This window comes from Cyprinodon tularosa, unplaced genomic scaffold (genome assembly GCF_016077235.1).
Source record: "Cyprinodon tularosa strain WSP-4 unplaced genomic scaffold, ASM1607723v1 ctg634, whole genome shotgun sequence".
In the NCBI taxonomy this organism is placed as follows: Eukaryota; Metazoa; Chordata; class Actinopteri; order Cyprinodontiformes; family Cyprinodontidae; genus Cyprinodon; species Cyprinodon tularosa.
In genome coordinates this window covers 855-145,033 of record NW_024039379.1, presented here as the reverse complement: position 1 = coordinate 145,033, position 144,179 = coordinate 855, and the positions used below count along the sequence as shown (strand labels likewise).

At 40.8% G+C, this 144,179-nt stretch overlaps 3 protein-coding genes across 3 annotated transcripts; 2 read left to right on the top strand and 1 right to left on the bottom strand.

Annotated features, from left to right (window-relative positions):
- The first annotated feature begins 3,211 nt into the window (after nt 1-3,211).
- On the top strand, nt 3,212-25,689 carry LOC119798725 (NLR family CARD domain-containing protein 3-like). Its single transcript, XM_038308308.1, has 10 exons — nt 3,212-3,343; nt 5,620-5,742; nt 8,583-8,708; nt 13,379-13,457; nt 13,606-13,831; nt 13,965-15,726; nt 15,917-16,090; nt 17,716-17,889; nt 24,928-24,974; nt 25,099-25,689. Exons 1-10 carry the CDS (start codon nt 3,258-3,260, stop codon nt 25,656-25,658), a joined length of 3,357 nt encoding a protein of 1,118 aa, XP_038164236.1. The 5' UTR covers nt 3,212-3,257; the 3' UTR covers nt 25,659-25,689.
- Nucleotides 25,690-32,874: 7,185 nt separating this feature from the next.
- Nucleotides 32,875-52,302, bottom strand: sult6b1 (sulfotransferase family, cytosolic, 6b, member 1). The gene is made up of 7 exons (XM_038308339.1): nt 51,973-52,302; nt 41,654-41,766; nt 41,340-41,429; nt 40,629-40,752; nt 35,530-35,624; nt 35,286-35,442; nt 32,875-33,313 (listed from the first exon to the last, which is right to left on the bottom strand). Exons 1-7 carry the CDS (start codon nt 52,166-52,168, stop codon nt 33,180-33,182), a joined length of 909 nt encoding a protein of 302 aa, XP_038164267.1. The 5' UTR covers nt 52,169-52,302; the 3' UTR covers nt 32,875-33,179.
- A 9,411-nt stretch (nt 52,303-61,713) lies between these two features.
- LOC119798716 (zinc transporter 6-like) lies at nt 61,714-134,212 on the top strand. Its single transcript, XM_038308288.1, has 10 exons — nt 61,714-61,935; nt 66,550-66,596; nt 67,941-68,027; nt 80,031-80,115; nt 106,252-106,294; nt 106,646-106,711; nt 116,559-116,639; nt 122,661-122,696; nt 127,600-127,694; nt 134,082-134,212. Exons 1-10 carry the CDS (start codon nt 61,752-61,754, stop codon nt 134,132-134,134), a joined length of 777 nt encoding a protein of 258 aa, XP_038164216.1. The 5' UTR covers nt 61,714-61,751; the 3' UTR covers nt 134,135-134,212.
- Nucleotides 134,213-144,179: the final 9,967 nt, after the last annotated feature.

The window sequence follows — 144,179 nt, the reverse complement described above, 5'->3', positions numbered from 1 at the left end:
TCCATGTGGACACCACGCTCCGTCTGAATGCATTTTTACACTACCTCAATACATTTGAGTTACTTCAATAAATAATGAGCTTTAGGTATGTATTTTAACTAATTACATTTAACATTTGGGTCGACCGTGCTTAGCTTAACCAGAAAGTGTTTTTTTTTTGTTCTTCAAACCAGACGACCTATGACGTCCTTCCTCATCCTTACTTTCACTTAAGCGTGGCAAGCCGAAAATATCTGCTGTGGTTCTGTTTGGTCTCGGCGTGTTTCAGATCTTCCTATTTGACCCTTTTGACTGTTTGAAAAAACTGTAAGTTTGCTTTCTTTCTTCTAGAACATTTTCTTAGAGAATTTCCCTGCTGTTTTCTGCTTTTTGATGTTGAACTGTTTAACTTTTAATTTCAGCACAAACTTCCACCTCTCGGCTTTTAGAGTTTCATCTTTAGTATTATAAGATTATTGATGAGATTAGATTATAAATGAAAATCTGTTTTTCTTGGTTTTCTGAACAAGCTGCTTCATGTTTTTATTTCCTGTATTCATACTCTGTTCCCCGTCAATACAGTCAGACCCGTCAGCCTCCTACTGCTTCATGCAAGTCCCTTCAAAATAAAATTACATTATGTGTTTTTCTGCAAAAACTCTACTTTTAAAAATGGATGATGATGAAAATAATTAAAGAACTTCAGGCAGAGCCAGCCAATGGTTATTCTGAATGTAGTAAATCAAACTATACAGGTGCTGGTCATAAAATTAGAATATCATGAAAAAGTAGATTGATTTCAGTAATTCCATTTAAAAAGTGAAACTTGTATATTATATTCATACATTACATACAAACTCATATATTTCAGATGTTTATTTTGTTTAATTTTGATGATTACAAATGACAACAAATGAAAATCTCAAATTCATCATATCAGAAAATTAGAATATTGTGAAAAGGTTCAAAATTGATGGCCCCTGGTGCCACACTCTAATCAGCTAATTAACTCAAACCACCTGCAAAAGCCTTTAAATGGTCTTTCAGTCTAGTTCTATAGGCTACACAATCATGGGGAAGACTGCTGACTTGACAGTTGTCCAAAAGACGACCATCGACACCTTGCACAAGGAGGGCAAGACACAAAAGGTCATCGCTAAAGAGGCTGGCTGTTCACAGAGCTCAGTGTCCAAGCACATTAATAGAGAGGCGAAGGGAAGGAAAAGATGTGGTCGAAAAAAGTGTACAAGCAAGAGAGATAACCGCACCCTGGAGAGGATTGTGAAACAAAACCCATTCAAAAATGTGGGGGAGATTCACAAAGAGTGGACTGCAGCTGGAGTGAGTGCTTCAAGAACCACCACACACAGACGTATGAAAGACATGGGTTTCTGCTGTCGCATTCCTTGTGTCAAGCCACTCTTGAACCACAGACAGCGTCAGAAGCGTCTTGTCTGGGCTAAAGAGAAACAGGACCAAAGTTATGTTCTCTGATGAAAGTAAATTTTGCATTTCCTTTGGAAATCAAGGTCCCAGAGTCTGGAGGAAAAGAAGAGAGGCACTTCATCCACGTTGCTTGAAGTCCAGTGTAAAGTTTCCACAGTCAGTGATGGTTTGGGGTGCCATGTCATCTGCTGGTGTTGGTCCATTGTGTTTTCTGAGGTCCAGGGTCAACGCAGCCACATACCAGGAAGTTTTAGAGCACTTCATGCTTCCTGCAGCTGACCAACTTTTTGGAGATGCAGATTTCATTTTCCAACAGGACTTGGCACCTGCACACAGTGCCAAAGCTACCAGTACCTGGTTGAAGGACCATGGTATCCCTGTTCTTAATTGGCCAGCAAACTCTCCTGACCTTAACCCCATAGAAAATCTATGGGGTATTGTGAAGAAGAAGATGCAATACACCAGACCCAACAATTCAGAAGAGCTAAAAGCCACTATTAGAGCAACCTGGGCTATCATAACACCTGAGCAGTGCCACAGACTGATCGACTCCATGCCACGCCGCATTGCTGCAGTAATACAGGCCAAAGGAGGCCCAACTAAATACTGAGTGCTGTACATGCTCATACTTTTCATGTTCATACTTTTCAGTTGGCCAACATTTCTATAAATCCTTTGTTTTTATTGGTCTTCAGTAATATTCTAATTTTCTGATATGATGAATTTGAGATTTTCATTTGTTGTCATTTGTAATCATCAAAATTAAACAAAATAAACATCTGAAATATATGAGTTTGTATGTAATGTATGAATATAATATACAAGTTTCACTTTTTAAATGGAATTACTGAAATCAATCTACTTTTTCATGATATTCTAATTTTATGACCAGCACCTGTATAAGGATGCATATATTATCCTATGTCACATACATTTATTTTGGTTTTATTTAATGAGCTGGGCTGTCCCTATATGCCCTGCCAACAGATATTGGATACGTGTATCACTCCTATTCACCAGAAGAGAACACGTGAAATAACTATTCTAACTACTGCAATGCTAAAAGAACTATCAACAGGAAGCAGAAAAGCTAATCTTCCGACCAAAAGATGACTCAAATCCAAGACTCCACTAAGTGAAATTAAATCAACAATCCTTTGATACAGACTAGAATCTGCACACTGAGTTGGAGAAACAAAATATCCACAAAACCAGAGGCTGGTCAAAAACAACAAGAGCGGAAATATCTTAGATGAAAGGCAAGGTAGAATAAAAGCTGGATGGCATGATGCAAGTGACAAACTGGCAAACAAAAGCTGCAGAGAGAGAGGTTTAAATACGTAACGCTAATGACAAGAAGACTCAGGTGAGCAGCGTCAGGTAGGCTGATTATAGGGGATTCACAGGAAGTTTCTGACGCAAGAACAGAGATTAGTGAACTAAAATAAAACAAAACTGCTGAGCCAGACAAGAAAACAACAAAAGAGAAAAAAGGACACTAATCAGTAGAGCTGCATGTGACACTGTACCTCCTTCTTCACTGCCAGCACCATTTGGACAACAGTTATCATGGTGACTACTGCCCTTAATGATATCATTTATTCTGAATGAGCTAATGTCAGAGGATGGACATTTTGCTTTACGATCTTTTCTAGTGATCTGACTTCGTTTATCTAACACACAGATAAAGCAAAGAAGAGCCAGTCAGAGATGCTGTTTTTCCTCCACCACTAATGATGTAAATAATGATCCGTGTTAATGAGAATCATTTGTGTATCCTCTGCAGGTAGAGGTAGAAGTGTGTAATCTGATGTAAAGGTGGATTCAGCAGCATGGATCAGCATGAGGACAGAGAGGAGGGAGTCTCTCCTTCTAAACGTATTCTGAGTGGGGAAGACGAGAGCCAGAGCAAAGAGAGGTAAAATTATCTTCTTTAACTGACTGTAGACCTTTTAACAGTGTTTAAACAATCAGAAAAAGAAATGGTTATGAAGCTGGTCCTGTTCATGGTGCTTCATCCAGACTGAGTCAATGTAGCTCTGCTTGGTATCAGTAGATTCTTACAAACTGCAAGTCAGCGTTGCAGGACCAACTGAGTGACACCAGCATGTTGCTTAAAGCTCTGGGTTCTAGCAGGGATCATGTGCAAAAAAAACTCCATTTTACCGTGTATTATTACTCTTCTGCCAAATGACTGAAGGGGACTATAAAGTCAAAAAACAAGGAAAAATGTGGCATTGACACAATTTGACACCAATTCCCTTTTTTGGGGGGATTTACGCATATTCCACATTTAAATGGTCCTTCAGCAGCTTTTAACAAGGTTACGTTCCCCACAAAAAACACAGAACCGATTCACCTACTGTCTATAGAAAATGCAACCACTTAAATAAAATATTTGCATTTATCTGCATTTTGGATGACATTTCTAGGGAGAGGTACACAATATACTTTCAGAATCATTTTCAGGGAATTTAGGCAATCTTTTGTTGATTAGTTTTGCCAAATATTTAAATATGTGGTTAATATGATATCAGAATGACATGTTCTGCCATTATGGTTGTTGTTAAGAGTGCTTCCACTGCAGAAGGACTCAATCCAGTTAGTCACAGTCAGAGAAACAGGACTACACTGAAAAACAAGCTAATCTCCAATATCTAGAAACAAAGGTGTTGATGGCAGCAGCACAACTGATATTTCTCTCCAGGATGTAGTCACAGCCAAACAGGAACAGACCACATCAGAAACAGAATCAAGTGTATTGCCAACGGGGCTACATTGTCTAAAGCAATACGCAGAGAACTAGCAACCCTATCAACAAAATCATCAACCTGTGAAGGCGCATAAACTAAACTTTTGCCCTCTGCAGCACTGCTCAGTGACACAGAGGAGAAAGAAAGTGAAAAAGATTCTTATTTGATAATGATCTGCTAAAGTGAAACCTTCTTTTGGGGAGGAGAACTCTGTTAAAGTAATCCTGAAGGTTATTAGAAAGTGGTCAGAGAGGACAGGGTTGTGAGGAAATACTGTTATTTCTACACATTCTATGCCGTATGTCAAGATCCAAAGTATGAAGATGAGAATGTGTGGGACTATTCACATTTTGAAAAATCCAAGCATATTTAAGACAGCATTAAAGGGTGCTTTTAAGCTAACAGCTTTAATGTCATCATGGATGTTAAAATTCCCCACTATGATGACATTTTGCAATTTAGGTGACGGAAACTAAAAGTTAAATGTTCAAAAGTGTTGTAATTATCAACTGCCTTTGGAGTAATCAGTAAGTCAGTCTGAAAGATTGCTGCTATTCCTCCTCCTCGCCCAGAATTTCTGGGTATGTGAAAATTTTAATAAGTAGAAGGAGTTGCCTCATTTATGCTCACATAGTCCTCTTGCTGCAGCCAGGTTTCTGTAAGGCAACATACAGTAAATCAGTGTGATTATCACAAATTAAGCCATTAACTGACTTTTTGAGGAAAGAAATCTTAAATTAAATAAACCACATTTAATCGTTGTAACTTTTTTCCCAAATTGGAGTTATTTTTATTAGATTATCATGATTTACTCCTTTGGGATTCTTTTCTAATTTATTTGATTTTGGTTGTGGGAAAGACACTGTCAGGATGTATGTTAAACTCCGTCACTAATGGCTCATTTTTTTCAACTGTCGGCTGACTGGAAAGGGGGTGTGAGAGAGGGGGAGAGACATGCGGGAAAGGACCACAGGCCGGATTCGAACCCAGGTCGCCCGTATGGAGGACTAGGGCCTCTGATGAAATCAAGTGAAGCACCAAAGTAATAGAATGAAAATGTCGTGATAATTATTTGGATGGCAAAAAGTCATTAAAGAATATTTTTTTAAGTAGAACCACTATTGCAAATGTCATAATTTCTTACAAATCATAATTTTTGAGGTGGGCCTAAAAAAAAAAAAAAAAAAACTTAAAAGTTTCTTTCATTCAAACTGTGTTTCATACATTTCTTACTTCCCCAAACAGATTATCAGCACAGTTAACACTAGAACTCCAGAGGCAGTGATTTTCTGATTTTGAAGTCGACATGTTAGCCAGGAATGCTAAGCTAAAGTACTTTGTTTTTTATCAGTAAAAAAGCTGTTTCAATGAAAGATATGTCTATGACTTTATGGAGAGAGGACTATAAAGAGTATTTTAATGGTACTTTTCTTTCCACCAGGATCCACGAGAAAAAGAAACATAAACATCTTCCAGAACCAGGATCCAGCCTTGTGTCATTTAAGAGCAACATGTCAAAGGATAAAGAAATATGTTTTCAGTCTGAATCTGCATCCCAAGAAAGGTGAGCTGTAGCTAACTACTGTAACAATGGAAACTGAGTTATTCTAACATTTTTAACATTAACTAAGCTTTTTCTCATATTTCTATGTCAAGAAGTAAGTGTTTGTAGTTCCCCACAACTGCAGCAGTAAAAATTTTTATTTGATTTTGCTGGATTCGCTCTGAATGCTGTTACATCTTTTTTAACAGCTCTGATTTTTCCCCCTAATAATTTAACGCGTGTTTATTTAGAAGACACTCGAGGAGCTTGCTTTTCTGACTTTTGTCCTGTCTCTATCTCTTTCTCTCTCCCCATAGTCATCTCCATTTCTTTTTCCATGTCCATTGTAAACAATTTTACTCCCTAAATTATTTTAAGTAAAGTTTCATATTAGTTGTGTTCTTTTAAAGTAGACTATTGACAGTGAAAGTCAGGGTGATGCATTGTTCTTTGATGAAATCCCATTGCGGTGGTTTGCAGGTGGGGAGAGGGGTTGAATTACTTACAAGATGTCCTGCTGCAGCAATAGTCTTTGTTATATCAGGTAGATCTAACCCAGCCTTTTGTTAACTATAGTGTGTGCTCTACTAAGATCATAAAATTAGGTATAAGAGACCAGCTTTGCATGCCGCATGTCAGAGATGGGGACTCGAGTTTGTGACTCGTACTCGAGTCGCACTTAAGTCGCATATTTAATGACTTCAGACTCGACTTAGACTTGAATTTAAAGGACTTCAGACTCGACTGAGACTCGTGATTTCCGACTTGTGAACAATATTTTATTCCAGTGTAAAAACACTTATTCAAGTGTTTTTTGTTTTACTAACTTGACTGATCGCCGCTCGCCTTAACCGCACACAGAAGAGGTAAAAAAAAACAAAAAAAACTTAAAGACCCAAACCGTGAAGCACTCAAGTTCAAGTGTTTTATTTATACAAAAAGCCACAGCAAAAGTGGCATAATAAAACAGTCCTTTTCTTCTCCTGATAAAACCTAAAATTCAAAAGTTTTCCTTAAAAATCACAGGCTGGAAGTTGGGCTCCGCTTGTTCTGCTGCTTCTGGTGCGAGTGATCAGCCTGGAGCACCCACTGGCTGATCCACAGACTCTGCGGTGCCCCGGCACTGTTCCACTCCCTGGCGTGCCAAACCCCTTACCAGACCGATCCAGCTAAAAAGAGAAGCAAGGAGAACGCCAGCATCCACACGCATAAACCCCGTCGGAAGATATATGCCTGTCACCTGCAGATTCCGTTCTCCTTCTCCTTTCCTTCAGACTCCTTTTATGTCGGCTTTAATCAGCCCTTGCTCACACCTGAGCGCAGCATTACGCAGCGCAATTAATGCACTCCGCCTCCTCAGACAACTACTTCAGTCCAGTGCGCATGGATTGTCACAAGGGAAAAACAAACCAAAACAACCCAACATGCAGGAAAAATTCAAAAGTCTAAAATAAAGGAAAACAATCATATAAAAAAGAAACATCAAAACATGCAAAGTTCAAGAAGAAAATACAAAGAAAAACAAATCATATCTTCCTCTCCAAAATGCAAAGCATAAAACTAACACTTAAATGAAAGAAAACCATAAACCATATTTTTCCCTGCGCAACACACTGACGTCACTGACGCAACAGTACGTGGACGGCAGGATTTTGATTGTTTTTTTTTCCAGTCCTCATTTTGAATAAAAGAGCAGACATTTACTGCTAAAACTAGAAAAAGTTGTAACCACAAATGTCAGGGAAATACTGTAAGAAAATGCAAAATTTATCTGGAAAAAAAATTTGCGTGTGCTTTTTTTAATTGTATTTTTCATTTAGCAGTTCAAGATAATGATAATTCCATAGATATAATAGCGACCTTTAAGCTATACCGTCTCAGTGACGGAGATGAAAACACAAGAAGAAACAAGCAAGCAGGAAAATTATTGCACTTTTTTAAATGAATCAAGTGATTAGAATTTTTTGTGCGATTAATTATTGCGACAGGCCTTCTCAAGACTTGAGACTTGACTTGGACTTGAGCTCTCAAGACTTGAGACTTGACTTGGACTTGAGCTCTCAAGACTTGAGACTTGACTTGGACTTGCAAAAAATGACTTGTGAACATGTCTGCCGCATGTACATCGCCATGTAGGTGCATGCACACCTGCCAAGGGGGGTGGGGAGATGAGGCAACCTTCGAGTTGTGAGTCAACTCAGGCTGATTTAGTCAATTAGTTAAATTTTGGTGAATGCCCAATTTCATACAATCTCATTTTGGGAAAATTAATTCTGTGGAAAATGTTAAATTGAATTAGCATATTTTCGAGAGAAATAGGAACCGTTTCGGATCGTTCTAAAATGCTTTGCCTATCCGTTGGTCCAGAATCAGGTCGCAATGGTAGCAGCCTTAGCAGGGAGGCTTAGTTCCTTCCCTTCTGGGGAATCCTAAGGTCTTCCCAGACCACCTGGGAAACATGTCCCTCTAGTGTGTCCTGGGTCACCTCTGGGATGTGCATTAAATCCTCACCAGGGAGTCGTAGTATGGTTCATAAAAATTCGCGCTATGATATTTTATTATTTGCTTATTTATTTATTTTTATTAGTAATAATGGTTGGGGGAATATAAAATGTGTTTTCTATCTTAATATGGACATACAAAATGTCAATTTTCTATCTCCATGCTAAGCCAAACTGGAAAGCAAATGTTGGACCAGCCAGTCAAATCTCATACCCTATGTGGAGAGATCAACATGTTAGTCAGCAATGTAAAGTACTTTGGTTTTTAGCGGTAAATAAGCAGTTTCATTGAATGATGTTTCAATGAATTTATGGAGAGAGGACTATAAAGTGTTTCAATGGAAGTTTTCTTTCCACCAGGATCCACGAGAAAAAGAAACATAAACATCTTCCAGAACCAGGATCCAGCCTTGTGTCATTTAAGAGCAACACGTCAAAGGATAAAAAAATAGATTTTCAAACTTCTGAATCTCCATCCAGAGAAAGGTGAGCTGTAACTAACTACTGTAACAAATGTTTTTAATCCAACATATTTTTAACGTGAATTAAGCTTTTTCCCATATTTCTATGCCAAGAAGTAAGTGTTTGGAGTTCCCAACAACTACATAAGTGAAAGTCTAGATGTGAAAAAATAGAGAGCTGGGAATGGTATTCCGAGATTTCAGAGCCTTAATCTGAGCATTCAAAACATTTTATAATATATCAGAAAAGTTTTATGGTATTTTTACTAATGATTCACTGTAAGTCATCCAGGACTTACAGTGAATCACCAGGAGTCTTTCAGCTCAGCTGCTCAGGTCTGATTGTATGAGTGGTGTCAACAAACCAGAGTTTAGGTCTGGTTCTAGGCTACCGGGTTCTTACAGGATTCACAGGGCCCAACACAGTCTGAAAAGTGGTGTAAAACCATGAGCTAAGCAGGACGAACCAAAAATTGTCTCAGTTTGGATGACTAAAAGCAGGACATTGAGTGGCAGCAGAGGTTTGAATGTGCAACAGTTGCACGTGAAACAGACTCTGTACATATAAGCCACCATCACGGACCTCTCAGGTCGAAACAGTACGATCACAGGAGAAAACAGAACTGGGACGTAATAGTGGCCAAAGTTCGCTCTATGTTGGACCTCAGTGTGTCAACTCTTTGTTAAACCCACATTTTATAGTATTTACTATCATGACTCATGATGTAATGTTCATCATCATGAAAACATTTCTAAATCCAGTCTAATTTGTATGGTCAGGTTCCGTTTCCATGATGGGTACTTGGCTGGCAGAGATGGGAAGTAATGAAGTACAAATATTTCGTTACTGTACCCAAGTAGACTTTTCTGATATTTTTACTTTACTTTACTACTTATTTTTATGGCGACTTTTTACTTCTACTCCTTACATTTTTACACAAATATCTGTACTTTCTACTCCTTACATTTTTACACAAATATCTGTACTTTCTACTCCTTACATTTTAAAAAATTGTCTTGTTACTTTAGTTTTGAATAATTTCAATGGAGTTACCGTTATTATTTTTCACGTCATCAATACCAAATTCAATCTAATTGGATGGGAATCTACGTTGCATTTGACGCACCACTACAAGATGAATCGACAGATTCGGCGGTATTCATTGGCGGCAAATCATTGCAGCTTGGTGGCGGTGGCGTTAGCATAGTAGCATGGACGACGAGATGATTGAAAATGAACACAACGGAGATCTAGTCCTATTGACAGACATCCATTTAAAATGTAGGCAACGGCATGAAAAAAGTGGTTTCTACTTTTACTTTTATACTTTAAGTAAATTTACAAGCCTGTACTTTGTTACTTTTACTTGAGTAAAGAAGTTTAATCAGTACTTCCACTTTTACCAGAGTATTTTTTAACACAAGTATCTGTACTTTTACTCAAGTACGGAAAGTGAGTACTTTTGCCATCTCTGTTGGCTGGTTCTTGGCAGGTCATTTGCTGGTAACTGACAGGTCAGTTGGGGGTCATTTTAATCCCCCATGATGAAGTTGTCAGGGAGGTGTCAAGTAACAAAGTACAAATACTTTATTACATTACTAACTAGAAATTTCAGCTATCTACATTTTACTGGAGTAATTATTTCAGACAACTTTTTACTTCTACTCCTTACATTTTAAAAATAGACTTGCTAGTTTTGTTTCATTTAAGCTCATTTTCATTCTGGCCTGTTGGTATTTAAACAAATAAAACCCATCAAAATACCTTGTTTCCTCCACATAATTATTTTTTGTTGTTGTTGGACTTGATGCTGCCCCAACTTGTTGTTCACCACATACAAGAATAGAATATCAAGATGCTGCAAAGTTAAATTTGACACTGTTACCATTTATTTATAAAACTAAGAAAATGAATTATAAGGAAGTTGTTAGGTTTGTTGAAAGGTTCCCTGATGCAGAGATGATTCTTGCAGATTTAATTGTTAAGAGAAGCATAAATCCAGAAACAACAAACAGGAAACAAAAAAACAAACAAGAAATGCCTGGAAGAAACACTCACAATGAAGAACAGCATAGGAGTGTATGGGAGACCCAACAAACAATTTGCTAATCAGCTGATGGGGAGCAGGTGTGGATAGAACTAACTAGAAGGGAGCTAGCGGAAAGGAGACTGGCACAAGGGAGCAACAGAGAGTTCAATCTGAAAACTCACATGAAGAGAAAAGACAACTAGGAAAAATGTATTGATACAATTACTTTGTCTTTGGGGCTCAGACCTCGGCAGGAAACATAGTGCTTCATTTTGATAGATATGCATGAACAGGAGTAAAGAACAGGGCTGTTCCCCCCCAGGCCTGAAACTGGTGGTGGAGTGGAGATAGATGGAGTTGGTCAGTCTGTAGACTGCTGGTTGGAGAGACGGTCTGCTGAGCTTTATGGGTAGATCCAGTGGACTGCGTGAGCTGATACTAGAGCTTCACTCAGGGACCTGGAAGATGGAATTCCAGTTTGGATAACACAGGTTGAGAGAACCTGTCCATGATGAGCAAGCATGAAGCGACAGTGGAGAGGGAAAAACCCCCCATTGGGAAGAAACCTCTGGCAGAACCAGGCTCAACATGGCGGACTTCTTCTAGCAGCCAATAGCAGAGGGGTGTATTGAAGCCCAGCTATTCCAGTTTTCCTATCAGAAGCTGTGGGATGATGGTGTTGAAAGCTGAACTGAAGTCCAGGAACAGCATCCATACCTGGGTGTTCACATTCTCCAGGTGTGCTAGGCTCAGGTGAAGTGCAGAGGAGATGGTGTCCTCAGTGGAGCGGTTTTGTAGGTAGGCGAACTGGAACGGGTTGAATGATGGGGGGAGACTGGAGACCATATGTTCTTTAACAAGCCTCTGGAAACACCTCATCATTATAGGAGTCAGGGCTATAGGCTGGTAGTCATTGAGTGAGGTGACCTGAGGCTTCTTTGGGACCGGAATGTTGGTGACAGACTTAAAGCATGCTGGCACTATACTGGTCCAGCAAGGTGTTTAAAATATCTGTGAGGACACCAGCCAGCTGACCTGGACACTTCTTGAACACCCGCCCAGGTATGTTAATCGGGGGCCTGGAGCTCCCCCTTTGGTTGCCGGGCATTTGGAGTGCTGGTCTTCCTCTCCTTGCCACTCATTGTTGCTGTTCATTTTGGGGCCATTTTATTCTTTACTTAGCAGGTTGGGGTTGCCGGGAGGCAACAGAGTTGACCACTGTGTGGTTGAAAGGCAAAGCCGTTGCCAAGAGATCTCCAGTTCTGTGGGGTGCCTCCTGACTGGGGTTCTCCTGCATCTGACATGGTATTGCCTCCCTGCGCTGCAACAAAATTGCCTCCTCTCCACACTTGGTCTTGGCTTGATGGATCTTGAGCCCTCTGGTGTTCTTGCATATCCTGCCACATTGGCATCGCACTTCTGGTGCCATCCCTGTCAGTGTGGTGTGGGTGCGCCTTCTCATTAACCGTGTGTCAGTCCTGGTCTGTACCGATGTTTCCGTCCTTGCGAGTCTCTCATCCTCACCCCCTCTCGGGAGACTATGGGGGTCTTGCTCATTGTGGTCATTCGTAGCTTGATTTGGTGCCCTCTTGCGAGTGCTGTACATAAGATTGCTAGCCTCATGCACCCATGCCAGGCTTTCCTGGAGCTCAGCTGTCTCTCCAGCATCACTGATCTTCCTCAGTTGCCATCCGGCCTTTCCTTGACGTCACTGGCTGCCCAGAATTTACTTATTAAATACATCACGTGATGCTATACATACAGCCACTTCCTTATGTGACTGTGGGTGGCTTTTGGCCTGGAGCTGGTGTCATCAGACTTAAAAAGGCCACCAGCTGTAATGATCAGAACAGATGGACCCAGAATTCAAACCACACAACCAGTGTGAAAGCATAACAGAGTTTATTGAAACAAAACTGCTGCAGGTAGTGTCAGCCACTAGGGCAGGAATCTGTGGAGACGGAGACTGAAAATTAATGACCAGGTTAGGTTTACGATGTGCATAAATCACAAACAAAATGTCACTAACCTTCTCTTAGCTCTCAGTCTGGGAAGAACCACAAGGTTAGGTCCGAGCCAGTTAACAGTAGAGCGGATGTTGCTGTCACTGGTCAAGAGGTCCCAGAGAATAACTCCAGCTGAGTTACGATGATTCATGGTCAGGCAGAGAGTGAGAACCATGATGACAGGAGGAACAGAAGGACAAAACAGAAGCCGAAGTTGGCAGGGTCATAGCCAATGAAGCAGCACAGGGAAATTCAAGACGAGGTCCGGAAACAGTTCCAGGTTAGGCAACAGGCAAAAAGACAAACTGAGATCATGACATCAGAACATGATGCAGGCTGCAAACCTGTCATTTACTATTGAATGAAGAAACAGCGACGTTGTTGTGTTGAAAAATAATAAAACGTTTTCACATTGGGAATATTTTTTCAGACATTTTTTTTCTTCTCTACGTGCTTCATACATTTGAGAGTGGAAAATGTAAGATATTTATATCAATATTTCTTAGACTAAATCCTGCTGATTTTCACTTCGACCAGCAGGATCAGTAAACCTTGAGCACAACAAGCAGTAAACTAATTTAGATATAAATTTATGGAATTTTTTTGTCTGTGTGTGCACTGCGAAAAGGTGACCTTATTTTTACCCGGTTCCTCTACAGAATGGACCAGCAGAGCTCAGAGTTTACCAGCGGTGTGTCTGACCAGCAGCATCAAACTCACCTGGACTCAGTATTCATGGTCTGTAAATCCACCACAACTTTTACTTTGGTTCTGTTTACAGTAATCTTCGTCCTGCACTTTATGGAACATTGGACAGTCAGTCTTTCCAACATGGCTCAATGATTTTAGTCTGTGTATTTTACACTTTCTCAATGTCCTGTTCCAGCTGCTGGAGGATTTAATTTGCACTTTTGTAAAGAATGAGCTGAAGAAGATCCAGAAGATTCTTTGTACAGATCAGCAAGAAACCGCAAAGAGTCAAAGAGATAATGAGGACTTGAAGGGCATGAATGGCGAGCAAAATAGAAGCAGCAGAGAGGCACTGATGAAGATCACAGTGAACTTCCTGAGGATGATGAAGCAGGAGGAGCTGGCTGAGCATCTGCAGAGCAGTAAGAGGGTCTCAGTAGAGATTTAACCTGATGGATAAAATACATTTCCTAAAGTCTGAAGATATGGAAACATATTATTGCAAAATATTAAGATTGCTTCATTTTCTTCCTGTTATTTGGCATTTTCTTTTAGAATTCTTCTGTCAAGAAGAACTTAAATCTGTTCTGAAGCAGAAGTTTCAGTCTGTGTTTGAGGGAATCGCTAAAGCAGGAAGTCCAACCCCTCTGAACCAGATCTACACAGAGCTCTACATCACAGAGGGAGGAACTGGAGAGGTCAATGATGAACATGAGGTCAGACAGATTGAAGCAGCATCCAGGAAACCAAACAGACCAGAAACAATAATCAGACCAGAAGATATATTTAAAGTCCCACCTAGAAGAGATCAACCAATCAGAGCAGTGATGACACAGGGAGTGGCTGGCATTGGGAAAACAGTCTTAACCCAGAAGTTCACTCTGGACTGGGCTGAAGGCAAAGCCCACCAGAACATCCAGTTCATATTTCCATTCACCTTCAGAGAGCTGAATGTGCTGAAAGAGAAAAAGTTCAGTTTAGTGGAACTTGTTCATCACTTCTTCACTGAAACCAAAGGAATCAGCAGCTTTGAAGACTTCCAGGTTCTGATCATCTTGGATGGTCTGGATGAGAGTCGACTTCCTCTGGACTTCACCAACAAGGAGATCCTGACTGATGTTACAGAGTCCACCTCAGTGGATGTTCTGCTGATAAACCTCATCAGGGGGAAACTGCTTCCCTCTGCTCTCCTCTGGATAACCACACGACCTGCAGCAGCCAATCAGATCCCTCCTCAGTGTGTTGGCATGGTGACAGAGATCAGAGGGTTCAATGACCCACAGAAGGAGGAGTACTTCAGGAAGAGATTCACAGATAAGAAGCAAGCCAGTAAGATCATCTCCCACATGAAGAAATCTCCAAGTCTCCACATCATGTGTCACATCCCAGTGTTCTGCTGGATCACTGCTACGGTTCTGGAGGATGTGTTGAAGACCAGAGAGGGAGGAGAGCTGCCCAGCACCCTGACTGAGATGTACATCCACTTCCTGGTGGTTCAGACCAAAGTGAAGAAGATCAAGTATGATGGAGGAGCTGAAACAGATCAACACTGGAGTCCAGAGAGCAGGAAGATGATTGAGTCTCTGGGAAAACTGGCTTTTGATCAGTTAAAGAAAGGAAAGCTGGTCTTCTATGAATCAGACCTGACAGAGTGTGGCATCGATATCACAGCAGCCTCAGTTTACTCAGGAGTGTTCACACAGATCTTTAGAGAGGAGAGAGGGCTGTACCAGGAGAAGGTGTTCTGCTTCGTCCATCTGAGTGTTCAGGAGTTTCTGGCTGCTCTTCATGTTCATCTGACCTTCATCAACTCTGGGATCAACCTGATGGAAGAAACACAAACATCTACGAATGAACCAAAGTCTCTCCATCAGACAGCTGTAGACCAGGCCTTACAGAGTCCAAATGGACACCTGGACTTGTTCCTCCGCTTCCTCCTGGGACTTTCACTGCAGACCAATCAGAGTCTCCTAAAAGGTCTGCTGACACAGACAGGAAGTAGCTCCCAGACCAACCAGGAAACAGTTCAGTACATCAAGAAGAAGATCAGTGAGAATGTTTCTGCAGAGAAAAGCATCAATCTGTTCCACTGTCTGAATGAACTGAAGGATCGTTCTCTGGTCCAGGAGATCCAACGGTCTCTGGGGTCAGGAAGTCTCTCCACACATCAACTGTCTCCTGCTCATTGGTCAGCTCTGATTTTCATCTTAGTGTCATCAGGAGAAGATCTGGATGTGTTCGACCTGAAGAAGTACTCTGCTTCAGAGGAGGTTCTCCTGAGGCTGCTGCCAGTGGTTAAAGCCTCCAACAAAGCTCTGTAAGGACACTGATTGTTACTGCATTTATTGTTGCTAACGATGGGGTAAATATGGATTCATGTTGATTCAGTTCATTCATGTAGATGTGCAAAATAAGGCAAATCCATCAATCTCTCTATGGGAATATTAGAGACTGGAATGAATTTTGATCAATCGTTTATTAACATATTTTTCTCCATATCTCCCCAGATTGAGTGGTTGTAACCTCTCAGAGGAAAGCTGTGCAGCTCTTTCCTCGGTTCTCAGCTCCCAGTCCTCCAGTCTCAGAGAACTGGACCTGAGTAACAACAACCTGCAGGATTCAGGAGCGAAGCTTCTCTCCGCTGGCCTGAGGAGTCCAAACTGCAAACTAGAAACTCTCAGGTAAATATTCTCCATCCTGCTGAAACCAGAAGTCAGTGATTGGCTGATATTCAATATAATGCAATTGATTCAATAATGGATTCGTTAACCTTACTTGTCTGACCATTATTTTCTTTGAATTCAAACCACAGCTTTATTCTTTGTCTCAGCTTCTTTTCTTGACTCTATCACAGAGGTTAAAATTATAGGAAATCTCAAAGCGTGCCCCTTCGGTAGACACTTTGATAGTCAGTGAAAGTTAAGCTTTACTACCAATTTTCTTCAATTACAAATTTGCACAAAGCTATGTTAATATTCAGCCAATTTCTAACATGCTAAATTTTTGCAAATGCAGTATTGCCATGAAATTAGAAATCCTCCTCATGAAACCAAATATTCCATGTTATCATCCTTCAACTACATCTGGTCTTTTTGTTTTTACAAGGCAGTTAGGTCCAGTTGCAGATCCCAAGAATTATATAATGCGAAGAAAGTGTTTTTATTGCATTCTTGCAAAATATAAGAATTTCTTCGAACTGGCTCCTCGAACACCCGCCAGGTATGTTATTGGGGCCTGGTACCTTCCTAGGGTTCACTCTCCTTAGAGTCTTCCACATGTAAGTGGCTCCTCCCCCTGATGGGGAACAGCTTTCACTGTTGGAGTGCTGTTTAGTGCCTATAACCTTCCAAAGAATTAGTTTAGTTCATTTAGGAAGTCAGCTTTTGCTGCATCTACTAGGGGGGAGGGTGTGTTTTCGTCTTTGATCGCCCGTATGCCTTGCCACATCCTCCTGGTGTTGCTGGCCTCGTGGAAGAGATCCTGGAAGGCTAAGTTCAGTGCTCTTGGCGATTTTTGAACCTCCTCAGTTATTCAGGGTGGTATGTTGGCCCAGGTAATGTTGTTCTTTGTTCTGCTGACGTCCTCAATGCATTTGTTGATGCAGGCTGACACAGTAATGACATATTCATCAATATTCATATTGCTGATGAAGGTTCTCAATCATCCAGGTCATAGTCATTCCGTAAAAGTTCAGAAAATATCCACTGGACTTGGTTTCCAAGATTTGAAGACGTTTCTCCACCTCTCCAGGAAGATTTCTCAATTCAAATGTCTGGATCCGCAGTGAGTTTAAGTCTTATATGGACAAGGCCTTGTATTGCTTGGAAACATGCAATTGGTAACCGATGAATGGGTCGTTTGGGACCTACCCGCTCCAGCCGATGAACATTACCTCCTTAACGACGACCCTTAACAATCATACACAGGTTTCAGGTATTACAGGAGACAATCCCCCCTTAATGGCAATCCCCCCCTTTAACGACCGACCCCTAGAATCATAGGCAGGCAGGCAGGCAGGCAGGCAGGCAGGCAGGCAGGCAGGCAGGCAGGCAGGCAGGCCTTACCAATAAGAGAAAACAGCAAGAATGAATGATATACTTAAGGAATGATATACTGGAGAACAGTAACTCAGAAAATAAGCCATGAAGATTCTGATATAGTTTGGAGAAGATCTTATTAAACTATATAAGCATTTGGAGCCTTAATGCATTTGCTGCTAAGATCCACAATTTCAAGTTAAAGTGAGAAAATGCAAAAATAAAAATATAGAGAACGAACATGTTTGTGTTAAACTGTGTGTCTACAGGTTGTCAGGCTGTCTGATCTCAGAGGAAGGTTGTGCTTCTCTGGCCTCAGCTCTGAGATCCAACCCCTCCCATCTGAAAGAGTTGGACCTGAGCTACAATCATCCAGGAGAGTCAGGAGTGAAGCTGCTGTCGGCTGGACTGAAGGATCCAGGGTGGGGTCTGGACGATCTCAGGTATGGAGGAACCTGTAGAGACGGTCTGATTGGGAAGGATGGGTCAGAACGGTCTCATTTTTTGACATTGTTGGTCTGACAGAAAACAGAACTTAAAATCTGCATTTCAAAATTAGAAATAAGTTAAACATAGCCCCTTATTTTTTCTTAAGGTGGAACTTTCAGAAAAGCTCCAGGTAATCCAGTTATGAATAGGAAGCACTGCGATGAGCACTTGGTCTAACATAATCATTTAAATGTTTTCCTTCTATACTTTGAGGTTATTTGAGGCCATCCAGGCTTGCTAAAAGTGAATTTAAAGTGTACTTTAAATGAAAAGCTTGAAAACATGTCCAAATCCTAATAATAATATTGTCTATATTTAAAGGGCTACAACTTTACAAATTTTATTATTTTTTTAGGATTTCTAATTGGAAATAAAGCTTTAAATCTGTCCTACATTGTGAAATAAAAGATAAATCAATGTTAGTAATTTTTAAACCAGGTTGCGCACTGCATGCCGTGTTGTAGTCAAGACCACCTTACTTGAGACCAAATCAAAATCAAGACCAGGGTGTAGTTATAAAGTTGGTTGGTGTGTTTTTCTTTTTTCTTTTATTCTTTCTTGTTTTTTGCAGGTGTGGAAAGTATTCTAGTATTTACTCTGTCTTCTTTGTCTTTATTCTCCTTTATTCTCTCTCTTTCTCTCTTCCTCCAGTTTTTTTTCCTCTCTCCCCTTTTTGTCTCTTTTACTTTTATATTTTCAATAGGTACTTCTAAAATAGTTTAATACACATTATTTATATCAACAGCTCTGATCGGCCATCTGTGAAGCCAAATGACATTAATTATTAGTGCTCTACTGGTATAAAAGAGACATGAAAAAAAGAGCTAGATCATCAAAGCAAATAAAAAAACAAATCAGTGTCAGGGCTCGATGTTAACCATCGCCCGATCTCCCGGGGCAAGTAGTTTTTATTGTCGGGAGAGTACAAATTTCATTGCATTTGCCCGCCAGGCAGGTGCAATGATCGCAAAAAAAAATTATTTATTACTCAAAATTACTTTAAAATCACCGACATTCGCTGAAAACGACCCAGAAGCGTTGCCGGCGCCATTTTTGTTGTTTTGTACACATTGTCGCGTGATTTGTAAAAAGCTGCGTGATTTTCCGCCAGATTGCGTGATTTTTGTCCACCTAGCGGTAATTTTGATGTAGTTACCAAAACAACTAACTGCTGCATTTATTTTGTCAGGGAAAACTAATCCTGAGTCAGTTAAAGTCAGGGAATTCTGAAATGATGTCAGACTGTGGAAACCCTGAATAAAATAACTATGTATAATGATTCTCTAGAAAAATCACATTATATTAATAGTATTATCTTCTATAAACATACCGTGACTCTAAAATAAGAGTTATTCATTTGTGACATTGACTTCTGTCTTGTGATTTATCTTAAGTTTTTTAGATTTTTAACATTACAATTTATATTTTTCCAAGCACACAACAGTTTAAAGCAAAGTTTAGTTTGAAAAGAATGAGCAGGAAGGATTGAAAAGCATGTTAACACGGTAATGTAGGCTGGAGTTCATTATCTGACGTATGCAGATACACACCAGGAACCTGGAAACTTAAAAAATACTGAATTACAAAAAAACATTTAAAAAACAAACATGTTTCATTGATATATATACAGAAATTGTCATGATTTTATCTAAAGCTCGGACCCACATGCAGTGAAGCCAAACAGAGAGACACAGAGTAAACGTTTGAACGGGTTTTATTGAAAGGTATTCAAGCCGGAAAACTGAAAGACGAGGGGAAGACAGACTGTTAGATTCAGGCTCAGTGGGAATTGGAGTTGTTAATCTTGAAGGAGAGGATTTGTTGCCACTCATGTTTCCAGAGAAGAAGAGACACGTAGACTCCAGTCTGTGTGTTGGTCTTCCAGAGAATGTTTGATTCGGTGGAGGGCGGAACAGGGTTTACCCAGAACTCGGACAGAGTGGAATGATGCAGCCGCTGGTTGCAACTCAGTTTTCCTGTGGTACTTGAACGGGTCGTGGTGAAGATGACTTCCTTACTCAGAGAGTGATCTCAGCATGCTCAAAGGTGGCTGGATCCAAACCTCCTGTTTGGAATCCGTCGCTGAGCTTAAGACTCAGTTATCCCACTTGGGAGAAGGCGGTCCGAAAAGGTCCAGTTTGCAGGAAGGCTTCCCCAAACTGGCAAACACTCTGGCGTCGAAGTAGTGGCAACCAGCAGCTTAAGAGCAGTCTGGTGATGAGGCAACAGCTTGCAGGTGTGTGAGGAGGCGAACCGGAGCCAGGCGCCTCCTGGTGGTGGAAGGGAGAAACACAAAAGACAAGACAAACAGACGAACACAAAAACTGGGATCCTGACAAAAATGAATATTAGGAACTATATTCATCAAACATTATACTGGGCAAGTAAAAATAGTTTCTGGGCAAATGAAATGTGAAAGTCACTTGCCCTTTGGGCAAGTGGTAAAAATCCTTAACGTCAACCCCTGAGTATAAAGTATATCAATTCAATTCAATTCAGTTTATTTATATAGCGCCAAATTCACAACACACGTCATCTCAAGGCACTTTCCAGTTCAACCAGATCATCCAGTCAGATTGATTCAAAGTTTTCTATCTAAGGAAAACCAGCTGATTGCATCGACTCATTGACTCTTCAGCAATCCCTCGCACTAAGCATGCTTGTAGCGACAGTGGAGAGGAAAAACTCCCTTTGAACAGGAAGAAACCTCCAGCAGAACCAGGCTCAGTGTGAGCGGCCATCTGCTGAGGCCCACTGGGGTTCAAGGAGACAGAAGCAGACATATATATAAATAAAGAGTGAACAATTAATATTGTGGAGGTTTAAAACTATTAGCTTCTGCTAAAAAGAAATACTTTTAGTCCTTTTATTTTTTTTTTTTTTATTTATCCTTTATTTAACCAGGTAATACCCATTGAGATTAAAAATCTCTTTTGCAAGGGAGACCTGGCCAAGATAGGCATCAAAATTACATCACATCATTACATATGTATAAAAGACAAACACATAAAAGCCAAATATGCACTTACAATAAAATTTCAATTAAAACATTGACATGTGAGGGAGTCTAACTCAAAACATCTAATTCTCAACTTAAAAGTATTCAAAGGAACCAATTTACTAAGTTTCATGTTATTTTGCAGCAAATTCCATGTAAAGGGAGCAGAGTAAGCAAAGGCCTTTTTACCCAGCTCAGTACTGACACGTGGGACAGAAAACAAGACAACAGCCTGAGAACGGAGAGAGTAATGACCAGTACTTTTTTTCATAAGAAGTGAACATAAATAAGATGGAAGCGCACCAAGAATAGCCTTATATATAAATATATACCAATGACAAAGCCTCCGTGTAGCCAAGGCAGACCACCCTACACGAGAATACAGCTCACAGTGATGGGTGCGAGCTTTACAATTAGTAATAAATCTCAATGATGCGTGATAGGCTGCGTCTATCATCTGCAGGCATTGAGCAGATGAATGCATATATAATATATCACCATAGTCCAGCACAGTTAAAAAAGTGGATGCCACCAACCGTTTTTTTACATTAAAAGAAAAGCACAGCTTATTTCGAAAGTAAAAACCCAATTTTAGTCTCAACTTTCTCACTAGACAGTGAACATGAGGCTTAAATGATAGGTTGTCATCAATGACAATACCAAGATACTTATAAGTTGAAACTATCTGTATTTCACGACCATCAAGAGTAACCACTGAAGGAACATTCAGTGACCTGTTCCGAAGGTCTGTGAAAAGCATACATTTAGTTTTTTCTGCATTGAGCACAAGTTTCAACTGTAGCAAAGTATTTTGGACCACATTAAAAGCATTCTGTAAGTGTGCAATGGCTTGTTTAAGAGAAGGTGCACAGCAGTAAATAACTGTATCATCTGCATAAAAATGAAAATTTGCATCAGACACATGCCGATTAAGATCATTTATATAAATAGTAAATAAAAGAGGGCCTAATACAGAGCCTTGTGGAACCCCTTTAAAGATTGGTAAAATACCAGATTGAACACCATCATGCTTAATGCACTGAGTTCTGTCACTAAGATAGTTTGAAAACCAAGAGACAGTTTTCTTTGAAAACCCTGATTTAAGAAGCCTAATCTTTAGAACATCATGATCAACCGTGTCAAACGCTTTTGACAAATCAATAAAAAGTGATGCACAGTGCTGCTTCTTGTCACGAGCAACAGAGATATCATTTATCACCTTCATTGCAGCTGTGATGGTACTATGTTTTTTTCTAAAACCTGACTGAACTGGGGATAAAATGTCCTGGGCGTGCAAGAAGTCTTTCATCTGATCACTCACCAGGGATTCAAGCATTTTGGCCAAAACAGACAAATTAGAAATTGGTCTATAATTATTTAAATTTGACGGGTCACCCCCTTTCAGTAATGGACAAACAAATGCAGATTTCCAGATTTTAGGAATAGTGTTGCTCTTTAAAGTAAGGTTAAAAAGGTACGTTAGAGGCTGTGCTACACAATCAGCAGCTATTTTTAAGAAATAGGGTTCTATAAGATCAGGTCCTGGGGGTTTTTCAGGAACCAGTCCTTTTAGGGCTTTTTGAACGTCAGCCACTGAAAATGGAACGAGATTAAAAACACCCGTAGTGACTGGCACATCTCCACAGGGTGTCACAGCATAAGGACAAACAGTGTCAAACAAAGAACCTGACTGAATAAAATGCTCATTAAAATGATTCAGTATCTCTAGCTTGTCATAAACTACTAGAGACTCTTTCATAATAGAAGAAGGAACATTGATACTATCTTTGTTAGAAGAAAGTAATTTTATAGCCTTCCAGAATTTTCTGGGGTCATTTAAGTTATTAGTAGTGACTGACAGATAAAAATCAGATTTTGCTTTCTTAATAGAAGAAGAACATTTGTTTCTTAGCCGTCTAAAAGCAAGCCAATCAGACGAAGAGCCCGTTTTTCTTGCTTTGGCCCAAGCTAAATTGCGGTCATGAAGAATATCTCCAAGCTCAGAGGAAAACCAGGGATTATCCCGCCCCTTAACTCTAAATCTCTTTAGTGGGGCGTGTTTATTTATTACTTGCAGAAAACTATCCCGGAAAAAGATCCAGGCTGACTCCACATCGGGAATCAGCTCCATTCTACTCCAATCACAATTAAACAAATCATGGCAAAAGCCCTGTTCATTAAAATTTTTAAGATTTCTCTTACATATTACACGAGGTTTACCTTTAGGCAACTTAGTATTCCTTACAGCAGTGATAACGCAGTGGTCACTTAGGTCATTGCAAAAAACACCAACAGCAGAAAATTTGTGCGGGACATTAGTCAAAATTAAATCAATTAATGTGGATTTCTCATGGCACTTAAGATTTAAACGAGTGGGAGAGTTGATTAATTGTGTAAAATTGACAGAATCACAAAATGACTTAAATTCATCTGAGCAAGGTTTTAGCCAGTCCCAGTTTAGGTCACCTGCTAAAATAATTTCAGAGTAGTCCAATCTGGATAAGAGTTGAATAAGTGTCTGCAATGCAGTACTGAGGGCAGAAGGAGGCCTATAACACCCGACAACAGTAACATAAAGGCCCTTGGCCAACTCCACCCTCACTGCCAAAAATTCCAGCTGCTTACCAACTGATTCTGAATGGACTAACTTCATATTAAATTTAGATTTAGCATAAATAGCAACCCCACCACCCTTCCTTAATCTGTCAGTACGAAACACATTATAACCATTTAATCCGATGTCCGAATCAGTAATTGATTTTGTCAGCCAGGTTTCAGACAGCACAACAATATCTGCATCTGTTAAATTCACCCAAATTCTAAGCAGATCCATTTTGGGTAACAAACTGCGAACATTTAGGTGAATTACACTCAAACCAGACATGGATTTCACATCAGATGGCAATGAAATACACTGCAACTCAGGACCTGGATTTGGCTGAACGTTGCCAGACAAAAGCAGCAATAAGAATATTAACCATCTCTGTTTACCATCAGTATACAACAGATCTGTAGAGTTTTTAAAATGAAAGTCCCAGAAATGTCTGTCATCAAATGCAAAATAGTCATTTAAAATCAAGAGATTTTGAAGCTGATGAATATCTCTGGGTAGAAACCAGGCTAAATTTAAGTCCTTTGCCAACTCTTTCGGCATTTGAGGGGAATGCACAAAGGCTGAACAGTTGAATCCATAGGCTACATCCAAAGAGCCATAAATGTTGTAAGATGTACTCACCGAGTGTAAATCACTTGATCTTAGATTTTGCACAAACAATGAGCAAAGCAACATTAAAAGAAAAGCCATGTTAGCAGAGGATGTTTGCAAAACCCGAATGAGCTGACAGGGCCTCAGGATTTAGTCCTTTTTAAATAGTCTAAATTGTCTGTGGCTGTCTGAGATGGTCAGGGGGGCATTTCAAGTCGGAGGAATGACCAGGAGAAGGCAACAGTCAGTGTGAACGCCCTGCACCAAAACACATTCATAATGATGAGGGATTACAAAGGATTCGAGCTTTTCAGGGGCCTTTCTTTTTATTTGACAGGCCTGGTGTATAATTCTGTTTCATCAGAGCTAGCAGGAATTAAATTGTAATATTGGACGCTTATAATGATGTTGAGCTTTAATCGGGGTTGTATATAAAAGAAATTGGATGTCTTGTAAGGCTGGTTTCAGCTTTCTTCCAAAATGAGCGTATGCCTTTGTCAGATATGATATGAGGGAATTAATAAGTTTATGCAAAGTTGTTTTTCAAAGATAACCTTTGGCTGAAAAGTGTGTGGAAGTTTCAGGCCCCATTGTGTGGCTGTGCAGATTGATAAATGAGACTCCTTGTGTCTCTCAACTCTTCCTCCCTTCTTTAGATTTTTAAAGTAGATGTGTCTGAATGTTGGACTTTTCCTTTCTCAGTGTCAGACAATATTTGTCTGCGACACGTGTAATGTCATTACTTGCATGCCTACAGAGACTGACGGTCTGACCTCCTCCTCCTTTCAGGGTGGAGCCTGCTGGAGTCCAATGGTTGACACCAGGTTTGAGGAAGTGTAAGTATTTTATAGCTCCTTTTAAAGCATCTTTTATATTTTCTCATCAGTTACTAAAAAATCAGCATCAAAGTATCAATAAATGACCAATAACTGCAGCTGGATTGTTTATTCACTTCATCAGATTCCTGTCAACTTATCATCGACGCAAACACAGTGAGCAGAAAACTCAAAGTGTCCAACGGCAACAGGAAGGTGACATTGTTGGAGGAGGCTCAGCCATATCCTGACCATGAAGACAGGTTTGATGTTCCTCAGCTGCTGTGTTCATCTGAACTGACTGGCCGCTGTTACTGGGAGGTAGATTGGCAGAAAACGGTTTATGTATCAGTGAGTTATAAGAGAATCAGAAGGAAAGGAGAAGAAAATGAAGTCTGTTGGTTTGGATGGAATGATCAGTCCTGGAGGCTGAGCTGCTCTGATCTTGGTTACTATATTTGGCACAATAACAAACCAATATTCATCACCTCCTCCACCTCCTCCTCCTCCTCGTCCTCCTCCCCCTCTGTCTCTAACAGAGTAGCAGTTTATGTGGACTGTCCTGCTGGCATTCTGTCCTTCTACAGAGTCTCTTCTGACTCTCTGATCCACCTCCACACCTTCAACACCACATTCACCGAACCTCTGTATCCTGGGTTTGGCTTCTGGCGGTCAAATCCAGGTTCCTCTTTGTTTTTTTGTTGAGTTTAATCTAAATTGCCTCATTCTGTTAGAGAAATGCTGTCACTATTAACCAGATAAATTAGTCTGTGCATGTCTGCCAGTTTTCTCAGAAACATGTTTTTAGATTGATTAATTGTTGCTTTTCTATTTGTTTCCAGTCAAAGCAGCAAACTGAATGTCAGTATTTTTTCTTTCTCTGTTCTCAATCTGCTCTACGTATAATTCTACTCATTCTTCGGAGCATTTAAGATTCACACACAACATATCAGTGATGCAGGCTCGGACTGGTAATCTGTGATAGTGGGCATTTGCCCGGTGGGACAGTCCTAATTTCAGCCCTCCTTAAATCATGCCGACCCCAACACTCTCTGGCCGAAGCTCCTACCTGTGACAGTAAATAACTCAAGCAGCTCAAGCAGTAATCCAATGTTAAAGGAATAGTACACCCAAAACATGATTAGCCTTCATTTTCTACTCACCCCCATGCTGAACAACACTCTGGAGTACTTTTCTGATATCTCAAATGCATCTGGAGATCTGGGAGGCTTCTTGCTGTCTGCTGACATTCAAATAATGGAGGTCTATGGCGCCAGAGGCAGAAAGGTCCATAAAAGTCCACAAAAAACGTGTCAATATTCCTCCATACTGCTCGTCCAATGTATTCCAAGTGTCCTGAGTGGGTAGCGTCCAGAATTTACTCGAAACGAAGTCATTTAGAATGTTTTTAGAGCATAAACAGTAGTGTATAGGATTTCCTGAAAGCGCGTTCACGACGCTACGGAAGCCGGCAGACCAAGCCAGATGAAAGTGGGCATTCAGCGTCTGCTCTGCCAATAATGCAAGCGTAGAAGAAGAAATGTGCTGTTTACCTGTGCAAAGAAAGAAACAACGAAAGAAAAATGTCTGAGGACTTCAGTGTTGAGGAAGAGCATGAGTTCTTTGCCGAGCTGAATGCGCACTTTCATCTGGGTTGGTCTGCCGCGGTTTCCGTAGACTCGTGAACGCGCTTTCAGGAAATCCTATACACTACTGTTTATGCTCTAAAAACATTCTAAATGACTTCGTTTCGAGTAAATTCTGGACGCTACCCACTCAGGACACTTGGAATACATTGGACGAGCAGTATGGAGGAATATTGACACGTTTTTTGTGGACTTTTATGGACCTTTCTGCCTCGGGCGCCATAGACCTCCATTATTTGAATGTCAGCAGACAGCAAGAAGCCTCCCAGATCTCCAGATGCATTTGAGATATCAAAAAAGTACTCCAGAGTGTTGTTCAGCATGGGGGTGAGTAGAAAATGAAGGCTAATCATGTTTTGGGTGTACTATTCCTTTAACTACCTAAATGATGCATGCAGTATATAAAGCCCTTCCTTGTCATGCTCATCATTGTGAAGGTTGGCATATGGTGTCTATTGGGTTCAAAAATGTAGGTTCGTAAAAGAAGAAGTAAAATACACAGTAAGGGATTTTCATACAGCTTCTGCAGAAGGAGAGACAGTTGAACCCCAGACTCAAACACACCGTCTCCCACCGGACCTCCTCTGCAGAGCGTTTTATTAACAGAACATGACGCATGGTTACAAACAGAGTATTGTTCTGACAGGACAGTGGATCAGGTCATAAGACAGGACGCTCCACGACTGAATCACAAGGCAGGGTGGTCTCCTGACTGGACCATGAGACGGAGTAAAGCATCTCATTTCTACAATGTTTCATATCAACACACATTCATTTTATAATCATCATTGAATAAACCTAACAGTGTCATTTTCTATTTCTTCAAACTTTAAAATCCTTTACCACAAACTAAATTATAATACAAATAAAATTCTTCTTTAAACCGAACTATGATGTTCCTCTTATATCTTTGCAAAAATATGATGCATGATGGGGTTTTTATCTGTTTACATTATTCCATTTCATTGCCCACATGCCACCTAGACTGGCAGTGAATGCTGACACACCGCTGAGCTTTCATGGATTCATTCAGTCTATAAATGGGCCGGTGTAGATGAAAAAATGTGAGGGCCGAAAATCGTTCCCAGTCCGAGCCTGTGGTGAGGATCCATGTGATGAAGTCAACACAAGGCAGGGTGTGTGTGTTCCTCCATGTGGAAGTCTCAGGGGATTGTTTCCAGCACCAAGAAAGATGACTTTGGACTCTTTGCAACCAATCATCATGTTATTTTATGTCTCCTTCTGTATAAACCGTTTATAAACTGAATGATTGATGTTCTTTGTCGGTGATACCCTGTGATCCTTGCTGTGTTTGCAGTGAGAGGACTAAGAAAAACATATTGTACAAAAAAGTTGTGTGCTCTTCTTTTATTTTTTCATCCAGACTGATCTTCTACCAGGCGCATAAGTCTATTTATTATTTTTAGCAAATATTTCACACGAGAATATAAACTATAGAGGTGAGGAAGAGATTTATGATTGTTATGAACCTTAATGCTCCATGAAGGGACAGGTGCATTAATATAAGACAACAGAAATGTCATGATGGGATAAAGATGTCTAACCCATATGCAGAAACACACGGAGGTATGGAGAAAGTTCAGAAGGTTTATTGAAATTAGTGTAAATAAAATGTGAACAGGTACTGGGGGGTCAGACTGGTCACGGCTGGATCTTGGGGGAAAACCTGTGAGTCCAGAGGCTTAACGGCAGGCAGTGGGCTGAGGACTGAGGGCTAGGCTGAGACGGAGACTTAGTGCAGGCAGGCAGGTTTCAGGCTGAGAGAAAGGATTCGGATCTGCAGGGGGGAAGGGAACCTTGTAAGTCCAGAGGCTAGTCGGCAGGCAGAGGGCTGAGGCTGAGACTGAGACTGAGGGCTGGCAGGCAGATTCCAAGTTGAGGTCTCTCTCTTCAGTGTTACAGGTTTCCAGGCAAGTCAGGTTCTGAGAGACAGGGAGAAAAACCGGGTCAGACAGGTTCACAAGAAAAATACAGAGATATGATCAGGCAGGTTGGCTCAGGTCTAGCTGTACCATTACTGGCTAACACTCTGGTGCCGGAGTATCAGTCTCCTCCTCCTTAAATAGGAGTCCTCTTGATGAGCAGATGGAAGACAGGTGTTGCAGGTCAGCACAAGCCCTCAGGAAGGGATCCTCGGCGCCCTCTGGTGGGCAAGCCTCCAGATCCCAACAAGAAAAGTAATCTAACAGAGGCTGGAAGGCCATTTATAAAAGATATTTCCCTAAAAGCAAGTTTTATTTCTAAAGAAAGGTTTTATCTTTCGTTTCCTTTTATTTCTTCAGTTTTAATAGTAAATTGGCTGTGCTATCTGTTCGTCAATGAGCTGTTGTTCTTTTGGTAGCAGATAAATGGTTTCGAATAGCTTAATTTTTTTTTCTTCAAATCCCGAGTAACAGAAGAGACATGTTTGACTGTATCAATTAAAATAGTCCTTGGAAAATCTTCTAAAAGATGCTGATTTCCTGTATGAAAGTGGAAACTGTTGTAATATTTGTGTACGGTAAACTAGATCACTGAATAAACTCTACTGTGAGTTGAGTGACTTGTTTATGCTGCTTTTCTGAACATTTGCAAACATTTTACTAATGATTTGCAATGTAACAGTTTGAATAACTATCAGTCTTTTTACCAGCTGTATAACATTGAGTTTTATTTTCCCATCCCCATCATTTTTTGGGTACAGGCCGAACTAAAGATAGTTTTACACATTATGTACAAGCTAAGCTACAGGAAAATGACAAAGGTAGCTTAACGACATCAAAAATTTCATGACAAAGTTATCTAGTGATCAAAGAAACTGTTACAGACGGATGAGATTAATTCAAGTGTTTATCAAACTCTTCTTATTCAACACGACTAATCCAGCTTTGCTATTCAGGAATGAATTGAACATTTAATTCTAAGATCTTGGATTAAATTGCATCTTTTAGCCACAACAACATCAACATGTCTCAGACTAATACAGCAACTATCAATGAGTCAGTCAAATAAGTGTAAATTAGCCTTTAGTTTTAATTAAATCTTTGATCTACCTCAGGGCTTTTTGTTTTAATTTATTTAAAGTAGCTAAAGTGATCTGTATATTCTTGGATTATGCAGTATTGCTATGAAGCTGTCTGTTTAGTAGAATAAATATTAGCCTCATTATGTACCATACCATACCATACCATACCAACTTTATTTATGAAGCACTTTATACACCGAACAGGACCAAAGTGCTGTACACAATCATAAAATACAATAAAATTATAAAATAGAGAAAAAACAAGTGTAAAATACATATTAGTATACAAAAAGAATAAAACAAAGTAAAACCTCTCAAATTGTGCCAAAAGCCAAGGAAAAAGATGAGTCGTAAGAAGGGCCTTAAAAACAGCAAATGTACTACTACCATCTTCATAAATATTAATTATCTAATTAAATTGAGCATTTAAAAATCCCTGCACAGACTAATGCTGTCCTTCTAACTTTCCCAGCATGCATTCCTTTAATACACACATGCATTTAGAAGACAAGCTTGTCTATCTTTGTAGGGCATTTCCAGTGTCCCTCATTCATTTCTAACCCATGAATATAGCTGAGTTTTTATGAGAAGCTTTGCTGATTGAGTTAATTTCCGCAAATACCTGAATGTAGCTGCATTTGTGTCCCTAAATTTGTTTTGGATGTGGAGAAGGGACCATGACTATAGGTATGCAACGTTAAAAGGCTGGTATACTCCTGCTATGTGTGCATTGGGAGAGGAGGATGACAGATGTGTTAAAGATCTAGAAATATGTGGGAAAATCTAGTTTGAAACTTCTGTGCATGCTACCCACTACTTGGCCACAAAAGTAGCTTCACAACCGAAAAGATGTTTAAGGTAGTAAACCAGCTGCAGTGGCGCCACCAGGGGGTGGCCAGGACGTTGCAAAAAAGCCAGTAACACAAACCTTTACCCCATTAGCCACCCCACTTCCCAGTGTAAATTGTAGGAGCATCAGTTGAGCATTTCATCCATTATGCACAGCCAGCGAAATAACAGAATGAGAGGCAGATCTTTTAGTTCTCAGGCTCCTCTCCTGTGGAACCAACTACCAGTTTTAGTCCGTGAGGCAGACACCCTGTCTACTTTTAAGGCTAGGCTTAAAACTTTCCTTTTAGATAAAGCTTCTAGTTAGAGTGGCTCAGGTTATCCTGATCTATCTCTATAGTTCTGCTGCTATAGGCTTAGACTGCTGGAGGACATAGGGACCCCTTTTTCATCATTCTGCTTCATTCTATCTCTATTCTCCCACTCTGCAGAATCTGTTAGTTCAATCTCTAACGTTCTGCTCTCTCTGCTTTTTCTCATAGTAGCTTCATCTGGTCTGTTCCTGTTTGGCTGTGACTCCATCCTGGAGAGAAATATCAGCTGTGCTGCTGCCATCAACACCTTTGTTTCTAGATGTTGGAGCTTGGCCTGTTTTCCAGTGTAGTCCTGTTTCTCTGACTGTGACTAACTGGATGTGCTCTCTTCATCCTCTGACATGGGAGCTGGCTCGGAGCTCGTCTGCCTGGCTGTGTGTTTCCTGGACGGGGCCGCCTGTGGAGCTGGTTGACAGTTGCCTTTTGTATCTATGCTTCTTTTTCTATGTCTGCTTCTGTCTCCTTGAACCCCAGTGGGCCTCAGCAGATGGCCGCTCACACTGAGCCTGGTTCTGCTGGAGGTTTCTTCCTGTTCAAAGGGAGTTTTTCCTCTCCACTGTCGCTACAAGCATGCTTAGTGTGAGGGATTGCTGAAGAGTCAATGAGTCGATGCAATCAGCTGGTTTTCCTTAGATAGAAAACTTTGAATCAATCTGACTGGATGATCTGGTTGAACTGGAAAGTGACCTGAGATGACATGATGTGAATTGGAGCTATAGAAATACACTGAATTGATTTGAAATTGAATAACATAAAAAAATCACACAATAAACCAGGTCAGAGGACTTGATGAAAGTGCTTTATACCACATTCAGTCATTCACCCATTCACACTGATGGTGGCAAACTACATTGTAGCCACAGCTGACCTGGGGCTCACTGACAGAAGCAAACCTGTTGTAGACAGGTGGCACCAGTCCCTCTGACCACCATCAGTAGACAATGTGGGAGAAGTGTCTTGCCCAAGGACACAACGACACTGGGAGTTGAACCAACAACCCTTCATCTAAAACCGTTAGACATGTACAAGTGTGATGGATGATGGATGGATGGATGGATGGATGGATGGATGGATGGATGGATGGATGATGGATGGATGGATGGATGGATGGATGATGGATGGATGGATGGATGGATGATGGATTGATGGATGATGTATGGATGATGGATGGATGATGTATGGATGGATGGATGGATGGATGGATGGATGGATGGATGATGGATGGATGGATGGATGATGGATGGATGATGGATGGATGGATGATGGATGGATGGATGGATGGATGATGGATGGATGGATGATGTATGGATGATGGATGGATGATGTATGGATGGATGGATGGATGGATGGATGGATGATGGATGATGGATGGATGGATGGATGGATGGATGGATGGATGATGGATGGATGATGGATGGATGGATGATGGATGGATGGATGGATGGATGGATGGATGATGGATGGATGATGTATGGATGATGGATGGATGATGTATGGATGGATGGATGGATGGATGGATGATGGATGATGGATGGATGGATGGATGGATGGATGGATGATGGATGGATGGATGGATGATGTATGGATGATGGATGGATGATGTATGGATGGATGGATGGATGGATGGATGGATGGATGGATGATGGATGATGGATGGATGGATGGATGGATGATGGATGATGGATGGATGGATGGATGGATGATGGATGATGGATGGATGGATGGATGGATGGATGGATGATGGATGGATGGATGGATGATGTATGGATGATGGATGGATGATGTATGGATGGATGGATGGATGGATGGATGGATGGATGGATGATGGATGATGGATGGATGGATGGATGGATGGATGATGGATGGATGGATGGATGGATGGATGGATGGATGATGGATTGATGGATGATGGATGGATGATGGATGGATGATGTATGGATGGATGGATGGATGGATGGATGGATGGATGGATGGATGATGGATGGATGGATGGATGGATGGATGATGGATGGATGGATGGATGGATGGATGGACGGAGGTTCCAACGTTGTGAAACAAGCATTTCTTTAACTTCACTGCTGCTCTGATCATTGTTTTATCATTAAAGTTTATTTCTTTCAGTCTGTAAAGCTTAATCAGTGACATCAGACATTTCTTAATGAAGTGATTATTGAAAAGTTCACAATAATTTTTTATCACCATCATTTTCTCTTATTTTCCAGTTAGATTTTCTCTGCACTCCTCTCCTATAAAAGTGTTAAGTCTCTCAGGTCCTGCTGACATTAGAGCAGATCTAAAGTTCAGACTAAAGGTAGTTGTGTAATCATGCCCTCCTAAATCCCTGCATCTTTTCTTCTTCTCCTCTTCCCTCTAGTTGTTCCTCTTCCCTCCTTTATTCCAGCTGACAGTGAAGCTGGTAATCCAGTTTGGCTCCCAGTTTGGTTCCTGCCAGGTGTTTGTTGAACGCTTCATCCATCTCTCTGCTCTGTTCTGGAGTAAAATGGTTCTTCCAGTCTCCAACCTCACCTGTGCAGACGGAAACAAAAGTACAATGTTAAGAACATATATATTTTTCTAATTATATCATATAATCTATAGTTAGGGACGGACATTTAAAAAATATTGATCCATTTATCTTAAAAAGAATGATCTAGAAAATAAATTCAGGTTTAAAAACTCAGATTTTTTGTGGTTCTACCCTTAAATGGTTGAGAAGTTCAGGCAATTAATTAATCTATTTCAAAGATGCATGCAGCTCTTTAGCGCCCTCCTTGTGGCCAGTGTTGTATAGTAACGGTGTAGCGGTGCCAGGCAGGTGGCTGTTGTAAACAAAGCGGCGGGTGTGTCTCTGGCCATGGATCCCAAAGGGGGAAAAAGGAAGATAGCTGATGAGAACAGAGGATTCGTAGATGAATGGAGCGAATCATTTGCTTTCATTACCAATTAGGAACGATTGCCTGCATGTTTGCTTTGGAATGAGAAGTTATCAATTAATAAAAAGTAGTGTTGCACTAATGCCATTCTTTGGCCCCGATGCCGATACCATGTGTTTGAAATTGATGTGTGTGTATATATGAAGAACTGCATTCTACCTGGATGTAAAATAATCGCCATCATGGCTTCATGTCAAGCTGCTGCCTTCCTTTGTGAAGCAGGAAAAAGACTAAAGCAAAGTGAATCCAGTAGAACTTTTTATTGCCTACCTGAAATGGGCGACAATAGTTGAAGAAACTTTTGGCTCTCAAAATGGTATCGGTGCCCTATTTGTTGGTACCTGCTGATACCGATACCACCATTTTAGAGCTGGATCGGGGCCCCGCCCGATACTGGTATCGGTGCAACACTAATAAAAAGTGTTAGGAAAGGCATTTCCAGGGAAGGCATGCTAAAAATTGACTCCGCCAGATGAATTTGCTCCGCATTTCCATCTGGAAACCTTCCGTTGAAGTAATTTTGGGAAGGGGCGAAAATACTGGTTAGCTGATTGGCCTATGTTGGTGATAGACGGGCCAAATAAACCAATCAGATCAACGAAGCATATGACGTACTAACAGAGCGACGACGAAAACACAACCACCAGCCAGGCTACTCTTGCCGAAACCAGTCGGGAGAAGAGCAAAAACATCTTTTCCTCTGAGAAAAGCCTCCAGAGCAGTGTTTTGCTCTTCTTTCAGTGAAGAAATACTCTGTAATTCCGATAAAACTTGCTCGATAGCCACGCTAACGCTAGTTTCATCGGCTGAAGCCGCCATGTTCTTTAGACTGAACTGTGGCGCTTCTCGTTGCGTCACACCTCAACCCGCCTCAAAGCCAACGCTGATTGGACGTTCGTTTGGTGAACGGCTCCAAATTTTCTTTAACGGAGAGTCTCCAGACTGATCTGCGAGTGAAACCTTGAAAGGTCGCGAGATCAGGATAGTCTCACCAGGCTAGCTAAATATGCAGCCGACTACCAAGTTGGCAGTGAGAGAAAAAGTGCGATTGCAGAATGTCTGCTGCTAGTTAAGTTGCAAGCATGAAAAAAGTCCACAGAAGGAACTGGTAGTGCTCTGATGAAGGGAGGGGAACTTTCTTCCATTCCCCCCCCCAAATTCTCAAAACAAAAATAACAATAAAAAAATCTGATTTCTTTAATGTGTTGCTATAGTTTCATCAATGCAACCAAACCTAAAACATTAATATTGTTATGGAATTTAAACTTAAAGCACCAGATATCGTACAGCAGAGTCACATGATGTTACATTTGCTCCAGGATAAACATTTAATCATGAATGCTTATTATATATTGAAGCCCACATAGTCCTTTCTTATAGTGGACTTACAGCCTGTGTTGCGTGGCTCATAGAAGCCTTTCATATTTTGGCGTCTCCAAACCGATTTGTTTTTTGGTCCATTATGACTGTTTGAGCGGTTTGGGTTGCCAACCCCTGGTCTAGAAGAAAATAACTAATTTCTACTCCCAAAACCCAGTTCTTAAAATGATTTGAAGCTTGGACACCTTTCCTGAAGAAGACATTCCCCATGTTTCCGTGGGAGTCGGCTGAACTCTCCTTCATGGCCTTGAAGGTGCTCGCTTCTGCAATCTGCTGCACCTGAGCGTCGGTCAGGCTAAAGCCCAGGAAGCTGGAGATCTGGTGGATGCCTTTGCTGAGATCCTACAAGGCAGAAGACACCATCTATGAGCAGATTTTCATTTAAGTGGATAAATTCAGAGAATCAGTCCAGTAACCAGAGGGGCCGACCTGTTTCAGCTCTTCGTAGGTGACCACCATGATGTTGGGGTCGTCCATCTTCTTGTTCCAGGCTGAGGCGTGATCAAAGTACGATCCCCAGGCAACTACAGGCACAAATATTAATAACAATCCAATGATGTGTGATAGAAGCATCATAAAACACTAAACATACGTATGTTCTCTGATAATCACCTCTGATAGCAGGGCTCGTTCTAAAGGTTGCGGCTGCATTAAAAGCCCAGCAGACCTCTCCATATTTAAACAGCTGATTATGTTTTTAAAGTGAACCAGGACCAATGCCTGCTGGTTACTGACTCTCTTAAGACATAAACACAACAGACCTCATATGTGGAAGTTAGAGCTATAAGAATCAGAAGCTGCAATGTAAATTATTCAGCTTATTAGTGGACATTAAAACATTTAAAATAAACCTGAAAGACCAGTGCGCTCTTTAAAACATCAACAAAGTCAAGGAAGCGCAAGTAGGGAGGGTGATCGTTCCAGAGCGCCACCGCCACCGCCTGTAAGGAGCGATCTCCCCTGGTCCCGTAACGAGTACAAGGGATCATGAGCAGGTTCTGGACCTGTAACGAGCACGAGAGACCATGAATGGGTTCTGGACCTGTAACGAGTACGAGAGACCATGAATGGGTTCTGGACCTGTAACGAGCACGAGAGACCATGAATGGGTTCTGGACCTGTAACGAGTACGAGAGACCATGAATGGGTTCTGGACCTGTAACGAGTACGAGAGACCATGAATGGGTTCTGGACCTGTAACGAGTACGAGAGACCATGAATGGGTTCTGGACCCGTAACGAGTACGAGAGACCATGAATGGGTTCTGGACCCGTAACGAGTACGAGGGACCATGAATGGGTTCTGGACCCGTAACGAGTACGAGGGACCATGAATGGGTTCTGGACCTGTAACGAGTACGAGAGACCATGAATGGGTTCTGGACCTGTAACGAGTACGAGAGACCATGAATGGGTTCTGGACCTGTAACGAGTACGAGAGACCATGAATGGGTTCTGGACCTGTAACGAGTACGAGGGACCATAAATGGGTTCTGGACCCGTAACGAGTACGAGGGACCATGAATGGGTTCTGGACCTGTAACGAGTACAAGAGACCATGAATGGGTTCTGGTACCGTAACGAGTACGAGGGACCATGAATGGGTTCTGGTACCGTAATGAGTACGAGGGACCATGAATGGGTTCTGGACCTGTAACGAGTACGAGGGACCATGAATGGGTTCTGGACCTGTAACGAGTACGAGGGACCATGAATGGGTTCTGGACCTGTAATGAGTACGAGAGACCATGAATGGGTTCTGGACCCGTAACGAGTACGAGGGACCATGAATGGGTTCTGGACCTGTAACGAGTACGAGGGACCATGAATGGGTTCTGGTACCGTAACGAGTACGAGGGACCATGAATGGGTTCTGGACCTGTAACGAGTACGAGGGGACCATGAATGGGTTCTGGACCTGTAATGAGTACGAGAGACCATGAATGGGTTCTGGACCCGTAACGAGTACGAGGGACCATGAATGGGTTCTGGACCTGTAACGAGTACGAGGGACCATGAATGGGTTCTGGACCTGTAACGAGTACGAGAGACCATGAATGGGTTCTGGACCTGTAACGAGTACGAGGGACCATGAATGGGTTCTGGACCTGTAACGAGTACGAGGGACCATGAATGGGTTCTGGACCCGTAACGAGTACGAGGGACCATGAATGGGTTCTGGACCTGTAACGAGTACGAGAGACCATGAATGGGTTCTGGACCTGTAACGAGTACGAGAGACCATGAATGGGTTCTGGACCTGTAACGAGTACGAGAGACCATGAATGGGTTCTGGACCTGTAACGAGTACGAGGGACCATAAATGGGTTCTGGACCCGTAACGAGTACGAGGGACCATGAATGGGTTCTGGACCTGTAACGAGTACGAGAGACCATGAATGGGTTCTGGTACCGTAACGAGTACGAGGGACCATGAATGGGTTCTGGACCTGTAACGAGTACGAGGGACCATGAATGGGTTCTGGACCTGTAACGAGTACGAGAGACCATGAATGGGTTCTGGACCCGTAACGAGTACGAGGGACCATGAATGGGTTCTGGACCTGTAACGAGTACGAGGGACCATGAATGGGTTCTGGTACCGTAACGAGTACGAGGGACCATGAATGGGTTCTGGACCTGTAACGAGTACGAGGGACCATGAATGGGTTCTGGACCTGTAACGAGTACGAGAGACCATGAATGGGTTCTGGACCCGTAACGAGTACGAGGGACCATGAATGGGTTCTGGACCTGTAACGAGTACGAGGGACCATGAATGGGTTCTGGTACCGTAACGAGTATGAGGGACCATGAATGGGTTCTGGACCTGTAACGAGTACGAGGGACCATGAATGGGTTCTGGACCTGTAACGAGTACGAGGGACCATGAATGGGTTCTGGACCTGTAATGAGTACGAGAGACCATGAATGGGTTCTGGACCCGTAACGAGTACGAGGGACCATGAATGGGTTCTGGACCTGTAACGAGTACGAGGGACCATGAATGGGTTCTGGTACCGTAACGAGTACGAGGGACCATGAATGGGTTCTGGACCTGTAACGAGTACGAGGGACCATGAATGGGTTCTGGTACCGTAACGAGTACGAGGGACCATGAATGGGTTCTGGACCTGTAACGAGTACGAGGGACCATGAATGGGTTCTGGTACCGTAACGAGTACGAGGGACCATGAATGGGTTCTGGACCTGTAACGAGTACGAGGGACCATGAATGGGTTCTGGTACCGTAACGAGTACGAGGGACCATGAATGGGTTCATGACCTGTAACGAGTACGAGGGACCATGAATGGGTTCTGGACCTGTAACGAGTACGAGAGACCATGAATGGGAATCGGTGTAATATGAGCCGAGTCAGTACGAGTCAGGAACCTGAACCCACTGAAGACGAGACGACTCCTTTTTGTTTAGTCATAAGAATAGACTTTTATAGAGAATAGACTGTTACGGTTGTCTAAACTAGTGCTATTTTTAAATAAAAGGTACTTGAGTGAAATTAATTAGTTACTACCCACCTCTGCTAGTCATCAGAGTTGGGTAGTCAGCTGTGCTGCTGCCATCAACACCTTTGTTTCTAGATGTTGGAGCTTGGCCTGTTTTCCAGTGTAGTCCTGTTTCTCTGACTGTGACTAACTGGATGTGCTCTCTTCATCCTCTGACATGGGAGCTGGCTCGGAGCTCGTCTGCCTGGCTGTGTGTTTCCTGGACGGGGCCGCCTGTGGAGCTGGTTGCCTTTTGTATCTATGCTTCTTTTTCTATGTCTGCTTCTGTCTCCTTGAACCCCAGTGGGCCTCAGCAGATGGCCGCTCACACTGAGCCTGGTTCTGCTGGAGGTTTCTTCCTGTTCAAAGGGAGTTTTTCCTCTCCACTGTCGCTACAAGCATGCTTAGTGTGAGGGATTGCTGAAGAGTCAATGAGTCGATGCAATCAGCTGGTTTTCCTTAGATAGAAAACTTTGAATCAATCTGACTGGATGATCTGGTGAACTGGAAAGTGACCTGAGATGACATGATGTGAATTGGAGCTATAGAAATAAACTGAATAGAATTGAATTAAACGGGAAGACACAAAGGCGTAGCTAATAATTTCAAGATCATCTCTGGACACAGTTGTTTTAAGTTTAGATATTGTCCTCAGTTGGTAAAAACAGTTCCTTGTCAGCAGTTTGGAGTGGTGCTCTAAGGACAATGCTCTGGCAGAGCTTTCTAAAGCTTGGTTTAGCAGACAAACTCAAGTCGCCCAGATACTGGTGGATACCTGGAATAGCGTCGTCAGGGGCAATCACCAGCAACTCTATTTTACCTGAGTTTAGTTGCAGGGAATTTGCACTGAGCCATTATTTAACATGCACAGGACAATTCAGCAGAGAGCTTAACTTCTAGATCTCTGAGGACTTAAAAAGAGCAGTAAAACTGGATATCATCAGTAAACAGATGATAGGAAACATCATCAAATCTCTGAAGGATTTTTCCTAATGGACAGACATACAGTAAAAACAAAATTGGGCCCAAAACAGCCCTGAGGCTCGACATGCTAACTGATTTCAGCCTGAAGGGCCTTCGTCATGGCGATGGCAAGATGTTTGTCAGGCTGCTCTAATGTTAGCTAAAAAACTAAATGCTTATTAATAGCTCTGCCTAATTCAGCATAGAAACCGTCCCACGCCGTTTATTGCTGTGTTTTTATTTTCTTTAGACGTAGATCTCATTATGTTTGTAATATATGAACATTCTCTATCTGTTCTGGTTCTAGATCTTAAGATCGTAAGATCTTCTATCTTACGTACAGATATATATATAGAAGAGCTATATGTGTATATATTTTATCTCTTTTTATTCTTATTTTTTATCTTTATTATATTGTATAGCTGGATGTGTGTATATATCATGTAAAACTGTAACTAGAGCGTGTAACAAAAGTAATTTCCCTCTGGGATTATTAAAGTATTTCTGATTCTGATTCTGATTCAGATGCTGCACAGACTCGTTAAGTAGAGCTTTGCTTTACAGAATGCACCGTTTTTTTTTATTTATTTATTTGTTTTTTATAACTTTTCATAATCTGTCCCAGTCAAATGTGGGAAATTGTTTTAATATGTGTATAGCACAGAGCCACAAGTGAACAAAATCTGCAAAAAAAAAAAATGTAAAGCGTACAATTTAACTAAATAACATCTGAACCAGTGATGCAGTTATATTTCTAAACCCCTGAAAGATTTTTGCCACAGAAATGACTTTAGGATAAATGTTACAATTATGGCACTACTTGGTTTAATCTAGTTCTTTCATTATTCTTTAACCCCAGATATTACATAAACAGTATACAGTTGCTAATGTTGAACAGCAAACTTGAGTCTTCAGGCTGAATTTTTTAATTTGAACAAATTTCTTCCAGTTTTTCCAGTTGATCCTATAGTTTACATTCAGTGTAAAATGAGGCTTTCAGCAGAGCCATTCTATGTTTTATCTATGGTCCCTAAGATATGGTTAAGTTTTCTTTTCACCCACCGTCTCCTTTCATGAATTTGGAAAAGAAAGAATCCCAGGACGTAGAGGGCAGGACTGGGTTGTTGTTGCAGAAATGGTAGAAGGAGACCAAGGTGTCCTTAGGGTTTCTGAAGACCACCACCGTCTAGGAGAGGAGATCAAATATGATCAGTAAAGCTGTTTTTATGAACCTGACCTGAATTTATGTTGCTTCATTTTAAAATATTTACTATAAATCAAATTGCTGGTGAAGATCCTCAGTCAAACAGGTCATAGTCATTCCAAAAAAAGAAAAAAGAAAAACTTGTTTCCAAGTTTGAAGACATTTCTCTTCCCATCCAGGAAGCTTTGTCGATTCAAAATGAGTTCCACGCACCCCCATTCCAAAGGGGGGGACCCATTCATCCGTTTCTATTTGCATGTTTTCTAAACTAAAACCAGGCTTTGTTGGGCTGTTGGATAAAACCTGGAACTAAACGCTATTTCTGACATTTTGGATTGAAAAATCTTCCTGGATGGAAGAGAAACGTCTTCAGACTTGGAAACAAAGTCCAGAGGATTGATTTTTATTTTTTTTTTGGAATATAAATCAAATGTGTTATCATCTGGTCATGTTTCAGTTAATCAGGTTTATCTGGGTCCTACTTGACTTGTTTAGGTTGCACAAAATGTTTAAATACAGAAGAAAATGCAACAGATTTAAAGGCTTCTTACAGCAGACTGAAAATGTACCTTTGGTTTCTTCTGGATGAAGGACGGGGGCATGTTGTCTGGATGAAGGTGAGTTCCCAGAAACCTTGGAGACGGAGCTTCATTGATGCCCTGAAATCAAAATAGTTAAAAACGCAGCCAGTCTAAACTTAGACAGCAGTCTGGCTTCTTCTGCAGGTAACCATTGGACACAGATATTCCCCACACTGATAAAACACACAATCCACCAGAATTCAAACTTTGCTTTCAGATTACTTAAAGTGTTCATTTCAAAGTAATATTTGACAGTTAACTGCAGGGTTTTAATTAGAAAGCAAAATGCAGGAAGTTAGTACCTTCATGACCTCTGGTCCAAAGAACTCCATTAATGGCGGCATCTTGGATTCATTTTTCATCTGGGTGGCCTCTGCAATGATCTTCTTCATGACGCCAACCATCCAGTTAAAGCCTGAACATCCACAGAATGCAGGAATTAGTCAACTAGCATGTTTAGTGACAGGAACACCCGCAAGTTTTGGGTTTATATGAAGCTAGATTTATGGATATGTGCGTCTATCTGACAGAGCAGTGTTCCCAACTCCTCAGTGCCTATTGGCCGGGCTAGAAGTCGCTAGAAGTCGCTGAATGACCTCATTGCCTAATTTGCATAATCTTTTTATTTTTTACTTTTTATTTTTTCCCCTTGTGGTCCACTAAGGAGCTTAAAAATTAACAATCTAAATGGAACAAAAAAGGCTACAAAGAATTAATGACAATGTGAGCAAATAATGGTTATTATTGTTTTTTTAACTAATAAGATTTCCCTCCACACACAGGCTGTGCTCGCCTGCTCACAGAAACAGTGTGTCATCGTCATGTTGGTCAAGCTTCTCTATGGCAGGTAACTGAGGGAGCTGATTCCAGCGTGATCAACCTGCGCCGTCAATCCCGGCGGATGCACGCCGTTCATTTGCTGTCTGGACGGTAAACATGCTGTGGCTCTGACTGCAGCGTTGAGAAGGACTCCTGTGGAAGCGGGAGAACAGGGTTGGGACGGGGGAGGCGCCCCTCAGCAGCAGTGGCGGTTCTAGACCAAATGTTCCAGGGGGGCAGGGTGGGGTGTTTTCATGGAGGCACCAAAAAGCCTGAAGTAAAAAATAAACCAGGGCAAGGATTCAAATATATCAAGAAAGCTGCATGAAGGGAAATTTCCATTCAATTCGGTTTAACTAAAATTCTAACTTCCAACTGAAAATATTTATATTTTGGCTTAAAAATGTTAATTATCGTTAAAATAAAAATCCCTTAGCATAGCAAAAAAAGCAACTCAAAAAATTGTAGCTATATAAATATCTAAAAGATCAAATAAGCTATTATTTGGAACAATAGTTCAATATACCTTCATCATTTAGGAATTTTACATTTTCTTAACTTGATTTAAGTTAGAATGACAGTTTTCTATAAAATCAGAATTAGAACTCAAGAAAAACTGATAAATTCAGCTGTAAAAAATTATTTTTTTTGTTTAAAAAAAAAACATTTAGCAGATGAAAACTGGAAAAACTATCACCTTATTGTTTTAAAGTAATTAGTAAAACTGAATATTTTAAAGAAAAAAAAAAAAAAGAAATAGATCCAAAGGACCAATCAGGAACCATGTCTGTTCAAGAGCATCATCATTAGAATCTCTTTGAGTATTTTCTTTGGTACAGGGGCCAGGACATGATCTACAGGGGCACTGGCCCCCATTGGCCCCTGTCTAGAACCGCCCCTGCACGGCAGACACCAGAAAAGTCGCTCGATTTGTCGCTAGTCACTTTTTTGAAAAAGAGTCGCTGGAGGGGTCTGAAAAGTCGCTAAATAAAGCGACAAAGTGGCTAAGTTGGCAACACTGTGAATCTTTACTGAGGAGGAGAGACTGACACGGAGCGGATTTTCACTCCTTAAAATCCTGTCCCGTCCCACTCCTGGTGAAATTACTCCCACTCCCATCCCGCTCCCATTCAGAATGACTCCCGCTCCCATTCTGGTTGTCTTCAATAAGATTCCTGCCAATACGTTGAATCTGAATTTCTATGAAGGATCAGTTAAGTTCCTGTTTCTAACTGTTGGTCCCTCCATTGTTGTTTTTGAGCGCGGGAGAAAATCTCAGAGCGGAAGCACTGTTGGTTTTTGGGTCGTGTAGTTTTTTTGACTCGCATTATAGTGTGGGCTTCAAGGAAAAAACTACAAAATAGCGGCACCAGTACTGGATTTTTTTTCTTTGTATTTTATTTTATTTTTTGGCATCGATCCTAGTTTTTTTTAGTTACTATTGGTTTGCTCCCGCTCCCGTCTGCTCCCGCTAATGTTTAATCCTGTACCGTCCCAATCACGTGATCGTTACTGATACTGACTCCCATCCCACGGGAATCCCACAGGATTCCTGAAAAAATGTCAGTCTCTACTGAGGAGTTTATCTGGTTTCATGTCCTGCTGTTAAAGGTATAGTGGGTGGATCATCTCAATCAGTGGTCCTCCTAATGCTCAATCATTCTGGTGATATGTTTACGTAAGGCCGTCCTACATGATCGTCCCGTTAGCCATCTTTTTCAGCGCATTTTCAGGCGTATATCTGTGGTGAGCTACGGTTTCAGACGGTCGTTGAAGCTCACCTTTCTCACCGCGGTTCGTAACAGGAAAAAGTGTCTACGAAGTGTATGAGAAGAATTGAAAGGCCTCAGAAGAGGCAGATTGCTTTCACAGCGGCCCGCTGTCGGCGACTAATAACAAAGACGTCACAGGCGCTGCGTAGCGGAGGCGGAGTTACGTGACCAACGGAGCAAAAAGTAGTGATCATCTGTCTGAACGGTCAGTTAACTGAGTTCACTATAAAGTCCCTGCTCTATATTAGGGGTGTGCAAAATAATCGTCATGATGATGCATCATGATTCTAATTTTCGTGATCTACTGCATCGATTCTTGAGACCAAGTATCGATTATTAATTAAAAAAATAAAAAAATAAAATTGCATGCATGGTTGGCGAACATCAGCCAAAAACGAGTGTAATACAACCTAGTCCAGTAGATGTCGCTGCAAATGTGTTGACGCACGCTTCCTTGTGTAACAAGCATTTCCGGCCGCGGGATACTGTGCCTACCCATTCAAAAACAAAACATGGAGGAGAAAATATTGCAATGCATCGCAATAATTCAAGTATCGTGATGCATCGTGATTCGAATCGAATCGTGACTTCTTTGGCAATACCCACCCCTACTCTATATAGTGATGGAGGGATTTAGGGGTTAGGGTGGACGTTCGGACATAGTAACCTTGCATGAGCTATGCGCGAGGAGAGATGGGCTCGTGCACACTTTCGCACGCATCTAATAGGCATTCCCTCTCGAGAGCGGGTACAGGGTTGTGCATGTGCATTTCTTCTAATTTGAAGAGGGCAGGTCTTTTAAAAAAGTCATGAAAATCCTCCACTATACCTTTAAAGGAAAACGTTCAGGGAAAAAAAAACTGTGTATCAGCTTTTATTCCAGCCTTTGCTGGATATTTTACATCATTTTATATTTTCAGAGATGGAAAAGTTAGTGTGTGGGATAGCCCATTATAATAAAAACATTAGAAATGTGTTTGAGGGCTCAGAGGAACTGGTTTTCACTTAATAAACCGAGATAACAGAAGTAAAGTCTTCGACAGATGAATATCCCTGGTAACAGGCTTCTGTTAAAGCATGTTCTGCAAAACCGGCTCCTGCGCTGCATTCCTGAAAAAGAGCTGATCTCATGTCGGCTTCCTTCATGCTGGCTGTCGTGCAAAAAGGCCTCTAGGAAAGTAAACATCTCACAGAAAATAAAACATGCTACATTCCTTAGCTGCACCCTGCCCACCTCAGGCTCCTCACCATTTTTATCCTGTATATTATGCTTATTGTGCTTTCTAATGATGGAGATTACAGCTGGTGGGCGTACAGTCATTAAAGTCTTTTAATATAATACTTTCATTTATGAGTCGATATATCATATGCCAACATCAAATCCTAGCTTAAAGGAACAATACCAACAATAATCTACTATAGATCATCAAACTGATCCTCCTCATAATTAATGTATGTCATTTCTCTGGCTGTTTATATCGAGATGTTTATTTGGTGGACGGTTTGGTTTCTGTTTATGTTCAGGTGAATTTAGTTCGTTTGGAAATTGGTGTTTGGTTTGGTCGATGTTTACTGTTCTTTTTTTGTGTGTATTTGGTTGATTTATCTATCGTTGTTTGTCAAATTCTCTTAATTAAATTCACATTTATTCATTCATTACAGTCTACATTTTTCTGTATACCTAGAGACATATTAAAAGTTATGGATCTTAATTGCTCCTCAGTAAAAGTTCTATCCATCCATTTTCTGTCACGCTTATCCCAGCTGTGGTGGCGAGGGGTGCTGGTGTCTATCTCTAGCTGTCGTAGAGAGGCGGGGTCCACCCTGGACAGGTCTCCAGTCCATCACAGGGACAAACAACCATTCACACTCACACCTAAGTAGAATTTAGTAAAGCCAATTACCCTAACAGTCATGTTTTTGGGCTGTGAGAGGAAGCCGGAGTACCTGGAGAGAACCCACGCATGCTCAGGGAGAACATGCAAACCCCGGGCCAGGAATCAAACCTAGAACCTTCTTGCTTAAAGGCAGCAGTTCTACCCACTGCCCCACTGAGCAGCCCCTAAGTAAAAGTTAAGAATAATAAAATGATAGATGATAACAATTGTTTATGTATTAGACATAACTAAAAACTCCAGGCTGGCCACTAGTTTAGCTCTATGACACTGAAGCTGAATAGACAATAAAAGTAATTCTGTTCGTTACTTGTCATGGTTTTGGTTCTGTTTAAGTTTTATCCTTTAGTTTTCATTGGTTTTATTTCCATTCTGTGTTATTCTAGTTATTTTTTATTATATTTGAGTTCTTAGGTATTTCTTGTCTGTCCTCTGCTGCCCTCTAGTGTCAGTCTCCTTCTCCTAGCTTCCTTCTAGTCTCCTCTGTTCACAGCTGCTCCCAGTCTGCTGATCAGCCTGGTCTTTGTTTCTGTTTCCCATATATGCACCTCCTGCTCAGCCACTGTTGCCTGTTTGTGGTCATTTCTTTGCCCCCTTGTTGTGAGGATTCCTGGTTCTCAGTTTTTGTGGATTTTGTGGATTTATGTTTTGTGGATTTTTGCTTCTGTTGCCCTTTTTTATTATTAATAAATCTGCAAGTAACCACGTTTAGCTTCAGTCTCTAGATTTTGGGTCCTCTACAAACCTCCACCCTACTTGAGAATTCTTTTCTGCTCTATTCTCATCAGCTTTATTTTTTGTTTTACATGTTCTTCTCAGTATTTATTTTCTGTCTTCTTCCTTCCATCTTTCTGGTTTGACTTTAGATTTGTTTTAGTATCTTCTGTTCACCTCTGGAACTATTTGCTGTATTTAAAAATCTTTATTTTTCACTCCAACTCCCTCAGGCCTACATTCAATCCTCCTCTCTTTGGGACACACAGCATGTTAATCAGAATCTCGCTCTAACTTCCACACTAAAAAAAATCTAGATAAGACATTTTTTCCTAAAATTCATTTGTTCTTGAATTGAGGAGGTAAAAGAGACACTTTGTCAATGGAACAAGACAATTTACATTAAAATAAGAAAACACAAATGCATTGTCTTATTTCAAGTGCATTTTATCTAATCATCCTATTTTAAGAGCATAAATACTCATTCCATTGGCAGATCATCTTATTGACCTACTTAAATTAATTATAAATACACTTAATTTAAGAAATTTGTTCTTATTTCTAGATCGCTTTTCCACTGAACATTTGTTACTTCAGCAATAATGTGAACATTAAAAGTTAACTTCTGTTGATAGTTTTTCTTTTCACATTGAACAAAGGAAACATTGTTATCTAGAGTCAACATGTCAGTTCACCAGAGCAGCTCACTATCAGAGCCTCATTTCTGGCTGCAAACAGTGAACAGATGGGCAAAGAGAGACTAAGATGACGCTTGATTATAAAAATGCACTGCAAAAACCATCTAAAAATGAGAAAAAAATGCCTTAAATTAAGTGTATTTACCATTAATTTGAGTAAGTAAATGGGATAATTTGCCAATGCCTTATGCCTTATCTCAAGTGGAGGACTTCAGGTACCTTGTTCACGAGTGAGGGACGGATGGAGCGTTAGATCGATAGACGGCTCGGTGCGGCGTCTGCAGTGATGCGGTCGCTGTATCGGACTGTCGTGGGAGCTGAATCAGGGGGGCAAAGCTCTCGATTTCCTGATTGATCTACGTCCCCCCCCTGACCTATGGTCATGACATCGGGGTAATGACCGAAGGACAAGATCGCCAATACAAGCGGGTGAAATGAGTTTCCTTCGCAGGGCGGCTGGGCGCACCCTTCCAGATCGGGTGAGGAGCTCAGCTACCCGGGAGGAGCCAGAGTAGAGTCTCTGCTCCTCCACGTCAAAAGGAGCCAGGTGAGGAGGCTCAGGCATCTGTTCCTGATGCCTCCTGGTCGCCTCCATCAGGACGTGTTCCAGACATGTCCCATTGGGAGGAGGCCTGGTGGAAGGACCAGGACACCCTGGGGGGGCTATGTCTCTGAGCTGGTCTGTTGTCGCCTCGGGGATCTTTGCTTAGACCGCTGCCTCTGTGACCCGGCCCCGGATAAAGAGGAAGAGAAGGATAGATGGATGGAAGAAGGACTCCGCCTGATAAGCATCTACACCACATTTCCCTTTTTGTGATGTTTTTATTCGGTTTGGCTCTTTAAGAAGGTGATGGTTCATTTTTTTGAGTTTTCCGGAAAAGTTTTTAGTTTTAATTGATTGTTTCTTTCTTCCATCTCCATTGACCTGATAAGCATTTACATCTGAAGCAGTTTCTTTGAACCATGTGGTATTCTCTGAACTTTAATTAAAAGGGCACTTTTATTCCTCATACAGCAGAAAACTGTTTTCTAGAATAAAACACCAAATTAGGGGAATTTAGGTCTGTGATTATTTTTCAATGACTCGCAGCCTGGAATTGAAACTATTTAATTTTATTCCTCATTGGTGATGACATGTTATAGCGCGACTATCTGAATGTAGAAATATAAATTAAACATTTATTACAGGTAACTTTGGCCTTTGCTTTTCATCTCTGAGATTATTAACTAGCAGTCTTCATGTTTATCAAATTAAAGCCATATAATGAGGGGATTGTTGAAGTTGCAAACATTTGTTTTCTACTTTGTTCATTTACAGGGTGAATAACTTAAGCCAATTTATCTGCATTAAATGCATCTAAATATTCACTGCATGATTCTGCAGGAATGTTTAGCAACTTATTTAATGAGATATTAACCAATGTAAGTATAAATAGATAGTTTATTACTGCAGCTGTCACCACATACAAGGAAGCCATGATGGAGGTTAGATCTCTGCATTTTGGGAGGATTAAGATTTGCTTAATTTTTCTCCTTTTAAAATTCTGACTAGATCACATTAACCCTTTAAAGGACAAGATGGCATTTTGATCGCGTGCATCTCCCTTACAAATGGATTCCCCCCGTCCCTCAGTGAGGTCTAGAAGCACAAGATCTATATCAAGCCATTCAGCAAAGATCCTGCTACATTACTGTACATCTTATTTTAGCACTTAACCAATTAGATTAATGACATATTACCTACTGTAAATTAAGTTGGAAAAAAGTTAACAAGTCAAGAAAAAAGGTAAAAAGCGAATTGAAAAGTTAAGAAGTAAATTTAAAAAGTTAATAAGCCTAGTTAACAAGGCAAGGCAAGGCAAGGCAAGGCAAGGCAAATTTATTTGTATAGCACAATTCAGTACAAAGACAATGCAAAGTGCTTTACATGATTAAAATACAGAAAGATAAAACAGAATCAAATGAATAAAACAAAAAAGAATATTAAAAACAGTTGGGTTAGCATTTGATCAAAAATGTCTCCTTGGGCAGTTGACAATTCCCCAGAACCTTGCCTTTTGTTCTACTACCATAGAACTGCAAAACCTTTCCCATCATCTACAGGTAATTTAACTCTGCCCGATACACACCAATCCTCTGGTGCCGACCTGGATAACTGGGGGGGATCCCACTCTAGATTACCGACGTCTCAGTAAAATTAAATGCCTTTTGGTGGCACCTACAACCTTCCTCTCACCCTTAGAGAGAGCCTCACGTTCCTATGCGAGGTCTTTTGGTTCACAGGTGGAACAAAAAAACCTGAATTGCCTTTCTGCTCCCCAAAAAGGAAAATTATCTTTTATTTTGTATGTATATTCTTTATTATTATACTAATGGTAATGCTTTTGAAATGATTAATTTAAAGAAAACACGTTTTAGTTGAACTGTTTAACTAGAACAGTGGAAGGCAATCCTAAACAAATGTGTTTTTAGTCTTGATTTAAAGGAACTCAGGCTTTCCGCACTTTTACAGTTTTCTGGAAGTTTGTTCCAGATAAGTGGAGCATAGGAACTAAATGCTGCTTCTCCATGTTTAGTTCTGGTTCTAGGTCTGCAGAGCAGGCTGGAGCCAGAAGACCTGATAGGTCTCGAGGGTTGATACACTGATAGCAAGTCTGTTATTTAGGTGCATAAACTAGAAAATGTAAGTGCCATTATCAGGATTAATGGCTCTTAGGCAGGCGTCCCCAAAGGGCCGCTGTCCTGCAGGTTTTAGAGGTTTCTCTGCTTTAGCACAGCTGATTCTGATGATTGCAGTTCAACAAAAGCCTGTTAATCAGCTATCGATGTAAATCAGCTGCTGGAGCAGGAAACCTGTTAAACTTGCAGGACAGCGACCCTCCAGGACTGGCTTTGTGGATGCCTGCTCTAACGTTATTTTGTACCAAACAAAATGTGTTTCTTTCACTCTTAAAGTGTTTTTGATGAATTTCCTATATTTTTCTTAATATATTTGTTTCTTGTTATTACATTTAAATACATTTATGCTCTCAAAATATCCATATTTCTTGAATGTTCCAAAGGTAATAAAGTCTTGTCCTGGATTCCAAAAATACTATTGGTTGGACATTTGGATTTTCAAAGTTTTTCACTGATGGAGGGTTAATTATCACATCACTGAGCCTTCCTTTACATTCCTATACAACAGTTTATCTTTTTATTTAAACGAAGCTTTAAAACTTTTATTCCAATGGTGAACAGAAGCTAAGCTACATGGACGCTATGAGGTTGTAAAACTTTTATCAACTGCTTGAAAGACCTCTGTACATCCATAGCTGATAGTTTGGGAGGAAGTGTCTCCTGGAGGCAGGAGTGGCTTTCCCTCTACAGGCCCAACCTGTTTTACCTCCAGGAGCGACGACCTTCAACAATAGAGGCATTTATGTAAAGTCTGGACAGAGGTTAAGGTGCAGGCAGGTGAAAAAATGGGACTCCACCATTTGTATGCAGTATGTATTAGTTTTCCCTGACAGCGCGCCGGTCTTTAAACCTGAAGTCCAGGTTGATAAATTATCTCTGCACTGGAAAAAAACAAAATCTAGATAAGTAATTTTTTCTTAAAATAAGTGCATTTCTTCTTAAATTGAGGAGATTAAAGAGACATTTTGCCAACGGAACAAGACAATTTAGATTTAAAATAAGAAAACACAATTGCATCTTCTTATTTCAAGTGCATTTCATCTAATTATCTTATTCTAAGGGTAAAAATACTCATTCCATTGGCATATTATCAAATTTACCTATTCAAATCAAGTGTAAATGCACTTAATTTAAGAAATGTTTACTTATTTCTAGATCATTTTTGCAGTGTGCAGGTTTGAAAATCAGTTTAAATCCTGACCTGATTGACTTCCTGTTTTTTTTATGGTAAATATTCTGTTCTGACAGCTGAATTTGTTCATTTTTTATTTTAATTCATTGCAACTTAGACATGGCAGAGGCAACTAGGAAGTGTTGTAGGTTTCCTGCAGGTCAAACCACCCAGAAGACCAACTTTTTATTGTAAGTTTAAATTTGTGCAACATAAAGCAAAACTGTTTCTTTCAATAAAAAACCTACTGAACTTTTTAACCCATCTGATTATTTCCATCTAAAAAGACAAAAATTCTGCTATCGATGAACTTCCATATACGTTTTTTGTTTTCTTTTTTATTTAAATTGAAGTTTTTCTCTCAGCTAAGCAGCAATAAAGCAGTGTATAAACTAGATATCTAGAATTACTAAAATAAAGATGTCAGACAGTTTAACCCTTAATAGTGCAAGTTAGCGTTTTTGATTCCTTGCATCCCCCTTATAAATGGAGTCCCCCCGTCCCTCAGTGAGGTCTAGAAGCACTAGATCTACTGTATATCCAGCCCTTCAGCAATGATCCTGCTGTTTTACTGTACATCTTATTTTAGCATTTGACCAGTTAGATTAATGACATATTACCTACTGTAAATTAAGTTGGAAAAAATTAACAAGTCAAGAAAAAAGGTAAAAAGCTAATTGAAAAGTTAAAAAGTAAAGTTAAAAAGTTAATAAGCCTAGTTAACAATTATATTTAGGTTTATAATTGGCTGAAAATTTGGATTTTGAAAACTTTTCACTGAGTCGCCTATAAAGCTTTAGATGCTTTTCTGCAGCCTGAGGATCCTGATTGTTCAACCTTATGATTTTTTCTGGATATTTTTCTTAAACTCACCACATTTGGGGTAAGCCACCAGCATGATGTCATCCTCCCTGGCTTTAATGTCAACCAGGCACTTTAAATGCTCCTCAGGACACATGAGGATGGGGTACAACACCCCATTGAATCTGTACAGCTTGTCCTCCTCACTCATTGCCTTTGCCTTCTCCATCCTGGCCTGGATCTTGGCAGCGAAGGGGTTATTGTCCATTCTCCTCAAACTGTTAATGCACCGATTAAAACAAAAAATAATCACAGCAGCAGCTGCAAGCTCTAAAAACCAAAGAGTTAGAAAGCAACAGGAAGAGCTGCTGTTTGCTCAGTAATGACTGAGCAGGAAAAGAGGAGGTGGCTCTGGTAGTAAAAAGGAGGAGGAGACTGGAAGCACCTCCTCTCTGCACGCACATGCAGCAAAGCCTGTTGATTCACAGAGGAGGGGTTGGTGGGAGATCCCTGCTGAATGTTTACCCATAAACCATCCTCCCTTTATTGGCCTCAGTCGTTCTGACGGGTCACGGAGCCTTGTCTGTGGAGCTAGGCCGCATAGGGGTCTTGTAGGAATTTCCTGAAGGAAAATTTGTCCTTTCCTGCGGGGTTTTGACCCAAAAGTGATGGGTGAAATTTTTAGGAAAGGTGAAAATGTTTTAAAAAAGGAAAAGGGAAGAAGGGAAAAATGATTTAATTTAACTATAAAAATAAAAAATGTTTTTTTTTTTTAAAATTTTAAAAAAATTAATAACTTTTTGTATAAGATTTTAAATATAAAATTTCCCAATATATATATACAGATATAAATATATATATTAATCCTTTTTAAAATATAATTATAATAATTTTTAAATATTTTAAATATAAATATAATTTAAATATCCCAAATATATATAAACCCCCAATATCCATATTTATCCCATATAAATATTCCCATTTTTAAATATATATAATATATCCATATTATATAATATATACCCCAAATCCATCCATACCCATTTTATATAAAATATTTTAAATAATAATTATATATTATATATAAATTACCATATATATATATATATATATATCCTTATTAAATATTTTTAAATATATATAATTTTTCCCCCCCCAAATCCTTTTAAATATCCATTATATATATATAATATAAATTTAAAAATTATATACCCATATAATAATATATCTTAATATATAATTTTAAATAAAAAATATATATATATATCCTTTATATATAATCCACTCCCAATATATCCTTTTAATTTTTAATTAAAATATAAGCATAAATATATATATATAATCCCAATATAATTTTTAATAATTATCCATAATAAAATACCCATAATTTTAATATATATATATTAATTAAATATATAATATCCATATTCCATTTTTAAAATTTTTAAAATACCCCAAATATTATACCCATATATACCCAATATATATATATAAAAAAATTTCCCATACCATTTTTAAAATCATAATATATATCCCAATTATACTTTAATATATATCCATATAAAATATTAATATAAATTTTTAAAAATTATAATATATATAATATAATATAATAATCCACCCATATATAATATAATATATATATCCATATATAAAATATAAATTTCCAATAAATTATATATAAATCCATATATCCATATTTTAAATATATAATATCCATATCCCCCCTTTTTAAACCCCATTTATAATATATTATATATATAATATAATATCCATATTAAATTTAAATATATAATCCCAAATATATATTATACCCATAATAATATAATAATATTTAAATTTATGTTATTAATATTAATAAATTAATATAAAATATATTAAAATTTCCTATTTCCTCCAATTATCCATATAAAAATATATCACCCATCTTATTTTAACCCATCCTATTCCTTTATTTTATAAAACCATAATATTTTAAAATATAATTATTATATATTTATATTATATATATATATCCCTTTAAATCAATAAAAAATATCCCCCCATAATATATAATTTTTTATTATATATATAAATATATAAATATATATATCATATATATCCATAAATTTATATACCCACCATAATATATATCCCCCCAATACATATTTTATTTATCATATATAATTCACCAATATAATATTAAAAAAACCATATATCCCATATAATTTTTCTATATTTTTAAATAATATAAATATTATCCATCAAATATATATATATTTTAATTCACCCCCAAAATATTTTAAATCAATTAAATATAATAATTTGGGAATATATATATCCATATAATTAAAAGAATTCATTCCATTTTTAATAATATTAAATTTTATTTCCAAATTTCCTATATTTATTTCCAATTTAAATAAACTAATATATTATTTAAACCATATACCCCAATACCCAATTATATTTTTTAAATTTTTATTATATAATCCATTTTATCCATTCCAATATTTTATATTTAAATTTCCATATTTTATATATATACATATATATATATAATATATCATCCATATATTTTTCCCCTAAATATATATAAATTTTAAAATATATATATAATAAAATTTTAAATATACCCTATATCTTTTTTATATCTATTTTTAAATAATACCCAATTAATATTTACCCATAAATAATTTTAAGATATTTTTAACCCATTTTTATATATTTTATTAATAACCCCTCCCTTTTTTAAATTATAATCCTTCCATATCCATCCATCCATACCCATATAAATTTTAAATATCTAATTATAATACCCATATTATATATCCATACCATCATTTCAGATCCAAAATATATATAATTTTCCAATACCCATAATCCCCCCATATATTTTTTAAAATTTTCATATTTTTTTCCATCATATATATATAAAATAAATATATCCCTATAAAAATATCCATTCTATTATCCCTTTAAATATCATATATCCATCATATAAACCCCATATTATATCATCCATCCCATCCATATCCATTAAACCAATATTATATATATATTCATATATAATAATTTTTAAATATTTTTATCCTAAAAATTCCACCACCCCCTTTAAATATTATATACCCAAATCAATTCCACATCCCCCTTTTATAAATTCCTTTTATATATATTTTATCCATATCCCAAATCCATCCCCAAATTTTCATATCAATATCATAATATCAAATTTATATCCCACACCACACCTAAAACCATTATAATATATTTTTCCCATATATTTAAATATAAATCCTTTTATTTTAAACCCCCAATAAATCATCCCCCCAAATATATAATATCCATATATATCATCCATATTAATATACCCATCCATATATATCCCATATCCATATATCATCCATATATATTCATAATTTTCCTCCATACCCATATCCAACCATAATAATATAACCATATATATATATAATACACCAATTCCATAATAAAATATTTTAAATATTTAATATATACATATCATACCCATCCATCTTTAAATCCATTTTTAAATATATTTAATATAACCCAACCCACCATTTTAAATAATTTTTATTAATAATAATCCAATAATCATATCCATTTTAAATTTCCATATATATCCATCCATCATATCCATATAATCCATCCATAATTTCCATATCCCCATAAACCATATATAAATATACCCCAACCTCAACTATATAATATATATCCATTCCTTCCAACATATATATCATCCATAATATATCCATTCATCTATATTTTCCAACCATCCTCATCCATCCATACCCATCCATATCATCCATATTTTCCACCATATCCTTTTAAATATCCATATATAAATATATATATATATATAATATACCCCATATCACATAAATATACCCATATCAATATATTCAATATATTATATATCCAACCATAATACCATATATTAATATATTTTATAATCCATTTAATATATATAATACCATCCATCCATCCCCCATCCAATATATTTCCCCCATAATATATATATATAAAAAAATTTTATAATATTATATTATAATTAATATATCTACCATATATCCATAATATATACCCCAATCCATCCATATACCCATATCATACCCAAATATATAATAACCCCAAATTCCACCACCCCAAAACCCCAAATATTAATATCATCCTCCATATCATAATCAATCCTCACCCCCATTTTACCCTCCATACAACCATCATATCATATACCCTTCCTACCATCCAAAGCATATCCATCCATCAAACCATCCAAAAACCATATACCCATAATATCCACCATTTCCCCAAAAATCCAATAATATTTTTATGAAATATATATAAATATCCCACCTCCCCACCCCTACCCCCTCCCATATAAATTATATCACCTTTTATCCATCCATCCATAATATAAACCCATCATCTCACCCATCATTCACCCCCCCCATATCCCATCCATCCACCAAACCCATCCTTTTCCACCTTCACCCACCCATAAAAATTCATCACCCCTTTCCCATCATCCATCCTCCACCATCCCCCACCCCCAATTTTCCTCAAATCCATCCACCATAACCCCACCACCCCCTCCATCCCACCACATTCCCATCACCATAAATATCATCCATCCCCCACATCTTTTCCAATCATCCATCCTCCACCATCCTCCTCCATCCACCACCACACATCCTCCTCACCACCATTCCACCCACCACCCATCCCCATCTACACCCTTTCCATCCATCCTCCCCCCTCCATATCTTTTCCTTCACCTCCTTTCCCTTTCCCATCCACCCACCCTCCATCCTTCCATCCACCCACCATCCCACATATCCATCATCCATCCATCCACCATCCATCCTTTCCCCACACCCATATCCACCTTTCCATCACCTCCACCATCCACACCATCCATCCATCCCATCCTCCATCCATCCATCCAATCCATCCACCAATCCTCTCCACACCATATCCATCCTCCATCCCCCACCATCTCCCCCATAAATCCATCTATCCTTCACCATATCCATCCTCCTCATCCATCCATTACCCATCCATCCTCCATCCATACCCACCCATCCATCTCCATCCATCTCCACCCATCCCCCCTCCATCTCCATCCACCCATCCACCATCCACCCCCCTTTCCCCACCCATCCATCATCCATCCATCCATCCACATCCAATCCATCCATCCATCCTCTCCATCCATCCCCCACCCATCCTATCCATCCTCCACCCATCCCCCCACCCATCATCATCCATCCATCACCATCCATCCATCCATCCATCACCCCTTCCATATCCATCCTCCACCCCCATCATCCACCCATCCATCCACCACCATCACCCATCCATCCTCCCCCATCCATCTCCATCCACCCATCCCACCCATACATCCCCCACCCCCCACCCACCCATCCTCACCCATCCATCCATCCACCCCCCATATCCATCCATCCATCCATCCACCCCCCATCATCCATCCACCCACCCATCCACCCCCCATTCCACCCATCCATCCATCCCCCATCCATCATCCATCCATCCATCCACCCACCCATCTCCATCCATCCCCCCACCCCCCATCATCCATCCATCCTCCACCCACCACCCATCTCCACCCATCCATCACCCACCCACCCTCCACCCCATCATCCATCCTCATCCTCCACCCATCCATCCACATCCTCCATCATCCATCCATCCATCCCCATCTCCCCCACCCATCCACCACCCATCCACCCACCATCATCCATCCACCACATCCATCATCCACATCTCCACACCATCCCCATCCACACCCACCTCCACCCCCCCTCCATACCCCACCCATCCATCCATCCACCCACCCCTCATCCATCCACCAACCACCCAATCCATCCACCATCCACCCACCCCCCCACATCCATCCATCCTATCCACCCATCATCCACATCCATCCTCCACCATCCACCACCCACCAAAACCCACCCACATCCTCCACCCAACCATCCATCCATCCATCACCATCATCCACCACCACCCTCACCACCAACATCATCCTCCATCCATTCATCCATCCATCCATCCATCCATCATCCTCATCCACCCTCATCCATCCATCCACCACCACCCCAACACCATCCATTTCCACCACCCTCCATCCACCCCTTTCTCCACCCATCCACACCCCAAATCCCAAACCACCACCACCATCACCATCCATCCATCCATCCACCTCATCCATCCATCCATTCTCAATCCTCCATCCACCTCCCACCCATCCCATCCTCCATCCACCCATCCATCCCCCATCCTCCATCCATCCATAAACCATCCCCCTTTTCCCATCCATCCATCATCCATCCACCCCTCCATCATCCATCCTTTCCCCCCTCTCCACCCTTCCACCCTCCATCCATCCTCCATCACCTCCATCATCCATCCATCCATCCATCCATCACCCTCCATCCCCCCATCCACCCATCCATCCATCATCCACCCTCCATCCATCATCCCCCATCCATCTCCACCATCCATCCACCCATCTCCATCCATCATCCATCCACCATCCATCCATCCACCCACCATCCATCCATCATCCATCCATCCATCCATCCATCCATCATCCATCCTTCCATCATCCATCCATCATCCATCCATCCATCCATCCATCCATCCATCCATCCATCATCCATCCATCCATCATCCATCCATCCATCCATCATCCATCATCCATCCATCCATCCATCCATCCATCCATCCATCATCCATCCATCCATCATCCATCCATCCATCCATCATCCATCCATCCATCCATCAATCCATCCATCCATCCATCCATCCATCATCCATCCATCCATCCATCCATCCATCCATCATCCATCCATCCATCCATCCATCATCCATCCATCCATCATCCATCCATCCATCCATCATCCATCCATCCATCCATCCATCCATCCATCCATCCATCCATCCATCCATCCATCCATCCATCCATCCATCCATCATCATTTTTACTGATCTCTCTTTCCTCTCTGCAGCACTCTAGACTAAAACCTCCAACCTTCCATCCCTCTTTTCTTCTCCTATTCTCTCTCCCTTCTCCTTCTCTCCCCTGGCTGAGTGCCTCCTATTGACATACCGTAAATCCTCTAATATTGGCCTGTATTCTATTAGCAGCCGGGTATCTAATAATGGTCTGTCTCACTGTCAGCGGAGGTAAATAATGGCCCGCCTCGTATACAGGCCGGGGCTACAATAAGAACAAACGATGTTCCTGGGCAGTCCTCAACAACTTGTGATAGTAACATACAGGTACCACAGGGGGGCAGTGTTTGCTAAGGAATCCAAGCCATTAGCATAGGAAGTCCCATCCTTAGCGCAGACAGTGCCGCAGACAGGAGGCCGACTTGTTTTTTTTTTACGACCGAAATTGTGAAAAAACAACTCGTGAAGTTTGACCCGCTAGAAGAGTGAGGTGATCGAGAACGCTGGGAGCCTTTTTCCAGCTGGATCCCCGCTCTTTTTGGCCCTCATGTCCCTCGGTTGTCAGACTAAACTCGCCCCCACTTCCTCACCGCCTCAGTCGTATATAGACCCACAGCGTGTAGCGCAGACCACGCTTCAATATTGAGAATAAATCAAAAATGTCTGCATCAAGCTCACTGCGACACACTGCAAATGTGATTACCGGTAGGTCTGGTGGTAACCAGGCAGCGTTAAAATGACAGAATTTCGTTGGCCTTCGTTGTTGCTATAGCCCTCTGTATTTATTTGTCTATCCTCATCCCCCAATACCTCTTCCTACATCTTATTTAATTGATTTTATTTTTCTATTGTATATACTGTGTCTAAACATCCTCTATTTTCTTGTATATGCAATTTTTCCTGCTACTGGAAATACAATTTCCCGAAGGGAGTAATCCCCAGGGATTAATAAAGTCTAAGTCTGTTCTGAATTTCCCTTGAATTAATTCTTTTTTTAAGCTTGTTTTGCAAGTCTGTTTGGCCAATTCTGTCGCTTTTTTTCTTTCGTATTGCTGTTCAGAAGAATTGTAGCTGCTGGAAGATGTCTGAATAATGTTCTGTATACCGTTATGGTAACTGTACTTTTTCAATAAATTAACCTATTTTTTATAGGTTCAAAGAGACACAACATCTGTTTTTTATTCATTCCACTGGTCGTCTGTTTTGATCAAATAGAAATAGAGGCCTGCCTCTAATTCTGGCCTCCTTCCAATAATGGCCTGGACCCAGATGCACCTGAGTGACATAAAGGCCCCGGCCTATATTAAAGGATTTACGGTAATAGAGTTGGTTGCTCAGTGCTGATCAGCTCAGTGGAGCTCAGGGTGGGCCATGACAGACAAATGCACTGCAAAAACGATCTCAAAATGAGTAACAATGTCTTAAATTAAGGGTATTTACCCTTAATTTGAGCCGGTAAATAAGATGAGTTGCCAATAGAATGAGTATTTTTACTCTTAAAATAAGTTATCTAGATATTATGCACTTGAAATAAGAAAATGCAATTGTTTTTTCTTATTTTAAGTGTAAATTGTCTTATTCCTTTGGCAAAGTGTCTCACTTAAATACTTAATTCAAGAAAAAATACACTTATTTCAAGGAGGAAATGACTTATTTAGATTTTATTTTTTGCAGTGTGTAAACAGAACTGCCTTTCTGTCCTTCTCTCTCTGACTGAACGGAGAATTTAGACTCTTGGTCCAAATGTTTCAGCAGCTGCTATCTTTAGGCAGTTTACTGTGAGATGAACAGTTTCTGATGTTTATTCTCACGTCGACATCCAGCAACATGAAGTCATTGCAGAGTTTCTATTTGATGAAAGAGCTGTTAAATCTGTGCTTTGCTAGATACACTTCAGGATAAACAGCTCCCATATATTACACTATGTCCCTCCTTGAAAAGATCTTTAGGAATAATAAATCGCTATTTGCTTCACTCTATATTTAGTGAATTAAAGATTAATGAACATCAAAGCATCTCAACCTGCAGGAAGATCCATAGATCTTCACCAAACTGTTCCTGCCTTCTGGTTTCAGATCCGATCCTTTATTGAGAAGCAACACTTGGTTTGAACCTGGATGCTTCGCTGATGGAACCAAACAGACTCGGCCTTTGCTTCTCCAGGTTCTCCAATCATCTGCATCTCCATCAGAAAAATTACATGTGCAGAAGCAGCAGTCTTCTGCTTTTCATCCTTGGTGTTTCTGCAGAATTTTTCTGCACTCTGCTGCTGATTGGCTAACTCTGCATGATTGACTGCTTCCTCCAGCTTGCAGGGCATTATTTGACAGGATGTCTTTTGGATGGATGTCTCAAAAACTAATCAAGTAGAATCAGTGAATCTTCATGCCTTCCATTAGACGAGGTATTTCAGCAAACCTCTTCTTTCCAGTTTGAATCATTGTGATTTAGATCCATCTCTTCAACAAGTTAATTCTGTTAAAACATATTTAGTTCGTATGTTGGTGAAGATTCTCAGTCATTCGGGTCATAGTCATTCCAAAAATTTTTAAAAAACAATCCACTGGACTTTGTTTCCAAGTTTGAAGACGTTTCCGTTCCATCCAGGAAGCTTTTCAATTCAAAATATTCAAATTATGACTTTTTCCTCATATTAAACTGAAATAATGTTTGAATATCAGTTAACTTTTTTTCCCAGTGGCCCTAATCCTCTAAAGTCAAGAAGTGGAAGGTTTGTTAATAATTAATATAAAGGCATAAAAGAAAGGACCCAGCAGGGGGCAGTGTTGGTCAAACTGTGTTTACTACATTAAAGAAGAAGAAGAAGAAGAAGGAGGAGAAGGAGAAGAAGAAGGAGGAGGAGGCGGAAGTCCAAGATGGCGATGGACGGGATGATGTCCACGTCCCCGGGTCTCTCCTACCAAGCAGCGGGGGATTTCTACCCCAGAAAGTTCGGTCCGAAGCCGGACGTGGTTCCGTCCGGGGTGACGGAGCGGAAAGTGATCCCGCTGGATAAACCGGACATGGTGTCGGTGGACGTCATAAACATCAAAGAGCCGGGTTTGTTATGCTAGCTCTGCTAACAGCTGGTGTTTCCATTCTTAGCTTCAGGGAATCTTGTTTTTAAGGTTCTGTTAATCGGTTCTGTCTTTGTTTATTCTGTTGTTCGCCTGCTGCTGCCTTTAGTTTATCTCTGCTGATCTCTAACTTCTCCAACTCACCGTTTAAATCGCTGTTAATGTGTCGCTTTCTCCCAATCCATGTGGAACAGTTTAACCCAGTTTATACTGAATTGGATCTAATCCAGTCCAGCTTTTAAATTCGGATCCTGATCCAGGTCCTCCTGTCCTCTGAAGCGGTGCAGCCAGTTTCACATCTTTACTGTTCATTCAAGAGGAAACCAGCAGAGAACCGTTTTTTAGTCATGATGGCAAAGCTTTGGGTGACAGTGGAAATAAAAATCCCCAGTTAAACAAGAAGAATCTAGTTTTAGTTTCCATTTGAAGCGGCTGCTAAAGGCCACCAGAGCAGCGGGTCAGGAACTGAAATGACCTCAGGTTATAACGAATAAGACCAAATATGTCAGAGGTAGCAGCCAATCACTGATAGGATAAAAGAAGATGAATTTAGAGGAAAACTTTTTGCTTTTCTGTTATCGAGCTTCCAGGACTTTAGAGATTATTAAAAGGCTGGACATCTCCCCAACCACAGCCTACATGTTGGACCCATCATCTAGCATCTAATGCTGATGATTTTTAATTAGGTTTTTAATTTGAATGTATGATTACTTTATTTCAGTTTAAAAACAAAAAAATGAAATAATATATCTTTTACAAAAGAATCCATCAGACAGCAACAGAAAAAGGCTGAAGCCACAAGGCTTATCTTTCCTATCCTGTACTATCATAAGAATAATTCGCAATAAAAACATTTGTACTAATACATAATTACAAAACACATATTTAACTTTAACTGAAAAATCAAAAATTTCATTGTAACCTTTTATAATATTAATATTTTAAAGTCCTTTTGAAAACTAATATAGAGTAACACATCTTTATTTCATCGTTTAAGACATTCAGTGGTGTCAAAGTTCACACATTTGTTACTTCAGTAGAAGTATAGATATTGCAGTTTAAAAACACTCTGGTAAAAGTTGAAGTATCAACTTTACCTCTTTACTCAAGTAAAAGAGAAAAAGTATTTGCTCCAAAAACTACTTAAAGTATAAAAGTATAAAGTAAACTTAATAAAAACAGCCAGATGCCACTATATGAATTGAAAGCTCAATGTTTCGACTATTTCTATAAATCCTCTGAGATAGGGCCAAGGATGAGGGAGGTCTGGTTGGTCTCCGTCTCCCGATAAGCTCTCGCCTGTGTCCGACCTTTCAGACATTTTAGCATCTTTTTCTGAATCCCACATTGTAGCATGGCATAGACAATTCACGTTAGCAGTTTGAAGAACACCTGCTGGCTTCTGATGATTTCCTTTAGCTAACCAATGAGTGTTTGCGTTCTATGACTCATCCAATCACACTAGTTTTCACTAGATGTGGGCGGGGCCAATGATCTGCATTGGATGGAGCACATGACGGGAAATAAAGATTTAGAAACATTAAACCGAAGAGTAACGAATAAAAATGTAAAGAATAGAAAGCACAGATACTGGTGTGAAAATGTAATGAAGTCAGAAGTAGGAAGAAAAATAAGTAATGGAGTAAAGTATAGATACCTAAAATGTGTACTTAAGTACAGTAATGAAGTATTTGACACATCTGATTACATTCCATAATTTTGCTCCCTAAACTGACACACATTTATTAGTTCTCAGTTGATTAGTTCTGGCTTTGTTAGTTTCAAACATTAGTAACCCCCCTTAAGTTATAACTCCGCTGCCTTAGCTTAAACATTTATTGAATATAAACAGCGACTGCTTATTTGCCGCTTGTAACATCATTTCTAATGTTTTTGAATGTACAGTGTCTGGAAAAATGTTTGTGATCTTATAAACATTTCTGAAATTATACCAATTAGGGCTGCAACTAATGATTACTTCCCAAATCAATTAATTTGTTGATTAATTTTTCCATTAATTGAGTAATATAGGATCGCTCTGTCAGCTAAAAGTATGTTTTACAGTCTCTATGTTCCTGTTAACCATTAATTGATTGCTAAATTAGTTAATTATTTCAATGATTAATTAATCACCATTAATCTGATTGTTTCAGTCCTAATACTGATGTTGCACCTTTGTGAATTGACAGATTATTTGGTGTTGTAGAATGTTAGTAAAGATTTGTTCAAAGGAGAACAATTATCATCAATAATTGACATGAGACTCATTTATTATTATGCAATAGGTGACATAAACTTTAGACAGAAACTCTGTGTTCTTATCAACGTTCCAATATCAGAGATTTTAATATTGTAATATTGGCCTGATAATGGAGTGGGACGTCCTTAAATATCACTGAATGATTAACCTGAGAAAAAGGTTTTTGCTTTTCACCAGATATCCACCTGGCTGGTGAAAGTAAATCACAGCGCGGCTAAAAGTCTCCGCTACGTCTGATGGTCGTTGGTTTCATCTCCACATGGATTTACAGAGCAACTCGCTGTATTTTAATATTTTTTACTGGGGGAAAGCCAAACAAAGCCGTCAGTGTTGGCATCCCAGGGTTCACCAGATTCTCTGAAATTGGAACCAGTATGTAGAACAGCTCGTACTCTAGGAGCTGCGTCTGGTTTAGGACTGAAACTATTCATCTAATTAATCGATTAATGGAATAATCGTCAATTAATTTAGTAATTGATTCATCGTTAAATGGAGTATAGAGACTGTAAAATATGTCTTAAGCTGACAGAGCGACACACTTGGAGCAGGAATTAAACCAAAACTGGAAAAAAAAATGTAAACATTTTGCATTTAATATAAAAAAAAAAACCTTTTCTTCTGTCAATCTGTTTTATCCAGAACTCCTTTAGTAAAATAATCTTCTTTAAGGAACCTTTAGCTATCTGATTATTAGTAGATGCTGCACAGAATCATTAAGTGAGGCTTTGCTTTAAAGCTGCAGCATTTGTTTTTTTATTTATTCCAGAGCTGAAACAATCGGATTAATCGATTATTGAAATAATCATCAACTTAATTAGTCATCGATTAATTGTTAACTTGAGTATACAGACTGTAAAAATTGCCTTTAGCTGAAAGAGTGACCGACTTAGAGAAGGAATTATACCAAAATAATAAAAAAAATGTGTGTATATATATATATATATATATATATATATATATATATATATATATAGAGAGAGAGAGACGTTTTGCATTTAAATGAAACATTTTAATCGTCTGTTAATCTGCTCTATCCAGAACTCCACAGGTAGAAAGGTTTGTTTCACCTGTTTTAATTTTTGTAAAAAGTCTTATCTGATTATTAATCAAAAAGAATAAAAGATTAATCGATTAGCAAAACAATAATAATAATCTGGTTAATGGTGCTTCCTTCATGTGCGGTAGGTCCGCTTATCCATGACCCGGTTTGTGGTCCTGGTGGTTAGAACGACTTACCTGGACCGCAGGATTAAAGTGAAACAGTGTCCTGGAGCTCAGACAGGAACGGCAGGAAATCAGAGCAAGAACCAGAACCAGAAGAGGCGTCCAGCTGTGGCCCCTCTGGAGCTTAGAGCCACAGCGGGAGACCAGCGGAGTCGCTAGGCAGAAATAGAGAGCCGGAGCGGGGATAGAAGGTGGCGGCTGGAAGGTGTCTGTGCTGGAGCAGAGGGAGGACAACGTCCTAATAGGGCTGAATGGGAAAAGCTTTTTAAAAGCCGTCTACAAACATTTTAAGAGCTTTCCCCTTTTTATCATTAGAACTGCAAAAACACTGATATCTAAATAAGTCATTTTTTCCTTAAAATAAGCGAATTCGTTCTGAATCAAGGAGGAAAGTGAGACAGTTAAAGATAGTTAAAGATTATTGCGTTGTCTTATTTCAAGTGCATATTATCTAATAGTAAAAATAATATTTTCTACCTACGCAAAATAAGGGGAAATACACTTAATTTAAGCAATGTTGACTTATTTCTAGGTAATTTTTGCAGTGTGGTGGGATCTCTGTCTACTCAAGGTTAGAATATTGGCATTATTTCTTTCTCCTTTTAGTTCCTGAGAGATTAATAATGGAAGTGAGGAAAACATGAGCTGGATTTCCTATAAACCAGCTCAGGATTCCTCTCATGTTTTCTTTCTAGAAGCTGAGGATTAGCTGTTTATTGTCAGGGTTCAGAGTCACTGTGTTCACAAACATATGAGCTGCCTGGGAGACCCTGCAGCCCAACAGCTGATGATGATGATGGTGATGGTGATGATGAAGATGATGAAGTCTTCGTCAGCCCAGTTTAATGCAGTGGGAGAAATGAATCAGGCTTTAGAGGAGCTGACTCTTCAGCTTAGATTGAAGATGCTTCAGCGAACTTTGAAGGTCATGCTGTGAAGAAAACCATCTGCAGGAAGACGTTTCTCCAGTCGGCTTCTTCCTTTGAATCTGCTTTATGATCTGTAGTAGAAATAAACGAGTTTATTTTCCCTCTGAAACCCAGAGACAGAATTCTTTGCTCATTTCTAGTTCACCGTCCTTCTATTCTGACTGGAGGATATTTGTCTCTGCAGATGTTCCCATGCACAGAAAGAAGCACGAGCAAGACACCTACGTCCTGGTAAGCGTCTCCTCTCTGTCCATTCAACCAATTCTATTCAGTTTATTTCTATAGCTCCAATTCACATCATGTCATCTCAGGTCACTTTCCAGTTCACCAGATCATCCAGTCAGATTGATTCAAAGTTTTCTATCTAAGGAAAACCAGCTGATTGCATCGACTCATTGACTCTTCAGCAATCCCTCACACTAAGCATGCTTGTAGCGACAGTGGAGAGGAAAAACTCCCTTTGAACAAGAAGAAATCTCCAGCAGAACCAGGCTCAGTGTGAGCGGCCATCTGTTGAGGCCCACTGGGGTTCAAGGAGACAGAAGCAGACATAGAAAAAGAAGCATAGATACAAAAAGCAGCTGTAAAAGTCAGCCCCGTCCAGGAAACACACAGCCAGGCAGGCGAGCTCCGAGCCAGCTCCCATGTCAGAGGATGAAGAGAGCACATCCAGTTAGTCACAGTCAGAGAAACAGGTCTACACTGGAAAACAGGCCAAGCTCCAGCATCTAGAAACAAAGGTGTTGATGGCAGCAGCACAGCTGATATTTCTCTCCAGGATGGAGTCACAGCCAAACAGGAACAGACCAGATGAAGCTACTATGAGAAAAAGCAGAGAGAGCAGAACGTTAGAGATTGAACTAACAGATTCTGCAGAGTGGGAGAATAGAGATAGAATGAAGCAGAATGATGAAAAAGGGGTCCCTATGTCCTCCAGCAGTCTAAGCCTATAGCAGCAGAACTATAGAGATAGATCAGGATAACCTGAGTATTTCGGATGAGGCTAAGAAAGGTAGAGCCGCAGTGTGTTCCTGCTGTTAAAGAGGGAAGCTTCTTTTTTTATGAAGAAACATTTCTGGGTTTGGACCTCAGAGTCTTTCCAGTCTTTCTTAACATAGATCCCCCCCTTAACCCACCTTTGACACGTTTTAATGTCTCTTGATTAGACTGTTTGAAAATGATTGGAGCTCATACGTTTGGTGGGAGAACCTTAAACTTTGGTCTTCTGAAGTAAAACCTCATCTGATCTGATAAATTGGAGCTGCGGTGCTAAAATAGACCACATGGTGGCAGCGTTGGCCAATCTTTGCCATTCCCAGTCTGACAAACTGAAACAATCTGGTCTGGACTTCTGGTATTCATGTTGATCCTAATAATACCACCTTAAAAACTATTTGGTCTTCATTTGTCTGACTCATCGACACCAGAACTGACTTCATGGTTCAGCTTTATTCCTGTTTCATGTTTGGATGCAGAAAATTAGATATAATGAGTGGGTTCATGTGGGGAACATGGGATGGTTTCTAGTTTCTTTGCTGATGTTTCTTCCATTAACTCTCCCATTCCTACCGGCAGGGGACCATTCACCCGTTCAGGAAGACGCACCGCTCCGTGTTTGGGAAGCTGCTGCAGGAATTCCGACTGGTCTCCTCAGACAGACGGGTAAGAAACCTTTCTGGTCTTTCTGTTTCCGTCATCGTGGCCTCGTCTCACCTTTCATTCAGGAGAAGGCATCGGGGAATCCTTGCTTTCTAATCCTGTTATGCTGTAAGCCTGTTAGAGGCTGGATCTGAGTCATGAAGTCAACCTGAACACCTCCAGTAATCCCGTTTTCCCAGCTGGTCACCATGTAGTGCTGACAGGAAGGAGGAAGCCCAGAGACGGGCTTTTCCATACTCTAATCCAACTTTTTTGGAAAGCTTGTTTGTGGAAAGTTGCTGCTAAAGCTGAAACCAGTCAGGGTAGCTGGGCTGTTGGAGCGCAGCCTGATTCTGAGCTGGTTTTAGTTCATCCTGAATCAAAGATCAATGGGAAACCAGTGCGGTGCAAATGGAAGCAATCCATCATGGAGGAACGGGGCAGAGCTGAGCGTCATCTGGGCGTCTTTAAGCCTCATGGTTGAGACGTCAGAGAGAAGCTGAAAGTCTGGATAAACTTTTCTCTGAAAGCAGCTTCAGTTAAACGGGTTAAAAAACAAACAACCTTGAATCAGAACCTTCATGGAAGGAAACTGGTGTCCATCTGGAATGATGGAGACCATGAAGACCACAGAGTTCCTGTGGATCCTTAATGGAAAAGTCCAAATAATAATGGATCATTATTTATACCTAAAACTAATGCATTCAAGACTTTAATTGGTATTCAAATATCTTTCATGGGGTCTTAAAATTGTTTCCACCTTATATAAAGGATTTTATTGTTGAATCCAAATCAAACATGAAAATAATTGGTAATAACTTTTTTTTTACATTAACCGAACGGCTTTATTAGTTCCGTCCTGATAGAGTAGAGGTCACGGATTATTGGACCTGCGGCCCCACCTGCTGGCTAATCCGGACTCAACCTGATTTAAATAATTTCTAAATTGTCCGACAGCAGTGTCTAATTTCACTTGCGCCTCTTCTCCTGTTAATACGGTAAAGCCCTGGGGAGCGTCCGGCTCCAGGCTGCACGTGATCCAAATGAGCCAATGAGCTGTCAGTCTGGGTTGCTGCTGCTGCTACTTTTAGAAGAGGAACCAATAAAAACGATAATTGCAGGCGGACATTGATGGGAATGCGCTGCTAACCATTTATCTAAACAACATGGAAACGTTAATAAAATGAAAACTGCCTATCTAGAGTTTTCTACGCAGCTAAAGCCAGAACCAGTGCATGTAGATGAGGCACCATGCGGATCAAGGCAGTGGCGTCTCACATGCAGAGCGTCCAAATCAAGTTACGGAGAAGCATCAGATGTTTCTACGTTCTCTTCATCCCTTGTCTCTTCCAAATCAGCAACACTAACACCAAATCTCCGGATAATGTTTGGCGCTGCGCCTACAATGAGAGAAGAGCTATTATGGACTTTGAGGAGGCAACAAAACAAAGTTCATGCATTCAGTTTAGTATTTGTCTTCCTCTATAGAGAGTTTTAAGATTAGATAAAATAGGATAGCCTTAATTGATCTCACAGCGAGGAAATTCACTTATCAGATTGGCTCAATAGTGAAAAGGAGGAAAAGGTGCATGTGGTATAAACAGTATATACAGTGCGTCCACGTGTATACAATGGAATGAAACAGTTTACTGGGGCAGAAAATGGTGGTTTATGTTAAAATAAACATTTGGGTAAGATCAGGTTTTTATTGTGTTTATTGTGAAGTTGTTCTTTTTTATTTCTATTGGCATTAAAAAGTCTTGAATGTAACTCAAACGCTGAGTCCAGGTTTGATCCTCCAGACTCTTCAGGAGTCGTTTCTTTTTCTTTTTTTTTATTCTTTATTTCGAACATGCAAGAGAAAAACAAAAAAACAATGTTTTAAAACATTGGAGAGAAGAAAAACAAACAAGGTCCCCTTCTTTCCTGAGTCAATATACCTCCATTACATGTGCGAAAATGAGTAGGAAGAAGTAAAACTTATGTACTCCTACCCCTTTAATTCTTGTTTTTCTTTAATTTACATTATTTATAAATATGTTGTTATATATATCCATATAAATACATCCCTACCTACACATATACATACATAAATATGTATACACATATTCCATCATACATTTTTAGAAATTAATAAAACAAAAAACACTAAACTTTCTACAATGCTTCTCTATACCTTTTGAAAATAATTTCTTTGTACATTTCTTTGAAAAGGAATATATTTGGGCATTGCTTTAGGTTCTCATTTAGTTTGTTCCACAATTTAACTCCGCAAATTGATAAACATAATCTTTTTCTAGTTGTTCTACATCTATTAGTCTTCCCCTTCCCCTTAAAGCGTACCCTCCCTCCCTTTCAGAGAACATCTTTTGGATATTTCCAGGCAATAGCCTGTCTTACTTTGAACATGAACACTGCAATTTGGTATTCTATCAAGTCCTGGTATTTTAGCAATTTAGATTTTAGAAATAATGCGTTTGTATGATCCCAAAGTCCGGCATTGTGAATGATTCTTATTGCTCTTTTTTGCATTATAACTAGTGGCTGTAGTGAGTGTTGATCAGTGTTTCTTTCAGCGGTGACGTGTAACGTAACCCAACAGACTGAACGTTTCATTGTGAGGAAAATAACTGGAAGTCAGTGACCATAAACGGATCTCAGACTTTATTTATCTGCGGGTGTTATTGTGCATTAATCCACTTTGATGGCACACCAGTCAGAGTGGATTAGGAGGTCCTCCCTCCTTGGATTGGATTACAGCGTGTCGTACCTGGATCAAAATGAATCGGAGGCTTTTTCTTCATATTTCTAAATCCAGAGAAGGAACCTCACAGGGAGAAGCTTTTGTTTATTCCTGTTGAGCCTGTTGGACCTCATCTAGAGTCCACTGGGATGAATCCTGATTAATATGGTGACTCAACCAACCCGTTTCATCCCAGTATCCCTGATTTGATTTCACCTGTTTGGTGTAAAATCAAGTTTTTAGTAGAAACTCCAATCTAAGTTGTCTCCAAACATCTGGAGCTGTGAGAACGCTGAGCGGCCTCCGAGTTTTAGATACGACCAGAAAAAATAAAGAAAGAAAGAAGCTTCTCAAATGATGACTGTAGTTCCAGAGGGAGAAGCTGTCCTCTCCATCCTGGCCTGCATGAAGCAGTAATTACCTGCTTATTAACTCTGATTAACCTCGTTATCCTCACTCAGACCTGCAGAGCGGAGAAATCCCTGAAACAGAAACTATCTGGCTGCATGAAGTAGGATTTAAGGTCACATCAACTCAGATTTACAGTGAGCAAAATTAACTGGAGGGTCTGAAATTATTATCATAGGTACATATCCACAGTGAGAGACATAATCTAGAAAAAATAATCCAGAAATCACAATGTGAGATTTTTTTAGCTATTTATTTGTATGATTTATCTGTGATTAAGTATTTGAAAACCTGAGAAAATCCATGTTAATATTTGCTACAGTAGCCTTTGTTTGCATTTCCACAGGTCAAATGTTTTCTGTAGATTTTCACCAGGTTTGCACACGCTGCAGGAGGGATTTTGGCCCATTCCTCCTCACAGATGTTCTCTAGAAGAGTCAGGTTTCTGGGCTTCCACTCCCTCCTAAGATTCTCTATTGGGTTTAGGTCTGTAGACTGGCTAGGCCACACCAGAACCTAGATCTGCTTCTTCCAGAGCCGCTCCTTGGTTATCCTGGCTGTGTGCTTCGGCTCATTGTGATGCTGGAAGACCCAGCCTCCACCCGTCTTCAATGCTCTAACTGAGGGACGGAGGTTTTTCCCCAGAATCTACCAACACATGGCGCCGCTCATCCTCTCCTTAATACACTCGCCCTGTCCCATGTGCTGAAAAACACCCCCAAGCATCATGCTGCCACCCCCATGCTTCACAGTAGGGATGCTACTCATCAAACACAGTTAGTGGAATTAGGCCATAAAGTTCTATTTCTGTCTCATCTGATCACATGACTTCCTCCCATGACTCCTCTGGATCCAGATGCTCATTACCTGAAGACGGCCTTGACATGAGCTGCTTTAAGCAGAGGAACCTTCCATGCATGATTTCAAACCATGACGTCATATTGTGTTTACATCAGTAACCATGGAAACGGTGGTCCCAGCTCCTCTCATGTAGTTCTGGGCTGATTTCTCACCTTTCTTAGGATCATTAAGGCCCCACCAGGTGAGATCTTGCATGGAGCTCCAGTCTGAGGGAGATGGACATTCATGTTTAGCTTCTTCCATTTTCTAATGAAGCTCCAACAGTGGAGCTTTTTCCACCAAGCTGATTGTTTATTTCCCCGTGGCCGTTTCCAGCCTGGTGGAGGAGGACAGTTTAGTCTCTGGTGTCTTTGGACAGCTCTTTGGTTCTGGTTGTTAGTAGCTGGATTCTTGCTGATTGTTTGGGGTGAACAGGTGTCTTTATGCAGCTAATGAGTAACAGGTCTTTGACAGTCAGAACTGTAGCTGATAGACAGGTGTTCAAATACTTATTTGCAGCTGGATCAAACAAATGAATAGATAAAAAATACACTTTGATCTCTAGATTTTTTTTTGGACATGCATCTAAGATGGCCATTTCAGACCCTCCATGGTTTCTAAGTGGGAGAACTTGCAAAATAGCAGTTCTTCCAGACTTTGACTAGGCCACTCCATGAGTCTTCATGGTGCTGTTCTTTCAGAGATGGAGTTCAGGTTGTGCTTTGGATCATTGTCCTTCCGCTGAGTCCTGTTGGATGTTTGTTCGACTCCAGGATCTCCTGCTGATCAGCAGAATTGATGACTCCATTTATAATATTAATAATTGAACTTAATTGATCTCACGTTGGAGAAATGAACTCTCTGTAATTAACCCATCTCCTTGGGGAGCAGTGGGCTGCCACTGTGCGGCGCCCGGGGAGCAGGGTGGGGTTAGGGATCTTCCTCAGGAACCTAGAGAGGAGGCTGTGGGGATCAAACCAGGTACTTGCAACCTTCTCAGAGCGCAGGCACTGCTCTAACCACTAGACCAACGCTGCCTTTATTTAGGCTGAGTTTAAAACGGAGCTGAGCAACGAGAGTCTCTGTTATCGCAGCGCTGCTGTAATTATGGCCTGAAGGAATCCTTCTTTAGCGTCGGTCGTATTTATGGCAGGTTCTAAGGCATGCATTCTGGCAGAATTAGAAAATAATACTTAAAACATTAGCATTTAAGATGGAAAACTTTTCTCTCTGAAAATAATCCAGAAGTGGGAAAGTTTGATCTTCACCTGGTTTAGATTCTGTATAAAATCTTCCTTTTGCTGCCTGATTATTGAGCAAACAATAGAAAATAGTGAACAGAATATCACTATTTGTTTCCTGTAATATTGTTTGATCTAAAACTGTCTTTATTTTGTCTGATAAATGTCTTTGGTGTGAAGCATCCAAATCAGCCCTGAGCTGGATTTACATTAAACCGTTGGATGGAGAAAAGCTTCACTTCCAGGTCAGAATAAACTGGTCGGACTGGTTAGAGTCATCCGTTGTTGGTTTAGAGCCCGTTAATGACGCCGCTGATGGAAACCCGGACCGGTTCGAGGCGTCGCCTGGTTACAGGTCGGAAACCTCCTCTGCTCCTCCATGCACGGCGCCGTCAGCAGGTCGTTATGTAAGCTGGTTTATTTCAGGAGGAGAACACAGCCTCCCTGGAGGAGGTTTCCATCGCCGCTCTGAATCACGCCGCCGCTCGTCATTATGACAAACGTTCGCCGCGTCAGGAGGAGCTCTGCTTTTTAAGGACTACCTGGAGTCCGAGCGGCTGCAGGATGTGGGACCTGATTGTCGGGACGGAGGGGGGCAGCAGAGCGCCGGGCTCCGGCGGCGGGGAGGCCCTCCAGGCGGCGCGGATGTGAAAGCGGGCTGATAATGTTTTGGGCCGGCGCTGTCTCTGTGTTTGCACACACACACTGCAGGTCTCCCGCTCCTGTCGCCGGCCACTGCTGTCAGCAGACGCCGCGGCGCTGTCATAACACAGCACACCACAGTAATTGTAGATTTCACAGCAATCGGCTCTCCTCGCCGCCGAATATGAGTCCAACAGGAAGTGACAGGCCAGGACACACACACACACACACACATCCTCTGCCCTTCTTCCATTTCTGACACACCAACACTGGCTCTGCTCAGGGGCAGCTCAGTGTTTTCCTTCATTCTGCTGATTTCCTTCCTCCATCAGACAGACGGACTGAAAATGAAATCACCTTTCATTCTGCAACCAAAGCCTCCTGATCAGATAAATGCAGCCTGGCAGTCGCTGACGGACGGCAGGGTCACCTTCATGCAGCGCTGCACTCAAACCTCAGGAGGGCGATCAGGGCAGACTAAGGTTTACATCCAGACTCCCTCCAGCAGTCGATACTGGTGTCTTTTAACAACGAGCTTCTCCTTTCTCCAACCAAAATACTCTGAACAGCTGAAAAACATCCCACTGACATGATGTCTAGACCTCTGTTTGGAAAGTCACACCACATCCCAGAACCTGGAGGACGTTAGTCTGCAGGCGACCGCTACCTCTCAGAAACATTTCCTGCTTTTTTTACATTTTAAAAAAGAAGTTTTATAAAAAAAACAAAAATAAAAAATGTATAAACTCTGTGACCCAACCAGCTTCTTTTATTTTTTAAAGGAAAAGTCGTTCATATTCAGAATCCAAACTTCTGAAAGTTCTTTAAATCTGAAATGATTCCATCCTGTTCAATAAATGATCAGTGTTTTTAATTCAGAGTAATTTTCATGTGAATGTGCTTTACTGGAGGCATCCATTTTTGTCAAAGAACACTACTGCCACCTACTGGTTAGTGACATTGTCACGGTGCGGTATCGGCTGTTGATCAAGTCCCAGTGCTGTATCTGGTGTTTGTCACAACGCGCTATTATCCAAGTCATCTTGAAAACATTCTTCTTCCAAATGTTGGCTACATATTACGGGTTTTTTCTCTGGCCAGAAGTTCGATGGCAAATCCTCCCTCTTCAAGTTGGCGATCCAACGACCAACCCGTCCGTGGAGGATCAGGAACCAGAAAGGTGGAATAACTCTTTTTTTTCACTTTTACCCGATGTATTCCAGCATCCAGCTGCCATGCACGTGGGCATTGTCAGTTTCACTATAGCTCTGGTGAATTTCAATGGTGAAGTCCTCTGGAAACCTTCAATAATTGTTGTTGATTGCAGATGTGTCTAGTAGTTCCCATTGATTTAGCTTGGAAAGCGGGGAGAATGGCGCTAGGCTTACCGCACCGTGACGTCACTGCTGGAAGATGGCAGGAGGGAGGGGCTACTATATTTGGGCAAAAATGGCCGCTCCCAGACTCAGTGATTACAACAATAATTAATGTTTTTACTTAATTTTTTTACTAATTAACGCTAAATTCATTAAATCACTGCAAACGTATTAGTTTTAGGTATAAATAAAGATCCACTGTGGTACTGCTTTATCTGTGATGATTGACATGGGATGTTGACTCTAGAATACTTTGATAAGTTAAGGGCTTCAAACTGCACTCAGTGACCTAAGAAAACAAAAACAAGATAGAAATGTTATTTAAAAAGAAGGTTGGAAACCAGGATAAAATCAGTGTAAGTAAAAAACAAACAAAAAAAAACGGTGTATAATATGAGCAAAGAAAAGCTAAAACTAGGGGGAAAAAAGGATAAAGTCATAGGGAAAACATATTTAAATTTCCAATCATTCTGGCTTAAACATGTATATAAATGTATATAAATATACTCTTTATTAGATATTGTCCCAAAATTTAGAAAATTTCTATTAAAAAAAAAAAATCCTACCTTAAATCTGTATTTTTCCCGTTATCTTCTGCAGGCCAGTTAGTTCTACGTCAGCCTGAACACCTAAATTCGATTTTATGTATACACATGCATATTTTTATCCTGTGCGGGCAGTGCTTTTATTTTATTTTATTTTATTACTTTTATTTATTTTAGTTATTTTATCTTTTTGTGCAGCACTTTGGAAACCTTGTGTTTATTTAAACCGTGCTATATAAATAAAGTGGATTGGATTGGATTGGATAAATTCGACCAATCGTAGATCAACGGTCATCTGTCAATCAAATGTTTTCGGTCATAGCATCTTGATTCATATGTCGCAGCTAATATACGCAGCGGTTGAAACCAGAATCCTTTCCTTTCCCATTGAGTTGCGTCCCAGTGTTCACGGGGATGGACGTCTGTGTCTTCGGCAGGCGTAGAGCTAACAGAACTGGCAGCGTTGCGAGGCAAGGGCTCAAACATGTACGGCTGGAAGCCTTCTACACCAAACCAAGCTTCTGCCGCCCTGGCGTCCTCTTCCACAACATCTTCGTCCCCGCTTTCCTCCTCTAAATAAAAAATGGATGACGGAGGAGACTCATCCACGACCTCCGACACTAAACTCTCCTCCTCTTGCATGTTTCCGCTGTCCATAGCGTTCCTTGACAGCGTCGTTTCTAAGTCACCAATTTAGTGCTACTTGGTCCCAATGGAATTTCCCATTGGGAACCTGCTAGCACTAAGATGCTAACTGGTTAGCAACATGCTTCCGACAAACCGGCCACAACCAAACTTGCTTGTAAACCTTCCACCATAACAATCCCGCCCTCTTGATAATCGACCAATCACATTCACTTTATTCAATCATCTAAAGTCGGGCACCACTCGGGAGAATTCGGAAATGAAACAGTTGGAACGGCCGCTTCCCTACGGCTTTAAACCTGGGTTTAACCAGAGACTAAGCCATTCTCAAGCACATATCAAGGAGCTCATTTTGTTCCTGGATCCAGATTTATTGTTGATTCTGTTCATGGTGGAGAATCCTGCTTCACAGCAGCAGGTTGAGCCAAACATCCTCTAAATGTGCAGGGTCATCTTTGAGCACGCCATTTCACTTTTCTTTCACCAGTTCACCGCAGTTCTTCCAGCAGTCCACACTTTCTCTGCTCTCTTTTTCTCATGGTCTTCTCCTTCTTTCCCATCGCCCGGCTTGCCACAGGTTTGCCTGCTGTGTCTAAAAGTAGCAGCAGCAGCAACCCAGACTGACAGCTCATTGGCTCATTTGGATCACGCGCAGCCTGGAGCCGGACGCTCCCCAGGGCTTTACCGTATTAACAGGAGAAGAGGAGCAAGTGAAGTTAGACCTCTTTGACCATTTTCCTTCCTGACACGCCTGATTGATAGACTGAACGGGACGCCTCTCCATGTGTTTTACTTTCCTCAGATTTCAGAAGCTCACAGCTGTTCTAAGCTGCAGACTTTATGTTCTGACTGAATAAACGAGTAAAAGCTGCAGATGTGAAGGATGAACGAAGCACCAGAGAGCGTGTTGTTCCCTCCTCTGCTCACTGTGACCTACCCCTGGGCTGCTGCTCCTGCCACCGCCTGATTCAGAGCGCAGCAGACATGTTCAGCCACACGCTCACTTCTCCTTCAGTCAGATTCACCTTAAACCTCTGAATTAGGCTGACCGCCGGGGAGGACACTGCAGGACGAGACCAGACTGTCCAACTGGTCCCAGAGCAGCTGGACGCAGAGACGGCGGCTGCTCAGCTGCTTGAAACTAACTGAAAACATAAAAAACTTTGGATAAATTCAGGTCAATCCCTGGTTTTGGTTTTATGCAGTAAACAGTAAATGATGGAGAGCTGTTGACCGACTCTGTGGTGTGAAATGAAGTGAAGGTTAAGATGTGGAGGCTGGATTATTGGCTTATTCCAGTCTGAGCTGGGATTTCACTGGGATTCTGTCCGTCCAGAAATGATTCAATTCTCCGTTTTCCTTGTTTTAAACTGACTGTTTCTCTGCCTGCTGAAGCTTGCAGCTCAGAGACGCAGTGGAGCCGTTTTTACCAGCTTTTCCCACGTCTGTGACTCTGTTTTCACCAAACATGAAGCCAGTTTCTTTAGTTGCATGGTTTTAGAATTAAAATTGCTGCTTCAGGGATGCTGACTGTTGGGTCCTTGAGTCAGAGCTGCTAGCTTAGGTCTGATCTTCTATTGCTTCGCTTTAGGGCTGCAACTAACTATTATTTGCAAATCCATTAATCTGTCAATTATTCTTTGGATTCATAGATTAATAATCTTACAGCAAAATGTTTCTTAAAGAAGGTTTTTTACTCGAGGACTTCTGGATAGAGCAGATTGACAGATGAAAACATTTTTTATTTTAAATGCAAAATGTTTATATATATTTTTTTCCGATTTTGATATAATTGCTGCTCTAATTGCGTCGCTCTGTCAGCTAACGACATGTTTTAAAAGTCTTCATACTGCAGTTAACACTGGAAAATGATCTGGAAATGAGTAAAAATGTCTTTAATTAAGTGTATTTACCCTTATTTTTAGTAGGTAACTGCGATTTACCAATGGAATGAGTATTTTTACTCTTAAAATAAGATATTTAGATAATATGCACTTGAAATAAGGCAATGCAGTTGTGTTTTCTTATTTCAAATGTAAATTGTCTTGTTCTATTGGCAAAATGTCTCTTTTACCTCCTCAATCCAAAAACAAATGCACTTATTTTAAGAAAAAAATGACTTATCTAGATTTAGATTTTTTCCAGTTAAGGATTAATCTTTTACTAAATTAGTTGACGATTATTTCAATAATCGTTTAACCCGATTAATTGTTTCAGCCCTAATTCACTTCATGTCTAAACTTTTCTATTTCTGCTAATTGAAACAATTTTGGTTTTGGATGAAATCTATTAAACTGTCTTAAAACAACCAGTATGGTAGGAAGTAGCTTTTCTTTTGGATTCTGGTTCTGTTGCAGTTTCAGGGCTGCAGAAACTCCCAAAAAATGTCTTAAATTCCCTGTATTTTTTTTCCCCCTTCAGTGACAACGTTTGTATTTTTCAACAAAAGAACAATTAGAAATCCCACTCACTCATTTTAAGCCTCTTTCCCACTGAAAATACAGTGTTAACGCTGGTTTTTCCAAACATGGGTCGACAATGAGCATTTAGCTCCCTTCCCATTGGCAGTAGAGAACTGCTAAAAGAGAAGACTTTGGCTCCAAGGATTGAATTTGCCAATAAAGTTGGACTCTGCCTGCCTGAATTCACACCTTGGCCAATTCAAACTTCTGTTTACTACAGTCTGTTGATTTCATGTTAATGTGGATTTAAGACATTTCAATTAGAAAAAATTGCAGGAGGGAATATTAAAAAAAAAAGTCTAATCAACCAAAGCTTTGACAACCGCTATGCAGTACCTCTGTGGACCCCCTAGGGGTCACGGACCCCCTGTTGAAGACCTCCGATTTAGAGGATAAGTTAGCGTTTTTGATCCCTTGCATACCTCATAGAAATGGAGTCCCCTCGTCCCTCAGTGAGGTCTAGAATCACAAGATCTATATCCAGCCATTCAGCAAAGATCCTTTTACATCATTGTACGTCTTATTTTGGCAATTTCACCAAATTGCCAAAATAAGTTGGAAAATTAAGTCAAGACAAAAAGGTAAAAATCTAATTGAAAAGTTAAAAAGTTAATAAGCTTATTAAACAATTATATTTAACTTTATTAACTAAAAACATGTGCCACTATCAGCATTAATGTTATGTTGGAACAAAAATGTTTTTTTTTCATGAATTTCTTTTGTTATTTTTCTTAATATATTTGGCAAGTCGGCGTTTCTTGTTGTTACATTGATTTTCATTTTTTCCATTAAAATCTCCATTTTTTTTATTGTTCCAAAGCTAATAAAGTTTTGTCCTGGATTCCAATAAAACTATTGGCTGGAAATGTTGATTTTCAAAGTATTTCACTGATTCGTCTCTAAAGCGTTAAAGCTTTGATCCAAACGTCTCTAACAGAAGGAAGTTTAACATCCTGCACATGTTTTTCTGTTATTTTCATTTTAGATTCTACAGAACATGAACCTTTAATGGTTTTCTGCTGTTTTTTTTTCTCTGTAACGGTAAAGTTCTCTCTAACAGATGCAGACATTTTGCTCCTGATGTTTCACAGCTCTCCTCTTCTGTTTTTTTCCTGTCGTTTCCAGTCGTGGAGGATCCTGCTGTTCGGAGCGCTCAACCTGCTGTGTACCGGCTGTCTGCTGATGTGGTGCAGCTCCACCAACAGCATGGGTGAGCACATCTACAAGCAGCAACAGTCTGACGTACAGGGACTGACAGAGTCCCCGTCTTTGAGACGCTAACTGGTGCAGAAACCTGTCCACACACAGTAAACACAGATTGACAGCCGCACACATCCCTGTCTGTGTGTGCGCGCTGTAAACAGGCGCCCGCTCGGGTCTTTAGGAGCGCCGTTCGCAGCGGCATTCGGACCGATCCGCCTGCTGCTCGGCGGCGACGTGTTTCCGTTGGTTAGCTCGGTCCAGAGATCCTTCGCTGCAGCTCTTTTCACCTTCAGACCAGCCGTCTGTCATATTGACAGACACCAACACCAGCCCGCTGCCTGAAGCCGCATCAGACTCTCATCTTTCAGAGGAAGTCCTCCAGCTGAGGATGTAATGGTTCAGACAGCAAACCAGGACGTTCCTCTCAGCTTCTTTCTAATCTCCCTCAGATGATGGATCAGTCTTTCTCTAAGAGGCAGTAACTTCTGCTGCTTCGATCCAGGATCTCCTGAGCTCAGGTTCGGGTATAAAAGCACACAGACCCGCGTTTCTAGAGCTCCACCTTCTAGCTTCTTCACCACAGCTTTACTTCAGATCCACTGATCTCTATTTATTCCCTGGATCGCTGATTGCCCGCTGGTAGTGAAGCCATCGGCCGCCATGTTGGTACTCCCAAGTTGAACCGGCCGCAGTGTAAACAATCCGTGCGCTACAGCATCAAACAACCACGATGTTGTCTTTTTCACGAGGGAGTTAATATTTTAAAAATAGGTACATTCATCACTTTGACACAGACTGGAAAAAATCAAAAACTAGAGAAGTCATTTTTTTTCTTAAAATAAGCGCATTTGTTATTGGATTGAGGAGGTAAAAGCGACACTTTGCCAATAGAACGAGACAATTTACATTTAAAATAAGAAAACACAATTGCATTACCGTGCAAATTACCGTATCTAACTTTCTGGTTTTAACAGTAAAAATACTCATTCTATTGGCAAATCATCTCATTTATCTACTCAAAATAAGGGTAAATACACTTAATTTAAGAAATTACTACTTATTTCTAGACTGTTTTTTTTCCCAGTAGATTACTTTACTTATAATAAAATAAAAAGGCACGTCACATATGGAGTCTATGAAGTCTATACATCATCTAATATAACATATTATATAAACCCATCACAATAAAATGAATGTATTAATGGAGCAGAATAATATAGATGAGCCCAAAGAGCTAAATCAATGATGTAGATGTAATATACATGAATTTGTTATATTTTAATGGTAATTACATCTTACATTTTATTGAAAGATTTTACATAAAGACTGAATTAAAAATACACACTGAAAAAACAATCTAGAAATGATCAAAAATGTCTTAAATGAAGTTTATTTACCATTAATCCGAGTTGGTGATCTGCCAATGGAATGAGTATTTTTACACTTAGAATAAGATAATTAGATAATATGTAGTGAAATAAGACAATGCAATTGTTCTTTCTTATTTTAAATGTAATTTGTCTCGTTCCTTTGGCAAAATGTCTCACTTACCTCCTCAATTAAAGAAAAGATATACTTATTTAGATTTATTTTTTCATCAATCTAACATTCAATATATTTTAACACATCATGACTTTTTCATATGAGAAATAAACTAAACTTTCCAAAAACGACATCATCATCCACTGAATAAAGATTTACTACATTAACATCTCAGTGAATTACTTTCTATTTTCTAACGTTAGACCCAATGTCAATGTCTAACTCAGTCAATGTCTTCCAGTCAGTCTGAGACTAATGTTAGTCTACAGACTAAACTATAGGATCCATCGGCTGTAGATGGATTTATTGCTTAGTTCATCCACTGACTGGGAAATTACCAGTGGAATGTCTTCCTGTAGACAGAAAACTGCTGGTTTTAGCAGCTAAATGCTGAACAGGGAGGCATTTTACTGCACGTCTCTGTTGGAGTGGGGAGTACCAACATGGCGGACGGTGGCTTCACTTTGTTCGGGCAATCAGGAATCCAGTGAATAGAGCTCAGTGTTCAGATCCATCAGTCTGTATCCCTCTGCGATGAGTTTAGACTCAGATTAAGGCCTAAACTCCCCCTGCCTGGAGGGGGCGCTGTAGCTTTTTCTTCTTCAAGCTTCTAACTTGTCTTCATTAAGCTTTCAGAAGCTCCTGGTTCGTCATGAAACCAGTGTCAGATCCAGATCAGGACATCTTTCAGCTTCGCTGCATCCAAACATGTCCAAGTTTGCTGCTGATCAGTAATTATGGGAAAGTTTCAGCTTTCAGAACGTCTGAAGCTCTGAAATATTCAGGTTTGCCCCTTTCCAATTATTTCCCTGCCTTCTGCATCATGTGAAATAAACTAGATTGGGGTGAAAAACGATTCAGATGTGACAGACCTGTTAGAGGAGCAGCGTTTCCAGGGTCCGTCTGCTTGTTTGTGTGCATCACAGAGTAGTTTAACCGTAAACATGTAGATATCAGCGCCGCCTGTCCCGCCAACACTCAGCCGCGCAGCCAGACGACACCAACCTGAGATCCTCCCAGGGACCCCGTCGCTCAGGAAGGAAGGGACGATGTGAAACCTGACCCGAGCGCGCCGTCTCTGCCTGCAGATGCTGCAGAAAAACACGCAGACAGATGCAGTCGCAGGGGTGGCGTCGGGTGTCGCTCAAGCAGGAAGCGGAGAAAGGAGTGATCGAGCGGTGGAGGAGAAGGCAACACCGCTGTCGATACCGGGTCAGGATGAGACGGCGGCCCGGTACCTCAGGATCCTCCTGTCCCGCCCCCCTGTAAGCTGGACTCAGACGGACAAACCGCTGGATAGGATAACAGATGACAGCTGCCATCTTTTTAGTTTTAAGAATGCTAAGGAAACGGTGCGTTCACTGAAAGCTTGGAAAATCTGAATTTCAAATGTCTGCCATGGAAAATATGGTGACGAAACTAGGGCTGGAATCAGATGAATCGTTATCTGGAGTATAGAGACTGTAAAATATTCTGTACCTGACAGACTGACCCACTCAGAGCAGGAATTATACCAAAATTGATAAACCTTTTTCTTCGTCAATATTTTCTATCCAGAACTCCTCCAGTTGAAAAGTTTTAGTTTCCCATAGGGCTGGGCGATAATTCAATAACGATATATATCGATCGATAGACGTGTGGCGCAATAGAAAAAAAGAGGGTCGATAAAAGTTCGATAAAAAAGAAACGCAGTTTTCCTTCCTTCTCATTGTAGCCTAGCATGTAGGTTTATGCTAGTCACTGCTTCCTCCCAACCAATCACAATCGCGGACCCAGGCACGCCGTCACAAAGCGCCGCCCTCTTAAACCACAACACAGAGCACATGAAGCTGTGCAGCAAGGAGAGGCGGAGGAAATTGTTCCAAAGAAAGGTTTTTGTAATTCGGCAGTCTGGCAGTATTTCGGTCATGGCAAGTCGGACCAAAAACAAACCACAGTCATCTGGAAAATGTGTCGGGAACCAGTGAAAACTCATCTCAGCCACTCACAGCCGCAGGAGTACGAGCTGTGTAGGCCCCGACGCGGCTCTCCTCCGAGGAATCTTCGGGAATTTCGGGAAAATATATATATATATATTTTCAGTTCTGGGCAGTTTCCCACGTAGTTCTAACAATTGAGATAAAAATGCAGAGGGGCCAGAAACTTCAAAGTAATAACTCAGGTTAAAGCAGGAAACGGGGGCGGCGGCGGCGGGGCATTTATTTATTTGTTACGGTATATTTATTTTGGTCACTTTTCTGGTCACTTTAGTTTATTCTTTGTCAGTATTTAATAACATAACTCAGGTCTCTTAAGTTATTTTTCTTTAAAACAATTCTGTTATGGTTAAAAAAGTTGGTTAAATAAAGATTTAATTTGAAGTCTGTGTTTGTTTTTTATTACAATTAAATCATTTAGCAATATTATAAAAAGTCCAGGCAGAGCTGCACATAAAATATGGTTTCAAATCTTTTCAATAATTATCGATATCGATCAATATGCATTTTTTTTTATCGATAAGCTTTTTTTCTATATCGCCCAGCCCTAGTTTCCCCTGGTTTAATTTTGTAAAAGTTCTTCTTCAGGAAACTTTGGTTATCCGATTATTAATCAAAAAAATAATAGACAGATAAATCCATTTGTAAAATAACCGTCAGTTTTTAGTAGTTTAAACAGAAATTCCAAAAACAATCTAGAAATAAGTCAAACATTTAAATTAACTGTATGTAGCCTTAATTTGAGCAGGTAAATTAGATGACTTGCCAATGGAAGTTTTTTTTTTTTTTTACTGATAAAATTATATAATTAGAAAATAAAAGGACTGGACTTTGTTTCACTCAGAATGGGCCAGGGTTCCCGCGGGTCCTTAAAACGCCTTAAAAGGCATTGAATTCTTTAAAATAAAACTAAGGCCTTAATTGGTATTAAAATGTCTTAAATCAGTTTTTCGTAGGTCTCAATTTTTAAAACTCATAAACAGGATCATTTTTATTACGATTTATTTATGTAATCTAAATAAAACATTAAAATTGCAAATTATTTCTTTTTTAAATAAAAAAAATAACGGCTCGCCATCATTGGTTCTGTCCTACGGAGTCCCCTAGGGGACATTGGGAATTTTTTTTTCTCTTGCGTTCCCTCGCAAAACCATACTTCGGTAAAGTTAGAAAGATATTCACAGATTCGGACTCCCGGGATCAAGAACTCTCGTTGTTGAAACACAAATGGCGCCTCTTTCATGTCCTGATAGCACAGACTACATATTACAAGAACCAAAAAGCGTTATTTTCGAGAAAAACGAGCCGTTCTCTGAGCTGGATGTATCACATGGATCTCTATGCACAGGCAGCGGCCAGGCGAGTGGTTAGGAACCGTCTGTAAATGGTAAAACAGCAAATCGTGGCAAATAAAAATCAATAACTCCACTGCCCTAAAGTGCAGAGACTCCAAAATCACCGAACACACCAAGGGGCCATTGGTGTTTGCACTACAACAGCTGGTTTGGAAAAATACACCTTTACTTTTGAATTTGGTCTTAAATTTTTATTTCAAGTGGCATTAAAAAGTCTTAAAAAGTCTTGAATTTAACTTGCCTCATGCTGTAGGAACCCTGAGGGGTCGTTTAGCTTCTTTGTTAGCCTGCAATGCCCCATACCTGTCTATGTCTCTGAAAGGGGGGTCGTTAAAGGGAATAGTTGGCCTGACTGAATAGGTGAGGTCTTCTGTTCTCCTGTAAAGGGATTGAGGCTGCGATGATAGCAGGAAGGGATCGACTCTATCACTGCATTCCATGTTTTTTGAAAGCCGAACTCCACCTCCTCTGTTTAAGGTTGGTTTTTTCTTTTTAGCATAGATTGCTTCCTTCACGCCCCTCTCAAACCACCTGCCTTCTTTGTCCAAAGTGTGCACATTCTGAACACCCTTTCAGAGACATAGACAGGTATGGGGCATTGCAGTCAAACGACCCCCATTCCAAAGGGGGGGACCCGTTCATCCGTTTCTATTTGCATGTTTTCTAAACTAAAACCAGGCTTTGTTGGGCTGCTGGATAAAACCTGGAACTAAACGCTATTTCTGACATTTTGAATTGAAAAAGCTTCCTGGATGGAAGAGAAACGTCTTCAAACTTGGAAACAACCTTTTTCGGAATGACTATGACCTGGATGACTGAGACACTAACAGTATTTAGTGACCAGCATCATCATATGCGTTAAAATGAGGAAATGCTTCCTAAATAAGTCAGTTCTTCCCCCTGAATCATCTCCCAGCGCAGTGAAAAGCACAGCTGGTTGAGTTCAATGAAATGGTTATTTGATGGTTTGGAAATCTTCTCCAGTAATTTGAGCTTCTGTTGTGTTTTCCTCGATGCTCGCAGGTCTGTGGGGACAGTGGGAACGCGCAAATCCAGCGCCTCCAGTGTATTTCCGCCTTTAGTTTAAATGAAGCATGAGTCCGTCCCTACAGAGAGACACACATTTGCTGGCTGTTCTCTCTTTCGCGCTCACACTAACGTCCTCTCTGACCTCCCCTTTGCCAGTGTAATACCATGCTGCAGAAGGACTGCCCTCTGACATGCACAGCGCCCCGTGCACGCTGGCCTGCGTCCCGCTTGCAAACAGACACACTCTTTGGCCTCATTAGCCCATGACTAACGGCTTAACAGACGCTGTGCAAACCGTATAGACTCCATGCATGCTTTACGGGATGGGGGAGCTCGGCTCAGCGGACCAAAGAGCTGTCGGAAGAGATAATCGGAGCGCTGCTTATCTGTACTCTCTGTTCCTGATGTCGTTTCCCTTCTATATACATGACTTTAAAAAAAAAAAAGCCCAGCAGGAACAGATTGGAGTTCCTCGCTCCCTGGCCTTCGGCTCTGTGATAGTGGGTGGAACCGACAGTGTTTACACGTGTTTTCCAAGCAGGATTTGTGAAGCGAAACAGAGATTCACACACCGACGATGTGACATTTCTACACTGAAAGCAGTTGACCTTCACACTTTCTTCTCACAGTTGTGAAACAAACATTGGTTCCAAGTTTAGAGCTGCTCGATGGATGGCTTTGGAGCTCAGGTATCGATCTGATCATCCCAGGCTTTTAGTAATGCTTTTCCTCTAAATCACATCAAAACCACCTGACATGCAGGACTTTGCAGACTGAGGAACAGTTTTGGTTGCTCAGAAATTTCAACCCGAGCTACTGACCTGCAAAAATGTAGGTTTGAGGATCTCCAGCGGTTCCAGTTCGCTCTATAAAAACTTCCAACTGATAACTACGGGCTCGGATATCAGAACCCTGCAGGTTTGGACATCTGGTCCAGAAGCTGAGCAGATCTGGGCTCCTTTGAGGAGCCGTCATCACTTCCCTCAGTCGCAGCAGGAAAAACACAGGAAACTAAACTGGATAAACTCCAAACACTCAGACAGGAATTAGGCTCAGTCAGCACAGATATGAGCCGGACATCAACGTCCATCATGTCAGAACTTCAGCCTGGTTTATGCTCAGAAACCCGGTCGTCTGTGTGTGTGTCGCAGTTAACACAGATATCCCCCCTTCCACAGACAGGAGGCCTCTGATTGGTCAATTCTCCATCCGCTCTACACTATGCATACATACTGTTTGGTTCCTAATGGCAGAAACTAGGGTCGGTTCGGTTCACGGTTTCACGGTCACGGTTTTCGGTTCGGTATATGTTGAGGGGAAAATAGAATGTGATAAATTTAAAAATAAGGAAAAACTTAATGAATAAGGGAAATTGGAAAATGGGAAAATTAAAAATTTTTCAAACAAATGCTAAATGAAAAATAGATAAAAGAAAATATGGTAAATAAAAAAGGGATATATGAGAAATTGATTAATGAAACTGGGAAATAGGAAATCGGGTTAATGGAAAAAGGAAATTGAAAAATGGTTAAATAAAAAAATAGATTAATGAAAAATGGATAAAACAGAAATTGAGAAATAGATAATCTGAAAAATAAATAAATAAAAAAATTGGCTTAATGAAAAAGGGAAATTGAAAAGTGGTTAAATGAAAATTAGATTAATGAAAAATGGGTAAATGGATAGAGGGATAAATGACAAATAGATAAATGAAAAAGAGAAATTGGGAAATTGATAATATGAAAAATAAATAAATTAAAAATTGGTTTAATGAAAAAGCTAAATTATTTATTTAACAAATTTCTTATTTATTTCACTCATTTTCTTAATTTTTTGATTTTTTTTTTACTCATTTTTTATTTATTTCACCCATTTATTTATTTATTTAATTTTGGCTGAAATGGCTCTCCATAATCGGTCGATGGTTAACATCCAGCCCTAAATGTTCTTGTGGTTTTCTGCTCTTTTTGGAGCCGAGCATCAGAAATCTGAGCTCCAGGATAAAGTAATCAGAGGCGTCACGTAACAAAGTACAAATACTTTCTTAATTTCCTTAAGTAGAAATGTTGGCTATCTATACTTTACTTAAGTAATTATCTTTAAGACGTTTTCCTTCTACTTCTTACGTTTCTTTTTGCAATTATCCCTCCTTTCTACTCCTTACTTTTTTAGAAATAGACTTGTTAGTTTTTTTTCATTTAAGCTAATTTTTATTATGGCCGGTTGGTATTTAAAACTTATAAAAAAACATTTTTTCCTGCATTACTTTTACTTTTATACTTTGAGTAGTTTTAAAAATCATACTTTTACACTTTTACTGGAGTAAAAGCGAAAGTTGATTCCTCTTAACTTCTGCAAAAGTGTTTTTAAGCAGTAGGATTTCTACTTGTGTTTGAGTGATAAACGTGAATACTTTTAACACTTATGATAGTAATCACAGGGTGGAGTCCCAGATCATCAGCCCTCCACCACCGTGTTGGGCAGCTGCTTTCTCCAGACATGGAGCTAGTTGGAAACTGAGCTTTTCCAACCACGACATGCAATCTGTGAAGGTTTGCTGAGATGATTTAAATAATTTTAGGCCCCAGAGCAGAACATGAAGGCAGGCTTTCCTCCAGTTTGTAATAATTTTGAACAATTAAAGCCTCTTTTCTGTACCAGCAGAATTCATCGGTTAGCAGCAGGTTCCACTTTAATCTTGTTAAACAGAACCAATGGTGACTTTGCACTACTTCAGGAGCTTAGCTGACCTTTGAACAGGTGCTGCCCATGTGAGTTTCCTAAAGCTCTGCTCCTGTTTATGTCCTGTTATTGTTTAAGCAGACTGTTTCTGGCTCTGTTCCTGAAACATAATCTGAGAGTTTCTGCTTTGTAAATGAAGCGTGAGCCATGTAGAAGTCAATCTGCGCTCCCTCCTATACTACCGCCCCCAGTGACCTCCGGCTGCAAGTCTAATGCCATGATCTGCAGCAACTGACGCACACAAAGCCACATTGTGGCCCCATTAGCTTAAGACTTTAGGCTTAACATGTATAGAAACACACACACACCGTGGTGTGTCATTATACGGGACTTTCCATCGACTTCTGTTCATATTTCTTTATTTCTCTGGCCTAACCCTGACTCCGTCCAGAACCAAAACATTCCTAAACCCAACTTCAACTCACGTCACATCCAAGGTAATTAGATAATATGCACTTGAAATTTAAATGTTCTTATTTTAAATGTAAATTACTTGGTAAATTAACCCCTTCATTCAATTCTATTCAGTTTATTTCTATAGCTCCAATTCACATCATGTCATCTCAGGTCACTTTCCAGTTCACCAGATCATCCAGTCAGATTGATTCAAAGTTTTCTATCTAAGGAAAACCAGCTGATTGCATCGACTCATTGACTCTTCAGCAATCCCTCACACTAAGCATGCTTGTAGCGACAGTGGAGAGGAAAAACTCCCTTTGAACAGGAAGAAACCTCCAGCAGAACCAGGCTCAGTGTGAGCGGCCATCTGCTGAGGCCCACTGGGGTTCAAGGAGACAGAAGCAGACATAGAAAAAGAAGCATAGATGCAAAAGGCAACTGTCAACCAGCTCCTGTTCAGGAAACGCACAGAGAGAGCAGAACGTTAGAGATTGAACTAACAGATTCTGCAGAGTGTGAGAATAGAGATAGAATGAAGCAGAATGATAAAAAGGGGTCCCTATGTCCTCCAGCAGTCTAAGCCTATAGCAGCAGAACTATAGAGATAGCTCAGGATAACCTGAGCCACTCTAACTATAACCAAGCCTTGATGTCGGGTGTCAAGGGACGGCCGTTTGGCGATTGGCAAATAAATTTGAAAATCGTCCAACAGAATGGTGACGTTTGTTACCCTGTCATGGGCCTTTCACCAGAGCTCCGCCGATTGAATCACTGCTGAGTAAACTCTACCAAGACTACTGTGCTGCAGGAGCAGGGAGCCGCCATTTTCCAATGAGTGTAGGAAGCACACACCGGAAGTTGGTCCCAAGGGTAATTTAATGAGGTCATATTAAATCCAATGTTAGGTTAGGATTAGGGTCAGCCCTCTGGGGGGGAGGGGATAAACTCAACAGATTCCATTAGGTTTTGGTATTAGGTTCCCAGACCTTTAGGTTTAGATCTCTTCCATGACTTCCAGAGTGAGCTTTTTGTTTGTGTTTTGTCAGTAAAAATGTAGATGATCAAGTCAATCGTCTCTACGTGCAGCAGTCAGGGGTCATTACTGTAAAAAACAGGACAAATTTACAGCAAATTAAAACTCAACTTAACTTACTTTGAAAGAAAGTAACAAAAAATATCTACAATTTAAGCAAAACTAAGCAACTTCTGGTACGTTTTGTAAAAGATGGCAGAGCCCCACCCCCACAGTAGGACACTTCTCTAAGAAGCTGGGCAGTTGTATAGTTGCAACAAAAAAAAGGAGATGGAAGGTAGAATTTTTTTATTTGGAAGCATACATAGCCTGTTTTACCTAGTCCATTAACCTAAAGCAAAATGCATAGTATGGTTGTTCCATGTCAGGTACGCCGGTCATTAACCATAACCAAGGCCCCTTACAGTGGCTATGACTGCCCCTACACAGTTAGCATGGCTATCACTGCCCCTACATAGTTAGCATGGCTATGACTGCCCCTACACAGTTAGCATGGCTATCACTGCCCCTACATAGTTAGCATGGCTATGACTGCCCCTACACAGTTAGCATGGCTATCACTGCCCCTACATAGTTAGCATGGCTATCACTGCCCCTACACAGTTAGCATGGCTATCACTGCCCCTACAGAGTTAGCATGGCTATTACTGCCCCTACACAGTTAGCATGGCTATCACTGCCCCTACAGAGTTAGCATGGCTATTACTGCCCCTACACAGTTAGCATGGCTATCACTGCCACTACATAGTTAGCATGGCTATCACTGCCCCTACACAGTTAGCATGGCTATCACTGCCACTACATAGTTAGCATGGCTATCACTGCCCCTACAGAGTTAGCATGGCTATCACTGCCCCTACACAGTTAGCATGGCTATCACTGCCCCTACAGAGTTAGCATGGCTATCACTGCTCCTACATAGTTAGCATGGCTATCTCTGCCCCTACACAGTTAGCATGGCTATCACTGCCCCTACAGAGTTAGCATGGCTATCACTGCCCCTACACAGTTAGCATGGCTATCACTGCCCCTACACAGTTAGCATGGCTATCACTGCAACTACAGAGTTAGCATGGCTATCTCTGCCCCTACACAGCATGGCTATCGCTGCCACTACACAGTTAGCATGGCTATCACTGCCACTACAGAGTTAGCATGGCTATCACTGCCCCTACAGAGTTAGCATGGCTATCTCTGCCCCTACACAGCATGGCTATCACTGCCACTACACAGTTAGCATGGCTATCACTGCCCCTACACAGTTAGCATGGCTATCACTGCCACTACACAGTTAGCATGGCTATCACTGCCCCTACATAGTTAGCATGGCTATCACTGCCCCTACACAGTTAGCATGGCTATCACTGCCACTACATAGTTAGCATGGCTATCTCTGCCCCTACAGAGTTAGCATGGCTATCACTGCCCCTACAGAGTTAGCATGGCTATCTCTGCCCCTACAGAGTTAGCATGGCTATCACTGCCCCTACACAGTTAGCATGGCTAGCACTGCCCCTACAGGGTTAGCATGGCTAGCACTGCCCCTACAGGGTTAGCATGGCTATCACTGCCCCTACAGGATTAGCATGGCTATCACTGCCCCTACAGGGTTAGCATGGCTATCACTGCCCCTACAGGGTTAGCATGGCTATCACTGCCCCTACAGGGTTAGCATGGCTATCACTGCCCCTACAGAGTTAGCATGGCTATCACTGCCCCTATCTACCAGTTTGATAATGGAGAAACTACTAGTCAGCTTCATATTTTTTAATATCTAGAAACTACTCTCTTAGAATGTATTTATGTAAGAGCAACTATGCAAATTAACAAAGATCTAGAAAAAGTAGACTGTATTCTATTATTTTCCATGTGAATCCCAGATTGTCCCAGACAATTGAAAAAGCAGGCAGGGAAAGCCGAATAAAGCTTTAGCCTCGCTGCATGCAGTTAGCCTAGCCTTGGAGCTAAACCAGGTCCTGGAAAAGGACAGTAATTGCACATTTCACCCCCCCGCCACTTAACTTAAAACATTTAGATTAAGTGTATGTAGCCTTTTTGAGCAGGTAAATTAGATGATTTGCCAATGGAATGGGTTCTTTGATTTTACTGATAAAACAATTGGATAATTAAAAAAATAAAAGTTAAAAAACAATGCACTGGACTTTTTTTCAAAGTTTGAAGACGTTTCGCTTTGCATCCAGGAAGGTTTTTCCATTAAAAATATCAAAAATATCATTGAGTTTGTGAGTTTTGAAAGAAAAAGCTTCCTGGATAGGAAGCGAAACGTCTTCAAACTTTGAAAGAAAGTCCAGTAGATTGTTTTTTTTTAAACTTTTTTTGGAATGACCTGGATGACTGAGAATCTTCATCATTAGAATTGGATAATATGCACTTTAAATAAGACAATGCAGTTGCTATTATTTTAAATGTAAATTGTCTTTTTTTCCGTTGGCTAAGTGTCCCTCTTGATTCAAGAAACAATGAACTCATTTCAGGAAAAAATGACTTTTTCAGATTTCAACATTTTTGCGGTGAACCCAGGGATGGATATGGCTTCCGCTAAAGCGCTGTGTTTGTGTGTCAGTGGAACCAAAATTCAGCTTCTTTGTTTGGCAGGTGAAACAGCTGATGTCTCCACTTTGTTAAAGGCTGGAAACCCATCCGGTTGTCCGCTGCACAATTTGATCCACTCTGAAGGTTCTGTAGAATCATCAGCAGATTATGTTTCTGCAGCGGTGCAACAACAGTGCTGCCTAACCAGCATTCAGAAACTCACACCGACACATAAGCCGAGGTTTCATGGCTGCCGGTGTAGGTACCAGATTGACTCGGGCTGCCAGATTGACTCGGGGGCCTGCGCCTTTTGATGACGTCACAATACATAATTGTTTTAACGTTTGCACAATTGCGCAAAACATTTTGATTGGTCTGGACAGCTTACTAAAGTAATTATAGCGGGGTGTAGGTTTTATTCGAAAGCGGGATTGCTGTTTGTAAACGGACAATTTTACGAAGACATTCTCCATGGTCCCTGCGCCTCCCGATGACGTGACATTATGGCAATGCCACTCAAACAAACTACATTGAGCCCGCGGTCTGCATTTGTAACGAGAATAAATTCAGGAGAATGAAGCTAAAGGGATACAAAAAATAAACTTGTAATATTACAAAACCAAAAATACTACGAATACAAAGTATATTCAGAGATTAAAGTCCCTCTGATACTGTTTAAGTGACTGAGAAACTGCAGATTTGCCACATTTAAGATGGCGGACGCTCTGACGCATCTCAAAAGGCGCAGGCCCCCGAGTCAATCTGGCAGCCCGAGTCAATCTGGTACCTACACCGGCCTGCAGCCGCTCCTTCCTCGGCTTCAGCGCCGAACTAACTGCTCTTTACGCAAACATTTGCTTTCTTCGGGAAGGTATCAACATCCCGAGGTAGATTTGTTTTATCGCCCATCTTCGGTCTGGTTCTACATCATGTCTCCGTCTCTTTAATATTTGATCCCATCGGCTGCGCGATTCCCTCCGAACGAGCCCCGCGGTTTGAGTGTTTCTCAAAGAAACCAGGTCAAGTGTCTCTTCCACAGACGAATGAACACACCTCCTCCTCATCCTCTCTGCTCTCCTATGATCCCCCCCCTCCTTTTCTTTACATTTCTCCTCCCTGTCCTCTTTCCTCTGAGCGTACCGACCATGGATGATTTCCTATTTGTGACATTTCCTGTAAGAATAAAAAATATAAAACATGTTGCGGCTCCTTGCCGAGGACACAACTGTGAATTTTTTCCAAACATGTTAGTCATGTTTTGCATGGGAGCAATGTTTGTATGCATATCCATTAGTTTGTTTGTTTGTCATGGAGACACGGCTCGGTGCACACGTGTGATCTGTGTGTGTGTTGTCCCCGGGCCCTGAGTGTTCCTGTGTGTCAGAACACAGCTGGTGAAGCTTTCCTTCCCACGGGGCCCTTCGGTACAGCCAACACACACTCGCTCTGGGACCGAGTGTGTGTGCGATCAGCTCCTCCGACTCCCTGAACAGCCACCACATCTGCTTCTCGCGGAGTACCGCTGAAGACGTGCGTGAATGGAGCCCACCTTTAAACAGAGCAATGCTTCTCCAAATAATAATAATTTAACATAACTAAGTAAACATTAAATATTTAAACACAGATTTAATCCCCTTAAAGTTGCAGGGAAATCATATTTAAATTTCCAATCATTCTGGCTTAAACATGTATATAAATGTTCTCTTTATCAGACCGTATTGTTCCAAAATTTAGAAAATTTCTTAAAAAAAAAAAAAAAAAAACTCTTCTGTGTTTATTTCGTTATCTTCTGCAGGCCAGTTAGTTCTACGTCAGCCTGAACACCTAAATTCATCCAATCATATATCAACGCTCATCTGTCAATCAAATGTTTTCGGTCATAGCATCGTGATTCATGTGTCGCAGCTAATATACGCAACGGTTGAAACCAGAATCCTTTCCTTTCCCATTGAGTTGCGTCCCAGTGTTCCCGGGGATGGACGTCTGTGTCTTCAGCAGGCGTAGAGCTAACAGAACTGGCAGCGTTGCGAGGCAAGGGCTCAAACATGTACGGCTGGAAGCCTTTTACACCAAACCAAGCTTCTGCCGCCCTGGCGTCCTCTTCCACAACATCTTCGTCCCCGCTTTCCTCCTCTAAATAAAAAATGGATGACGGAGGAGACTCATCCACGACCTCCGACACTAAACTCTCCTCCTCTTGCATGTTTCCTCTGTCCATAGCGTTCCTTGACAGCGTCGTTTCTAAGTCACCAATTTAGTGCTACTTGGTCCCAATGGACTTTATTCACTCGTATAAAGTCGGGCACCACTCGAGAGAATTCAGAAACGCAACGGTTGGAACGGCGGCTTCCCCACGACTTTAACAAAAAAGATACTCATATTTTAATTTGCATTTTATGTGGATAATTGAAAACAAATTGACTTGGAAAGCAACAAAAATGGCATAAATGTTTTTTTCCCCACACAGATTTTTCTGACTTTTTATTGATCCATTCATCAGTGCTTGCATACAACCTCCTCATTCAGTCATTTCTACTTCTATCCTGCCGGATCCATCAGTCCAACAATAAATTCATGGATTTTCTTCCATCGTCTTCGATCAGATCATTGTTTAGGAGCCAAACATCCAGATTTAGGAAATGTGGGTCCCTAGGCAAAGAAAGGCAGGGGGCCCTCTGAATGGAGAAGGCATAAAACAGCCCCATTCTCCAGATGTAGAAATGTTAATAGAATAGACATCCATTATCTGTTCTAGGTTGTGTCCCTCTCTTCTTGTCCCTTTTCTTCTTGTTTTCCTCTCTATGTTTTGTACTCAGCTGACTTTTCATGCTGTCTCTAAAGGAATGAAAGATTTTTTCCAAGCACTAAGCTCACTTAGCTGATTGCTCCTTCCTGTGTTTCCAAAAAGGCCAAAGTAAATAACCCAGTCCTTCTTTTCACTGTAGACAAGCCATGATCTGCTTATCTGTTCTCCATTTTTCATTTGGATGAAATAATAGCTGCATGAATCATGACAGCAGACAAGATAGAGGAGAGCAGGAGGCGGGGTTACCAATCTACTCGCTCTGGAGAGCAGAGTTCGCTGCTTTTAGATGTTGTCTCCAAAGTCTCCAGTAGCAGAAAAAAGTCTCTAGATTTGGCGCTAGGAGCTTTTTAGAAATCAAAGTGCTAGAGGGGTCTGAAAAGTGGCTAAATATAGCGACTAAAGCGCTAAGTTGGCAACACTGCTCTTTGCATGGTTTGTTTTCAAATGGTTTGCTGCTGTCTGTTTGGACCTTTCTGAACATGTGCAGCAAATGGACTGATCCAATATGGTGGACACTGAAGGGGGGGGCTGAGACACACTTAATATTATCAGCATTTTGATGGCATTTTAGCAAAAAGATTTATATCAAAAACATAATATGCAGAAATAAGGAATACCGTAATTTTCGGACTATAGTCGCACCTGAATATAGGCCGCAGAAGCTAAATTGCATGATTTGTACATATACAAGCCGCACCGGACTGTAAGCTGCAGGTTTTTCTTTATGTTTAATGTCTGTCTAATGTCTCGCACCGCTCGCGGTAGCAGTCTGCTTCCGGAGGACCTCCGCATTCCTGCGCGCGCGGCTGCCGTACTTGTTTGTTGAAGCAAATGTGACGTCATCATGGTGGATGGTAAAATCCATAGATTTAGGTATTACCCTAGTGGCCGTTAGCTGTAAAAGTCCATAGATAAGCCGCAAGGTTGAAAAATGGGGAAAAAGTCGTGGCTTATAGTCCGAAAATTACGGTAGCTGTATTAACCGTACATGGAAACAGAGTTTTATGGGACCCACATGGTTGATCATCTCAACATGAAGATGTAAAACGATCCATCTGATGAAGAAAGATGGTGAATCGGGACTGATGATGTTTGGTTATTTTTCTGCCTGCTTCCCCAACATGATGATGACAGTTAGTTTTGGTTCTCTCCAAAACTAACTCCTACCTGGTTCTAGTAGGAGATGCTGAGGTCTTCTTTCTTTACCTGTTCAAGATAAGGAAATTAGTCGTTTATAACCAGCAAGTAAGGAGCTAATGAAGGGAAACATTCAACCAAGTTCTGAATTATAGAGAAAATGTTGTGACTGGGTTCAGCTGGACTTTGGTTAAACATGAACATCTTTAACAAACCAGGACTCAGGGCTGTAGTTTAATGGATGATGTAACATTGATCTTAACAAGCTGAGGGGGGCTTCAGGTCATGGCCTGGGGGATCTGCAGGCTGGGTGGGTGGTTTAAGATGTCCCCAGCAGTTGCTTCTTTATTCCCACAGCAGATCAGAGTCTCCGTTTCACCACATAAATGGACGCAGTGGCGCTTTGGTCAGGTTTCATATCGACTGAGGATGACATGATGAAGGGGTGTGAGGGCTGTGGTTACAGGGAGGGTTACAGCGTGTTTGTTTAAGCAGACATGTTGTTCATTTTTCAGTCATGTTTGCAGGAGCTGCTGTGATCCATCATGTAGGAACCTGCCTGTCAGCGCCCGTATCTTCTATAGGAACTGGTTCAGGTCCAGTTTCAGGGTTTCTCTCTAAACTACAGCGGTTTGCTTCCCTTCCAGACGTCGCTTCATCTCTGCCTCCTCCTCTTCCTCGTCCTTGGGGATCCTTGTCACCGAAGCAGTTGAGGCGTTCGATAGAAGCTTTTAGTTTACATCTGCACATCACAAGAGCTGACCCGACACCGCGACCCACTCTGTGTGTGTGTCCTGAGGGTCTCAGTTTACGCTTTACCGGAACCCGTGGCATTAAGCCTCTATTTGCTGTGGTTGGCACTTCCACTGCCCGAACCTCTGCCTTTTTATTTCTTCTGATGACCCAGAAGATAAGAAACCATCTGAACCCGTTTTGGTTTGAATATAAAAATAATTAATCATTGCTTTTGTTTGTTTTGGGCCAGTTGGTGAAAATATTGTTATTAGAAAACAAAAAAGTTACATTTAGACCATAATTTGTCACATATCGCCCACTAAGGCATTGAAACCAGCCCATAATGATAATGATGAAGCACATCATGTCGTTAAGAAGAGGCAAAACATTTTAAAATGTACAAAGGAGCTAAAACTGCAACGTAAATAGGAGCTAGGTTATGATACCACAACAGACTGCTCTTTGTAGATGAAATAATGAAATTACAACTTTAATTATTACACCTGCAACCAGGTTTGTAGCTGGGAATATTTCATAGGGCATACACCTTGGAGTAACACAGCCTATGTTGAAATTTAGACTCTGAAACGCTATTTCCTGCATCCTGGTCCTAATTTTTGTCCTGATTAGATAATTTTTAGGTTCAAAATTATGTTTCATAGGTTAATTCAAACAATCAGAAAGTCTGATGCTACGTTCGAACCAATCGCCATCAAAGAAGCTCCTGCTGCTTCATTTTTAACTGACAACTAATACGTTTGAGATGATTGAGTGAATTTAGTGTTAATTGTAAAAAAAAAACAAAACATTTTCATGGCGATCACTGAGCCTGGGAGCGGCCATCTTTGCCCAAATATAGTAACCCCTCCCTCCTGCCATCTTCCAGCAGTGACGTCACGGTGCGGTAAGCCTAGCGCCATTCTCCCCGCTTTCCAAGCTAAATCAATGGGAACTACTAGACACATCTGCAATCAACAACAATTATTGAAGATTTCCAGAGGACTTCACCATTGAAATTCACCAGAGCTATAGTGAAACTGACAATGCCCACGTGCATGGCAGCTGGATGTTGTACGACGGAGTATTAGGGCCAGGCTAGAGATTTTTGAATTTTTTAATTTTGAGAATAAAATAGTAACATTATGAGAATAGTCATGAAATTACAAGAATAAAGTAATAATATTAAGAGAATAAAGCCTTAGTATTAAGAGAATAAAGTCGTAACATTATGGGAATAAAGTCGTAACATTACGAGGATAAAGTCGTAACATTACGAGGATAAATTCGTAACATTACAAGAATAAAGTCGTAACATTACTTGAATAAATTCGTAATATTACGAGAATAAAGTCGTAACATTACGAGAATAAAGTCGTAACATTACGGGAATAAAGTCGTAACATTACGGGAATAAAGTCGTAACATTACGGGAATAAAGTCGTAACATTACGGGAATAAAGTCGTAACATTACGGGAATAAAGTTGTAACATTACGAGAATAAAGTCGTAACATTACGAGAATAAAGTCGTAACATTACGGGAATAAAGTCGTAACATTACGGGAATAAAGTCGTAACATTACGGGAATAAAGTCGTAACATTACGAGAGTAAAGTCGTAACATTACGAGAGTAAAGTCGTAACATTACGAGAGTAAAGTCGTAACATTACGAGAGTAAAGTCGTAACATTACGAGAGTAAAGTCGTAACATTACGAGAGTAAAGTCGTAACATTACGGGAATAAAGTCGTAACATTACGGGAATAAAGTCGTAACATTATGGGAATAGTCTTAATATTAAGAGGATAAAGTCGTAACATTACGAGAATAAAGTCGTAACATTACGAGAATAAAGTCGTAACATTACGGGAATAGTCTTAATATTATGAGGATAAAGTCGTAATATTACGAGAATAAAGTCGTAACATTACGGGAATAAAGTTGTAACATTATCAGAATAAAGTAGTATTTTATGACAACTCTTCCCAGAATCCCTTTCTTCCCTAAAATGAGGAATGTGGAGCATCATGGGAAGTTCTACTTTAGCATCAGTTTGACAAATCAGGAAGTCTTTTCACAGCAGCATCAAACTGGGCAGGATGTCAAAGTGGACTCTGGTTGCTGATTGGTGGAGCTGGTCGGCCGTCATCTGCTGGGTGGAGCTCCAAGCTTTCTCTTTGATGACTTCATTCTCGAAATATTACAATTTTATTCTCGAAATAAAGTAAAAAAAAAAGTTTTGCGTGGCCCTAAGACGCCGTCGTAATGTTAATACCTTTCTGATTCCTGATCCTCCACGGACGGGTTGGTCGTTGGATCGCCAACTTGAAGAGGGAGGATTTTCCATCGAACTTCTGGCCAGAGAAAAAACCCGTAATATGCAGTTCTTTCTGTCAAACTGTCAGACTGTAGTAGCCACGTTAGCTCAGCCATGTCTTTGTCCAAATACGTCGTCTCCTTTTCTTTTTAGGGCTTTCAGCACTAAATTGCCCAAATATCCAAGGCAGCGCGTTTCACTCTAGTGAGCTTCATGTTCCTCTGCTACTGGTTTGGCTTCCAGATAGACGAGTCCCAGTAGCGCCATCCCACTGCGGAGCTGAGTCCCACCTGGTTTTTAGACGTAGAGTGTGAGCAGGTAGATCGCATCAGCGCGGTTTCATCGTACAGTTTGAGCTGCAGCTGCGTGCAACGATTGAAATAATCGTACCGTTTATACCCAGCTTGAGAGAAATGAATCCCCTGAGAATAAAACTAAGCCCATTAACAAGCAGGAATTTAACAGCACCAGCTTCATCAACACTTAAAGAGGTAAATGAGATAGTTCGCCAATGGAGTGAGTATTTTTACTCTTAAAATAAGATAATTAGATAAGATGTATTTGAAATAAGACAATGCAATAGTGTTATCTTATTTTAAGTCTTAATTGTCTTGTTCCATTGGCAAAGTGTCTCTTTTACCACCTCTATCCAAGAACAAATGCACTAATTTCAAGAAAAAATGACTTATCTAGATTTAGATTTTTTTCCAGTGAATGATCAGTTCTTCCTAATTAATAATTAGTATATCTTTATTGATAATGAAACTGATAAACATCCCGTTCTTTACTGATGAATCTGTTACCGTTTTGGTCTTTACTCGTCCCTGGATGTGTTTATGCTGCTCATCTGCAGACAGCATTAAATATTCATCCCCAGCTCCTCCTTCTGTCATTCCATCCTTTTCCTTCGGCTTCCTCCTTTTCTTTATTCAATATTTTTACTCCCACTTTTTACTTAGTTTGTCCTGATGAAGGCAGTAAGTTTGAAAGAGATGTTTAAAATGAGCAGAAGCCTTGGATTGTAGATGATGGAGTGGTTTGACTCAACTTCTGGGCATCGATGGTGTATTTTTCCATTGTTTGGGCTTTTGTTTGGGTGTGTGTTTCTACATGATCCAATATGTGCTCTTCCTGTCTGCAGTTGAGTTTTTTCTGCCCATCTGTTATTTTCAGCCTGTGATGAACGAACGTCTCGCCAGCTGTTTGTTGCTCCGGTGTCACTTCCACTCGTCCTCTGGGTGTCAGTGTTTGTAAGCAGGAGACGTATGAAGAACCCGAGCTGGGTTCGGTGTGTGCGTGTTTGTTTGAGGCGGTATGTAAAACTATCCGAGCAGAGCGAGGGGAAATTTCAACCCGTCCATTGATTCAGCACCGGCCCGTTTCAGGGTCACTGTGATGTCAGCGTTTGTATTATTATTGCTTTTTATTGTCTGCAGCTTTTAATTCAACACAACACAATGACATCAAACCCCATCGATCCCTGCGGAGACATGATCTGCAGCGTATCTAAATAACAGGCGGATGCAGAGAAGCAACAACATGAAGATGTAAAACGATCCATCTGATGAAGAAAGATGGGGAATCAGGACTGATGATGTTTGCTTATTTTTCTGCCTGCTTCCCCAACATGATGATAAAACAATATCACAGCAAGACTCTTATAAGTAAACTTTCCAATATATTAAGTATGTTTGAAATTAAATGCTCAGTCACATAAAAAGTTAATTTTATATTTAGGAGCTAATTCACCTATTTGATTCTGGTGTGTTAAACCAATTTATAACTTGTCGTCTCCTTCAGGCAAGTGACTTTCACATTTCATTTGCCCAGAAACTATTTTTACTTGCCCAGTATAATGTTTGATAAATATAGTTCCTAATATTCATATTTGTATATATATCAATGAAACATTTTTAAATGTTTTTTGTAATTCAGTATTTTTTAAGTTTCCAGGTTCCTGGTGTGTATCTGCATGCGTCAGATAATGAACTCCAGCCTACATTACCGTGTTAACATGCTTTTCAATCCTTCCTGCACATTCTTTTCAAACTAAACTTTGCTTTAAACTGTTGTGTGCTTGGAAAAATATAAATTGTAATGTTAAAAATCTAAAAAAAAACTTGACAGGTTAAAAACTGACACTACTACTACTCACCAATCTAACATGTTTAGCTCTATAACATTTAAATGCACCACTCCAATGTCTAAGAGGAAAAAATTTAATGAACATTTTTTAAAAATGTTTGTTTTCATTTCTTTTTACTGATTGCTGCTAAATTAATTAGGGCTGCCACAACTAATCGATAAAATCGATAAAAATCGACTTTTAAAAGCGTTGGCAACGAATTTCATCATCGATTAGTTGTGTCACGCGATTAATGCGTCATCCGCCGCCGTCGTCATTGCCGTGGGGCGCCTCCCACATCCCAACTCCGCTGAGGGTACTCCGCTCCCGCAGGAGTTTACCCTCAGCGTCCAGACTGCAAATGAAGCTGGCATGCGCCGGGATTGACGCCGCAAATTGATCACAGTAATTAAAACAGCCTGCGCTTTGTAAAGCGAAAAAAAGTCGTAACATGCAACTTTTGTAAAAACAAATGAACATGGCACGGAAGCACCACTGTTATGACGCAGCACCTGAAAAGGAAACACGTTGGAGCCTTCGATGGCAGAGAGCTGATCAGCAGGATGAGCGGCCATGTTTGGTTGGTTTTAAAGTGGGGAAACGTTACGTTAGTTTCTCAGGTAGCTCATCTGATGCTTTCCTTACCGTGTTAGTAGGTTACAGACAGTGATAAGGTTGGCTACTTATTTTACTTTTAATTTCCTTTGAATTAGCTTAAGCAGCGTTTATATTTTCTTTATAAATAAATTAACTTGCAAATTATGAGGGCAAGGCTTTTAAAGTTTAAATCTTCTGGCAAAGATAAAGTAAAGAAGATCCTGCAATTTATGGAAGTAAAGCAGAATAAAATCCAGCAAGATCAGTAATATGTCCATTAATTATCTGCCACATTCCCATGTAAATATCTGTCTTTGGAGGATGTGTTTTTTAGCACCCCTAGTTCTCTCATTTTTATTCCAAATACGATTTATAATTTGAATCACAGGGCTATTTTTATCTCTATGGTTCAGTATTTTCTCAAGTAGCAACTTTAACTGCTATACTTTCCTGTCTTAAAAGGCAGAACTCTTCTAGTCTAAAAAAACTCATTTGTTGAAATGGGGGGGCCTATTGTTTGAACCCCTTAGGGGCTTTAAAAACAAAAATGTCTTTTTTTGCGCTTTATGAAACAAAGTAGCCTATATTTTGTGGATGTACAGCTACATTTCTCATGTAAGTTTGCGTAGTTTTAACACAAACATTTATTTTTCATATTGCACCAGGACAGTTAATGAGCAACCTGTACTTGTGTGCTTGTTTGTTCTGTCTAAAATGGAATAAAAATTTTGGAATAAAGAGGTTAGTATAAAAAATATTTTTATCCGATTCATCGATTTTAAAAATAATCGTTAGTTGCAGCCCTAAAATTAATTCAATGATCTCAAACGTTTTTGTTTTAGGTAGATCGCGATGAAAATATTGTTTTTATTTTTATACGATTAACACTAAATTCATTTAATCACTGCACCCGTATTAGTTTTAGGTATAAATAATGATGAATTGATCGTTCCTTGCTGACCGGACTTTTGCTTTAATGTGGACAAGCATCAGAAATGAAGCAGCAGAAGCTTCTTTGATGGCGTTCGGTTCGAACGTAGCATCAGACTTTCTGATGTTTTTAATTAACCTATGAAACATAATATTGAACCTAAAAATGATCTCATATCTTTATTAGGAACTTTCCACCTCTAGCCAAGCACACACACTTCCCTAACTTCGGACAAAAGTAGGTTTGGAACAAAGACAAAAATTTACATTCCACCTCAAAAAGCAGGAAGTAGAGTTTCAGAGTCTAGTTTTCAACATAGATAGGGTATACACCAATGTGTTTGCCCTGTGAAATATTCCTTTGTAAAAGCCTGGTTGCAGGTGTATAAATCACTATATTAAAGCAAAAATGGCCGCTCCCAGACTCAGTGATCAATACATAATTTTATTTTTATTTTTTACTGATTAATTCTAAAATGATTAAATCGCTGCAAACATATTAGTTTTAGGGATAAATAATGATCCAGACGTTTCCTTTAACCAATCAGGTTGACTGATCTTTGGTTCTTACTCTTCTTTAAAGCATTCATCTGTTGTTTTTATTAGGATCTGCCTCTTCTTCTCTTTCTCCCAGTCTGCTGCTCTTCATCTGTTAACTAGACTCTCACACTCTTTCTCACTCCTTCACTTTTCCTCCGTCAGTTTGTCCGTCCACCTGTCCATCATCCTGTCTGCTGCTTTTTCTCACCTCTGCGCTCTCTCTCTGCACCCGTCTATCTGCCTTGATGTTCCCATCCATCTATCAGGCTGTTGGTGTGCCCCCCCCCCCCCCCCCCCCCCCCCCCATCCCGTCCATCTCTGCGGGTCTTTGCCGTGAGCCTCTCTGTCAGGAGGATTACAGGGCGTCAGGTTGGCCAACATGGACTGTTTTAGTGGGGAAACAAAATGTTCCTCTCAGCACAAAGCCGCTCTAATCCTGCCCCCTCTTCCCCCACGGCACTGATTACAGAAAGCTGGTTGGCACGCATTAAGACGGACAGACAGACAGACACCACCGGAAGACAGATGTTTCTGCAGACAGACAGGGGGAAGGTTGACAGATGGACTGACTGGTTTTCTGTTTTGAAGCCAGGCTGTTCTCACTATTTAATTAGTTAATACACTGATTACTCTTTGGTTTGGGTTGACTAGTTAACTTACTCATCAGGCTGCTCTGTAGTAACCAAATCAGAAAAGTTTCAGAGGCGATTCGGTCCCTGATCCTGAGCTGTAGCCGGTGTGCACAATCCTAGAACCTCACTGTCTGGTTCTAACAAGTCTGGATCTGCAAACCCAGCAAATAAAGTTTAGACCGTGGACTTGAGGAGGAGCCTTCCTCTCTTGCAAGACAATATTCAAAATGTATTTAACACTTTAAAGCCCGATCCAAGAATAAAAGAAAATTACTTTTTTTTTTTTTGTTTGAAGTCCTTATTTGGCCTTTTAACAAAATATGTAAAAAGAAAAAAACAGAAATACATTTTTGGTATTAACCTCTTACACCCTAAGGGGGTATAAATACATTTCTGCCTGACAAAAACACACAAAAGTAAATAACTTATAGCCTCAAAGCTATTAGATTTAAGAAGAAACTTTTGGTACCTCTGTAAAGGTAAGATGTCATAGAATGGTTTTCTGGTGTCAGCACCATTGTAGCTTTGACCCTGCCTGAAATATTAGGGACAAAATACAAAATATTTTGCATTTTTTGCCAAATGTGTTTTTTACATCAATACTGGGGGTTTGGTAAAATTACGAGGTCACGTAGCAGCTGGACCCGCCGGTGGGTCGGTAGGGTTCTAGGGGTTAATAATTTATTACTATGCGATAAGTCAAGATTATTTTTTGTGTAGTCTTCTGCTGGCTGTTATCAGGTATATCTGATTGTGTACAATAGGATTTTGAGCAAAGTTTTTACCATTAAATTATGCAAAAGGTGTCAGACGCAAAACATTTCAGAAACCGTATGTATCAAATACGATACATTTGGCATTATAGGGTTAAGGTTAAGGTCCTCAGACAGAGGACCGAGGCAACCTCAGTACTTACATTTATACCTTACAAAAATCCCAACACACACGTTCCCCCCAGGGGAACCAACCCACCCCCTGCATTAAGAACTTTCTCCCACTTAAACATGTTTTGAGTTCATCAAGGCCGTTCCCTGTTAGGGTAACATATCTTAAACTGGTCAGATGGATCTCCTCTAAACAGCAGTCCTCCCTTCATGCCATGAAGGAGGCTGTGACTCATTCTCATCCCTCATGACCTTTGTTTGGAGGTCTATTTATGTCTAATCTGAACATAATTTTAGTAGATCTACGTCTATTATAAAAAAGAAAAAGTTGATTGGTTAGTTGGTTGGTTTTGAAAACCACATTAAATCTGTGTGACTGAAACGTGTGGAATTAACTTGAAATAAAGCTTTATTTATTTATTTATTTATTTTTTAACAGTCCTGTCTGGCAATAAGAATAATTGTCTTGATGCCAAAAAGAGCTTAACAGATTTTACTTTCACCAGTGGAGCAGTACGGCTATCTCCATAGTGTTCAGCTTGTTTCATGCATATAAATTGCTTTATCATAATTATGCAGGGAGTTTTACAGATTATATGGACACTGGAATGTAAATAGAGCAGAAGAGGAAAAACAAAAGAGAAATAAAGCTTTAAAATGAGCAGACTTTTCCTTTAAAACTGCCTGCACTCATTGCTGCAGGTCGTGTCTCTGAAACCAGCTTCATATTTATGTCCAGAATAAGAACAGTCTGCACGGTGTGGCTCTGGGATTCACCACTGACAGGATTTTTATCTCCTCTGTCGTTGCAGCTTTAACCGCCTACACATATCTCACCATCTTCGACCTGTTCAGGTGAGTTCTTCCTTTCCTTACCCAGATTATTTCAGCGGGGTTTAGTTTGGGTCTGGATCAGCGGTTAGGGATGTATCGACTGCTTGTAACTCTACCTATATGGCTGTTTAAGCCGAAGTGATGATGATTGTTTTCTATGAAATGGTTTGTGGGGTCGTGATAAGTGACCCCTGGCTGACCCCATTGGTTGGTTCTGTGTCTATCTGCCACTCGTCGCTCACTGCCTCTCCTTATTTGCCCCTCTCTCTTCTCTCCCCTTCCAACCGTCCTTCAATCACCCGTTCTCCTCTTTCCCTGCCATCACCCTTCCTCTCCTCTCTCCTTACCTGCTCTTCCTCCTCTCACTTGCAGTTTGATCACCTGTCTCATCAGCTCCTGGGTGACCATGAAGAAGCCCAGTCAGGTCTTCTCCTTTGGGTGAGTGATCTCTTTATCTCCTGCTCTGGTTTCAGTATTCAGGCTGATTATAATCCATATCAGGTTTAAATTCATTTTCTTTATAGTTTATTTCACTAATTGGGAAAAAAATTAGTTTACCGTAAATCCTCTAATATTGGCCTGTATTCTATTAGCAGCCGGGTCTCTAATAATGGCCGGTCTCGCTGTCGGCGGAGGTAAATAATGGCCGGCCTCTAACATAGGCCGGGGCTATAATTAGAACCAACGATGTTCCTGGGCAGTCCTCAACAACTTGTGATAGTAACATACAAGTACCACAGGGGGGCAGTGTTTGCTAACCAATCCAAGCCGTTAGCATAGGAAGTCCCATCGCTAGCGCAGACAGTGCCGCAGACAGGAGGCCGGCTTGTTTTGTTTTTCGATCGAAATTGCGGAAAACAACTCGTGAAGATGGAGCAGCTAGAAGACCGTCATGTCCCTCTGTTGTCGGACGAAACTCGCCTCCACTTCCTCTCCGCCTCGGCCGTATCTAGACCCACAGCGTGTAGCACAGACCACGCTTTAATATTAAGCATAAATAAAAAATGTCTGCATCAAGCTCACTGCGACACACTGCTGCAGGAGTATAACCAGCCACACGATCGTTCTGATCTAAAAAAACAAATGTGATTGAGAACCAGGTAGCGTTAAAATGACAGAATTTCGTTGCTCTGAATTTCCCTTGAAATATACGATACTGGTAGCCTACTTCCACTTAGCCTGCCTCAAATAAAAATTTGCAGTGATGGCAGAACAGTTTCCATTATTTTTTTTTAAAACTTGGTTTCGCAAGTCAGTTTGGCTAAGATTCCGTTCTGTCTTTTTTTTTTTCGCATTGCCTTGCAGAAAAATTGCAGCTGCTGGAAGATGTCTGAATAATTTTCTGTATATCGCTATGGTAACTGTACTTTTTCAGTAAATGAACCTAATATTTTATAGGTTCAAAGAGACACAAAATCTGTTTTTTATTCATTCCACTGGTCGTCTGTTTGGATCAAATAGAAATAGCCTCTAATTCTGGCTTCCTTCCAATAATGGCCTGGACCAAGATGCACCTGAGTGAAATGCAGGCCCCGTCCTATATTAGAGGATTTACGGTAATTCCCTAAAGAACAGCAGAGTTTAAAACAATAAACCCAGTTTTATGATTAGGATTCCACATCAGCACCTAATTTATAAAATCCTGCCTCTTAAACAGTTCTGATGTGATTGAATTTTAGCACCTGATATCGTGTAAACACACACCTGTATGTTGTAGCGGGAAGTAGACGCTTGTTGCTGAGAGGCGACCTCTGACCTCAGGGTTCGGAGGAGCGGTAATGAAGTGGAAATCTGCTTTTCAGCTTCACTGGACTCTAATAAAGCCGGACCGTGTGGGTGTGTTTCCCCAGATTTCCCCCGGCTCCATCTAAGCCCCGGCGGTAATAGAAGCAGTCTTTCCAGGAATTAGCCTGATCCACTTCCACTCAGCTTTTATTGTTACAAGCTTTAGTTTTCTAAACCGACAGATTGGTTTATGGTGAATAAAGAACCGCAGCTAACAGATGGAGTCATGGAGGCACAGATATAGAGGAGAGGAGAAAACCCCCCAAAGTGTTCTGATATTCAGCAGATCTATTAGGTTGGCCGTGAAAATGTCTGTGCAGATAGAAATGATCATTTATCCGCTGAGATTCAAACAGAATCAGTGACCTGTAACACCTGAAAGCAGGTAATGTTTCAGCGTTTAGGTGGGATCTCAGCCGCATGTTAAGTCAGTCCAGATTACTTGGTGCTGATTATCCAAACAGCTGGGGAAGATTTTCAGTCATCCAGGTCATAGTCCTTCCAAAAAAAGAAAATTAAAAACACTCCACTGGACTTTGTTTCCAGTTTGAAGACGTTTCTCTTCCATCCAGGAAGATTTTTCAATTCAAAATATCAGAAATAGTGTTTAGTTCCAGGTTTTATCCAGCAGCCCAACAAAGCCTGGTTTTAGTTTTGAGAAAATGCTAACTGAAACGGATGAACGGGTCTACTCCTCGGGAATGGGAGACGTTTGGAGAGACGTTTATTTTTCATGATACAGAGAGAGCATTTAAAAAATAGGAGTGTGTTTCACCTGTTTGCCTTTGCACAATTCTATATCTTCAAATGTAAATACAGGATAAATCCACATATAACGGGCTTATTTAGTAGGGGTGGAACGGTTCACAAAATCCACGGTTCGGTTCGGTTCGGTTCACGGTTTCGTGGTCACGGTTTTCGGTTCGGTTCGATACATGTTGATTGTTACCCTGAAATCTCATAAAAATTAATGAAATAAATGATAAAATCCAAAAAAATGAATGAATTGTAATTATTTTTAATGATCCGCGGAAACCCTGGATCATTTCCGCATGTTTTGCTGCTTTGAATTTAATCATCTGGCGCATGCTCTCTACCATCTCCAAGGAACTCAGAGCGGAGCGGACGGGAGCCACAGTGGAGGCTGTAGGCTTTGCTTTGAGCAGCCGGTCTGGAGCGCAGCGGAGCGGAGCGCTGACGGAGGGATTTCAGGGTTAGCATGACATGTTGGTCGTGTTGCTGTTAGCATAAACAAAACGTGTTGCACAATGCTTGCACACTGTTGCACTTTTATCCTCAACTTTCTTCCCGCCGTCATCGTAGGTCACTCTAAATGCAAAGTGGTCCCATACAGCAGACCTATAAAGTGCTGCTGGCGCGTCTTCCAGCTCCTGTTCTTTCCCACTCGTCATACCCACACAATTCTCCACAACAACTGATTTTTTTCTGCTACACCCGGCTACGCTGCTTCGCTTCTTCTTCTTCTTGTTTACTACTGGTGGTTGGCTTTGGTCGCAGTACCGCCACCTTCTGCTCTGGAGTGTGAACGCTTCGCCTATGAGAAAAAGGAGCAGCGCATGAACCGAACGCAACACACGCGAACCGAACCGAGACAGTCGAACCGAACAGCTCGGACGGTTTTCATAAACCGTTCCATCCCTGATATTTAGACTATATTTGGATAAGTTGGCACATATTTAGCTTCTGTCTTAGTCGCTGGTAAGTTTAAATGCAAACCTTTTCAAAGTGGAAAAAAAGTCCTAATTCCACATTCATCAGAGCCACTGCTGCTTTAAACATTTATAAATAACATCTAGTGAGTGTAGTGCTTATAAAATTAGTATAAATGTTGCAAGAAATGCTGCTTTTCTCTTTAAACAAAATGCTCCCTGATGCTCATGTAAAGGTAAAATTACATTAATGAAACTTAGGATTTCCACTTTGGTAGGGACACTATTGCTCCTGTCGGCCTACTTTCCAATAACGAGCAGCTAGTGCAGTAAAGTCTTCAATAAAAACTAAAAACCTTGTTTTTTGTTGGGTTTTTTTTTTACTTTTTGGGGATTCTGTTAGAGACCAGAGCTGATCGTCACTCCAGTTATTGTGAGATCCTGTTTGCAGCCCAGAATCTCACCACCACGGTGGAGTGGAGCTGTGTTGTTATCCTGGAAGCTGTGAGTCAGGTGTGACGCTCACCTTATGCCTCGCTGTATGCAGGCCTCTGCAGGCGGGTGAGTGAAGGAGAAGCAGGAGCTCCAGGGATGTTTTTCTCCCTGTGGATGTTTTCCTGGCTGCGTCCCACTGGAAGGAGATCCCGGGGAACCCGCTGGATGATGGCTCAGAACCCCTCAGAGAACATTAGATCACCATGTGTTAAATAAAGCTGCTCTCAGTGTGAGAAGCAGTTTGGACATCAGTATCAGCAGATCTGGGCTCGTCACGGCAGCCGCGCCGTGCTGTGACAGAGCTGTCAAACTGAATATTCACCAGAGGCTCTTAATTTTGTTTTCCCTAAATCATCAACACCAGACAATCTGATGGTGATTAATTAGAGCGGATGAAATGTCTAATCCGCAGCTTTCCTCCTTCCATTTCTCCCAGCCTTCATAGCTGTTCATCTGACTCCTCTCCTGCGAGGCGATGCTGTTATTCAGAAACGTGCCAATACCAGCAGATTGCATGGTGTCCATATGGATTAACCTCAGGCGGAGCAGAGCGTGACCTCTGACCCCCAGCATGCAGCCAATCCCACTAACAATGAAGACTTTGTTGAGTTTTTACTGGAGTCATCTGTGGGTGTCCACGCTGCATTGTGTGCAGACTGACAGAGACAACCTATGAACCTGCAGGATGTCTGCAGGATCATCGGTTGGTCTCCTCAGCATGATCTCCCTCACAGGCTGCACACAAAGCTCCTTTGTCTCTTTGTACAGCGGAGACGTTTTCCTCTCACGGTATGACCGCCATGAATCACAGACTGTCTAATTGGTGCTTTTCTTTCCGCTAGACTTCATTCATGAGCTGCAGCTGAGCAGCGTCGACATCTCGTCTCTTTTCAGGATTTTGTGTTTTATAGATATTTTCCTCCTTGTGAAAACTAAAACATCTGGAATGTTTGGATCTTCATCGGCATCATGAAAGAATTGGAAATGGTCCGAAACATTTCCTGGCGTCTCTAAAATCATTGATGTTTATTATTTATCTCGATGCTGGCAGCCCTTTTGTGTTGCAATGTGGCCATATTGGTCCGAACACGACTTTCAGCCTCATCGTGCGTCCTGCGTCGTGTAGTGTACGGGGGGTAACGAGGTGCAATTAGCCTCTCATGACCACCTACCAATCAGGAATCGTGAGGTCGGGAGAAAATCTAACATGTTTGAAATTCAATTAAAGTCAGTTTATTTCTATAGCGCCAAATAACAACACTTCGTCTCACGCCATAGTTCACCAGAAAGTTTTCTATCTAAGGAAAACCAGCTGATTGCATCGACTCATTGACTCTTCAGCAATCCCTCACACTAAGCATGCTTGTAGCGACAGTGGAGAGGAAAAACTCCCTTTGAACAGGAAGAAACCTCCAGCAGAACCAGGCTCAGTGTGAGCGGCCATCTGCTGAGGCCCACTGGGGTTCAAGGAGACAGAAGCAGACATAGAAAAAGAAGCATAGATACAAAAGGCAACTGTCAACCAGCTCCACAGGCGGCCCCGTCCAGGAAACACACAGCCAGGCAGACGAGCTCCGAGCCAGCTCCCATGTCAGAGGATGAAGAGAGCACATCCAGTTAGTCACAGTCAGAGAAACAGGACCTACACTGGAAAACAGGCCAAGCTCCAACATCTAGAAACAAAGGTGTTGATGGCAGCAGCACAGCTGATATTTCTCTCCAGGATGGAGTCACAGCCAAACAGGAACAGACCAGATGAAGCTACTATGAGAAAAAGCAGAGAGAGCAGAACGTTAGAGATTGAACTAACAGATTCTGCAGAGTGGGAGAATAGAGATAGAATGAAGCAGAATGATGAAAAAGGGGTCCCTATGTCCTCCAGCAGTCTAAGCCTATAGCAGCAGAACTATAGAGATAGCTCACAAAATTCAGTCGGCCGTCGTTAGGTGTTCATGGACAAATCCTGCTGTTGAAGCAGAGCTAGGAGTCGATTTACCTGAAACTAGAGCACTGCACATGTGCGAACAAGGGAGTTCTTCTAGACTGACAAGTCCAATTAGAACCATCTGGCTGCGAAGCAGAGTCCGACAGGGTTTTTTTTAGACTTACAGTGTGAGCGGCTAGATCACACCCAGAAGAAATGGAGGAAAAAACGAAACTTTTTCTTCTTCCGGGTTCTTCCACTTGTCCAGAAGCAGCCTGCAACTCAAACCTGCCCCTCGGCCTCCAGTCCAGCTTTGGAACCAGAGGCGTCCGATGCTTCCAGCGTTATCCTGGTCACTCTAGGAGTCCTGCAGAGTTCCAGGACCTTCCTCCTCAGGAAGGTTTAATGGGGCTCCCATCTCTGCAGGGTTACATACAGTTATATGACAGAACATGATTGGAGCGTCTCTATGAACAGCTACATGCTGAAGGTTCTAAAGCGGAACAGACCTCGGATCAGCCGTGATCCTTTGAGCTATCCGTGACTCGGTGCGGATCAAAATGAGGAAAATAAATTCCTGGGCAGCAGGAGGGCTGCCCTGCAGCTGGATTCTAAAGCTGTTTGTTCTGTTTGTAATATCTGTGACTGTGAAACTGGGCCATGAAGGCATCACTTCACGGTTTCCACTTCCTGCCTGTTATTAAAAGCAGGATCATGACTGGAAGTCCTCCAGAGGAAAAACTGGACGATGAGCCTCCACAGGTCAGAGGTGTGTTGTTTTCTAAATGAGATGAGCGTGCTCCTAGAAACACTCGTATTAAACGGGTTAAGCGTGCAGATTAACCCCAAACGCTCAGCGGCGCTCTCATCAAAACAAACGGCTCATCCAGAACACGGAGCATGTGAAGATCCGCGGAAAATATCCGCTCAGTTTACATCTTTAACGTGTAAAAGTCTGGAACCATGTTTGGCAGCTCTTATTCATTTTAAATAGAAATACATTCGATTTGTTTTGTTAAACAATGATGGCAGATGGTTGTAAGAAGTTATATTCCAACTAAAATCCCTTTATACTGCAGATCAGTTGATGATATTTCTTTCTTTCTTTCACTAAGCTCTGCTGAATGAACCAGGTTTATTTTAAACATATTCCCAGTCAGACATCAAACAGTCTGATCAGCGTTTAATGAGTGTTCCGCTCTGACTGACTGTTTTTGTCCTCCTCGTCTTCCTCCAGCTTCCATCCAGACTGCGCTTCATTTAGCACAAACACAAGGTTCTTAGTTTGGTGCAATCACGCGGGCTATTGGATTACAGTCAGTGTCGAGTTTAACCCCGTTAGCTCAGCTCAGCGCTCGCTAAGCCTCTTACTGTATGAGGAGGTCAAAGGTCGGCAACCGCTGTAACTGAATGTCGGTTTCTTCTGCGGCCGAGTCGGAGGCTGTCTCCAAGGTTTGACGCTGGAGATGTTTCTGAGTCAGAACCGGAGCTCTTCATGGGTTCTGGACGGATCCTGAAATGGATCCAGATCTTTTTTTTCTCCCTGGAGAGAAAACCTCTGGAATGCCGACGGACGAGCAGAGCTTTTTAAACTGCTTATTGTGTCCAATGGTTAAAAGGATGTGTGTCTTTGTGTTCTGCTGGTTTTAAACGGCTGCTGTTATTAAAGTCTCCTTTCATTAGTGTCTTATTAACAGGATTTTGATCCTGCTGTGTTTTTAAACTGCAGAGCTTCAGGCAGAGGGACAATTCATTGTTTACTTCCTGCTGGTCAGGAAGCACCCAGCTAAACAGCTGGAAGTAGATAAGAAAAACAAACCAGGCTGCAGCTCATGTATTTAGTTGTTTCTTAATAATTATTTAGGATTTTTATTAAACGTAAATTTTTCTAGATTAAATACTTAAATTATTTATGCCTTTAATTCATAAAAATAATTTAAATTCTTTATGAACACAGACACTAATGACTTCCTGTTTAATGGCTGATGGTCAGAGCGCGGTGCTCCATGTGGTCTGATCAGCTGATAACCGCAAAGCATTCTGGGTCAGGAAACACTGAGGATCCCTGAGATCAGCTGGGGAAGGTTCTCAGTCATCCAGGTCATAGATATTCCACAAAAGCTAAAAAAAAAAATGAATCCGCTGGACTTTGTTTCCAAGTCTGAAGACGTTTCTCTTCCATCCAGGAAGATTTTTCAATTCAAAATGTCAGAAATAGCGTTTAGTTCCAGGTTTTATCCAGCAGCCCAACAAAGCCTGGTTTTAGTTTAGAAAACATGCAAATGGAAACGGACGAACTTCCTTTGTTGATAATATCAGTGTTTGCTTAAAGTCAAACTGTCTGGATTAAAGTTATTTACCTTATTAGACCTAAATCCTTTAACATCCTCATTTTGGCTTTCTGACTAAAACTGCTCTGTTGTTATGAACAGATCAGACTTCTAACAAGCGACAGTTTTTGAAGAAATATTGAGGTTAAGTTTTTACCAACTAAGAGTTTTTCCCACCTGTAAAGCATCTGGAAATGACTGACTTGAACTATCCTGGGCTACTATTACCTCATTTACTCTACCCTTGAAAAACCGATCCATGCCGAGACCGGTCCGAGCTCGGATCAGTTAACCAGGCCCAGCTCGGTTTGGACGACCGTTTACACATCACGCTATCTCGGTTCCTCCCCTCCTAGTGACAATCTGCGGTATTACTGCCAGCATTGAAGGAGGAAATCAAGCAGTTGGTGGCGGTAATTAGAGATGCACGATATAATCGGCCCCCTATCGGTATCGGCCTTAAAACTGAATATCGGGCATCGGCCACCCCACCGATATTCAACCCGATATTTGATCAGCTTCTGAGTTTCTAAAGTCTAATAAAATAAAATAAAATACTACTACTTCTCCTTCCTCAAAAACTTCTTTTTTACAGACTTAAAAACTTCTAAAGACGAGGGAAAAAATATTGATACATTAAAATATCCCAATTTCTTCATATGCTGATATATTGCCATTTAAAAACACCATATCAATCTCTTTTACTAATGAAATATTGCTATATGTCATCGTTATGCTACGAAATCCCCCGAAAATTCACCAAATGTTGCCATATTTTTATATGTTGATATATTGACGCGGTATCGATCTATTTTACTAACAAAATCTCACAAGAATTTGCAAAATATCACGAGAGTTTGTAACAGAACAATGAAATTTCACCAGATTTTGAAAGTAAAATAGATCCATACCGCGTTTTTAAAAATCTATTTGATATCAGCATATGAAAATATATTTGAGTATATTATTTTTCAAAGTGTCAGAAATGGATAACAAAACTGCTATTTTCAATGACTACTTATTTTTGTCCAGCTTTAACATCGGTATCGATATCGGTTATCGGCTACATGAGTTTTAAAATATCGGCATATCGGATATCGGCCAAAATCCCAATATCGTGTATCCCTAGCGGTAATGCACCAAAAGTTGTTTGCCAACCGCCATAAAACACAAGAAGAAGAAGATGAAGAAGGAGGGAATCAAGCAAATCAAAATGGCGGCGCCCGTCACATTCAGAAAGTTATGCTTGATTATTATTGCTGTACTTCGGTTTTATTATTTAAAATGTTCCCTGGAGAAGATTTCGATTGTTGTTTATAGTTGAAGAAGAAGTCGTTCTTCTTCTTCTGTTTCCGGAAGGGCATTACCGCCATCTACTGGAATGGAGTGTGAATCGCGATGTGCAGCCAGACGGAGATGACGCGTTCTCATGCGCTCTTGTTATCAGAGAACCGAGCCGAGCCCACCTCTGGACCTGGTCTGCAGTTAGCTCGGTCCGGTTGGGTCTAGCTCGGTTCGGTTCAGTTTGCTTTCCATTTACACACCATAAGTTATCTCAGTTACTGAGCTCGGACCGGTCTCGGCACGGTTTTTCAAGGGTAGTGCAAATGGGTTATAAGAAAACAGGTCGTCTGCGTGTGTTGCAGTGAACGCAGATATGCGTTCAGACCACGCTTCAATATTGGACATAAATCAAAAATACCTCCAACAAGTGGGAGAATAACCAACCCTTAAATCGTTCATTACTCTGCCACCTACAGGCTGTGCTGAAAGCTGCAGCTCCTCTTTTGAAGAAGTGTAGAAACTTTACGCTTTGTCTGTTCTGTTCATTAGCTTTGGATCTCATGAAAGATTTAGTTTTATTATTCCAGCTTGATAAAACAGCAAGTTACAGGACTGACCTCAGGTGTTAGAACTGCTGACACCTGGAGCTCCAGATGTGAATCTGTCTCCATCACTGAGGGTCTGGTCCAGATGTTACTTTCCAGCACGTCAGAGGAAACCACTTTTTGATCTTAACCTCTTCCTGATCAGATTTGTAGATTCATGGATATTTTTTTTCTCTCTTTCTTCCTGTTCAGGTTTGAAAGATTGGAGGTTTTGGCCGTTTTTGCCTCTACTGTCCTGGTCCAGCTGGGAGCTCTGTTCATCCTGAAGGAGAGGTAAAGACACACAAAGACACACACCGTACCATCATTAGCTAGTAAACCAGCTCTACTTGATAGGTTCTCCATGTTATCAACATTAGAGGTCGAATATCATTCATTCAAATTCACAAGCTGCGACTGGGTCAGTGAATGTAGCATCGTTTGATACCAGAGCACAGGCTCAACTTCCCAGAAGCTGCCCATGCTGCTTTCAGGTACCGCTGGGACACAAGGCCTTTCTGAGTATCAATGCAGATAGAAAGTCATTTAAAAATGGTTGATTCTGAAATGTTTCATTTCAGAAAATGAAATAGAAATCCTTTATTATCCATTTGTCTGCAGTAAATGGCAGCAAATGGCTTCAGGTCATTTGAAAACTCGAAGCAGTAGCAGCTGGTGGAGTTTTCTCCGGGGGGGGGGGGCATAAATCCAGTATAGACATACCAAAAACCAACCAAACTAAGTTATAGTATACTTATATGAATGCCAACAACAAAAAACATTCTAAAAACACTTTATAAAAACAAAAGATAATTAAATATGCAGGTTTTTCTTTTTGTACGTAAATCTTGCCCTTCTGAGGTTTTGTGAAGGTAAATCTGTGTTTTTTCCAATATTGTGTCACAAACCTAAAAAAAATGTACCAGTTTAATAATGGAGGAGCTATTAGAAAGCTTTATATTTTTTATATATAAAAACTATTTATTTTGTGTTTATCTAAGAGCAGCTATGCAACTTGACAAACATCTATAAAAAGTCGACTATATTCTATTATTTTCCATGTGAATCCCAGATTTTTTTATTCTTCTTTTCCTTTTCTAAAAACTGCTTTAAATGCGTCCTAGCTGTCTTTATCCATGCTGGCTCAGATCCTGACGTTTGTTAGCTGTAGTATCGTGGACCGCCACTAGGAGGCGAGCGTGATGTAAGTCGTCCCGATCGAAAAGTTCTTGCACGACCGGAGAATCGGCCTAGCCTGGTGAGACCATCCTGATCTCGCGAGCTTTCAAGGTTTCACTCGCAGATCAGTCTGGAGACTCTCCGTTAAAGAAAATTTGGAGCCGTTCACCAAACGAACGTCCAATCAGCGTTGGCTTTGAGGCGGGTTGAGGTGTGACGCAACGAGAAGCGCGACAGTTCAGTCTAAAGAACATGGCGGCTTCAGCCGATGAAACTAGCGTTAGCGTGGCTATCGAGCAAGTTTTATCGGAATTACAGAGTATTTCTTCACTGAAAGAAGAGCAAAACACTGCTCTGGAGGCTTTTCTCAGAGGAAAAGATGTTGTTGCTCTTCTCCCGACTGGTTTCAGCAAGAGTAGCCTGGCTTGTAGTTGTGTTTTCGTCGTCGCTCTGTTATTACGTCATATGCTTCGTTGATCTGATTGGTTTATTTGGCCCGTCTATCACCAACATAGGCCAATCAGCTAACCAGTATTTTCGCCCCTTCCCAAAATTACTTCAACGGAAGGTTTCCAGATGGATATGCGGAGCAAATCCATCTGGGGGAGTCAGGTTAGAATTGGCCCAAAAGTGCAGTGAATCTGTTAGGGATGGAACAGTTTCTGAAAACCGTCCGAACCGTTCGGTTCGACTGTCTCGGTTCGGTTCGCGTGTGTTTCGTTCGGTTCATGCGCTGCTCCTTTTTCTCATAGGCGAAGCGTTTCCACTCCAGAGCAGAAGGTGGCGGTACTGCGACCAAAGCCACCCACCAGTAGTAAACAAGAAGAAGAAGAAGCGAAGCAGCGTAGCCGGGTGTAGCAGAAAAAAATCAGTTGTTGTGGAGAATTGTGTGGGTATGGCGAGTGGGAAAGAACAGGAGTTGGAAGACGCGCCAGCAGCACTTTATAGGTCTGCTGTATGGGACCACTTTGCATTTAGAGTGACCTACGATGATGGCGGAAAGAAAGTTGTGGATTAAAGTGCAACAGTGTGCAAGCATTGTGCAACACGTTTTGTTTATGCTAACAGCAACACGACCAACATGTCGGGCTAACAATCAACATATACCGAACCGAAAACCGTGACCACGAAACCGTGAACCGAACCGAATCGTGGATTTTGTGAACCGTTCCACCCCTACAATCTATATTTTCCTTGTTTTATTTCTATGGTTTTCCTTTGAACAGGAAGATTTTAGGAAGGATTTCCTGATCAAACTCGTTCTGCCTCAAAGGTTAAAGGTTCCCATCAGGCTGGACATCCTGTTTCTCTCTCTGTCATGGGGGAGCAGTTCTTTAGCTCCTCCCTTTTATCCATAGAAACGATGCTTTCACTGTTTGGCTCCAGGTGTAAGCGGCTCAGGAAGCTGGTTCACAGCTGGGAGTGTGTTCAGGCTGTGAACTGGTGAACCTGGACGATTGAAGGGATGCCACCGCCTCGCTGTGTCTGTCACTGTGAGACTCTCACACCTCTGCTGGCATCAGGTCTGGGGTTGTCCTGGGGTCACCCCGCTGGAAACCATTTTCCCACAGCTCACCGAGGGATGATCTTCATCTGGCAGCTTTAACCTGCTTCTGGTCCAGCTTTAGATCAGCTGTCACCTACTCTCAGCCTGGCTGAAATTATTCATCCAGTGGTGCTAAAGCAAAGCATTTGTTTTACAGTCTGGACTAATTATTCCTTAAAATAGATCCAGTGTTGAACTGTTATTTAGAGCTTTTCCTGCCAAACTGGTTCCAGTTCTAAACTGGTGCTAATTCTCAGTTCCGCCACGAAAATCCTCCGACTCTAGTTTTAAACGCTCGTTCTGACTTTGTCACTAATTGTGACTGAACCAGGATTAATCACAAGTTCTATCAAGTTTTATTTTGTAGAAAGAATATATTTAAGCTGATCTATTGTTTTTAAATTTGAATTGTTTTTATTACTGGGGTTAATTTTAGAGCCGCTTATTAATTTTTCCTGAAAGGGGCCGCCTGTGGAGCCCATTGACTGATGACTTTTTTTTTTTATCTCTGCTTCAATTCCATTTCAATTCTCTTTATTTCTATAGTGATTCTGAATTTAAATTCTGAACAGAATTGAATTAATTTAGAAGATTAGGAATGCAGGACGGGGTCAGAGGAGATGATCTTTTTGGTTTTTGTTCAAATGTCTGCTGTGAGGACAGGAGGTGGGAAATATTTAAGCTGTAAGATATTTTTGGTCATATTATAATCCTTTTTTCTTTTAGTTTTCTTCCTAGAAATAAGCACCATATTTCACCATGTATCAGAAGTGCGTATATGAAACGCTACCTGTTGCCATCAGCTGCCTTCAGTAAATTTGGTTTTGAAACATTGAAGGCGGCGACACTAACTTCTGTCCAAAAAATATTTATTTTCTCATCAGATATCTTATTTTATCGTTCTATATTTATCATTAAATACAAAGCTGCAGCTAGAACTGATATTTTCAACTAAATATATTAAAAAGTCTTTCTAACTCTGTTCTTAGACTCTCTTCATCTTTACGTATCACCGGATGCTGTTTGGGAAATCTCGTCTAATTTCTGTTTAGCTCTAATTTTACCGCTGATGGTGACTGAACTCAACTTGTTGATGAAAAGAGTTTTAAAAATTAAGCTATTAGAGCAATAATTAGCTGCACCAAATTCTGTTTCCTGTTTGATAAATGTCAATATTTGGTGGTAGGGAATTATATCTGCATGTCTTCCTCCCGGTGTTATGCATGTTCTGATGATCAACATATGTTCAGCATATTCATGAAGGCAAACGTATTAAATGTGGTTAATTGATCAGCTTTGCACATGCTTTTAAGATACCATGTTTTTATACATTCAGATGTTTAGTCAAAAGAGGTCCAAATGCTTTTAGATCATAAAACAAATATTCTCAGACCTAGCTAAGCTAATAGAATGAAACGGGACTTTTCCAACGCTAACTTCTAAAACGACCTTCTTTCATCAATGATCATGAACTGACTTTGATTCAAACATGTTTTTTTAAAGCTTTGTTTTGATTTTAAAGGAAAAGTCCGGTCAGCCAGGAATGATCAATGGATCATTGCGATTTAATGCGTTTAGCGTCAATCAGTAAAGAAAAATAAAAAGAACACATTTTCGTCACGATCACTGAGTCTGGGAGCGGCCATTTTTGCCCAAATATAGTAGCCCCTCCCTCCTGCCATCTTCCAGCAGTGACGTCACGGTGCGGTAAGCCTAGCGCCATTCTCCCCGCTTTCCAAGCTAAATCAATGGGAACTACTAGACACATCTGCAATCAACAACAATTATTGAAGATTTCCAGAGGACTTCACCATTGAAATTCACCAGAGCTATAGTGAAACTGACAATGCCCACGTGCATGGCAGCTGGATGCTGGAATACATCGGGGAAAAGTGAAAAAAAGAGTTATTCCACCTTTCTGATTCCTGATCCTCCACGGACGGGTTGGTCGTTGGATCGCCAACTTGAAGAGGGAGGATTTGCCATCGAACTTCTGGCCAGAGAAAGAAGAATGGTTATGTGCTGAACGGAGGGCTCAGTGCTGCCTTCTAGAGGGCAGATAGAAAGTGATTTAAACAGGTTTGATTCTCAAATGTCTCATTTCAGAGAATAGAATAGAAATCCTTTATTATCCATTTGTCAGTGGCAAATGGAAACAAATGGCTTCAGGTGATTAAAAATCAGTTGTTGTGGAGAATTGTGTGGGTATGGCGAGTGGGAAAGAACAGGAGTTGGAAGACGCGCCAGCAGCACTTTATAGGTCTGCTGTATGGGACCACTTTGCATTTAGAGTGACCTACGATGATGGCGGGAAGAAAGCTGGGGATAAAAGTGCAACAGTGTGCAAGCATTGTGCAACACGTTTTGTTTATGCTAACAGCAACACGACCAACATGTCAGGCTAACAATCAACATATACCGAACCGAAAACCGTGACCACGAAACCGTGAACCGAACCGAATCGTGGATTTTGTGAACCGTTCCACCCCTACAATCTATATTTTCCTTGTTTTATTTCTATGGTTTTCCTTTGAACAGGAAGATTTTAGGAAGGATTTCCAGATGCGGTAAGCAAATGGAAACAAATGGCTTCAGGTGATTAAAAATCTAGCAACACTCGAAGTACTTAGAGGCTACCAAAACTTACCAAAGTGATGAGTTTGTCGAATTGTTCATACGTCAATAAAATCTGAATCAAAAACTAAAATTAAGAATTAGAATAGACTGCATTAAAGGGAAAAAGCACATCACAAAAAACATTGTAAATGTATGTAAGTTTTGTAACAAAATCATCTGATGGTGTTTCAGATGAAGAATACGGAAGAGGATTAGGGCCAGTGGAAAAAAAAGTTAACTGCTTTTTAAATTTTATTTCAGTTTAGAATGGGACTAAAAGTCAGAATTCTGACTTTTTTCCTCAGAATTCTGAGATTCCCATTCCCATGTTAAACTGGAATAAAATTAAAAAATCTGTTAACTTTTTTTTTTCAGTGGCCCTAATCCTCTTCCATAGAAGAACAATCAGCTATTCAACAGAAGAAAAATACACTTTCTTTACAGGAGTCCTCACCTGGAAATCTGAATATTTCATGTTAAATGTGTTTGTTGGTCTGCTGGACAGTTTGGGGAAGAAGAATGTTTTCAAGATGACTTGGATAATAGCGCGTTGTGACAAACACCAGATACAGCACTGGGACTTGATCAACAGCCGATACCGCACCGTGACGTCACTAACCAGTAGGTGGCAGTAGTGTTCTTTGACAAAAATGGATGCCTCCAGTAAAGCACATTCACATGAAAATTACTCTGAATTAAAAACACTGATCATTTATTGAACAGGATGGAATCATTTCACATTTAAAGAACTTTCAGAAGTTTGAATTCTGAATATGAGCCACTTTTCCTTTAATAATCAGCCCTGGAGGCTCCTCAGTTAAAGCAGATCAACCTTTGTTTGGGTGGATGTGTTCACCTCTCCCCTGTGTGTGTGAGTTCGTGCTCCTTGTCTCCTCTGGTCAGTTTCACGTCTCCATCCCAGATCCGATCAGCCGGCTGTTGTCGATTCACCGTGTTTGTTTCTGTGTTGTTAGTGTGGAGCGCTTCGTGGAGCAGCCTGAGGTCCACACGTAAGTATTATCACCGCACACACTCTGATTCCCACATGACCACGGAAAATAAACATGATATCCTCCTGCGTCTGTCTGAGGGAAACAGTCAGTCAGTCAGTCAGTGTGCCAGCTGTTGGGAACAGAACATCTCTAACTGGGTCACTCACAGTAATAACAGAATTAGATTTCCAGAGGCGCAGCGATGGTTAATTTTTATCCTGACATTAGGAATATTCATCCACTCCGAGTTCAGACCTACGGATGGAAAACTGATTCATTCACATCCTGGTTTGATTTACTGGAATCTAAGCTGCTTTGTAGCTTATTAAAGCGTTCAGGTGTTTCCTCCAGTTTAGACGTTTTACAGGCTTATTAAAAACAATCAGAAAAAATGCTAAACTGTAACTAATAAGAGGTTAAAACGTCTTTAAATAAGTATATTTTCCTTTCATTTGAGCTGTAACTAAGCTATATCTCGTGGGATGACTATTTATCATCCCTTTAACAGCACTTTAAACTAAATAATAGGTGTATTTTTTTTAATCCTTTTTTAATTCATTTGCAAATTGTCTTACCTGCTTAAATGAAGGAAAAATGCACTTATTTCAAGAAAAAATTACCAACTTTTATAATTTTTTTGCAGTGCAGGGTTAGTTTCTGATTTTAAATTTTTTAAATTTCCTGGAAAGTTATTTTCAAACGTCTTTCCCTGTCATCCCCTGATCCTTCCTGGAAGCACCATCCGTACCATCAGCTCATTTGTTCAACCAGATATACATCTGAGTTTCCATAAATAATGTCATTATGGTGCTACAAGTAATTATTTCTCTCCTTAACTCACTAAAGAATGCTAATACACATCTTTAAAAAATGTTTTCCAACTTCTCTGAGACAATTTTGATGCCTTTTACGTTTTCTCCATTGCACTGCTTCTCTGACGTCATCATGGGACACGATCAGAGCAGTCCAGAAAAATCTGATTAAACCATGTTTATCTACAGTTTAGTGTTTCTTTCTTTAGATTACGCACTACACTCCTGATCAAAATCTTAAGACCAGTTAAAAAATTGCAAGAATTTGCATTTTGCACTATTGGATCTAAATACGGTTCTAAGTAGAGCTTCAGAATGTTAAAAGACGAAATCAGCGTAAGAGACAAAAACTTTTGAGCGGGGAATTAATTGAAAACTGCATTTACACTCAAACATATTTTTTTTCAGCTGATCAAAAGTTTAAGACCATAGCTAAAAAAAAACTACGGTGGCCCTGAAGTGCAAACTGCAACTACAAATCTAAAAGCGCAACTACATTAAGCAAAACAAAACTACATAAAGCAAAGCGCAACTACTTTGTGGCGTTGAAGAAGACGTGGCCTTTGAAGACGTTTTTGTTTCTGAAGCCCTTCTCTGGCAGATGCTGTCTGATGACCAGTATTGGCCTTAATTTGGGTAGAGGATCGTCCTGTGTCTTGATGGACAGCCAATCGGATCCTGCGGATCAGAGCTGGTGACATTTTTTTGGGTCTACCTCTTGACTTTTTTGTTCCATAACCCTCAGGATCATTTAAAAAATGTAAAATGACTGTCTTACTGCGTCCAACCTCAGCAGCGATCGCAGGTTGTGAGAGGCCTTGCTTATGCAGCTCAACAATCCTGCCACGTTCAAAGTCAGTGAGCTTTTTGGCTTTTGCCATCAGGAGGTCTTGACAGGGTAAAGACTTGACAGAAAATGACATGAAATCCAGATTTTTGCACAGCTTTTGGCTTTTAAAGACTATGGTCTTAAACTTTTGATCAGCTGAAAAAATCATGTTTGAGTGTAAATGCAGTTTTCAGAAAATTCCCCGCTCAAAAGTTCTTGTCTCTTGCACTGATTTTTTCCTTTAACATTGTGAAGCTTTACTTTGAACCTTCTTAAGATCCAATAGTGCAAAATGCAAACACGAAAGGAAAACATTAAACCTAAGAAGACCAAATTTATGTTTAAATCCTAAGCTGAAAAAGTTAGCTCCTGCAAGTAGCGTAGCATCCCATTTCCTGTCCAGATCGGGAACAGACGAATAGTTAGGAAGATTATCAAATGTGTGAGTTTATTACATCTTAATAATATCTACCTGTTGTTTGTCAAAACTGATGTTTTCCATAATACTTAATCTAACTAAAACACTTCCTCTGTCTGGAATATTTTGATAAGCCTGGAGCCATCGATGTCTCCTCATCTGCTAAAATATAAGTATATGGCAGACTGTAGATGTATAAAATGCTTTAACTGTTAATCAGGGCCACTTCCTGAGAAGAGAGGTGAGCAGCTGCCTTCTGTGACTCTCAGCAACTTCTCTGATCTGAGCAAGATTATAATTCCTATCAAATCTGTTTTCAGGTCTCCTGATTATTTAATATATATAAGTTATGAAGTGTTATTTAAAGAGTTTGTCCCCATTGATCTCTTTTCAGGAAAAAGAAAAACAGGATTTTAATGCATTTACTTTCTCAGGAAATACATTATTAACTTTTAACTCATTATAGTTTAGTACACAAAATAAATGAAAATAATTTAGGTCTTTTTTAGAAAGTAAAGTCGAAGGATATCTGGTGGCACAGACGAGCTGATGATACGGATCGTGCTACCTGTCTTTCTTTTTGACCATCAAACTTATAATTGGAGCAGAACCTCCGAATGCCCCGCCTCCTCATTTAGAAGATGTTAACGATTAAACACCTCTGTGGCTCATTGGCTATTATTGCTGTTAATCACTTCCTGTTTCTCCAAAAAAAAAGTAAAGCGAGGCGTAACGGACAGAGGGAGGAACACTGTCCCCAGAACAGCTCCACGCCTCCTGGACCAAACGTCCTGCAGATCAACAGGCCGTTGTTTTGCTAAAACTGAGTGCTTCACAGACACAATGTAGTGAGCATCTTTCATTTCACGGATCTCTGCAGGAGACACAGATTAACCCAAAATTGGAAAAACAAAGACTTTAGAAATAAAACATGTTAGTCAGGCCGGCTACCATTTCTCTGGGAGAAAACGGATTAATGGCAGCTTTGATAGCCTCCAACTCTAAAAAGATTTAGACCTGTTCAAGTGACCAGATTAACTATCTAAACATGATTGGCTTCTAAGGAGAGCAGCAGGTGTCCGATTGGCCGGAGCAGCGGCGCCGCGTTCCCGTACTGATTAATCTGATCCGGAAAGATGCCGCCGCTGGCCGCTGCTTGTTCGGCTCGGTTTTAGTCTCCAAATTGGATCATCGATGGATTTATTTAGTTTTTCTTCTACTTATGAATTGTTGGGGATGTTATCAGCTTATAGGACAGAAATCAATCAGTTTAGGTTTGATTTGGACAGTTTGTGCCTGTTTTTATACCCAGGAGGTTTAGAGTTGGATAGCGCGGTACATTCAGTGGAGTCTGAAGGGATACAAAACATCTCTGATCTTTTAAATCCTTAAACCCTGGTTCTGTCTTTCTGTCGACCAGAGTGGGTTGAGACCAAAGATCTACAGTCTGACTCCGCTAACGGCGAGTAAATTTAAACTTTCAGGAGCCCAGAGGCAGGGGCGGATTTAGGAAATGTGGGGCCCTAGGCAAAGACAGGCAGGGGGCCCTCTGAATGGAGAAGACATAAACAGCCCCATTCTCCAGATGTAGAAATGTTAATAGAATAGACATCCATTATCTGTTCTAGGTTGTGTCCCTCTCTTCTTGTCCCTTTTCTTCTTGTTTTCCTCTCTATGTTTTGTACTCAGCTGACTTTTCATGCTGTCTCTAAAGGAATGAAAGATTTTTTCCAAGCACTAAGCTCACTTAGCTGATTGCTCCTTCCTGTGTTTCCAAAAAGGCGACGGCAAAAGTAAATTTATTTAGCCTTCAGCAGGCCCAGATCCAGTAATAACCTGGAGGTGAGGTTCAGTTAGGGCTGGGGAAAAAAACGATTTTGAATTGATTCTTTTACATTTTTGCAAAATCGATGTCTAGAGAATGAGATCGAGTTATTTTATAGTGACCCGCGTGACGTTCACATTCAAATAAGCAGGAAAGATGCTCTCAAGATGACTTCAAGCCAGACAGCTGCAAATATATCCAATAGTTTGAATGAAGATATTAACAAATGGAGGCTGACCAGCAAACACCCTGTAGTTACAGAAAACGCTGCATATATAGTTTTTACAGTGGAGATAATGCAGCTCATGCATGTCTGCTGTGTCACGTCTGCTCGCTCAAGTGAGGCTTCACTTTTTCACTTTTCACAAACAAGTTTGCACTTTTGAGACAGTTTTGTCCACATCTCAAGTTTAAACTGTCTGATTTAAAAGTTTGCACTTTGTGTTTAATGTGACAGGAAAAAATAAAATACATGAGTATTCTGAAACAGTTGAACCACTTTCATTATTGTAAAAACAGATTGGATCGAAATCGAATCGATTCAGGACTTTGGTGAAAATACCCAGCCCTAGGTTCAATATCTATAAACCAGGGAGGTTTGGGGGTCGGAAGAGTAGAAGAAATGAAAGCTAGCCAGCAGGTGGAATCTGAGTATACATGACAGCGTTTTCCTGCCATTTAAAGATCATTAGTAAATGATCAATTCTGTATTAAATATGCAATATAAACTTAATTTGTGTCGCTGTGTTTATCCTCACAAAGATTTCTCCTCATGTAGCCTTTTCAGAGGAACTATCCAAGTTCTCCTAAATCTGATCCAGTACCAGGAATTTCTTCCAGTTTCTTCAAGAAGAAATGGCAAAAAAAAAAAAAGAAACTTTCCAGTTTCCGGAAAAAACCCTGAATGGTTCAGGTTTTAATCTAAACCAGGATCTCTGGGTTTGGCTACAAACCTGATGGTTTCTGGGCGCCTTGACCCTGAGGGGTCATAATGATGCGCCTGATTGGTCCCTAATGATGGGCTGTTCTTTCTGCAGAGGTCGGCTGTTGGTCGGGACGTTCGTGGCTCTGTTCTTCAACCTTCTGACTCTGCTGTCCATCAGGAACAAGCCGTTCGCCTATGTCTCAGAAGGTACGTCCCCCCCCCCCGCTCCTCCGCTCACCTCCTGCTCCTCTGCTCACCTCCTGCTCCTCCGCTCACCTCCTGCTCCTCTGCTCACCTCCTGCTCCTCTGCTCACCTCCTGCTCCTCTGCTCACCTCCTGCTCCTCTGCTCACCTCCTGCTCCTCCGCTCACCTCCTGCTCCTCTGCTCACCTCCTGCTCCTCTGCTCACCTCCTGCTCCTCTGCTCACCTCCTGCTCCTCCGCTCACCTCCTGCTCCTCTGCTCACCTCCTGCTCCTCTGCTCACCTCCTGCTCCTCTGCTCACCTCCTGCTCCTCTGCTCACCTCCTGCTCCTCCTGCTCACCTCCTGCTCCTCCGCTCACCTCCTGCTCCTCTGCTCACCTCCTGCTCCTCTGCTCACCTCCTGCTCCTCTGCTCACCTCCTGCTCCTCTGCTCACCTCCTGCTCCTCCTGCTCACCTCCTGCTCCTCTGCTCACCTCCTGCTCCTCTGCTCACCTCCTGCTCCTCTGCTCACCTCCTGCTCCTCCGCTCACCTCCTGCTCCTCCGCTCACCTCCTGCTCCTCTGCTCACCTCCTGCTCCTCTGCTCACCTCCTGCTCCTCTGCTCACCTCCTGCTCCTCTGCTCACCTCCTGCTCCTCTGCTCACCTCCTGCTCCTCTGCTCACCTCCTCACCCAAACAGACCTGATTTCTGCTTTCTTTAATCCGTGTCGCCTCCTGGGGACAGAATCATTTTGCTCTTCTGATGTTTTTTTGGGGGGATTATGGAAGTGGAACAGAGCGCCGGCTCACTTCCTGTCAGGGAATAAATCAGAACGGTTTACAGGCAGAACTGCGGGGTTTTTCCATCGCTAACAGAGCAGCTGAATGGCTGTATGTATTTTACAGGAGATTATTTTGCTCAGAGATAAACTTTGATGGAGATGGATGTTACCATAAACAGCCTGGAATCTCTTTAAGCTTTTTGTTCTCAGAGATCATCTTCTTTCTTTTGTGATGAAGCTGATGATATTATTTATAATATAATATAATGATCAATGGATCATTATTTATACCTAAAACTAAAACGTTTGCAGGGTTTAATAAATTGAGCGTTAATCAGTAAAAACATAAAAACAATATTTTTCGTGGCAATCACTAGCTAAGTTTACATGCGCAAAATTTCCCCGATCCGATCCAAACCTTGGTTGATCGGAAATTCAAAATCTCCGTTTACATGGACACTAAATGAAATGATCCGATCATGACGTGTGTATACATGTACCAAGCGTTGGATCATATTAAATCTTTTAAGCATGCGCAGAACTTCCTGCCAAACTTGGCAGTTCTGTCTGCGTCTGGTTTTTGGGAGGCCTGACAAACGATGCGCTCGGAGCGAGCGGAAAGAAAAAAGGGGAGAGGAGGAAAAAAGCACTTGGCAGGGAAATGTCCGAGAGAAAATGTAGAGAATGAGCGATTGAACCGGCGTGGGAGAGCGAGTGGGCTGTGGAGAGAGAAAAGAGGAAGAGGAGGAGGATAAATTCCTGCTTCCTGCAGCTTTAAATGAACTTGAGTGTATAAGTCGGCGTTCCTAGACTCCTCGCGCCATGTTGTTCACAGCGAGAGCGAGAGCGACCGGTGGTTTCCTGTTGTTGACAAGGCGGAAAAACGTCACGCTGACGTCGCACACATGCGCAGTGAAGGCGATCGGCAAAAACCACCTCTCTCTTTCGGAATTAAATTTAGATCCGATCGGACCGAATCGGATTAGAATCTTCAGTCTGACATGTTTACATGAAACATTTTTGATCTGATCAGGCCTTCAATCCGATTAGTTGTGTCCATGTAAACGTAGCTACTGAGTCTGGGAGCGGCCATCTTTGCCCAAATATAGTAGCCCCTCCCTCCTGCCATCTTCCAGCAGTGACGTCACGGTGCGGTAAGCCTAGCGCCATTCTCCCCGCTTTCCAAGCTAAATCAATGGGAGCTACTAGACACATCTGTAATCAACAACAATTATTGAAGATTTCCAGAAGACTTCACCATTGAAATTCACCAGAGCTATAGTGAAACTGACAATGCCCACGTGCATGGCGGCTGGATGCTGGAATACATCGGGTAAAAGTGAAAAAAAGAGTTATTCCACCTTTCTGATTCCTGATCCTCCACGGACGGGTTGGTCGTTGGATCGCCAACTTGAAGAGGGAGGATTTGCCATCGAACTTCTGGCCAGAGAAAAAACCCGTAATATGTAGCCAACATTTGGAAGAAGAATGTTTTCAAGATGACTTGGATAATAGCGCGTTGTGACAAACACCAGATACAGCACTGGGACTTGATCAACAGCCGATACCGCACCGTGCAGCATAGCGATATGAAGAAAATCTAATGTCATGATATATTTGGGCTATATCGCTATACACAATATATATCACTGTGTGTTTTATTTTATTTTAACCAGCTCAAAGCTTTTCACTAATAATTCTGCCACCTGATGTCTTTGGGTGTCGGATCCCAGCAACCAAACAGGAAAGTCAATGAGTCGATGCAATCAGCTGGTTTTCCTTAGATAGAAAACTTTGAATCAATCTGACTGGATGATCTGGTTGATTTGGATCTATAAAGTGACCTGAGATGACGTGATGTGAATTAGAGCTATAGAAATAAACTGAATAGAATTGAATGTTAACCTGCAGAGGTAACTGAAGTATTATTTCAGATTTGAATTAGCTGCCCCCAGGTGTAACAAACCCATTTGCCATCATCCTGGTTTCACAGCATTCAACACCAGAAGCAAAACAATCAGAAAAAGAAAACAGATCCACAAACGCAGAAACTAAATAATTTCAGTTTGACAAAAGCATATCTAGTTTTTTTTTTTTACTTTTTCTGTTCTAATCTCATACTATGCATCTCAGAGCAATGATCTGCCTCCAACCAACCACCATGTCTTATCTTTTGTCTCTCCTTTCTTTCTTCTCTCCAGTCTTTTCTTTCCTTTCCTCCTTTTAACACCATTTTCTCCCATATTTCACTCCTTCCTTCTTTCTCTCCTCTGTATTTTACTTGTTTCCTCCTCCATTCTTCTTTTCCTTTTTGCTTCATCTCTTTTTCAGTCTCGTCTCCTTTGCTTCTCTAAGTTCAGTTTGTTCTTCTTGTCTTTTCTATTCCTCCAGTCGTTTCTCTGTTTTTTTCTCTGCCTCTCTCCGTCTGACTCACATTTTGTCCACTGATGCATGCGGTCAGTGTGTGTGTGTGTTTCAGCTGTTGGTTGTTGTCTTTGGAGCAGTCTCAACATCACTTAACATCTGACATTTTTCAAAGGGAGGGGGGGCTGAAAGCACACAGACTCAGAGAGAGAGAGAGAGCGGCGGTGCGTTACGCAACGATGTTCCATCAGCGGCGATGCAGCTCGCAGAGCGACACGCTGAAGCGCTCGGACTTCCTCCTGCAGCACACGGATCATAAATAAGTGACTCCATTAAAATGTTTGTTTAGACCGACTCAGCCTGCTGGCAAAACAAACAACACACACACTGAGAGCTGAGCGGGCCGGGATGTGGGGGCTTCTGACCTCAGCGCTGAGCCCGCGGGCCCCTCTGATGTCATCAGGCATTAAAGGTGGGCCGGCGCAGCCGAGCGAGTTCACTTATCTTTATTTAAAGGGGATATTTTTAGTGCTCGTCGTGACGAGGGAGCCGCTCACTTCTGTGATCCAGAAATCACAGGAACCAGAACCGCAGCGGCGAAGGTGAAGGATCTCTGAACCTCGGGAGGAAACGGCTGCGTCTCAATATTTCATGCTGCAGTGAACCAGAAACGTGTTTTCTGTTCTAGTCTGCAGCTGCACAGATCTGTGGCTTCAGGAAGAGCAGGAGAGTCGTCCTTATCGCAGCTTTTAGAGGAATTATTATAACCAGGGTTTCCCCCGTCATTAAAACCATTTAAAGTCATTTTATTCTTTTAATTAAAATTCATTTAATGTAAATATTGTGGCATTATAAAAAAAAAAAAAAAACATTTCTAAAAACTATTTCATCAAATATTTTATATCGCGATATGTTTGCGAGGAACTGCTTCCGGTTGATCGTAAAGCCGTAAAGAAGCTCGAGGCGGAGAAAAAGCTAGAGAACGGGGAAAGGCGAATTTCAACAAAAATGTCTGGAAAACGCGAAATTCGGGACACGGCTGCAGCCTGACGATGGTGAAGATGACAAAGGACATTTCTGTTTATATATGAAAGTCATGGGTATTTGTTGATGGCATTAAAATTATTTCTAAGAGCATTAAAAAGCATTAAATAACAGTTACTCATTCCTGTATATAAACCCTGATAGAGTGAGTTTTCTCTGTTTAATGCTTTTAATGAGAAGTTTATTTTTGCATAAATTCTTGGAAAGTCTTGGGTTCCTCCACAGGGTTCAGTTTTAGGACCCCTTCTCTTCTGGTTGTACCTGCTGCCCCTGGGCTCCATTCTAAAGCATCTCTTATCATTTCTATGCTGATGATTGTTAGCTATATGTAAGCATTAAAAATGCCTTCTTCCTCGCACCGCTACTGACATCCCTTAGTGACATTAAAGCCCGGTTGGCTCTGAGCTTTTTATATCTTAATGAGGAAAAAACTGAAGTGATGGTGTTTAGCTCCCAGTAACCTTTGTGAACAACCCCCACCCTCCTTGACTTGAATCTTTTTTACAGTTCTTTTTTTTTTTTAAGCCTACGGTCTAAAATTTGGGTTCTAAGATGGACGTGATTTTGAATTAGATCAATAAAACCATCCAGCTTTTATCATATTAGACAGTTGGCTAATGTCAAACCTTTTTTTATGCACAGCAGAACTTTGAAACCATAACCCATCACTGCGTTACATCTTGGCTGTCTGTAACGCACTTTATTTTGGGGTGAGCCAGCCGCCTCTCGCACGTCTCCAGTTGGTGCAAAATGCAGCCGCACGCCTTTTAACTGCAGGATATGGAAGAAAAACCGTTTCATTGGAATCTGCCTTTTTTTTGCACACTGAATTCTAAACACTGAATTCTAAACACTGAATTCTAAACATTGAATTCTAAACACTGAATTCTAGACACTGAATTCTAAACATTGAATTCTAAACATTGAATTCTAAACACTGAATTCTAAACACTGAATTCTAAACACTGAATTCTAAACACTGAATTCTAAACATTGAATTCTAAACATTGAATTCTAAACACTGAATTCTAAACACTGAATTCTAAACACTGAATTCTAAACACTGAATTCTAAACACTGAATTCTAAACACTGAATTCTAAACACTGAATTCTAAACATTGAATTCTTTTTTGCATTTTAAGCACCAAATTTAAAACACTGATTTTTTTTACACATTTATTTCCTTACACTGAATTTTTATCTGGTAAAAATTAAGCTGCATAAAAATGTGCTTTTTAATAATAAGGTTGAGTCCCAATTAATACCTTTTAATCTAAAGTAGAGCTGAATGTCGATAGGTGAACAGTCCTCTGAGTAGAGATGGACCACCTAGAAGCTGCATTCTGGGTCTAAGAAGGAAAGAGGTTCAGCGGTGAAATTGTGAACTGCTATAAACACCTTTAAATCTTAGACGAGTAAGTAAAGTAAGTAAAATTCATTTGTATAGCACTTTAACAGATAAAAATCACAAAGTGATTCAAAGAAAAAAATGTAATACAATAAAACAATGTAGAATACAATGTACAACAACATTTTAAAAACAAATGGAAAGCTGTAAAAAAAACACAGGTCTAATTAGAAAATCTGCTTGAAAAGCAGCGTCTGCAGTCTATTTTTAAAAGAATTAACAGAGTTCCAAAAAAAGAAAATTGTTTCCAAGTTTGAAGACGTTTCTCTTCCATCCAGGAAGATTTTTCAATTCAAAATGTCAGAAATAGCGTTTAGTTCCAGGTTTTATCCAGCAGCCCAACAAAGCCTGGTTTTAGTTTAGAAAACATGCAAATAGAAACGGACAAGGAAAGAAAACCAAACCTTAAACAGAGGGGATGGACTCAGATTTCAGCTTTCAAACACCTACAATGCAGCGATAGAGTTTATTCCTTTCCACTATCATCGCAGCACCAACCCTATTTCTGACATTTTGAATTGAAAAATCTTCCTGGATGGAAGAGAAACGTCTTCAAACTTGGAAACAAAGTCCAGAGGATTGATTTTAATGATCTTTTTTTTAAAACAAACAGGAAATACACATAGTGTAGAGCGGATGTAGAATTGACCAATCAGAGACACGCAGACGAGGTGGTTTCTGAGCATAAACCAGCAATAAGTTGCTTAATGGAAAGGATTTTACTTTCAGGTGTGATAATTATTGTTTCAGTTATTCAGGTTTCAGAATGAGGACTGACCGTGTTCTGTTGATGTCACTGTGTCTCCCTGCAGCGGCCAGCAGCAGTTGGCTCCAGGAGCACGTGGCCGACCTGAGCCGAAGGTAAGAGCATCCCCACCTCCTCCTCCTCCTGCTCCGTCCTCCCATCTGCTCCTCCTCCATCAGCTCTCCTGGAGGAACCTCACATATCTCGTTACTCCACGCACTGCAGCAGTAAAACTAGCCCCTCTACCTGTCTGAGGTCAGAGGTGTCCTCAGAGGTTAAAGATCAGATCACTGATGAATCCTCTCACAAACATCTGGTAGATCATTTCTCTTCTTTCCTCAAGTCTATGCTGCGTTGCTACCAGAAGGGGGCAGCATTCAGATGAACCAAAGAGCTTAAGGAACCGATAACTCTGATCATTATCTGTTTGACTCTCTGATCCCAAAGATATCGGCTCCCTAAAGGCCTCTGGTCTGAAGGTTCAGAAGATCAGACTGAAAGCGGCGACTTTGGGTCGCGGGGTGTCGATGTTCTCCAGAGTTTCAGGGTCCGAGCTCAGACCATCTGCAGCGGGGTTATCAGAGGGATCTCTGGGTTCATCAGGTCGCCTGCAGCTCCTGACCAGCTGCTGCTTCTGCTTTAGAAAATCTATATTCGACCTGCAGAGTTTATCAGATCCCAGCCGTCTCCATAGTAACCATTCATCTAACTGCGTCTAGATGCAAGATCCAGGCATCAGTTCTGGTTCTAGTCACCAAGTTCAGTTCACACTCGACTGAAGACATCTGAACATTTACAAAGGATTTAGTGTTATAGATATAAAACTGGATAATATATCCGCATGATGACGGAGAGCGTCAGGGAAATGCTGCTTACAGCAGATATCAGATTAAAATGCTGCTTGTTTTCCTGATGCTGTGCAGCCAAAGTTAACATCGTCTAGATCCCATTTTCTTTAAAGAAAGCTGCTTTTCTTTTAACCTCAGTTATTATTTGTTCCTGTTGAAATTCTTTTTGAGCAGACAGAAAACTAGGCGTCTGCTTCCTGGTCCTTTGATTAGTTATTATTTATGGTTTAAGCCCCGGTCCCGCCTTGACGATTTATTTTGACAGATGCTGAACTTTCTATGGATTTTTTTTCATTCTGGGCGTAAACATAGAGTATTCAGAACTGGTCCAGAACTTCTGTCCAACGACAGCCTAACTTCTGCATAACGCACGGCAGCGTAATGCCCAGGAAATGATGCACTAGCCAGTGTCCTGAGGGGGGCAGCGATGCGCCCGGAGGAGCCCGGTCTGCATAAACAAACACGTTTAGCGCTCGTCTAGGAACACGTCAGATACGTTGATATATCGGAGAGAAGTTCTGGATAAGTTACGCAGAAGTTATGAACAAGTTACTCAGAGGTTTAGGATCAGCTAGACGCCACGACTGATGAGGAACTGACACTGAACGGATGTCAGCCATCAGATAACTGACCTGGAACTTATTGCTAACGTATGGCATATGCTAGCATACGGCGGGAAATTTTAAGCGAGCTCAAAATTTTCTCGGCGTATCTCAACGTGTTTCAACGTACTTCAGTGTACTTATAAAAAACCTACTCATAACTTATCCAACGTTTGCCAGCGTTTTTTACAGATTTTTCGTATGTCTGACGTAGGCTGGTCTAAATCGTCAAAATGTGACCGGGCCTTTAGTCAGGATGAAGCACGCGTTTAAGCTGGGCTTACAGTGTGCGATTTTTTTTTTGCCCTTTTCGGAGCGACTTTCCAGTCGTGCGAGAATTTTCAGATCGGGCCGAATTTTCAGCACGATGATACGTTGTGTAGCATAGAGGGGGGCGATCAGCCTCTAACGACCGCCTCCCCATCAGGAATTGTAATTTCGGCAGAAAATCAAACATGTTTGAAATTCAGTCGGCCATTTTAAGGTGGTCGTGGGCAAATCTCTCAGTGCGCGAACAAGGATTCTTCTTCTTCTTTCTCTCAGATGTAAACCCAGCAGCATGGCGGGGGGGCAATGAGTGAAATGGAGTTCTTTCTGTCAAACTGTCAGACCGTAGTAGCCACGTTAGCTCAGCCATGTCTTTGTCCAAATACATCGTCTCCTTTTCTTTTTAGGGCTTTCAGCACTAAATCGCCCAAATATCCAAGGCAGCGCGTTTCACTCTAGTGAGCTTCATGTTCCTCTGCTACTGGTTTGGCTTCCAGATAGACGAGTCCGAGTAGCGCCATCTCACTGCGGAGCTGAGTCCCACCTGGTTTTTAGACGTACATTGTGAGCAGGTAGATCGCATCAGAGCGTCGGGTCGCACAGTGAGAGAACAAACATGGTGAGCTGTGAGTCGTAGTACAGTGTGAGCTGTAGCTGCGTACAATGATTGAAAAAATCGCACAGCTGGCTTAAGGTGTCGGGTCTCCTGCTCTGGGTTTTTATCGATTATGTACATTTAAAGGAATTAAAACCTTAAAAACATGGAAATTATACATTATTCAGCAGGTTCTGGTTCTGATACATGTTTTTACCAGTAAGCTCTATTATTACAGGTGCTGGTCATAAAATTAGAATATCATGAAAAAGTAGATTGATTTCAGTAATTCCATTTAAAAAGTGAAACTTGTATATTATATTCATACATTACATACAAACTCATATACACTATATTGCCAAAAGTATTTGCTCACCTGCCTTGACTCACATATGAGCTTAAGTGACATCCCGTTCCTAATCCATAGGGTTCAATATGACGTCGGTCCACCCTTTGCAGCTAGAACAGCTTCAACTCTTCTGGGAAGGCTGTCCACAAGGTTTAGGAGTGTGTTTATGGGAATTTTTGACCATTCTTCCAGAAGCGCATTTGTGAGGTCGCACACTGATGTTGGACGAGAAGGCCTGGCTCTCAGTCTCCGCTCTAATTCATCCCAAAGGTGTTCTATCGGGTTGAGGTCAGGACTCTGTGCAGGCCAGTCAAGTTCATCCACACCAGACTCTGTCATCCATGTCTTTATGGACCTTGCTTTGTGCACTGGTGCACAGTCATGTTGGAAGAGGAAGGGGCCAGCTCCAAACTGTTCCCACAAAGTTGGGAGCATGGAATTGTCCAAAATGTCTTGGTATGCTGAAGCATTCAGAGTTCCTTTCACTGGAACTAAGGGGCCAAGCCCAGCTCCTGAAAAACAACCTCACACCATAATCCCCCCTCCACCAAACTTTACACTTGGCACAATGCAGTCAGACAAGTACCGTTCTCCTGGCAACCGCCAAACCCAGACCCGTCCATCAGATTGCCAGATGGAGAAGCGCGATTCGTCACTCCAGAGAACGCGTCTCCACTGCTCTAGAGTCCAGTGGCGGCGTGCTTTACACCACCGCATCCGACGCTTTGCATTGCACTTGGTGATGTATGGCTTGGATGCAGCTGCTCGACCATGGAAACCCATTCCATGAAGCTCTCTGCGCACTGTTCTTGAGCTAATCTGAAGGCCACATGAAGTTTGGAGGTCTGTAGTGATTGACTCTGCAGAAAGTTGGCGACCTCTTCGCACTATGCGCGTCAGCATCCGCTGACCCCGCTCCGTCAGTTTACGTGGCCTACCACTTCGTGGCTGAGTTGCTGTCGTTCCCAAACACTTCCATTTTCTTATAATACAGCTGACAGTTGACTGTGGAATATTTAGGAGCGAGGAAATTTCACGACTGGATTTGTTGCACAGGTGGCATCCTATCACAGTTCCACGCTGGAATTCACTGAGCTCCTGAGAGCGACCCATTCTTTCACAAATGTTTGTAAAAACAGTCTGCATGCCTAGGTGCTTGAATTTATACACCTGTGGCCATGGAAGTGATTGGAACACCTGATTCCAATAATTTGGATGGGTGAGCAAATACTTTTGGCAATATAGTGTATTTCAGATGTTTATTTTGTTTAATTTTGATGATTACAAATGACAACAAATGAAAATCTCAAATTCATCATATCAGAAAATTAGAATATTGTGAAAAGGTTCAAAATTGATGGCCCCTGGTGCCACACTCTAATCAGCTAATTAACTCAAACCACCTGCAAAAGCCTTTAAATGGTCTTTCAGTCTAGTTCTATCGGCTACACAATCATGGGGAAGACTGCTGACTTGACAGTTGTCCAAAAGACGACCATCGACACCTTGCACAAGGAGGGCAAGACACAAAAGGTCATCGCTAAAGAGGCTGGCTGTTCACAGAGCTCAGTGTCCAAGCACATTAATAGAGAGGCGAAGGGAAGGAAAAGATGTGGTCGAAAAAAGTGTACAAGCAAGAGAGATAACCGCACCCTGGAGAGGATTGTGAAACAAAACCCATTCAAAAATGTGGGGGAGATTCACAAAGAGTGGACTGCAGCTGGAGTGAGTGCTTCAAGAACCACCACACACAGACGTATGAAAGACATGGGTTTCTGCTGTCGCATTCCTTGTGTCAAGCCACTCTTGAACCACAGACAGCGTCAGAAGCGTCTTGCCTGGGCTAAAGAGAAACAGGACTGGACTGCTGGTGAGTGGTCCAAAGTCATGTTCTCTGATGAAAGTAAATTTTGCATTTCCTTTGGAAATCAAGGTCCCAGAGTCTGGAGGAAAAGAAGAGAGGCACTTCATCCACGTTGCTTGAAGTCCAGTGTAAAGTTTCCACAGTCAGTGATGGTTTGGGGTGCCATGTCATCTGCTGGTGTTGGTCCATTGTGTTTTCTGAGGTCCAGGGTCAACGCAGCCACATACCAGGAAGTTTTAGAGCACTTCATGCTTCCTGCAGCTGACCAACTTTTTGGAGATGCAGATTTCATTTTCCAACAGGACTTGGCACCTGCACACAGTGCCAAAGCTACCAGTACCTGGTTGAAGGACCATGGTATCCCTGTTCTTAATTGGCCAGCAAACTCTCCTGACCTTAACCCCATAGAAAATCTATGGGGTATTGTGAAGAAGAAGATGCAATACACCAGACCCAACAATTCAGAAGAGCTAAAAGCCACTATTAGAGCAACCTGGGCTATCATAACACCTGAGCAGTGCCACAGACTGATCGACTCCATGCCACGCCGCATTGCTGCAGTAATACAGGCCAAAGGAGGCCCAACTAAATACTGAGTGCTGTACATGCTCATACTTTTCATGTTCATACTTTTCAGTTGGCCAACATTTCTATAAATCCTTTGTTTTTATTGGTCTTCAGTAATATTCTAATTTTCTGATATGATGAATTTGAGATTTTCATTTGTTGTCATTTGTAATCATCAAAATTAAACAAAATAAACATCTGAAATATATGAGTTTGTATGTAATGTATGAATATAATATACAAGTTTCACTTTTTAAATGGAATTACTGAAATCAATCTACTTTTTCATGATATTCTAATTTTATGACCAGCACCTGTATATCCCAGTTTTTCTTTTTTTATACACTCTTCTAAGGTGCACATTGTGTGAGCACTACTTAGCCTTATGCTACGTTCAGACCGAACGCAGCAGGAGCAGCAAAAACGCGCGTGCTGCTTCATTTTTGATGCTTTTAGTTTAGTCCATCTTTTCTGCTCTAGCTGCGCGGTGGTAAAGTGGGTCTGAAGTGCAGTGGGCGGAGCTACCCTATCCTTTCTCTGCCTGGAACAATGGCTGCTATATTAGCTGTGATCAGCGGGTAGAAAGTAGTGAGAAAGTCCTCCTGAAAACATGGTCTGTGCAGTCAGTTCATCCAGATCACCATCCTGCCTTCAAAGATTATTTCTCTGTGGGAGCCGCTCAGACCCCCACGTACCGGCGCTGCGCTGTCACTGGGAATCCTACGGAAGAGGATTAGGGTCAGAATTCTGAAAAAAAGTCAGAATTCTGACTTTTTTTTCTCAGAATTCTGACTTTAATCTCAGAATTCAGACTTTAATCTCAAAATTCTGACTTTTTTTTCCTCAGAATTCTGACTTTTTTTCCCCTCTGAATTCTGACTTTAATCTCAGAATTCTGACTTTAATCTCAGAATTCTGACTTTAATCTCAGAATTCTGACTTTAATCTAAGAATTCTGACTTTTTTTCCCCTCTGAATTCTGACTTTAATTTCAGAATTCTGACTTTAATCTAAGAATTCTGACTTTTTTTCCCCTCTGAATTCTGACTTTAATCTCAGAATTCTGACTTTAATCTAAGAATTCTGACTTTTTTTTTCTCAAAATTCTGACTTTTTTTTCTCAGAATTCTGACTTTTTTCTCAGAATTCTGACTTTAATCTCAAAATTCTGACTTTTTTTCCTCAGAATTCTGACTTTTTTCTCAGAATTCTGACTTTAATCTAAGAATCTGACTTTTTTTCCTCAGAATTCTGACTTTTTTCTCAGAATTCTGACTTTAATCTAAGAATCTGACTTTTTTTCCTCAGAATTCTGACTTTTTTTCTCAGAATTCTGACTTTAATCTAAGAATCTGACTTTTTTATTGTCATAACTCAGTCAGAATTCTGAGGGGAAAAAAAGTGTTAAACTGAAATAAAATTTAAAATCAGTTAACTTTTTTTTTTCCCAGTGGCCCTAATCCTCTTCCGTAGAATCCCCAGCAGCAGCTGCCTCAGGCCCGCTCGCCTCTTGGGGGTTTTCCCCTCCTGTTGGTGGCGGCTGGAAGTAGATGTTAGCGTTTTTCAGGTCTGTGCTACAAACTGCAGGCAGCAGGATAATAAAAGCCAACATATTGTGCCGGCAGGTTTCTACATTTGAAGTTAATTTCGGCTTTAATAAACTGTTTCAGAGGAGTGATCATAGCGCTCTGCATCAGCAGTGCTGCGTCTGGCTCCCTGCCAGCTCCCAGATCAGCTTCATTCATTGGTTGATGAGGCGCGTCCAGCAGCTAAAGTTACATTTCTTTCTTTTAAAGCGCATCATGCTCACAACGCGCTGCAGGACCTTTTTCTTTGCCTTGATGCGCCTCAACCTTTGACTTTGCATGTAAACTAGCTGCTTCTGCACTGTCAGAACGTAGCATTAGACAACTTTTATTGTCATTTTGTGTATTTTGTGTACTTCTACTTTCACCTTTTGCCACTGCAAACACCATAATCCCCATTGTGGGACAATAAAGAGATTTTCTATTCTATTTTATTCTATTATGACCAAACAAACCAAATAACTCTAGCACTGCTGTCTTTAGGAAACGTCCGCCTTTATCAGAGCAGTTCAGCTTTTTAACGGCAGCAGAAAGAGGTAAACATAAAGAATTCTGCAGAAAACTTTTCCTTTTTAATGGAGACATGAACCGACTGCAGGTGTCTGTAGAAATGTTGAGGATTTTCACGTCAGCAGGTTGTTGTTGTTGCTTTGCCGCAGATGTGAAACTGCTTCCAGGAGCAAAGAGCTGAATATCCGTCTCTTCCAGTCACCTGATATGTGAGGCTGGAAGTTGATATCTTGCACCAGAATATATTAGATCTTAAATTCTGTTGATGCAGAGCCTTTTTCATAAAGTCGTTTGTTCTCCCTGCTGCATTATTGTCCAGTCAGTTAAAAAAAGCTTTGAGACCAGATTTATGCTCATTCAGTCGCTCAATGAAGGGATTTGCTGAAACACATAAAATATTTCACTCTTATGTTTTGCTCCTAACGCAGAGTCAGTTCTGTTCCATGTATTTCTCCTGATTCTGATCCTGGCTGATGGAATCGGCCGGTACCGATCCGATACTGAGCTGATACCGATCCGATACTGATACAGTACCGATCCAATAACGATTCGATACAGATCCAATACTGAACCGATCCGATACTGATACAGTACCGATCCAATACTGAACCGATACCGATCCGATATCGAGCCGATACTGATCCAATACTGATCCGATACAGATCCAATACTGAGCTGATACCGATCCGATACTGATACAGTACCGATCCAATACCGATCCGGTACAGATCCAATACTGAACCGATACCGAGCCGATACCGATCCCATACCGATCCCATACCGATCCGATGCCGAGCCGATACCGATCCGATACCGGGCCGATACCGAGCCGATGCCGATCCGATTCTGATCTGATACCGATCCGATACTACAGTTAAATGGATGAAACGCAAACCTCGCCATGTGAGTGAAGACACTGGCTCGTTTTAAATGAACACGGATAGAAATCATCACCAGCTGCTCCGATGATTGTTGCAAACATAGAACTATAGTAACTAGATGGCTGTGATATCAATTTAAAAACGCTGAATCTGTGTTGAAACCAATCGATAATTAGTCGATATCAGAGCAGATAACGATCCAGGTTTCAGATCGGTGCATCTCTAATGCTGCGTCACACCAAAGGCGTCGGGGGCGTCAAAAACGTGCAAACGTAGAAATCTGGATGCTGGATCTAACTGGTAAAGTTGCTTTGATGATTCGGTGTTCTGGTTGTTTATCTGCTCTGTTCTGTAGCTTAAAGCTAGAGAGCAGCTCGGCTTTATTGACTTTGAGTTGGAAAAAATAGTTTTAACACGAGAGAAAGCCCAGCTAAACATCCTCTGTTCATCGGTTCATCAGGTTTATAATCCTTCCAGCATTCCGCCGGTGTTCTGTCAGATCAGCCAGGGGTTGACGTTAAGGATTTTTACCACTTGCCCTCTGGGCAAGTGACTTTCACATTTCATTTGCCCAGAAACAATTTTTACTTGCCCAGTATAATGTTTGGTAAATATAGTTCCTAATATTCATTTTTGTATATATATCAATGAAACATATTTTAAATGTTTTTTGTAATTCAGTATTTTTTAAGTTTCCAGGTTCCTGGTGTGTATCTGCATGCGTCAGATAATGAACTCAAGCCTACATTACCGTGTTAACATGCTTTTCAATCCTTCCTACTCATTCTTTTCAAACTAAACTTTAAACTTTAAGCTTTAAGCTTTAAACTGTTCTTTGCTTGGAAAAATATAAACTGTAATGTTAAAAACGATAAATCACAAGACAGAAGTCAATGTTACAAATGAATAACTTCACGGTCTGTTTATACAAATTAATATTATTAATATAATGTGACTTTTCTAGAGAATCATTATACATAGTTATTTTATTCAGGGTTTCCACAGTCTGACATCATTTCAGAATTCCCTGACTTTAACTGACTCAGGATTAGTTTTCCCTGACAATTATGCCAATTTTCCTAATCCCTGATTGATAATTTTTAATCTAGGGTTATTTGGGTGGTGGGTGTGTTACTCTACTTAAGTTTTTTGCCTTGTTGTTGTTTTTTAGCCAAGTCGTCTGTTTTTTCGACTGCCAAGTCGAAAAAAATTTGTCTTTTTTGCGCCAATTCCCGGACAAAAATCACGCCATCTGGCGGAAAATCACGCGGCTTTTTCAAATCACGCGAGAATGTGTACAAAACAACAAAAATGGCGCCGGCTACGCTTCTGGGTCGTTTTCATCGAATGTCGGTGATTTTTAAAGTACTTTTGAGTGACAAGTAATTTTTTTTGCGATCATTGCACTTGCCCAGCGGGCAAATGCAATTAAATTCGTACTCTCCCGACAATAAAAACGACTTGCCCCGGGCGATCGGGCGATGGTTAACATCGAGCCCTGTCAGCATACCTATAATCACTCCAGATTTGTGTTTATCCCTTTAGTTTTGTAGGAAAAATAGACTTCCCTTCCCTTATCTCTTTAGTCATGTACAAAAAAACAAAAAACAATTTAAGGTCAGATCGCCATACGCTTAAAAAAATACCAAAAAGTAATTAATTTAATTGTTTTTTTTTGTTTTTTTCATACAAAACTAACGTGATAAATGGGTATTGACTATGGGTATGCTGGTCTGACGGGGTATGCTCATCTGACAGAACACCGTCTGAAGGATCAGACCCGGCAGCTGGTCAGTCTCAGCCTTACCGACTCTTTTATGAGATTAATCTTTCTATTTTGGGTTCAGACTTTTGGACGTATAAACGTGGCGGTAATCGGTTCACGCATCATTTATGACCTTGAGTTTCAGACACTCGTCTTGTTTAATAAAGAGCGTCCTTCACAATCAATTGGAACCAAATGTTGGGCGTTCTTTCACTGTCCCACTGACCTATAGTCCAGATCCTTCCGCTGGTCGGCAGCGACTGTTTTGATGATTATTACAACCCACAGCTCATTTCCACATCTGAAGTTGCTGAAGTATAGAATGGAAACA

Excerpts from the sequence above, each read along its gene's own strand:
- LOC119798725 (XM_038308308.1), top strand. The coding sequence starts at position 3,258 with ATGGATCAGCATGAGGACAGAGAGGAGGGAGTCTCTCCTTCTAAACGT. Across the intron at positions 3,344-5,619 it reads GAGAGCCAGAGCAAAGAGAG|GATCCACGAGAAAAAGAAAC; the intron begins GTAAAATTATCT and ends TCTTTCCACCAG. Across the intron at positions 24,975-25,098 it reads GACACCAGGTTTGAGGAAGT|ATTCCTGTCAACTTATCATC; the intron begins GTAAGTATTTTA and ends TCACTTCATCAG.
- sult6b1 (XM_038308339.1), bottom strand. The coding sequence starts at position 52,168 with ATGGACAATAACCCCTTCGCTGCCAAGATCCAGGCCAGGATGGAGAAG. Across the intron at positions 41,767-51,972 it reads GGTGGCTTACCCCAAATGTG|GCTTTAACTGGATGGTTGGC; the intron begins GTGAGTTTAAGA and ends GTGGATGTTCAG. Across the intron at positions 40,753-41,339 it reads TCATCCAGAAGAAACCAAAG|ACGGTGGTGGTCTTCAGAAA; the intron begins GTACATTTTCAG and ends CTCCTCTCCTAG.
- LOC119798716 (XM_038308288.1), top strand. The coding sequence starts at position 61,752 with ATGGCGATGGACGGGATGATGTCCACGTCCCCGGGTCTCTCCTACCAA. Across the intron at positions 68,028-80,030 it reads TGGTCTCCTCAGACAGACGG|TCGTGGAGGATCCTGCTGTT; the intron begins GTAAGAAACCTT and ends TGTCGTTTCCAG. Across the intron at positions 106,295-106,645 it reads ACCATCTTCGACCTGTTCAG|TTTGATCACCTGTCTCATCA; the intron begins GTGAGTTCTTCC and ends TCTCACTTGCAG.